The sequence below is a fragment of the Bos indicus x Bos taurus genome, chromosome 14 (assembly GCF_003369695.1).
Source record: "Bos indicus x Bos taurus breed Angus x Brahman F1 hybrid chromosome 14, Bos_hybrid_MaternalHap_v2.0, whole genome shotgun sequence".
Taxonomy (NCBI): domain Eukaryota; kingdom Metazoa; phylum Chordata; class Mammalia; order Artiodactyla; family Bovidae; genus Bos; species Bos indicus x Bos taurus.
The window spans coordinates 16,457,044-16,591,896 of NC_040089.1; the positions used below are offsets into that span (position 1 = coordinate 16,457,044).

General features: G+C 45.2%; 2 protein-coding genes and 1 pseudogene across 3 annotated transcripts; all 3 read left to right on the forward strand.

Moving 5' to 3' along the window:
- The first annotated feature begins 13,126 nt into the window (after positions 1-13,126).
- ANXA13 (annexin A13) lies at positions 13,127-70,392 on the forward strand. Of its 2 annotated transcripts, XM_027560905.1 has the most exons (12): positions 13,131-13,224; positions 14,534-14,656; positions 39,253-39,352; positions 47,499-47,593; positions 51,330-51,500; positions 54,879-54,912; positions 55,014-55,093; positions 56,683-56,751; positions 57,163-57,264; positions 61,800-61,875; positions 66,072-66,184; positions 69,791-70,392. In XM_027560905.1, exons 1-12 carry the CDS (start codon positions 13,210-13,212, stop codon positions 69,908-69,910), a joined length of 1,098 nt encoding a protein of 365 aa, XP_027416706.1. In that variant the 5' UTR covers positions 13,131-13,209; the 3' UTR covers positions 69,911-70,392. The 2 variants fall into 2 exon arrangements, with proteins under 2 accessions (XP_027416707.1, XP_027416706.1); XM_027560906.1 differs by lacking the exon at positions 14,534-14,656 and having other exon boundaries at positions 13,127-13,224.
- Positions 70,393-98,800: 28,408 nt separating this feature from the next.
- Positions 98,801-111,110, forward strand: KLHL38 (kelch like family member 38). Its single transcript, XM_027560907.1, has 4 exons — positions 98,801-99,063; positions 99,531-101,120; positions 108,544-108,649; positions 109,792-111,110. The coding sequence occupies exons 2-4, from the start codon at positions 99,693-99,695 to the stop codon at positions 110,088-110,090; spliced, it is 1,833 nt and encodes a 610-aa protein (XP_027416708.1). The 5' UTR covers positions 98,801-99,063; positions 99,531-99,692; the 3' UTR covers positions 110,091-111,110.
- A 12,324-nt stretch (positions 111,111-123,434) lies between these two features.
- On the forward strand, positions 123,435-124,200 carry LOC113903939 (annotated as a pseudogene).
- The last annotated feature ends 10,653 nt before the right edge of the window (positions 124,201-134,853 follow it).

A 134,853-nucleotide genomic window follows, 5' to 3' on the forward strand; every position in this document is an offset into this window, starting at 1 on the left:
AGATGATGCTGTGAACATGCTGCACTCAATATGCCAGCAAATTTGGAAAACTCAGCAGTGGCCACAGGACTGGAAAACGTCAGTTTTCATTCCAATCTCAAAGAAAGGCAATGCCAAAGAATGCTCAAACTACTGCACAATTTCACTCATCTCACATGCTAGTAAAGTAATGCTCAAAATTCTCCAAGCCAGGCTTCAGCAATATGTGAACCGTGAACTACCTAATGTTCAAGCTGGTTTTAGAAAAGGCAGAGGAACCAGAGATCAAATTGCCAACATGTGCCGGATCATTGAAAAAGCAAGAGAGTTCCAGAAAAGCATCTATTTCTGCTTTATTGACTATGCCAAAGCCTTTGACTGTGTGGATCACAATAAACTGTGGAAAACTCTTCAAGAGATGGGAATACCAGACCACCTGACCTGCCTCTTGAGAAACCTATATGCAGGTCAGGAAGCAACAGTTAGAACTGGACATGGAACAACAGACTGGTTCCAAATAGGAAAAGAAATTCGTCAAGGCTGTATATTGTCACCCTGTTTATTTAACTTATATGCAGAGTATATCATGAGAAATGCTGGACTGGAAGAAACACAAGCTGGAATCAAGAATGCTGGGAAAAATATCAATAACCTCAGATATGCAGATGATACCATCCTTATGGCAGAAAGTGAAGAGGAACTAAAAAGCCTCTTGATGAAAGTGAAAGTGGAGAGTTAAAAAGTCGGCTTAAAGCTCAACATTCAGAAAACGAAGATCATGGCATCCGGTCCCATCACTTTATGGGAAATAGATGGGGAAACAGTGTCAAACTTTATTTTTCTGGGCTCCAAAATCACTACAAATGGTAACTGCAGCCATGAAATTAAAAGACGCTTACTCCTTGGAAGGGAAGTTATGACCAACCTAGATAGCATATTCAAAAGCAGAGACATTACTTTGCCAACAAAGGTCTGTCTAGTCAAGGCTATGGTTTTTCCTGTGGTCATGAATGGATGTGAGAGTTGGACTGTGAAGAAGGCTGAGTGCTGAAGAATTGATGCTTTTGAACTGTGGTGTTGGAGAAGACTCTTGAGAGTCCCTTGGACTGCAAGGAGATCCAACCAGTCCATTCTCAAGGAGATCAGTCCTAGGTGTTCTTTGGAAGGAATGATGCTAAAGCTGAAACTCTAGTACTTTGACCACCTCATGCGAAGAGTTGACTCATTAGAAAAGACTCTGATGCTGGGAGGGACTGGGGGCAGGAGGAGAAGGGGACGACAGAGGATGAGATGGCTGGATGGCATCACTGATTCGATGGACGTGAGTCTGAGTGAACTCCGGGAGTTGGTGATAGACAGGGAGGCCTGGCGTACTGCGATTCACGGGGTCGCAAAGAGTCGGACACGACTGAGCAACTGATCTGATCTGATCTGATCTTCCTTTTTTTAAAATAAATTATTTATTTTAATTGGAGGCTAATTACTTTACAATATTGTAGTGGTTTTTGCCATACATTGACATGAATCAGCCATGGGCGTACATGTGTTCCCCATCCTGAACCCCACTCCCACATCCCTCCCCATCCCATTCCTCAGGGTCATCCCAGTGTGCCGGCCCTGAGCACCCTGTCTCATGCATCGAACCTGGACTGGTGATCTGTTTCACATATGGTAATATACATGCTTCAATGCTATTCTCTCAAATCATCCCACCCTCACCTTCTCCCACAGAGTCCGACTGTAAAGAAAGACTGTTCTTTACATCTGTGTCTCTTTTGCTGTCTCGCATACAGGATTATCGTTACCATCTTTCTAAATTCCATATATATGCATTAATATACTGTATTAGTGTTTTTCTTTCTGGCTTACTTCACTCTGTATAATAGGCTCCAGTTTCATCCACCTCATTAGAACTGATTCAAATGCATTCTTTTTATTGGCTGAGTGATATTCCATTGTGTATATATGTACCTCAGCTTTCTTATCCATTCGTCTGCTGATGGACATCTAGGTTGCTTCCATGTCCTGGCTATTGTAAACAGTGCTGCGATGAACATTGGGGTACATGTGTCTCTTTAAATTCTGGTTTCCTCGGTGTGTATGCCCAGCAGTGGGATTGCTGGGTCGTATGGCAGTTCTAGTTCCAGTTTTTTAAGGAATCTCCACACTGTTTTCCATAGTGGCTGTACTAGTTTGCATTCCCACCAACAGTGTAAGAGGGTTCCCTTTTCTTCACACCCTCTCCAGCATTGCTTGTAGACTTTTGGATCGCAGCCATTCTGACTGGCATGAAATGGTACCTCATTGTGGTTTGATTTGCATTTCTCTGGTAATGAGTGATGCTGAGCATCTTTTCACGTGTTTGTTGGCAATCTGTATGTCTTCTTCGGAGAAATGTCTGTTTAGTTATTTGGCCGATTTTTTGATTGGGTCGTTTTTTTTTCTGCAATTCAGCTGCAGGAGCTGCCTGTATATTTTTGAAATTAATTCTTTATTGGTTGCTTCGTTTGCTATTATTCTCTCCCATTCTGAAGGCTATCTTTTCACCTTGCTTATAGTTTCCTTCATTATGCAAAGCTTTTAAGTTTAATTAGGTCCCATTTGTTTATTTTTGCTTTTATTTCCATTACTCTGGGAGGTGGGTCATAGAGGATCCTGCTGTGATTTATGTCAGAGAGTGTTTTGCCTATGTTTTACTCTAGGAGTTTTTTAGTTTCTGGTCTTACATTTAGATCTTTAATCCATTTTGAGTTTGTTTTTGTGTATGGTGTTAGAAAGTGTTCTAGTTTCATTCTTTTACAAGTGGTTGACCAGTTTTCCCAGCACCACTTGTTGAAGAGATTGTCTTTTCTCCGTTGTATATTCTTGCCTACTTTGTCAAAGATAAGGTGTCCATAGGTATGTGGATTTATCTCTGGGCTTTCCATTTTGTTCCTTCGATCTTTATTTCTGTCTTTGTGCCAGTACCATACTGTCTTGATGACTGTAGCTTTGTAGTATAGTCTGAAGTCAGGCAGGTTGATTCCTCCAGTTCCATTCTTCTTTGTCAAGACTACTTTGGCTATTCGACATTTTTTTTTTTTGTATTTCCATACATATTATGAAATTTTGTGTTCTAGTTCTCTGAAAAATACCATTGGTAGCTTGATAGGGATTGCATTGAATCTATGGATCCCTTTGGGTAGTATACTCAACTATACCAAAGCCTTCCAGCATTAAGGCCTCTTTTGGCCTGAAATCACCTCCCCTCGTCCTCCAAACGCTGTGTCTGTTTTTCAGGGCTCTATTTTTCAGCACCCAGTCCTCTCCTCACACCACCTCTCCCTCCTGCCCCTGACAGGTGGCTTCCCCAACTGCTCGCTTGCATCTGACCCTGTTTCTTCCCCACAGTCTTGCACTTTTCAATCTGTAAATGACACTGTTTGTGTCACTGTCCAGTCTTTATGTTTCCCCAATAGAATGTGAATTCCACCAGGGCCCAGAGTTGGTCTCATCACCACCAACCTCCAGTGTTGAGCAGAACACCAGACACACCATAGATACTCAGTATCCACTGTGTCCCCATCGCATGCGTGCTCAGTCATATTTTATGTCTGGAAGTAAATGTAGAGAGGAAGTGTAACTGTTGCATTTACTTAGTTAAAACCCAAGAAGTGGAGACAGTATTTCTGATAGTTGTATCAGAGACCACCTAAAACTCAGGTCTTTCTTCTCCCAGAGTTATGGGTTTTTTTAAAATATTTATTTTAAATATTTATTCATTTTAAGTATTTATTTTATTTATGGTTTAAGTCTTAGTTCTGGCATGTAGGATCTTTTTGTCTTGGTGTGCAGACTCTGCCTTGTGGCATGAAGGGCAGGCTTTTCTCTAGTTCTGGCTCGAAGGCTCCATAGCACATGGACTCAGTAATTGCCCCACAACATGTGGAATCTTAGTTCCCCGACCAAGGATCGAACTTACATCCTCTGCATTATAAGGTGGATTCTCAACCACTGCACCACTGGGGGATCCCTGTGTTAGAATGTTCTGTTTGTTTTGCCACAAAATGCTACATTAAATCAAGGTGTCTTCTCTCAGGTAGATGTTTTATTTCTTCAACCAGAAGACAAGCATCTGGCAGGGCAGTGTGGGAGCTGTGTGCTAAATTTTTTACATGCCCTGCACCTTAGCATCATGTCTTACATGATGCAAATATGCAATACGTCCTTGTTAACCAATCAGTGAGTTAAGAAGGTAATTTTTTCTGTGAGATTTTTAATTTTATGCTTGAAAGATACTGAAAAAATATTGAAGTATGAAAATACAGTTGTTTTCAGAAACCATAGTCATTTCCTGCAGACTTCAGTCCTTTTGTCTTAATATAGCAATGTTTATGAACATCTATATTTATTATCTAGTTTACAGAAAAAATATAAACAAACATGACAAAATATTAACATTTTTGCTTTTGTTTATGTGGAAGAAGTCATCAGTCCAAAAATCAACTATAGTTTTTGGGTCCTAATGAAATTACACTAAATAAAGAATATACTATTAACTCTCCCTGCAGAAATAGATGTTAGGCAAGTGTTCAACTTGACTATTACATTTAGAAAACTGGCATCTATGTATTTCTCTTATTTTGAATACCATATGGCTACAAAATTATCTGAAATACTTGTGGTCTTATTATCACATGAGCTTTTCCCAAGGTATTTCTAAACGGACGTTTTAGTGAATACAAATTTTCCAGCCAAATGTATTTGCTGTGAGGATTGTAGCAACTGATAAGTTTCTTTTGTTTGTTTTCTGAGATGTTGCATTAATTTCCTGGGGCTGCCAGGACAAAGTACCACAAACTGAGCAGCTTGAAACAACAGAAATATATTCTCCCGGAATTCCAGACTCTAGACGTTGAAAATCAACATGTTGGCAGGGCTGCTCTCCTTTTGAAGTCTGTGGATGGGAATCCCTCCCTGCCTCTTCCTGGTGTCCAGTGGTGGCCACCAGTCCCTCGTGTTCCTTGGCTTGCAGCTCAGTCCCCCCAGTCTCTGTCTGTGTCATTGCAGGGCCCTGTCCTGTGTGACGGAGTCTTCACATGGCATTTCCCTCTTCTTACAAGGACACCATTTACAATGGGTTCCAGACCATCCGAATGACCTCCTCTTAGCTTGGTTACATCTGCAAAGACCCTATTTTCTTTCCTTTTTTAAAAACAGGTGTTTATTTATTATTTATTTATGGTTGCTCTGGGTCTTCTTCAGGGGTGGCGAGGGTGTGGGGTGCTGGGAGTGGGGGCTATTTTGTTGTTGAGGTGTGCAGGCTTCCCAGTGCTGTGGCTCCTCCTGCTGCTGAGCACAGGCTCTAGGGCGTGGGCTTCACTAGTTGGTGGATCATCAGCTCTAGAGCTCGGACTCAGTTGTGGTTCACCGGGCTTAAGAGTCCTGCTGCACGTGGGATCCCGGTCCAGTGATCGAATCTGTGTCCACTACATTAGCAAGCGCAGTCTTTACCACTGAGCCACCAGGGAAGCCTCCTATTTTCAAATAAAGTTACATTCAGAGGTACTGAAGGTTAGGACCTCAGTGTGTCTTTTTTGGTGGGGGAGGGTATACAATTTAACCCATAACATAAGATATATAAGATAAGATATCTTATCCTAAACCCATAAGGTATGTAAGTGTCTTATGATACTTAAGACAAGTATCTTATCTTAAACCCATAAGATACATAAGTAACATTTTTAACAAGTGTTAGAAACTTAACCTTGGTGGGCAGTACAGAAGGAAAGCCTCTGGTAAAGTTCAGTTCAGTTCAGTCGCTCAGTCGTGTCCACCTCTTTTCGACTCCATGAATTGCAGCATGCCAGGCCTCCCTGTCCATCACCAACTCTCGGAGTTCACTCAAACTCATATGCATTGAGTCGGTGATGCCATCCAACTATCTCATCCTCTGTCGTCCCCTTCTCTTCCTACCTTCAATCTTTCCCAGCATCAGGGTCTTTTGAAATGAGTCAGCTCTTCACATCAGGTGGCCAAAGTATTGGAGTTCCAGCTTCAACATCAGTCCTTCCAAAGAACACCCAGGACTGACCTCCTTTAGGGTGGACTGGTTAGATCTCCTTGCAGTTCGAGGGACTCTTAAGAGTCCTCACCAATGCCACAATTCAAAAGCATCAATTCTTCTGCACTCAGCTTTCTTTATAGTCCAACTCTCACATCCATACATGACTACTGGAAAAACCATAGCCTTGACTAGACGGACTTTGTTGGCAAAGTAATGTCTCTGCTTTTTAATATTCTATCTAGGTTGGTCATAACTTTCCTTCCAAGCTGTAAGTGTCTTTTAATTTCATGGCTGCAATCACCATCTGCAGTGATTTTGGAGCCCCAAAAAATAAAGTCTGACACTGTTTCCACTGTTTCCCCATCTATTTGCCATGAAGTGATGGGACCAGATGCCATGATCTTAGTTTTCTGAATGTTGAGCTTTAAGCCAACTTTTTCACTCTCCTCTTTCACTTTCATCAAAAAGCTCTTTAGTTCTTCTTCACTTTCTGCCATAAACGTGGTGTCATCTACATATCTGAGGTTATTGATATTTCTCCTGGCAGTCTTGATTCCAGCTTTTGCCTCCTCCAGCCCAGCATTTCTCATGGTGTACTCTGCATAGAAGTTAAATAAGCAGGGTGACAATATACAGCCTTGACGTACTCCTTGTCCTATTTGGAACCAATCTGTTGTTCCACGTCCAGTTCTAATTGTTGCTTCCTGAACTGCATACAGGTTTCTCAAGAGGCAGGTCAGGTGGTCTGGTATTCCCATCTCTTTCAGAATTTTCCACAGTTTGTTGTGATTCACAGAGTCAAAGGCTTTGGCATAGTCAATAAAGCAGAAATAGATGTTTTTCTGGAACTCTCTTGCTTTTTCGATCATCCAGCGAATGTGGGCAATTTGATCTTTGGTTCCTCTGCCTTTTCTAAAACCAGCTTGAACATCTGGAAGTTCACGGTTCACATATTGCTAAAGCCTGACTTGGAGAATTTTGAGCATTACTTTACTAGCATGTGAGATGAGTGCAATTGTGCGGTAGTTTGAGCATTCTTTGGCATTGCCTTTCTTTGGGATTGGAATGAAAACTGACCTTTTCCAGTCCTGTGGCCACACTTGAGTTTTCCAAATTTGCTGGCATATTGAGTGCAGCACTTTCACAGCATCATCTTTTAGGATTTGAAATAGCTCAACTGGAATTCCATCACCTCCACTAGCTTTGTTCGTAGTGATGCTTCCTAAGGCCCACGTGACTTCACATTCCAGGATGTCTGGCTCTAGGTGAGTGATCACACCATCGTGATTATCTGGGTTGGGAAGATCTTCTTTATACAGTTCTCCTGTGTTATTCTTTCTACCTCTTCTTAATATCTTCTGCTTCTGTTAGGTCCATACCATTTCTGTCCTTTATTGAGCCCATCTTTGCATGAAATATTCCGTTGGTATCTCTAATGTTCTTGAAGAGATCTCTAGCCTTTTCCATTCTATTGTTTTCCTCTATTTCTTTATCTCTCCTTGCTATTCTTTGGAACTCTGCATTCACATGGGTATATCTTTCCTTTTCTCTTTTGCTTTTTGCTTTTCTTTTCACAGCTATTTGTAAGGCCTCCTCAGAGAGCCATTTTGCTTTTTTGAATTTCTGGTAAAGTTAGGAGATTAGAATTTAGGCTGGCATCACCACTTTGAGAACCACCAAATATTTGATGTAAATAAACAGGCCCAGTCTAGCTGAGAAAGATGTAGCACCTGTAATAATTTAGAATCACTAAGTATTTATGATACCCCCCCAAAAAAAATCCCCAATCCTCTCCGATCATGCCACTTGTGCCCTCTTTCCCCCTATCAAGTCTGATCATTCTTCTTTCCCAGGCTGTTCTTTTTCTGCCCTCTGGACTTCCAGCCCTGACATTTTTCCAGAAATGGCCTGGGGTTATAGGAATTCCCTTCCCTTTCCCCCTGCTGCTGCAGCTAAGTCGCTTCAGTTGCCCAACTCTGCAACCTCATAGACAGCAGCCCACCAGGCTCCCCCGTCCCTGGGATTCTCCAGGCAAGAACACTGGAGTGGGTTGCCATTTCCTTCTCCAATGCTTAAAAGTGAAAAGTGGAAGTGAGGTCGCTTAGTCGTGTCTGACTCTTTGCGACCCCACGGACTACAGCCTACCAGACTCCTCCATCCATGGGATTTTCCAGGCAAGAGTACTGGAGTGGGGTGCCATCGCCTTCTCTGGCCCCTGCTGCTATCGCCTGGGATTATCCCAGCCACCTCTCCACATCCTCATCCAGCTGGGGAAGGAGAAAAGGATGAGATGATACTAGAAATAGTTCTGATTCAGCTCAGACCAAACTTGACTGTGGATGCAGTTAAATCATCCAGAGGTGGCTAGAGTGGTGGTGATCTTGAAATATGAGGTGTGTTGGTTTCTTCTTTGGCCTCCAAGCTTACTATCTTTCACCTCCCTGCAGCCATAAACCATATCTCTTCTTGATGAATTTCCTGTGCTCTGTGACTGGGCATCCTTGAACAGAACTTATCTCCACACTGAGCAGTGCATGTCAAACTGCCCTGTTCCTCCTGAACTTTGAGCCTCAACAGCCTGGGGTGGGAGAGGAAGGGAGGGAGGGAGACTGTCATTGATCAAGGGTTCTAGGAGGGGTTAGTGACGCAGAGGTAGATTCCAAAGCCAGCACAGAGGTGGGGCAGGGAAGACTTGGCCCCAAGAAATATGCGGAGGGAAAAGGCCGTAGTGAATGATAGAACACAAATTAGACACTAAAGACAAAATCGTCATGGACAGTCAAAATGTTAGTTGTTCACTTAAGTCTTCTTGCCTTCCGCCCCATTCCACTGTGGTACGCAGAGGGGAATCAGTGTTTGGCTTACCACAGCATCTCCAGCACCCAGCATCCCACCTGACACATGATAGGCTCCAGTCTCCTTGGCCATCTTTCATTTCCTACCATTTGCAAAGCTCTTTCCTGTTTCTTGGAGAAGGAAATGGCAACCCACTCCAGTATTCTTGCCTGGAAAATTCCTTGGATGGAGGAGCCTGGTAGGCTACAGTCCATGGGGTCACAGAGTCAGACACAACTGAAGGACTTCACTTTCCTGTTTCCAGAGCCATCAGTCAGTCAGTCAGTTTAGTTGCTCAGTCGTGTCTGACTCCTTGTGACCCCATGAATTGCAGCACGCCAGGCCTCCCTGTGCATCACCAACTCCCAGAGTTCACTCAAACTCACATCCATCGAGTCAGTGATGCTATCCAGCCATCTCATCCTCTGTCGTCCCCTTCTCCTCCTGCCCCCAATCCCTCCCAGCATCAGAGTCTTTTCCAATGAGTCAACTCTTCGCATGAGGTGGCCAAAGTACTGGAGTTTCAGCTTTAGCATCATTCCTTCCAAAGAACACCCAGGGCTGATCTCCTTCAGAATGGACTGGTTGGATCTTCTTGCAGTCCAAGGGACTCTCAAGAGTCTTCTCCAACACCACAGTTCAAAAGCATCAATTCTTCAGTGCTCAGCTTGCTTCACAGTCCAACTCTCATATACATACATCACTACTGAAAAAACCATAGCCTTGACTAGACGGACCTTTGTTGGCAAAGTAATGTCTCTGCTTTTCAATATACTATCTAGGTTGGTCATAACTTTCCTTCCAAGGAGTAAGTGTCTTTTAATTTCATGGCTGCAATCACCATCTGCAGTGATTTTGGAGCCCCCAAAAATAAAGTCTGACACCGTTTCCACTGTCGTCCCATCTATTTGCCATGAAGTGATGGGACCAGATGCCATGATCTTAGTTTTCTGAATGTTGAGCTTTAAGCCAACTTTTTCACTCTCCTCTTTCACTTTCATCAAGAGGCTTTTTAGTTCCTCTTCACTTTCTGCCATAAGGGTGGTGTCATCTGTATGTCTGAGGTTATTGATATTTCTCCTGGCAATCTTGATTCCAGCTTGTGCCTCCTCCAGCCCAGCATTTCTCATGATGTACTCTGCATATAGGTTAAATAAGCAGGGTGACAATATACAGCCTTGACGAACTCCTTTTCCTATTTGGAACCAGTCTGTTGTTCCATGTCCAGTTCTAACTGTTGCTTCCTGACCTGCATACAGATTTCTCAAGAGGCAGGTCAGGTGGTCTGGTATTCCCATCTCTTGAAGAATTTTCCACAGTTTATTGTGATCCACACAGTCAAAGGCTTTGGCATAGTCAATAAAGCAGAAATAGATGTTTTTCTGGAACTCTCTTGCTTTTTCGATGATCCAGCACATGTTGGCAATTTGATCTCTGGTTCCTCTGCCTTTTCTAAAACCAGCTTGAACATCTGGAAGTTCACGGTTCACGTATTGCTGAAGCCTGGCTTGGAGAATTTTGAGCATTACTTTACTAGCATGTGAGATGAGTGCAATTGTGCGGTAGTTTGAGCATTCTTTGGCATTGCCTGTCTTTTGGATTGGAATGAAAACTGACGTTTTCCAGTCCTGTGGCCACTGCTGAGTTTTCCAAATTTGCTGGCATAGTGAGTGCAGCACTTTCACAGCATCATCTTTCAGGATTTGGAATAGCTAAACTGGAATTCCATCACCTCCACTAGCTTTGTTCGTAGTGATGCTTTCTAAGGCCCACTTGACTTCACATTCCAGGATGTCTGGCTCTAGGTCAGTGATCACATCATTGTGATTATCTGGGTCATGAAGATCTTTTTTGTACAGTTTTTCTGTGTATTCTTGCCACCTCTTCTTAATATCTTCTGCTTCTGTTAGGTCCATACCATTTCTGTCCTTTATCGAGCCCAGATTTTACACACACTTGCACGTATGCATGCATATGTGCGCACACGTGCATTTGCTTCCATCATAGCATTCTGTTTGGTTCCACCACAGTCCATACTATAGTTTGTAATAATTCTTTGCACATTTCCTCAGCTTGGCTGTACATTCCAGAAAGAGAAAATATTCGTATCAGTGATCAGCCCATCCAAGAGACTCAATAAATAAAGGTTAAAGAACAAAAGAATGAGAATATAGGCAGAGGTAATAAACCTATACGAATTTTCATCCTAAGTTACATGGGCAGGTGGCATAAAATAAGGACAACATCTTAGACCAGAGGAGGAAAGATGGATTAATTAATAACCACCTATGATCGATTAAATAACCAAAACTAAAACAGAATCCATTTCTTCTTTATTCTACAACAAAATCAATTCCAAATGAGTCAAAGATATAAACCTTAAAAAAAATGAAGCCTTTAAAAAATAATAAACTTGAAGATGAAGATGTACAAGAAATCTTAATAATCTTAATGCAGAGACTTTTTTTCTAAGCAAGTCAAAGAAGAAAGGATGGATGTACTTAAATATGTAAAAATTAACACTTCCTTCACATGCATATACACGTTCCAAACATAAAGAGAGACAAAAGATACATTGGGGAATTATAATTCTCATACTTGACAAAAGCATGGATTTTATTATATATGTTCTGACAAGTAAATAATAAGAACTCTAATAACTCAAAATAAAAATAAAGGACATAAACAAGGAGAACACTGTAAAACTCATACAAATGGCTTTTAAGGACCAGGATATATTTTTTAAGAATATCAAAGGAAAGGAATGTAAATTAATCATGAGATAGCCATATTTTATCTTTGAAATTGGCAGAAATGAAGAAGTTTGATAATCTTTAGTGCTGGTCAATATGTGGAGAAAGAAGCACTGGCATATAACTGTAGAAGGCTATACACATTGTCCTGAAAGTCAGGTCTTTGAAAGTCATTCAGCATTTTTATTTCTGTGTGTAGGACAATTGGCAGCACCTCTCAGAATTTTAAAGCACGTGGATGTGACAGTTGGACTATATAGAGAGCTGAGCGCCGAAGAATTGATGCTTTTGAACTGTGGTGTTGGAGAAGACTCTTGAGAGTCCCTTGGACTGTGAGGAGATTAAACCAGTCCATCCTAAAGGAAATCAGTCCTGAATATTCACTGGAAGGACTGATGCTGAAGCTGAAGCTCCAATACTTTAGCCACCTGATGTGAAGAACTGACTCATTGGAAAAGACCCTGATGCTAGGAAAGATTGGGGGCAGGAGGAGAAGGGGACAACAGAGGATGAGATGGCTGGATGGTATCACCAACTCAATGGACATGAGTTTGAGCAAGCTCAGGAAGTTGGTGATGGACAGGGAAGCCTAGAGGGCTGCGGTCCATGGGGGCACAAAGAGCTGGACACAACTAAGCAACTGAACTGAACTGAACAGAACTCTAGCCAACAATTGCATTCTAAGATTTTATTCTACAGATAAACATGCACACATATGCAAATATGCATAAATGAAGACAGTCATGCAAAAGACCAAAATAATCTAAACGACCTTGAATAGTGGACTGATTAAATAAGGTTTGGTTCATACCCATAGTAGACTAACATGTGTCCACCAAAAAAGAAATGTGCCAATGTCTTGTATCTATTTACTAAATGAAGCCCACAAGGCATGGAACAAAGGCAAACCCATTTTTTGAGAAAAAGAAGCCAATGATAGACAGATAAACATGGCTGTGTACGCATACCATTTCTGTAAGGACTCAAAGCTCAGAGGGGAGGAGCTGAGTGGTCAGTAGGCTTACTTTTCATGGTGCCTTTTCATATGATTAGGGGGAAAATGTGCCATCTGCACATATTATTTTTAAATTTAGAAGCTAGCTAGATTATAAAAAATGATGGTAGCATTACTCAGTGCAGCCTTCAAAAAGATCCTCTGTAACAATAATGGTGATGTTAGTAAAATAAAAAGATTTTTCAGTCTTGTTTGGTTAATGCTTTTATCACTCCAAGTATAAAGTTTTAAATGAACATCTAAAATAAAAAAAAGAGTAACGCTTTCAATAATTCAAGAGTGAGACAGGATTAGCCCTTTAGTTGTGAATAAGATCAACTTTAAAAGCCTATATTTAATTTATTTAAAAAAATTTTTTTACTTTTAAAAAGATGGCCAACCAAGGCAGCATGGGCAGGTTAATATCAGTTGTTGCTGGAGTCACTCTCTACCCATCCCCAGCAATGTATTCAAATGCAATGCCAATGGTTACTTATTAAACTCAAGAGATATCATGCCCTAGGAAAACCATTATAAACTTGGCCTTTAGAAGAACTGATCTCTTCATGAAATACTGAACAACTGTCTCTGAAGAAACGAAAATGGGCAATCGTCATGTAAGTATTTATTGCTTTCGGGACTCACACCAAGTTCTAATTTTGGTTAACATGGAGAAATTTAAATTATGAAATCATGATTGATACTTTCATACTTTATCATTGTGATCACTCCTAATTGTTGGTTTTCACAGTTTCACAGTTTCAAAGCAAACTATGCTTTGAAAATGCATTTGAAATGTATTTTATTTCCATTAGAAATATTTTCAGAGGGATGAAAGAGAAGTATTTGGAACAAGGTGGAAAACAATGCCTTGCAGAGAGCAAGTGGTTAAAAATTTAAGGAATGTGTGATTAAAGCAGTTAGTTTGTAGCAAAGCTACACAAAGCTTCATAGATGTCACCCTCCTGTTTTGGGACTACAGGTTCATGTTGTAAATATCAGGAGACAAAGCTACTAGGATTTTCACAAGCCTGTATAGCTTGGATTGAAGGGTGAAAATATCCCAGTACCAAACAACCAGGTATTTGTAAATATTCACAAAATAGATTTAATATTTTACTTTTCTTCTGAATGTCTAGGCTCATGTGAATAGCATGTCCGTAAACTATAAATGGCTAAAAATTGATGAAAATATTACCATTTGGAACTAACTAGGCACAAGGGAGTCCGGAGTTAAATCCTGATTTTTTTTTTTTTTTTTTTAAACAGTGAAAAAAGTATACCCAAAGCTATGGCAATAAGAATTTTAATAAGGTTTTGCTGCACCTACTGTAACTTCCCACAGGAAGAAGGATTTATTGTGTGTACGCTAGGAATGAAGAGAATAAAAATCCAGAATTTTCTGTAAAGTACAACTTTATTTATAAGATATTTCTCCTTTGCCCTACATCAGACTTGCACTCAGATGGTTGCAAACCTACAAGCATTGTCTTCAGAGAGGCATTATTTTTGAAGTCATCTGTAAATACCATTATCATAGTGGCCAAGGTTATGAGGCTTCCATTTAGTTGGTCTTTCAGAGAAACTGAAACCTACTTTTAAAATACTCCTGATCCTGGGAACTCTCTGGTGGGCCAGTCATCAGGACTCTAAGCTTCCAATGCAGGTGGCCTGGGTTTGATCCCTGGTCGGGGAACTAAGATCACCATAAAGTGTGTGGTGTGGCCAAAAGCAAATAAAATTTTTTTAATTTTTTTTTTAAATAAATAAGATACTTTTGATCCATGCAGAGGACCTCAGGAAAAATTATTGGCCCCTGCCTTAGCTGCTTCAGAGGATATTTTCACCCCTTGAAAGTCAATCCCAAGGGGCCGTGGCTTGTATGAGTGGTCTAGCATTTTATGTATTTCTTTTTTGAATCCTCAGAGCCAATCTTACTCCCTGCCAGAAGGCAGTCAACACTTGCCCAAAGGGCAGGCCTTACCCTCGGCAGACCTGCAGCCTCTCAGCCACCCATCAGGGAGTGGAGAGCCAGAGTCCCACCAGCCTGTAAGCATTTATTTTCCCTCCAAATCATAAGTATGACCAGGCTTTCTCATGGGCCCCATATTACTCACCAGTGACTTGTCATGCTAAACCCTCCAATCTGAAAAGGTCCCCATGAGGCATTCCTTCCAAGCAGGGACATTTTTCCCTGGAAAATGTTTGTTACCATATTTGCAGCTATGGTGAAAATTTAATCTAGGAACTGAGCTTCCCTTCCCAACAGTGTCCCTTAATGGTGCCCAGGAACAGGGAATGTGATCCTACACTATGCTCCTATGACACCGTAGAAAATATTAGTGGAATTTAACATGCATAAAGAATGATATGTTCTAAGACTGTGTTTCTAGATAAGTAAATGCAAAATCTTTTACAAGGACAAATGACTGCATTAGAAAATGACTTGAATACGTACAAACTTAAAACTCAGATGCTTATAGTTTTAAAGTAGCTATACTTCCTGGTGGTGGCTTAGTGGTAAAGAATCCGCCTTCCAATGCAGGAGACACAAGAGACTCAGGTTCAACCCCTGGGTCAGGAGGATCACCTGGAGAAGAAAGTGGCAACCCACTCCAGTATTTTTACCTGGAAAAATTCACAAACAGGGGAGCCTGGTGGGCTACAGTCCACGGGATTGCAAAGAGTTGACACGACTGAGTGAGCACGCGCGTGCACGCACACACACACACACACACACACACACACTCACTCAACCAAAACACATTTGGAAACTAAATGTTAGCAAAATACAAGTCCATGATGTGCAAAAGTATGTTGTTGATTTAGTGTAATAGATAATGTTCTTGTGCTGAGGTTAAATGCTGGGCTCAATGCAAAAATGGCACGGATAGCTATTATGTGGTTTTTCTGAGTTACAGCATCCCTGAAATATGATGTGGTGTGTGACTTCTTAGTTCTCCCATCACGTTTCTCTATCCTAACTACTGAGAAACCTTTGTTTATAAGACTCCCTGTAAGACAATTGGGCATTCTCTTAGCCAAAATGCAGGCTTTTTACATTAAACCTCCTTCTGTTCTTTGTTCTTTTATCATGAGCTTGTAACAATTAAAGTATGTTATTTGGCGTGCTTTATAAATAGAAACACAAACACAGGCATTGAGATCATGTGCTATCGCCTGCTCAACCTGATGATCCAGCATGCTTCATACTAGTTTTTCAGTGCAGTTCAGCTCAGTTGCTCAGTCATGTCCAACTCTTTGTAACCCATGGACTCCAGCATGCCAGGCTTCCCTGTCTATCACCAACTCCTAGATCCCACTCAAACTCATGTCCATAGTGTTAGTGATGCCATCCAACCATCTCACCCTCTGTCGTCCCCTTCTCCTCCCACCTTCAGTCTTTCCCACCCAGCATCAGGGTCTTTTCCAATGAGTCAGTTCTTTGCTTCAGGTGGCCAAAGTATTGGAGCTTCAGCTTCAACATCAGTCCTTCCATTGAATATTCAGGACTGATTTCCTTTAGGATGAACTGGTTGGATCTCCTTGCAGTCCAAGTGACTCTCAAGAGTCTTCTCCAAAACCACAGTTAAAAAAGCCTACTAGGAAAGCTGAATCTCTCAAAATATGTCCATAAAGCAGAGTCCATAGATAACTGTTTGACAAATATTGGTCTAAAGCCATTTGAAAGTTGGAAATCATATTTTCCAAGGTACTCTGATATGGAATCCTAGTGAATTCCGAAAACTGAAAATTACTTTTTTCCTTTGTGTTTTTCTCCAATGCTTTTGCCATCATCATTGATTTTTCTGAATTCCAGACATAGTGTTTCTACCTAACCTGTTTGGAGCAGTAAGAACTGACACTGGTATATTATTATCATTTGCTGAAACACACAGTGTTCAGAGTCTGCTTAGCCTAGAGACCATGTCTCTGCTCAATGAGCTTTGTGCAGAGACAGAAAAATAGATCTTCATGAAAAAAGCTTAGGTTCAGCCAGATGACTCTTCCTCTGTGTGAGTTATTTTCAAGATACTAACCATTTGGAGGAAAACAGAATATTGTGACAAAGAGTGAGATGACTTAGTCACAAGAGTATGGCTGTAGAGGGCAGAGTCATAGACAGGGAGCAAGATCTAGGGGTGCCATGGATAAATGTGGAAATCATCACAAACTCAAGAGGACTATTGATTTCTGGAAAATGTTTTCGAGACAAATGAACAGGTGCTAAAAAAGTACTACTGAATTTCTACTCATAGCATGGACCCTGGACTAGTAGCAATGTCCACATGGCTGGGGTGCTTTTAGAAATACAGAATCTGGGACTTTCCTGATAGTCCAGTGGTTAAGAATCCAAGTTGTAATGTGGGGGACACGAGCTTTATCCCTGATCGAGGAACTAAGATCTCATATGTCGAGGAACAACTAAGCCCACACACCACAAACAGAGAGCCTGCCTGCAGCAACTACTGAAGCCCTTGCACTCTGGGGCCAAATGCCACAGCTAAGACCTGACACAGACAAAGAAAAAAAAATGCAGAATCTCAGGCCCACCCAGACCTACTTAATCAGAATCTACACTTTAACAAGATCCCCAAGTGTTTCCCATGCATGTTGAAGTTGAGAAGTACCCAACTGGGGAACAAGTTCTTCAACTTGCCTGGATGTTGGAGTTACCTGGGGGTTCTAAAAACCAGCGAGGCCTGAGTCCCACCCCCAGAGAATCTGAATTAATTGGTCTGGTAGTTGGCCTGAGTGTTGGGTTTTCTAAACGCTCCCCAGGCAATGCTGATGAGCAGAGTTTGAGAAATGGTGACCCGCACACCACAATCCTGGCAAGACCAGCTCAGCACACTGCTGATGAACGAAGTGTCATTGTGAGTGCCTGGAAATGAAAACCAACTGATAAATGTCAGAACATCTGCTCAGTGATCCCCAGGGTGTTTGTCAAGATGCCACGTTTATGACTCGCTTGTGCTGATATTTAGCCAATACAAATATTGTCTGAAATGGGACTACGTGGTGGACCGTGAACACCCAAGAGATACATGACAGGTGGGGCCTAGGTCAGGATTCCTGAGAAAAGAGGCGAGGCTCTAAAGACAGCTGAAATGTGATGGGGAATTTAAGACAAAAGTACATATGGCTTTAACCAAGAGTGCTTTACACTGTGATCCCAAAACTCAAAGAATCACAGTGACCCCCAAATAGAAACCAGCCTAGACTATGCAGGAATATCTCTCCTATCAGGAAAACTTTTGTCCTGCAAAGTTAGTCCTTTAGATCATCACCATACGGAAGAGGAAATAAAAATGGCCTCTGCCATCAAAACATGACATGCACTAAAGCAAGCTTTATTTAATGACAACTCGCCCACATGAAGTTTAACTACGTTTTAGGCAAAATTACACAATCTTGGCTTTGGAGGTGTATTTGGCTATAATAGATTAAAAGCAGTCATTTAAAAGAGGTGCGGGATAAAGACTGGCAAGGACAAATACACTGACAGAAGGAAGAACATGTAACTGAAAACTTGACCCAGGACAAACTTGACCCAGGAACTCTGAAGGTGTAGGAGCCTGGGGCACTTTGAGTACAGGATGGATTTGAGCACATCCCAACACAGCCAAACATCTCTACTCTACAGCACAGCAACATGACCCCAACGCCCAGCAATAATGGACATCACTGGAGGTTTAAAAGGGCCTTTTGAAATGATGATGGTAATGACAACAGACATTTTTTAAGTTGTTGTGAGACAGTGAATAGCTTTGAGCACAGTGGCCCACGAAATTTGAGCCCTTTACAAAGCACTCCATATATACAAGTGTCAGTCCTCACAGCAATTCTAATAGTAAGGTGCTATTATTATTAGTCCTCTTTTAAATTGTGGAAAGTGAAGCAAAGAGAAGTTAGGTTATTTGTCTGAGGTTGTATTAATATATCTAATAAGAGGTATTATTAGTATATTAGTATATTAATATATCTAATAAGAGGAATTCTAGTTGAGCTATTTCAAATCCTGAAAGATGATGCTGTGAAAGTGCTGTGGCATATTGAAAGTACTCAATATGCCAGCAAATCTGGAAAACTCAGCAGTGGCTACAGGACTGGAAAAGGTCAGTTTTCATTCCAATCCCAAAGAAAGGCAATGCCAAAGAATGCTCGAACTACTGCACAATTGCACTCATCTCACATGCTAGTAAAGTAATGCTCAAAATTCTCCAAGCCAGGCTTCAGCAATACGTGAACTGTGAACTTCCAGATGTTCAAGCTGGTTTTAGAAAAGGCAGAGGAACCACAGATCAAATTGCCAACATCCGCTGGATCATGGAAAAAGCAAGAGAGTTCCAGAAAAACATCTATTTCTGCTTTATTGACTATGCCAAAGCCTTTGACTCTGTGAATCACAGCAAACTGTGCAAAATTCTAAAAGAGATGGGAATACCAGACCATCTGACCTGCCTCTTGAGAAACCTATATGCAGGTCAGGATGCAACAGTTAGAACTGGACATGGAACAACAGACTGGTTCCAAATAGGAAAAGGAGTACATCAAGGCTGTATCTTGTCACCCTGCTTATTTAACATATATGCAGAGTACATCATGAGAAACGCTGGGCTGGAAGAAGCACAAGCTGGAATCAAGATTGCTGGGAGAAATATCAATAACCTCAGATATGCAGGTGATACCACCCTTATGGCAGAAAGTGAAGAGGAACTCAAAAGCCTCTTGATGAAAGTGAAAGAGGAGAGTGAAAAAGTTGGCTTAAAGCTCAACATTCAGAAAACAAAGATCATGGCATCCGGTCCCATCACTTCATGGCAAATAGATGGGGAAACAGTGTCAGACTTTATTTTTGGGGGCTCCAAAATCACTGCAGATGGTGATTGCAGCCATAAAATTAAAAGACGCTTACTCCTTGGAAAGAAAGTTATGACCAAGCTAGATAGCATATTGAAAAGCAGAGACATTACTTTGCCAACAAAAGTCCGTCTAGTCAAGGCTATGGTTTTTCCTGTGGTCATGTATGGATGTGAGAGTTGGACTGTGAAGAAAGCTGAGCACTGAAGAATTGATGCTTTTGAACTGTGGTGTTGGAGAAGACTCTTGAGAGTCCCTTGGACTGCAAGGAGATCCAACCAGTCCATTCTAAAGGAGATTAGTCCTGGGTGTTCTTTGGAAGGAATGATGCTAAAGCTGAAACTCCAGTACTTTGGCCACCTGATGCTAAGAGTTGACTCACTGGAAAAGACTCTGATGCTGGGAGGGATTGGGGGCAGGAGGAGAAGGGGATGACAGAGGATGAGATGGCTGGATGGCATCACCGACTCAATGGACTTGAGTTTGAGTGAACTCTGGGAGTTGATGATGGACAGGGAGGCCTGGCGTGCTGCAGTTCATGGGGTGGCAAAGAGTCGGACACGACTGTGCCACTGAACTTAACTGAACTGAATAAGAGGTGAACATGAATTAGGGTTTGGGTAGAAACTCTTCACACTATGTCTTGAGCTCCTATTACACTAACTAGAAGCTAATCAACAGGGATGTCTACAACTATGGAACTGGATTATCACTTCATGTGTCTCTACCCCATCTCTGAGCTTTCTCCTTCTATCCTCATCCCCACACTGGAATAGATGCTTTTCTGTAGTGCTTCCATAATATTCCGTGTATAATGCCATCACTTCTCTCCCAGGTGATTCTGGAATTCTTTATACATCACTGGACAGAACTGGACTGACGGCTCCAACTGCCCTGGGGGTTGGACTATGTCTCATTCGTCTTAGCATCCCCAGTACCAACACAATACCTGGCGCACAGCAAATGTGAATGAATTCATCAATTCATTACGATTTCTTATTTTTTCCACTACATTTATTTATTTATGTTTGTGCTGGGTCTTGCTGCTGGGGTTTCCTCTACTTGCAGAGAGTAGGGGCTACTCTCTAGTTGCAGTGCATAGGCTTCTCACTGCAGTGGCTTCTCTAGTGTGGAGCACAGGCTTTAGGGCACAGGCTTCAGGAGCTGTGGCTCCTGGGCTCTGGAGCACAGGCTCAGTAGCTGTGGCTCCTGGGCTCTGGAGCACAGGCTCAGTAGCTGTGGTGACACGTGGGATTTTCCTGGATCAGGGATCAAACGTGAGTCTCCTCTTCTTATGAGGATACCAATCACTGGATTTAGGACCCTCCCTCCATCTGAGCTCATCTAAAACTCCTTAACTAATTATATCTGCAAAGGTTCAATTTCCAAATACGGTCACATTCTGAGGTTCTGACATGAATTCAGGGGCACTGGTCAACCCACTACTCCAAGGAAATTGGGTTTCATTGCCTTAAGCTAGTAGTGGTTTTCAAACTTTGCATAGCAGATTCCTTTGGAAGACTTATTTAAACAGAGAGCTGGGCCCCATCTGCAGAGAGTGTGATTCAGTAGACGCTGTATAGTGGAGCCGGAGAATCTGCATTTCTGACAAGTTCCCTGGTGATGCTGACACTGCTGTCTAGGCACCACACCTGGAGAACTACTCTCTTAGGCAACAGAGAAGCCCCAGTCGATCTCAGACAAGGGGATGACAAGGTGGGCATTTTGGATGGACCATGCTGGAAGCTGGTGGAGAAAGGTGTGGAGAGAAACATGACCAAAGGCAAGTAAAGCCCCTGAAAGACAGTGGCCCTGGAGAAAGATGATGAACCCCTGCCCTGAACTGAAACAGTGACAATGGGATTGGAGAGAAAATGACAGATGGGAGGGTCAAATGGACATAACTTGCTAACTGACAAGATATGGGAGGTGGGGGACAAGAAAGACTCCACGGAGCCTCCCAGCTACCTGGCTGTGAATGCAGAATGATGGTGGCGCACCCTGAGAGTGAGGACAAGTCTGCAAGGTGAAAGGATGAATTTGGTTTGGGGATCTGTTGGGTTTGAAATATCTGGGTATTACACCTAACATAGCTGAATCTGAAACTCAAGAGAGAAGTCTGGGGTTGAGGTGGTTTGTAAGTATAAATTCTGGGGGTTTTTTTGTTTTGTTTTTAAGTGAGTATGTATTTGTTCACAAACTACTGGACTGACAGTGGCTTCAATAACAAAGACCTTAAGTTATTAACTCTGACAGAAAGCCTGAATGCAGGGAACTTCAGGGCTGGTTCAGCAGTTCAGTCCCATCACTACGGACTCAGGGTACCCCTGCCTTTCTGTTCTGCCACCCCCGAGGTACTGGCAACATCTCCACTCATGGATGCAAGAGAATGGCCACGTGCGTGTTCAGGTTTGCAATCTCACAGGATAGAGTCACAGGCAAGAAGGAAAGGGGTAGAGAAAAAGTGGGTTTCTCTTCTGTAAACAGTCCCCTGTCAGTGAGGATAATCTTCTGGGAAACCCCAGGCAGACATCCCTTTGTATCACTTTGGCCAGAATTGGTCAAAAGCCCACTGCAAGACCAATGACTGACAAAGATGAAGAGCACGGTGATGGATCACGATTCATCCCGAACGCTGGGGAATCATCCTGTCAGTAAGTGTTCTTTCCCTCTCCTCTCTCTCTCACACTCTCTCCTTCTTTCTATGTCTTGGCCTCATTCTCTCCTATCGAAAATGAACCTTGCCTTTTGAATACTGGGGAAGGCAAAGGAGTTGATGAGGGGGAGACCTGGCCAGTTCAGGCACCACAGAGAATTCCACAGCCTCACATAGCTCCAGATTAACTACCCTAAGGAAAAGAGTTTTCTCTAAGCAGCCATACATACAGTGCCAAGGACAATTCTGATTGACTTGGGTATGTACCTATTTCCCGGACTATCATGTTAGCCAAGGTTGGCCTTACCTATTCTTAGGGATGGGTGGCATTGCTTTGTCAGTATTACTTTCTTATAACTACTGGCTCTTTGTTTTTAAGTGTAGAGTCATAGTTTTATTATTTTATTTTGTATTGGAGTATACATGCCTTACAACCTTGTGTTGCTTTACAATGTTGTTTCTGCTGCACAACAAAGGGAATCAGCTATCTATATACATATATCCTCTCCCTCTAGAGCCTCCCTCCCACCCCCAACTATAGTTTTTTATTAATATTATTATGACTACAAATATGACTACTATTGAAATAGAAAGAGAATGAAGATTTGAAGATCAGATGGGAAGGCAGTAGAATAAATCACCCTTCTGGGGATGTAGGTTTGGATTATGGTGGGAATGAAAAGGAAGACAAAAATGATTTAAAGAATTTTAGAGAAATAATTAAGAAGTTTAGACCCAATGCATAGTTCAACTCTCTTACCAGGGGAAAGAATAGCATTCGTTGTTTTGATTCCAGAGGAGACAAAAATCCGCTTAAAGCAAATTTCCCTCTTTCACCTTGTTTCCTCTTCAGCAAATCTGAACTTGTTCACAAAATGTTGGTTATGCCCCAATACACAGCACTATTCAATGCTGCAATGGCTCAGCTCAGCCCCTGATATTTTCAATTTTCAATTCCATCTGCCCACTTATCATTGACTGCAGAGGATCCCAGAGTATACTTGCTTCCTTTTTTCCTGCAAGCAATGAATCCCAAGTTTATAATGCTCACTGAATTGGAAGGGGGAAAAAAAGTCTTTGGCAATAGAAAAAAGACATGGACAATTCTTTTCTAATGGGGAAAGTGCTTCATTTTTCATCACTCTTGAAGGCATGTCTCCTTTCATAGTTGAGGAATAGCCATCATCTCCCCATCACCACTTTATCCTCCAAGTGCACTTTTGTTAAGGCAATACAGCAGTCATTGACTATCTGAAGGTTTTAACACTCTTTAGAGGCCTCTAAATCCCCAAACAATCTGTGGACAACCTCAAAGCAGACATTTCCCCCAGGACACAAAATCTGGTTTTGAGGCACTGATCGTGTTCTGCCTCTAGTAGAAATTCGGGGTTGTCCAGCCCAACACAGTACTGAAGGGCCTCCCAAAGGAGCTGCCAACTGGGGCTGTGATTCAGACAAAGAAGCAGGTGGGATAACAAGCTTTTACCTTGGGACCAACTTTAACTTGAACTCTTCCTCCTAGTTACCTTAACCCAGTACTCATCTTTCAGATGTGTCATCTGGGTTCCTTTGAAAGAAAATCAAAGAGAGAAAGACCCCATGGTCCACTTCTAATCCCCTCTTTTAAGTAACCACAGCAATGCCCTCTTTGTGACTGGGGACCTTGTTACCTAGGTGTCATTTACCACCAGAAGCTTGGCCTTCTCAACACCTTCAGGTGACATTTTGATGGAACTGTCACAGCCATGCAATCAGGGCTGTAGACCCTTCACAGATCAGACTTTAGCACTACTGACACTTGGAACCAGGTAATTCTTTGCTGCGGGGGCTTGCTGTGTGCCCTGTAGGATTTTTATTAGAGTCCCTTGGCCTGCGTGACTGGATACCACCAACACTCCCCTATTTGTGACGACCAAAAACTCTCTAGACTTTGCCCAGTGTCCCTAGAGGGGCAAAATCACTCCTTGTCGGCTGAGATCCACTTCACGAGGCACAGACCTTAAATGGGAAAGCAAGGCTACTGGACAGGAGAAGTCCCGATAATGTCCTTATCTGGCTGAGATTCCACCAGCAATCATGCCTTCCTGCCCCTCTGGCCCAGGCTCTCACTCCCACTGATTGCCCCTCTTATCACAGGGCAAAAGCCAACTCATCTTGAACCTTGACCCTTGTCCTCCTGTTGATGACCTCAGCAGTCGAGAGGCAGTGGTCCCCCCTACCCCAAAGGTCCTTAGCTCATTAATTAAGTTCTGATAGCCAGAATGCAAAGAGCTTCCCTGCAGAAATACCCAGGAACAAGACTGCCGAGCTACTGGTTTTCCTCCCTAGATGAACACTGCTCATCTGGAAAGACACTGTCTGAAATAATCAGGAGTCAGTTTGCTCACCTCTCCTCTGGGTGGAGCCCCCTCAAAGACTTGCCCCAATCAATCTCCCCCTGAACGCAGGAATCAGCTTTGCTACTGGTCAGTGTGACCCTGGCCAGTCCTAGTTAAAATGGAGGCATAGCTACATGGTGAAATTACTAAATATTCTTATAAGATGGAAACTGTGCTTAAATATACCCAATGGAGTACATTGCAATGCATTTTTTTCTATTTATTAATAATAGTTTAACTTTTTGCTCTGACAAGCATCAAAGTGGATTTGGATTTAAAACTCCTGAAAAACAAGGCTTTCAAGACCAGAGACAGGGTGTGGTAAGCTTCTCACATTGTTTGTGTTTCTGAGTGTATTGCTAGTACCTTTGAAAACAATGGCACACACCACCTTGATGAGTCTTAAGTTCACATCTCCTTAAGGTCAAGTCTCGGAGAAGGCAATGGCACCCCACTCCAGTACTCTTGCCTGGAAAATCCCATGGACGGTGGAGCCTGGTGGGCTGCAGTCCATGGGGTCGCGAAGAGTCGGGCACGACTGAGGGACTTCCCTTTCACTTTTCACTTTCATGCATTGGAGAAGGAAATGGCAACCCACTCCAGTGTTCTTGCCTGGAGAATCCCAGGGACGGGGGAGCCTGGTGGGCTGCCGTCTATGGGGTCGCACAGAGTCGGACACGACTGAAGTGACTTAGCAGCAGCAGCAGCAAGGTCAAGTCTCAACCTCATAGTCACCTTTGACGGTAAATACCACACTGAGATGTATAACCCAAACAGCATAGCCTAAGAAATTGTGTCTTTCTGGAAAATGACCTAACAATGCCAATCTTCTTTAAATGTTCTTAAAATGCCAATCTATAAAATTTAAATTATAGAAACCCCAAATTTAAGAGAAAGATCACTTTTTAAATCTAAAAAGTTTCACTTACTTTTCAGAACACACAGCCTATGTAAGTATTTAATTTTGAGATCTGATCCAAGGGGATGCTTTTTCTATTTTCAGCCTTATTTGCCCAGTCTTGCAAATATTTGTACTCATTCAGAGTGATGGCTTCCCTAGTGGCTCAGATGGTAAAGATGGTAAAGAATCTGCCTGCAATGCAGGAGACCTGGCTTCAATCCCTGGGTCGGGAATATCCCCCAGAGAAGGGAATGGCTATGCACTCCAGTATTCTTGCCTGGAGAATTCCATGGACAGAGAAGCCTGGTGGGTTACAGTCCATGGTGTCACAAAGAGTCAGACACGACTGAGACTAACACTAACAGAGTGATGGCCAAATCTTTAATAGTCACACCTGTCACTTTAAAAACTCCATCTTTGAAAGGACAAATCAATAGAAACAAAGAGCTCCCTGGTTCTCAGCACCCTTCAAAGGTTTCCTAACGCGCTTTCCTAGCTATCTGGTCTACATCTTTGGCTAATAGACTTCTAAAGCTGATTCAAGTGGAAAGAGGATCTAAGAACAGAGGAATCAGCTTTGCTATTAGTCAATGTGACCATTGTAAGTCCTAATTAAAACAGAGGAATAGTTGCATGGCAAAAATTACCAAATATTCTTGTAAGATTGAAACTGTGCTGAAATATGCCCAACAGAGTACACTATTATATGTGTTTTTTTTTTCTATTTAATAGTTAAACTTTTTGTTCTGACAAGCATTTAAGTGGATTTTGATTTAAAACCAAAAAAAGCAAGACATTTAATCAAACTTATTGTTTCAAGGAAACCATGGCCAAGAAGCAATCGGCTTAATGAAACAATATGCCACTGATCACCCAAGATTCATGTTTAAAGAGGTGAATGACCCCTCTGTTGTGTTTCAAATTGCCTCTCAGTGTCTACTAAATGTATCTGTGGAAACGTCACCAGGACAGTATCTAGCTCTAAATTCATCGACTTTAAATAGTACAATACTTTGCATTCATGCTAACTGGTTTCAAAGTACAAATGAGTGGCCAGTTAGGGGTAAAAGAACATTGTCCTTGGAGATAGGAATCCAGTTTTTTTCTATAATGGAGTAAGTGACTCTGGGCAGATGACTTCACCACCAAGCTTCAGTGTATCTGTAAAATGAGGTGATTGGATACTTTGAACAATGTTTCCCAGACTTCACACTTAAGTGTGATCTTTTGGAATGTTTCCAAATACTTGTGCCACATGTTTTATTAATAGTTCTATTTTCTTTAAATCCACTCATCTTTTTGACACAAATTTATCTTAAAAAGAAACCTTGTATTAATACCGTAAATGGGAAACTAGTATCACTTGACATAAACATAAAAAGGGAGAAGAGTGTATTAAACTCAAACTAAATACTATTGCCAGCCAAAGGCTCAGATTCTGTCATTCGTTTTCTGATAAAAAACAATTGTTTGCATAAAATAGAGAAGGTGTTTGCAAAGTAACTATCTGAGGCTTTCTGGGCCACATAATCTTTGTTGTTGGTAGTGGTTTAGTCGCTAAGTCGTGCCCGGCCCACACCATGGGCTATAGACCACCAGGCTCCTCTGTCCATGGGATTTCCCAGGCAAGAATACTGTTGCTGTTTCCTTCTTCAGGGGATCTTCCCCACCCAGGGATTGAACCTGTGTCTCCTGCATGACAGGCCATTTCTTTACCACTGAACCACCAGGGAAGCCTTACAACCTTTGTTGCAGCTACTCAATTCTGCTATTGTAGTGTGGGAGCAGTCATTGACCAAATGGGTATGAGTGGGTTGGTTATGCCCCATGCTGGTTATGTTAAATAAATAAAAACTTTCTTTACAAAAACAGGTAATGGACTGGATTTGGCCCCCATCTATAGTTTGCCAGCTCCTGGACTGGAAAAGTGTGAAAAACATACTGTTACCAGACAAAGACTGGCTATTCACAAGAATCTAGAGAGAATTTTAAAAGGAACTCCTCTCCCAGTTGGAAATCCAGTGGGTTTTAATATCTTCAGCGTTCCATGTTATCTACTTTGAAAAACCCTTGGTTGAATTTCTACCCTAAGAATCTCTGGTAAAACTCTTCCCTTTATCTTTTACACCCTGGATAAAGTCTAGGATTTCTTTCTTGTACAAACACTCAGTGTATATATTTTTAAAGCTTTCTCATTCATGGAAATATCAGTTGGAAATGTCTTAATTTTTAAGACACCAGTGGTTTTTACCCTTGGTTACACATTAGAATTATCTGGAGAGTTTTTAAAATACCTATACCTTGTATATCTGCATGCATGCTCAGTCACTTAGTCCTGTCTGACTCTGCAACTCCATGGACTGCAACCTGCCAGGCTCATCTGTCCATGGGATTATCTAGGCAACGATACTGGAGTGTATTGCCATTTCTTTCTCTAGGGGCTCTTTCCCAACCCAGAGATAAAACCCACGTTTCCTATGTATTGGCAGGCAGATTCTTTACCACTGAGCCACCTGGGAAGCCCATACCTACTATATACATATATCTTAATGATTCAGATTTAATAGGACTCAGTCATTTGTGTGTGTGCATGCTGGCTATTGCCAACTTGCACAGTCAGTTTCAGCTAGGGTGACCACCTATCCTGGTTCACCTGGACTGTCTCAGTGTTAGCACTGAAAACCCAGGATTTCCCAGGAAACCCTCCATTCTTGGGCAGTCAAACGGTTGTTTGCCTCAGCGCCAGCCCACCACTGGCAGAAAATCCTCATTTCTTTCCAGGAGGGTCAGGACAGTTTCAGAGAGAAGATGAGGCTTCAGTAAATTTCCTTAAGTAGATCCATTCTCCTCCGTTGCCCATAGAACCAACGGTGGGCAACCAGGTATTTAAAAACAAGGGGACACGAGGCTCCATGCTGTCAGTTTCTAAGCTCTGCTGGCCCTCTGCAGACTCAGGCAGGACATGGAGGAATCCATCCATCACAGCATCCGCCCTCTGCTTCCCCTGCCTCACATGGACAGGCCCCTGGCTAGTAAGACAAACCAGCAGTCGTTTTTGCACAGATTCTGTCAGGCAGAGAGAAGTGACCTTTTACCTGTGAGAATGTTTGACAGTTCATCAGGCTGGTAAGCAGTCACCCCAAGGGGGCAAACATCAGAAACTGGTCCTGTGGCTGGCCTCATGCCTTCTCAGTCTTCACAATGCCTCCGCTAAAATTCAGTTCCCTGGCACACTGTGGTCCTCGAACGATGATCCCTATGGCAAGATGTCTTAGTAGCAGGAAAAGGGGTAACTGGAAGACTTGGAATGAGATGGGGAGAGGAGGAAGAGTCCCAAGAGCCTATTGGAGCAGGTCGGAAAAGTCAGTCCCTCCCTGGCCAACTCTGATCACTGTAATGAAAGCGTTCTCCCCAGTCCTCACATGTTCTCTTTTTTCCCCAGTTTTTTTTTTTTTAAACATAATCTTTGCTATTTATTTATTTATGTCTATACCATAGTGGCATGTGGGATGTTAGTTCCCCAATTGGGAACTGAACCTGTGTTCCCTGCAGTGGAAGCACAAGTCTTAATCACGGGACCCCCAGGGAAGTCCCTCCAGCTTTATTGAAATAAACTGATGTATGACATTATGTAAGTTTAAAGTGTACACATGTGTTGACTTGATACACTTACATATTGCAAAATGATTACCAGCATAGCATTAGCTAACACCTGCAGCATGGCATGTAGTTACCATTTCTTTTTTGTGGTGAGGACATTTAAGATACCTTCTTGGCAGCTTTCAAGTATATAATACAGTATTATTTAACTATAACCACTATGCTATACATTAGATCCCCAGAACTTATTCATCTTACAACTGCGAGTTTGTACACTTTAGCTAAACTCATTCCTTTTCCCCTGGTTCCTGGTACCACCATTCCAGTGTTTGTTTCTACCAGCTTTTTTAGATTCCACATATAAGTGATATCATATAGTATTTGTCTTTCTCTGATTTATTTCACTTAGTATAATGCCCTCAAGATCCATCCAAGTTGTTGGAAATAACAGGATTTCCTTCTTTCTCATGGTTGAATAATATTCCATTATATATATATAATATATATATATATATTTGACATAATATCTCAAGTTTTTTTATCTATTTATCTAGCTAGGTAGCTAGCTATCTGCCACATCTTCTTTATCTATTCATCCATTGACAGACACATGAAAAGTGAAAGTGTTAGTTGTTCAGTAATGTCTGACTCTTTGCAGTTCTATGCATTGTAGCATGCCAGGTTCCTCTGTCCATGGAATTCTCCAGGCAAGAATACTGGAGTGGGTTGCCATTTCCTTCTTCATGGGATCTTCCCAACCCAGGGATTGAACTGGGTCTCCTGCACTGCAGGCACATTCTTTACCAGCGGAGCCACCAGGGAAGCCCCATAGGCTGTTTCTAAATCCTGGCTATGGTGAATAATATTCACTTTGTCACTGTGAACACCATTCCTCTTATTTTATCTTCCTGAGATTCTGCTGGGTATGGTAGGTATTGGTCCCATTCTACAGAAAGAAGCTGAAAATACAATTTCATTTGACTCAGAAGGAATATTGGGAGCAGAGTTTGACAATAACGTCTGCCCTGCACGCACACTTTGCCCTGGGAGAGGCTTTCCCTTTTGCCTTGCAAATAGTGATAATTGGCCTTTATTTTTCATTTCATTTCCTATTGACTCATCATCAGGAACATTTACTGACCCCATGGCCATGCACATGGCCCTCAGCGTCCCTGGTCAGCAGACCAGTCACAGGTTTCCACTGATGTTTCTATTTTAAAAACTAGCATTTTAAGAGTTGAAATGAGCTTTTCTACCATTAAATTTTTTTTAAATAAACAATTTTGACAGGGACAAAAAATTGGTTGATGAGAAGTCAACAGTAGAGTTTCTGGATCCAGACTGTGTAGGTTTGAATTCCATCACTTACTAGCTGTGTGACCTCAGGCAATTAATTAACCTCTCTGTGCTCTGGTTTCCTCATCTGCAAAATAGGAGGTAACAATACTTACTTCATAGGGTTATTGTGAAGATTGAGTGAGTATACGTCAATTGTTTGGATCTGTGCTGGGCATGTAGTAAATGTGTTATATTCAGCTGTCATTCTCAATTTGAAGTGTTTCTCCCATAAATTTCTCTTAAACTCTTAACTCCTGTTACTACTTAACTACAAGTACAAAATGGTTTCTGGACAAAATTATGTAATGAGCTATTTTAAAGCTGGCATACAAGGCACCATGTCAGGGGCTTGTTCAACACAGCAGGAATCAGGTCAAGATAGAAGGAAGTGCTAAAAATAACCCTGAGCCCTTACCACATGCCGAGTATCCTGCTGAGCACTTTTGACCCATATCCTTATAACAACCCACAAGAGAGAGATACTATTATTACCATCTTGCAGATGGGAAAACAGAGACTTGAAAGGATAAAGAGAGAACCAGCATCACACCAGGTTCAAAGGCAGATATCCTGAAGCGGGGTGTGGGGTGGGGTGGTTAGCTATGTGATCAGAAAGAAGTTTCTGACCCAAAGTGAACCTCAGTTGCCCCAACTCTATACAAGGCAAGTTTAGCCCAAATGGCCAACATTCACTCAAGGTACCATAAACCAGCATGGCAATGGTCTTGCTATTGCTGAGGAGAGTGCAGGTGTGTCTGAGGGTCTCCCTAGCCCAGGCTTTATTCGCTCCTGTTTAATAAGCCCAGGCCATTGCTTAGCTCTAATCCCGCCCCTAGTCTTCCCCATCCCCTCCTGATTCCACGTCAGCTCACACAGCAGGCCTCTTCAGATCGGTGTACAGTGAGCCCTCTGCCCTCTGCTCCCCAGCTCTGCCTCGGAGACTTCCTGTCTCAGAGTCTGGATACCAAGCAACCACTTTTAAATATTTACCCAGCAGACTGCAGACAGCGAAGGCTTCTGGAGACCAGCGCTGTAAAGAGCAAACAATCCAAATGCCACTCCCATTCCCTTTCGGTAATGTTTCCGAGTTTACAAATGACCCTTACCTCCTTCTGTCACCCAGCATCCCACCTCCTACGTGCCACCGTCCGTGTGCTGATTGTAACCTGGCATGGTGCGACTGCACCCTGAGCACGACCACAGCTAAAGCGCATGCTGCGGCGAGCTGGTGCCGCCCCGCTGTGAAGATGAGACAACAAAGGCTCGGACAGATGGGTCAGCTTGCTTGCAGGCCTACAACCAGCAAGGGGCAAAGAGTAACTGAACACAGTGGGACTGACTCCCAAGTTCACATTTTGTCTTTATGTCACATTCAGATCATGCTTGTTCTGCAGCAGCGCTGTCACAGGTCACAGTAAACTTGCATGCACACACACCCAGGAAGCACCATGCTATAGTTTCTCCCTGGACTGTCCCTTTTTTTCCATTTCCACCCTTCCTCTTCCCCCTTTTTTGCGCTTGCCTAACTCCTATTCAAAACCAGAGACGTTACTTTGCCAATAAAGGTCCATCTAGTCAAGGCTATGGTTTTTCCTGTGGTCATGTATGGATGTGATAGTTGGACTGTGAAGAAAGCTGAGTGCCAAAGAATTGATGCTTTTGAACTGTGGTGTTGGAAAAGACTCTTTAGAGTCTCTTGGACTGCAAGGAGATCCAACCAGTCCATTCTAAAGGAGATCAGTCCTAGGTGTTCTTTGGAAGGAATGATGCTAAAGCTGAAATTCCAGTACTTTGGCCACCTCATGCGAAGAGTTGACTCATTGGAAAAGACCCTGATACTGAGAGGGATTGGGGGCAGGAGGAGAAGGGGATGAGAGAGGATGAGATGGCTGGATGGCATCACCAACTCGATGGACGTGAGTTTGAGTGAACTCTGGGAGTTGGTGATGGACAGGGAGGCCTGGCGTGCTGCAATTCATGGGGTCGCAAAGAGTCTGAGCGACTGAGCGACTGAATTGAATTGGCTGAACTCCTGTTCATCTTTGAAGAGCCAGCACAAATGTCAACTTCTCTATAGAAATTCCTCTTTCTCTTCTCAGCTGTTTGCAGCCAAAGTGCTTACTATATCATAACGCAATGGTCATTGATCTATTTCTGTGTTTATTTCCTTGAGGACAGGGATTACAATTAATAGACCCACTGAGTCCCCCTCACCTGGGGTAGTGCTTGCCATGTAACAGATCTTCAATGCTTGTTTGTTGAAGGAAGAGGAGGGAAGAAAAATAGGAGGAGGAAGGAGAAAGGGGAAGAAGGAAAAGGAAAAACAGAAGGGAGGCAAGAAAGCAGGTGAAAGGGGAGGAACTGCTAGAGGATAGTCTAATTTGCCTGCAGGGCATTGCTTTTCAATGAATTCACTTGTCTCTCACGAGACAGTGTATTATTATTTTCCAGTCTTGATGTTAACCAAATAGAAGATCAGGTCACCTAAGCAGGTTATTCCTACTGATGAGTAGGAGTGTATTTAAATATGAGTGTATTCGGGCTGGGTGACCTATCTGGAAAATCTTAGTTATGATAGAATGCATAGAGCAACGAATTTGCAAACCATATCCTTTGTTTTAACACACTCCATCGCCAGAGTTGCTGGGAGCTGGAGGAAGATTTCGTAAAATATTCCCTCTTGATCATAAGAGTTAAGCTTTGCTTGAACTGCACGGAGTCAGAAGCCTTTGGGTGTCTGTTCCTCCCCTCCATCCTTCTGGCTGGGGGTATCGAAACTCAATAGATATCAAAACTTGATAAAGATGTCAGAACTCAGTAGAGAGCTACCTTTCCTCCTGGGAAATCAATGTGCTAAACCTGAGTCATTTCAGAGTGATGTTTTCAACATTTTTTCTGCCCTGGTGGCACTGCTTCCTAGGCTCCTAGAATCGATTTACTTTCTTTGCATCCTTCCTCCAGAAAAATGGATCCTCGGTGTCCCTGTTTGAGATGCAAGGACATGAAAACACAGAAAGATGATACGTAGACAAGAAAGAAAAAAACAAAAATCTCTCAGAGGAATCATGTACCAGGCAGTGGTCTCTGTAGTGTTAGAAGTATTTGCTTCATTTTGAGCCTGGACTGAGCAGTGTGATGGTTGGCTCTGCACCAGCCTTGTAGCTCAATGGGACCCCCACACCCAGTGGGTGCAAACTGTCATGCTGGCCAGAATATGGTTGTGGTGTCAGCGCAGATCATCTGGACTCCACACAGCCTGAATTTTTAACCACCTTACTGCCCCCAGTGAAGTGCATGCTTAGAACTCTGGAGCCACGCCGCAGGTCATGAGTGAAAAACTGATCTTTAGAGAGCCATTTACAAGGTGAAAACCCCTCAAGCAGGAAAGGCTTAGAATATTCTAGAAAGGTCATGGCTGATCTGCCTTCAACAAATATTTTTTCCATTTATTGAATACATGCCTTCTGCTAGGCTTCCTTTCAGATGCTTTGCATGACTGACTTATTTGAACTCTCACAGGAGACCTACGAGATAGGCGATATTATCTGCATTTTGCCGTGAGGAAGCCACAGCACAGAGTTTCTCAAACTTGCCCAAGGTCGCAGAGGAAATAAGCAGTCCCCATGGGATTCAAATCCAGTCTGACTAGAAAGCTTGACTATTATAGTTGACTATTAAAGTTGACTTTTATATCCCTGTACATGTGTGCTAAGTCATTTCAGTTTTGTCCAACTCTTTGCGACCTCATGGACTGCAGCCCACCAGGCTCCTCTGTCCATGGGGTTCTCCAGGCAAGAATGCTGGAATGGGTTTCATGCCCTCCTCCAGGGGATCTTTCCAACCCAGGGGTCAACTCATGTCTCCTGTATTGCAGGAGGATTTTTTACCACTGAGCAGGGTAAGCCCAGAGAAGGCAATGGCACCCCACTCCAGTACTCTTGCCTGGAAAATCCCATGGACGGAGGAGCCTGGTAGGCTGCAGTCCATGGGGTTGCTAAGAGTCGGACACAACTGAGTGACTTCCCTTTCACTTTTCACTTTCATGCACTGGAGAAGGAAATGGCAACCCACTCCAGTGTTCTTGCCTGGAGAATCCCAGGGACGGGGGAGCCTGGTGGGCTGTCATTTCTGGGGTCACACAGAGTCGGACATGACTGAAGCGACTTAGCAGCAGGGTAAGCCCATTAACATATCCTCAGTGGCTACTTATTATAAACATGATATCTTCTGGGGCATTGCAAGATATATTATAGATGGATGGGTGAATAGATAGCTAGATAATAGATAGATGATAGATGGATGAATAGATAGGTAATAGAATCTCATAATTTCAAGTTTAGAAAATATGTGTATACCTTCCAAATTTGCCAAGTCAAAATACACAGAATTGAAAGCCTAACTATCACTACAAGACAAAAAAAAAAAAAAAAAAGAGTTTGCCCAAAGTAGCAGAGACAGGACTGACATGTCTGTGTCTTGTCTAATTATCAGGCACTGGAAATGTTATTTCAAGGAAGTCTGATCTCGGAAGGCAGACACTGCCCCCATTTTACAGATGAGGAAATAGTGGCTTAGAGTTTAATTGGCTCAAGTTCACAGGACTGCAGAGGGGCAGGGCCACATTCAAACTTGAATCTATGTGGCCTCAAACCCAGACTCTGTAATCATTTTTATTAACATCTAGCATCATGTCTTTTTTATGTGTCTCCTGAGTGTCAGTGCAAATGCTATTTAAAAAAACAAAACAAAAAAGGAATGTTACCCCAGCTCTTTGATGCCTTGTCGTGGAACGCAGGTAGAATAACCATGTGTTTGCCTCAGTCCTCACAAACTCAACCTTTCATCCCCATCCTGGGGTCTCCTGCATTGCCATTTTGTGTCTGGTTCACATTCCTGCAGACCTGCTTTGTATGGAAGTTCTGCTCAGTGGCCTCAGGTTTCAAAATAAAATCTTCTGATGAGCAAATTGGCCCGAGTCCCCAGAGTCAGCTGCCCAGCCCATTAACAATGAACCACGGAGGACGAATGTCTGCTCCGTGTGCATTCCGGAGAGGCTGTTACCCGGCTCATCGGAACAAGCCAAGGACAGCCCTTGCATCAACACTGGCCACGGCTGATGAATGCAGCCATTGTAGACGCAGTCCCAGCCGTGCCAAGGGGAAGATTCCTTCCAAACAGACTGTTTTCTTTTTCTTTTTTTCTTTTTAAAATCACAAAACACAATTCCTTCCCTCTGACATCGAATATCCTGCTGTTAGAATCTGCCTGCCAATGCAGGAGACGTGGGTTCGATCCCTGGGTTGGGAAGATCTCCTGGAGAAGGAAATGGCAACCCACACCAGTATTCTTGCCTGGAGAGGCCTATGGACAGAGGAGCCTGGCGGGCTACAGTTCGACATGACTGAGTGATTAAACAACTAGGAACAAGATGGAATTCTCTACTGATAAGGAAAGATAACCAAGACGGCTAAGACTCATTCCTAGAAGGGGGCAGTTACTTTATCCTGCCCCGCTGAGAGTTGTACATCTGATAGAGACGTACACGCTGCATTAGTTGTAAAGGAAAATATGAAGTCTCAACGTCATCTTTATTCCTGACACGTGGCTCAACCCTCTCCCAATGCACACCCTCCACTAGCATCCTTTCCCCCCACATGGTCCCCCTACCTTGCCAGGACATCAATACTATTTTGGCCTAAAGGACACTTATTTGTACTTTTTTGGTCTTGGATAAACAAACTGCCCCTGTTCAGAGATTCCTTTTCACATCCCTCCCCTCTTACAACTCCATGATTTTTGTATCATGGAACCATCTTACTAAAACAGAGACTGAATGGCATTCCGCAGCTGACTACCAGACAGTCCTGGTTAAAGCCCTGGCTCCAATCCTGCAGTTACCTGGCCCAGGGATCTTGAACAAGTCTCCTCATGGCTTCTGCAAGCCCTGGCAGCATCTTTGTGCCAATGAGGAAAAAAGTCTCCCCCGGGGGGAAAGCAGCCTGCCAGCACAGAGCTGGTCAAGCGTTAAACCCACCTGGACCCCTCCCCACCCTCACCCCTCCTCAGCCAGGACCCTCAGGCATAACCAGAACTATTCACAGAGCCCCCATCTCTGTTTCAACTTGTCAGTTGGGAATGGGATAGATAATAAGAGTTCCACTTAATTCTTTCACGGATGAAGCTAAAGTGATCTACAGAACTGTTTATGAATCAGCCTTTTACTAGGAGATTTCTGCTGCTCTGGTTCAACTCCACCTCGCTTCCTGAGCCACCCATAATACTCCTGATGAAAAACAGGGACACAATTTACTTCTTTGAGATTGCTCCTTCCCACACTCCCACACCCAGAGAACCAGCCCTTTTAGAATGTGATCAAAGAGCAGGGTGAGCTTGGTCAGTGCGCAGCCTGTGCAGCTGCACAGGGTCCCACACTTACAAAGGCCCTGCTCTTGGTTTAAAGCTTTGATGGCACTTGAAATTCTCAATCACTTTTGAACAAAGAGCCCTACGTTTTCATTTTGCACTGAGCTCCACAAATTATATTTCTGGTCCTGCCAACAAGCCTTCCTAAGTCCCAGATAGTTTTCTTACAGCTGACAAAAGATTGGGAAAGGAAAATGGGACACACGATCCCTCCACTGAATGTGAAGGTACCAGTCATAATTAGATGTGAGGCAGGATGGTGCAGGGCTTCCTAGGCGGCTCAGCAGTAAAGAATCTGCCCACGATGCAGAAGACACAGGAGATGCCATGGGTTTGATCCCTGGGTTGGGAAGATCCCCTGGAGGAGGGCATGGCAACCCACGCTGGTATTCTTGCCTGGAAAATTCCATGGAGAGAGGAGACTGAAAGGTCACAGTCTATAGGATTGCATAGAGTTGGATACAACTGAAGTGACTGAGCACGCACACAGAGGATGGTGCAGGAGACGCAAGAGCATGGGCTTTAGGAGACAAATTGAGCTGGTGCACACACGCATCCTGCAAGAACACAGATAGGTGCTCTGACCCGCGTGAACCCAGGCTTCCTCCTCTGTAAATCAGATGACTAATGCCCACTCTTCCCTGTGAAGAAAGGTCTGTCAGTGAAGGAGTCGTCTAGCATGTGGCAGGTGCTCAACAAATATGAGTCCCTCTCCAGCTTGTTTCAGGAATAGAAACTTGAAGATGGGCCAGGTAGGACTTCCCTAAAGGTCCAGGGGTTAAGACATGGTGCTTCTACTGCAGGGAGTGTGGGTTCGATCCCTGGTTGGGGATCGAAGATCCCTCACGTCACATGGGGTCAAAATATGGGGGGGCGGGATGGGCTATACACTACATTCCAAAAGGCAATGGTGGGGGGGGGGGGTCCTGATATCCCTTCGGCTCTAAAATTATACGATTCTCCATTAACCAAAACCTAAAAGTCAGCCCTCCTCCAGTTCCTAGTTATATTCTCTCTCTCTGTCTCCGTATTTCCACTCTGATTGCCTCTGCTTTGCTCCATACTGAACCCACGCTTCCTTCATGGAGTGGACCACATGGCCACCAACACACCCTACACTCACACTCAGTCAGCTTAGCAAACCCGGCAGGGAGAGACATCTCTCTCCCAATATCCATATATCAAAGCAGGGAAAATTCTAACTGATCCTGCTTGGATTACATCCCCACTCTGGAACCAGTCACTACTGCCTGAGTGACAGAGTGCGTGTCCACCCAAGGGCAGGACAACGGAGCTCAAGCCTCATGACTGACAGCCCCAGTGCGACCGCATGGAATAGGGGAGGGGAAGTCCTCAAAGGACAAAGCTGCCAGCAGATGAATGCAACTCCTCCTCTGTGCTTTATGTGGTTTACTGCTCATTCCCAATAGGCGCCCACAGAAACGAAAGGAGGGAGAGGAGAATCAGGGAGTGTAGACAGTAACACTTAAGCCAACTTTCCTGGAAGGATGGCAAATAAGTGATGCTTGTCATTAAAGAAGGTCTCTGAGGAGAGATAAAGAGCTGAGAAAAGCCAGGGGGTGTTCAAAGCTACTCGTTGCATAATTGTGATTAACCTCACATCTTTAAATTTTTAATAGCGGTGCACTGATTTTTTTATGCTTACCTTCTGTTTAAGCAAGCAACACTGGTTTTCCACTTCAGTGCTAACAAAGTTTCTTTCTGGAAACTAACTTTAAGCAAAACAAACTAGGTCACTTGAGAGAAAAATAATAAGCAAATAATAATAATGTAGACCTAGATAGCTGTGGACATTTAGTGGATATACTGTGCCAATGACTAAAATATGGGAAACATTAGATGAGTATACATACAGAGCTTTCTCTTCCCAAGGATCAGTAAAAACCAATACCCCTGTTTTGTTCCATAGGGTTATCTCTGACAAATTAAAGAGTACGTCTCTCATTGTGTGAATGGTAAAGCTTTAGCCCAGCTTACAAAATGGATCTGTAATAAGATCCTAGGATCCTCAGTTTCTGGCAGGCAGCAACTATTCCCTAGACAGGCTGTGTCTCAAGGCAAAGGGGAAAAACCAGCATTCCAAGACACTGGCCCACTGTATTACTCTCTGTTTCAGAGACAGACACACAGAGGAGGAGTCGATGAGAAAATCACTCCTCCCAGAGCTGACCAGGCTGATTGTCCCTGAGAACAAAGGGGCCCATTCTCTGTGGGCATCCGAGTCCAGCTGGCTCCAGGAGGTACCAGCCATCTCTCTGCAGCCAGAGCTTCCCCAGCTGATTTCCACACGTACTCATGTGTACAGCAGCAGCTGTTCCCTCATCTGGGTGTCTGCTTGGTCTTCCTTTTAGCTGCCAGTTTCAGCCAGATATCATTTTTAATGCCCAAAGAGTCAGACACAACTTAATGACTGAATAACAACAACAAATTGTCCACTCACCTTTGCAATTATTTTTCCTTCTAGGCCAAAGGGAAAAGTCATCAGGGCTTGGATGCCCACAGCCATCAGCGTTTTGATGCCGATCGAGATGCCAAAAAGCTGAACAAAGCCTGCAAAGGAATGGGTATGAAAGATATTTTGTTTTCTCATTCACTCCTGAAGCTGATTAAACTTGATCTCACGTCTGACTTTCCCATGGTCTCAGGAAGATGACCTCCCACTTATCTTGTATTAATATTTTCCAAGCTAAGCTGATCGTTTTTAAGTTTCCCTTTATAAAAGCTCTCAAAGTTATCAGATCCTATTACATTTCAGGATTCAACCTAATAGCTAGAGATTGAAAATTATGACATTTAATTTGAACTTGAGCTGGGGGAAACTTCATGAGAAGTGTAGTTTCTACAATCCTAATGTCATCTAAACCCTCTGATGTCTTTCATGGGAGGTGGTGGGGAGTCAGGGCTGATGAGAACTGAATTAGGGACCTGGAGCTTCACCTGGAAGCTGAACAAGTGGAGGCAAAACTGTGGCCAAGGTCAAGAATCAAGGGGCCACACTGGAGCAGCTGTTTACATCCAGGCCTAAGTGCGGCCAAGAATGGGAGACTAAGCGGGAGCTTGGGCTTCCCTGTTGGTCCTGGTAAAGAGTCCGCCTGCCAATGGAGGACACGCAGATTCAATTTCTGGATCAGGAAGATTCCCCTGGAGAAGGGAATGGGAACCCACTCTAGTATTCTTGCCTGGGAAATCCCATGGACAGAGGAGCCTGGCAGGCCACAGTTCATGGGGTGGCTAAAGAGTCGGACATGACTTGGCAGCTAAATAGCAACAACAAGCAAGAGATCAGGAGAAAGGTAAACCCAGGAACAAAGTGGGATGAGGGAAAGAGCACCTAGTGCTGGGCCATACACAGAGGCTCTGGAACCCAAGGAAGTCACTGGGGTTGATCCCGGGTTTGTTGATCAAGGGTTCCAGGAGAACAAGGAAGTAATGGCAATAGCTTGGGAGGAAAAGGAGGGGCGAAGTTGATAAACTTCCTCAATTTTCTTTCTTACACCTATTGGGAAACTTTTAATATTCTAGGCATTGAGCCAAGCACTTTATATATAAGATCTCATGAATTTATTCTCACAAAAGTCCATTTTTCAGATAAGGGGAAAGGCCATGACAAGTTAAATAACATACCCAAAGACACAACACCAGTAAGCAGTGAGCCCTGGGATTGAACGAATTTCCGTCATTGCCTGCAAGTGCCAACAATTTAGAGACATCACAACTAAGCCACCTCAGCCACACAGCGGCCACGCGTGGGGTCAGGCCTGAGAAGACACGGCTGGTAGAAGCCATCTGAATCCAAAAGCTGCTTTATTAAATGTTTCTTTTTCTTATTGTGATATAATTCCTATATCATAAAATCCACCCTTTTGCAGTGTACAATTTAATGGGGTTTCATATATTCACAGGGTTTTGTAATCATCACCTCTAATTTCAGAACATTTTCATCAACCAAAAGAAGCCCCACATGTATTCATAGCCGTTCCCACTCCACCTTCAGGTCCAGGAAATCACTGGTTCACTTTCTCTCTCTATGGATTTACTGATTCTGGACATTTCATGCACCTGGAATTACAGTAAGTCCCCTACATACAAACAAGTCCCATTCCAAGAGTGCATTCATAAGTCCAATTTGTTCCTAAGTCCAACAAAGTAGCCTAGGCGCCAACACAATCAGCTACACGGTACTGTACTATAAGACATTTATGATACTTTTCACACACATAATACATAAAAACAAGCACAAAAAATAAAGAAAAACATTTTAATCTTGCAGTACTTTGAAAAGTACAATAGTACAGTACAGGAGCCGGCACACAGGGACCGGGGCATCGAGTGAATAGGATAGAAGAGATACTGACTGCAGGAGGGAGACAAGGCGGGAGCCTGGAGTGCAGGCTGCAATTTCACTCATACCTGGCGTCGATAGAATGCATGTTCGCATCTTGGAAAGTTCGACACTTGAAGGTTCAATATGTGGCCTTTTATGTCTGGCTTTTTTTCTCTCGGCATAATGTTTTATGAAGACAAGTGCTAGATTTTACTTAGAGGTAAATCAGTGGAGAGTTACTTTCCTAGGAATGGGTATTGTGGTAGAAGATGGCCATTGAAACTTTTTGTGTGACTCCAGGGGAAAGACCTGGGATCCACAGTGGAAGTTCTAGGAAGACATCTTTTGCTTCTGTAGAAGGAACTGTCCAACTGTAGAATAGCCTACCTTGCCCAAGAAACGCTGAAATCCCAAAGGAGCTGGGGTTGGAGACAATGTGGAGGGAAGTAGTAGAAGGGATTTCTACGTAGTAAGTATTGTTGAACAAATCAGAGGTGGGAGGGCTGGAAGTGAAGGATGACAACCAGGTGGTTTGGTTTGGGGGGGGCATCAGAGGCAAGCTCAGGAGAGAGGAGCTGGTCCTTGCTCACATCCTGGCTGGCTGATCTTATATTTGGACAACAGCTGTCAGGAGGCATGCTTGCCAGCGAGTGTCAGGATGTTTATAGTTCTGAGGGTCTTAGCCAGCCTCACCGGTGTTTCCCTGCTGCCTCCTGAGTGAGGGCCTGACATCTGGATGTGGGCTGGAGACAGGGGCTTAAGTGGGTGTGGAATGAGTCAGCTGTGGTTTATGATAAATCCCTGAGTTCTTAGCTACCACACGAATTTAGTTCGCCAAGCACAGATGCAGCACCTACTGAACATCAAAGTCATGCTGTGTTCTCCTTCTGCCTCCACTTGGGTGTGGCCATGAGGTGGAACCACTCTTGTGCTGGTGACTGTTGGCGAGTCCCTTCTACGTGCCAAGTGCTAAACTGGGTACCACATACACACATCTTTTGTAACCTCCCAACAACCCTGTAAGGTTGTTCTGTAATGACTTAACAGATGAGAATGCCAAGGCTCAGAGGTTAAATACTTGTCCAAAGTCAAAAAATTATGAAACGAGGATGGGGTGATTGGACCTAGAGCCATCTTGAAAAGCTATCATTTGGATAAAGGTCTAGAATTCCAACCTCTATTAGTAAGTCCAAGGAAAATTGTATCATTGGCAAAACTCATCTGTAAGACCACGTGCTTATCTTATTGCTATACCAGCCCTGCCAGGGCTGGATTTAAATTTCTAGGGCCATGCTGTCCAATAGCCATCATGGTGAGACATACAGGTCATTTTTAATTTTTGAGAAGCCAAATTTTAAAATCCAGGTGAAATTAATCTTAACAATATATTTTAGTTAACTCAATACTGTATCGCAAATATCATTTCAACTGATAGCCAATTTCAAAGTTATTCATGAGATACCTGACATTCCATTTTTCACGTTAAGTTCGAAGGACTATATATATTTTACACTTACAGAACATTTCAACTTGGACCAGCCACACTTTGCATCCTCAGTAACCACATGCATCCACTATGTAGCATAGAGAGAGGTTAGAGGCCCTTGGCATCAAAAAGGTTATGTGGGCTCCCACTCATTCACCCACCTATGAAAATCAAAATAATAAGAATGCAATATTACTTAACCATAAAAAAAGAATGAAATTGGACCATTTGTAGAGACATGGATTGACTAGAGTGTGTCATACAGAATGAAACAAGCCAGAAAGAGAAAAACAAATATTGTATATTAACACATATATGTGGATTCTAGAAAAACGCTATAGGTGAACTTATTTGCAAAGCAGAAATAGAGATACAGACATAAAGAACAAACATATGGACCCCAAGCAGGGAAGGGGTGGTGGAATGGACTGGGAGATTGGGATTGACATATGTACACTACAATATAAAGCAGAGAGCTAATGAGAACCTACTGCATAGACAGGGAAGTCCACTCAGGACTCTGTGGTGACCTAAATGGGAAGGAAATCCAAGGGAGAGGGGATATGTGTGTAAGTATGGCTGATTCACTTTGATACAGAAAAAGAATCTAATACAAAATTGTAAAACAACTGTGCTGCTGCTGCTGCTAAGTCGCGTCAGTCGTGTCCGACTCTGTGTGACCCCATAGACGGCAGCCCACCAGGCTCCCCCGCCCCTGGGATTCTCCAGGCAAGAACACTGGAGTGGGTTGCCATTTCCTTCTCCAGTGCATGAAAGTGAAAAGTGAAAGGGAAGTCGCTCGTCGTGTCCGACTCTTAGCGACCCCATGGACTGCAGCCCACCGGGCTCCTCTGTCCATGGGATTTTCCAGGCAAGAGTACTGGAGTGGGGTGCCATTGCCTTCTCCAAAAACAACTGTACTCCAATTAAAAAAGAAACAAAAGAATGCTATACCATAAAATAACAACTGATTTTTCCAAATAACGCTAAACTGGCAAGTTTCCTTTTCACTTCTTTGGTGCTTATGCTTCCCTGGCTCCTAAGTACCTTGGACCCTTGGTCTGGGTCTTGGTTAACCTAAAACCCTTGACACTGACCCTCCGTTAGGCCTTCCTCTCAGGGCTCTGTGAACCCCCATCCCAGCAGGGCCCTCCTGTAGATAATGCCTTAATCTGATAGTGCACAGACCCCAGCATTCATTATCCTCTCAGAAATACAAAAGGAGGTTTGCCATTTCTCCTTCCGAAAAATACAGAAACGGGTCTAAGAGAGAGAAGCTGCCACGGAGCTGTTGGAGGGTGGCTCTGGCTGGCTCTGGGGCCTGCTGAGAAGTGGTCGCTCATCAGGGAGGGTAACAGGGAGGTCGCTTCCAACCCAGCAGAGACTCAGCTCCCCACCATCCTGCTGAAACTCAGCTCCATGTCTTCCCAGAAAACTGCTGGAAAAGCCAAAGTCAGGAGGCTCTTGGCCCTCTGAGGCTGACGGTCACTGGGTTCTGACCTCGACTGTGTAATTACTGTGTCCTATGCACAGTCAAGGCTGAGGTTCCTTCTTTCCTCATTAAAAAAAAAAAAAAGTCTTTCCCAGAATCGCTGGGGACTGGCCCTGGTGCCTCAAACCATTGTAAATGTTTACAGGAAATTGTTCCCCTGCACAGACTGCTTATATGACACACATTCTGTGAAATATAAGATGAGGTCACCGTTCAGTAAATTGCTTCTTGGTCCCGTAGTGGAAACAGTTCTCCACATAAACCCGATGCCGGGACTCAAAGAGCTTGAGGGAAATCAAGTCACTTCCAGTTGCTCCCCCGACCTCCAGGCTGCTGCTGGGCCAGCCCCAGACTGCTCTGCTCTCCTTTTAAAAAGTCTTGCAGGAAGGAAAGCCTTAAAAGCCTTACTTTTAAAATTTTAACTCAATTGTCCTGAATTATGCAGATATAGGTTGACTGAAGCATCGGAGCAGAGGATTTCCTGTTGGTCCCTGCTACATACAGGCTTCCCGGGGGGGGTGAGGGGTAAAGAATCTGCCTACCAATGCAGGAGATACAGGAGACTTGGGTTTGATCCCCAGGTCGTAAAGATTCTCTGGAGAAGGAAATGGCAACCCACTCCAGCATTCTTGCCTGGAGAATTCCATGGACAGAGGAGCCTGGCAGGTTACAGTCCATGGGGTCGAAAAGAGTCCAACACAAACACGCACACACATATCACATCACCTCCTGCGTACAGAGCGCCTGAGTAGAGCACACAGCTGTACACCCATGCAGAGACCAGTGCCCTCAAAATGCAGTGCAAATGTCCCCATGCATTTAAACATTCCTTCACTCAGCAAGTCAGGTCTGATGAATACTGAGAGCCTTCTGTGTGGAGACTGCAATGAGCAGTGCCCCCTGCTCCCGTGGAACTTGCAGTAAGGGATGGCAGAGACGGGACAGAGGAGGAGGAAGGGCAATAGGAGGGACCCAGCAAGGAGTGTCCATCTCTTCCCAGGAGAGGCCAGCGAGCTGAGTCCTGAAGGAGGGACGGGAGTGAAGGTGAGGGGCGCGAAGCTAACAGAAGGGCTTGCAGGCAGACAAGAGTCCAGGCTGTTGTTCTGGATCTAAAGGGGCCTAGATGGAATGGTTTGAAGCAGAAGGGTGAGCAGGCTGATCTGCTCAGCAGAAAGGCCACTCGGGACAGCGAATTCTGACCAGAAAAGGTGAGAGTAAGGCAGGATCCCCATGGAGCAGCCCACATGGGAAAAAAAAAAAAGGAAGGGGTTGGATTCAGAGATTCTTTTATGAGAAAAAAAAAAAATCCCTTCTGAGGTGAGATTTCCGGCACTCAGAGGTTAAAAAGACATCATGTCGCAGAGGAAGTAACTGCATACAGATTCCGTAGGCGAGGCTGCAGGAGGAAATGAGGAGGGACAGCAGAAATAGCTTTGGGAGTGAGTCGGAATGAGGCAGGCAGCGAACGCTATTTTTGCAAGTGAGCTCATCCTATAATTTTCTGTTTCTCCAGCTGGAATCAAAGAGCTAGATCTTCCTAGAATTCTAAAGGTGGAACTAGTCCTTGAGACTACACGAACAGTCCACAGACATGGAGCTGTGGCTCTCCTAGGAGCAGCGCACAGCCCTCCAACCCCTGGGTCAGCGCAGTCTTTCTAAGTCCCAGCACTGACTTTCCAAATAAAGCGATGCTGGCTGGAGCCAAACACTTCAAGTCCTTGCCAGCACATACTATTCGCAGGCAGCAGGCATGAGAGGAGGGCTAGGAACAGGCAGGAACGCTCCAGAATCTGATGATTTGTCGTGTGGTTTAAGGGTGGAGCCAGGAACCCAGTCTGAAGAAATTTAATTCAAGGTTTGTTGATCAAGTAGTCTTTTTCATTCCCATACCTGCAACCCCTGGGACATCTTTGCTACTCTGTGCATGCATGCATGCTAAGTCACTTCAGTCATGTCCAACTCTTTGCAATCCTTTGGACTGTAGCCCACCAGACTCCTCTGTCCATGGGATTCTTCAGGCAAGAACACTGGATTGGGTTGCCCTCCACCAGGGGATCTTCCCTACCCAGGGATCGAACCTGCATCTCTTATGTCTCCTGTGTTGGCAGGAGGGTTCTTGACTACTAGTGCCACGTGGGAAGCCCCTTCCCATCCTGTGTCCAGGTTCTAAAAATGATACGCTGCCCTTCTTTCTTAGTCATTATCATTTCAGTATTGATCACAAATCCTCCTGCAATGCGGGAGACCTGGGTTCCGTCCCTGGGTTGGGAAGATCCCCTGGAAAAGGGAAAGGCTACCCTCTCCAGTATTCTGGCCTGGAGAATTCCATGGACTTTATAGTCCATGGGGTGGCAAAGAGTTGGACATAACTGAGCGACTTTCACTTTCGCCTATGATGAACAAGGATTATTTTGAGCATCACGGGAAAAGTGGTTCAAAGGAGTTTAAGGGGTAACTACCCCTCAAGCTCCCGATTAGGACTTTTCTCTGAAATTAACAAGTTTATGAATGGACCTGATATTGTAGCAATTTGGGCCTTTTGTCTTAACTTCTTCCATTCTCTTTTAAGTAATTGGAGGCCAAGGAACATACCATTTTTTTTGTAAACAGCTTTTTTTTTTTTTTTTTGAGGTATAAGACACACCATACAATTCACCCATTTAAAGTGTTCAGTTGTTTTTAATGTATTCAGTTGTTTTTAATGTGGTAATGTATGAAACCATCACCATGGTCAATTTAGAACGTTTTCATCACCTTAAAAAGAAACCTCCTACACTTGAGCTGTCACCTCTCTGCCCACCCCACCTTCAGCCACTGTTCTTCTTTCTGTCTTAATATAGATTTCCCTATGCTGGAGTTCCATATGAGTGGAGTCATAATACGTCATCTTCTGTGATTGGTTTCTTTCACTTACCATGGTGTGTTTAAGGTCCATTCGTATAAAATATATCAGTACTCCATTTCTTTTTCTGGCCAAGTAACATTCCACCAAATGAACATGCCATGGTTCATTTATCCATTAGCCACCGATGGACATTCAAGTGGTTTGCACCTTCTGACCATTATGAATGATGCTGCTGTGAACATTTGAATACAAGCTTTGTGCAGACATAAGTTTTCATTTCTCTTATATTTATGTTGAGGAGTGAAATTAAGGGATACACTGTATTTGTTCCTCTTCCCACTACAATGCCTAGTACTGTGCTTTATGCAATGTGAGACCTCAATGGATACTTGTTAAGTGAATAAAGAGAATACAGTTATCAGCACAAGATATTAAAGTCAAGTGGCCCATCTAGGTTACACCGAAGTCTGTGACCTCTGCCCTGGCTTCTCTAGCTGGACTAAAATAAACTTCCTTCTTGTTTCTCGCTCACTGTGGTTTTGTTTCTTTCTCCTGCACTTTAGGAACTGATGAAGCCGCCATCATCGAAATCTTATCAAGCAGGACATCGCATGAGAGGCAACAAATAAAACGAAAGTACAAGACAACGTACGGCAAGGTGATGCCGAGGGTCTTCAGCCACGCGCACATGGCCTTGGTCTTAACTGTCTCTTCTGCTTCCTTTGTTCCCAAGACAGTGACGGATACCTTTAAAGCTTTATCTAGTTAGCCCAGGAGAAACAAAACAAGACAACTATTTAGAGCTTTAATTGACTTCAGAAAAACTGAAATGGTCTTGTTAACAGCCTGTAAAATCAATATTAACTCATTACTTTTTCAACTGACTTCTTTTTAAATTAATCCCTCAGTCATTTTTTCCCCATTCTTTTGGACTATTTCCACACATTGACTTATAGATAGGCCACTAATTTGAAAATCAGTTTTTGCGGGAGGGTCTTTATATAAGAATTCTTAATTTATTCATGTGTCTTCAATAATGATTTATTCTTTATAAATGACTGTTACAAAAACTGAAAAACCAAAAAGCGAAAACACCCTCTGTTTCATTAAGCATCAATACCTTTTCCTTTCTTTACATTTCTTTTATTCTTATCCTTGATAGTGTTATGTACAGAAATCTTTAAGAATACATTAGCCTTTCTACAGTATTTTCTTCATTAATATATCATGAACACAATTTAACATTTTATTAATGTCATTAGAATGATCAGTTTACAAAATAAATATTAATTATGCTGCATTGTAATTCCAAATTTAGAAAATCTTTACAGTGTCAATAATTCTATGTATAATTAGACAGATAGAAATGGACTTTTACATATTTGTCACTGAGTGGGCAACCGTCTCTCCAGGCTTGGTCTCCTCACAAATACAATGATATATTTGCCTCCCTTCTCAGCTTGCTGGGAGAATCAGGCAGGGGAATGCTGACACCTTCCAGCAAAGGGAAGCCCTAATAAGGGATGGCTGTTTCCATCTTATAGAGAGGAAAGTGGAGCTCATCTATTTAAAAGACTGACGCAAAACCACACACTTAATAAGAAAAAGAACCAGGCCTCGAGTCTAAGTCTTCCATCTCCAGGGCCAGCCATCACTTCTGGAGAACCCATTGCCGTAAGAGGAGGAGCAGTTTATTTCTACATTAAGTGGTCCAGACAGCTGTGCGTTTGTAGTTTTTCCTGCTTCTCTCCTCACAGCGAGGCTTGTCAATGTCATTCATTGATGACACTGGTGAAGATAAGTGAAGCTTCAGTTCAGCTGCTTTAAATTGAATTGAATGACATTGAACTTTCACCCTTGTCAGTGTGCCTGACTGTAGCAGTCCCTCAAGCACTGTGTCTGCTTCTATCCTGCCAATATGGAAAGTCAGATGCAGGCTTCTTAAGCTTTGGTGTAAAATAAGAGTGTGTATGCGCGCTAAGTCGTGTCTGACTCTTTGCAGCCCAACAGACTGTAGCCCATGAGGCTCCTCTGACCATGGGATTTTTCATCAAGAACGTTGGAGTGGGTTGCCATTTCCTTCTCCAGAGGGTCTTCCTGACCCAAGGACGGAACCTGTGTCTATTGTGTCTCCTGCATTGGCAGGAGTATTCTTGATCACTGCACCACTTAGGAAGCAGTAAAATAAAAGTAAACAGGTTCAAAGTCAGAACCTCAGGCTTTGTTAAAGTGGGCACACTATAGCACAAAATCTGCAATACCTACATCTGCCAATCATTTTTTTTTACTTGCCAATTCTCAGCTGTGTATCAGACGGCTGAGACCGCCAAAGAGGTGGTTGAGAATCATATTACAAAGCTAGAAGACATCTCTTGTCATTGTTGTTCAGCTGCTAAGTCATGTCCAACTGTTTTGCAACCCCATGGACTGTAGTCAGCCAGGCTCCTCTGTCCATGCGGTTTCTCCAGGCAAGAATACTGGAGAGGGTTGCCATTTCCTTCTCCAGGGAATCTTCCTGACCCAGAGACTGAACCAGCATCTCCTGCATCAGTAGGCAGATTCTTCACCACTGAGCCACCAGGGAAACCCTGGAAGACATTAGAGACAAACAAATCTAAATCCTCAAGTCAACTGAGCTCCAAAGAGAAAAAGCATCCCAACGTGACACAGCTAGTTAGCAGGAAACCAGGGTTAGAGCCAAGGTATCCTGAGCTGGCTCCTATGTCCAAATAGAATGTAAACACTCGGGGGTTTGTTTTCATGCTTGTGGCTTCTAACAGCAGGCAGCTGGAATCTCTCTTCTCTGCTGTTCTATATAATGCCCATCTGACTTGAAAAAAGATTTCCAGTCTTCGGGTGGATCCACACCAGAGCACTGACCAGAGGCCTGTCTTCACAAGGTCAGGGTTAGATGCTGCAACTGCCACGGAATGAAGCTAGTAACATTAACATCACAACCCACTGTTGAGACAGCAGATCCCAGAGCCTTGGATAAAAATCTTCCGGGTTTTTCTCCCAGATCTGGAACTCAAAGGTTCATTTGAAGAATAGTTGATTTGCCTTCTCTCTGAAAGTTTCATCAACATAGAATAATAATAACAGCAACAATAATATTCACGTACTGAACATCGAAAATGTGCCAGGCACTGTGTTCAGTGTCTGCAAGGACTGTCTCATTTAATTCTCCCAACAACCCTAGGAAGTAAGTCTTACTATTCTCCCCATTCTTCAAAGAAGGAGACCGAGAGATGATGAAATTAAGCGCATTTCCAAGGTCACAGAACTCCGTGACTGTGTTGTTAGCCATCATGCATGGGGCTGAGTAGCCAGACCCACTCTGTGCTGTACCTCGGTCTATTGGCTTCCAGTCTGACCCACACGGAGCAGTCCCTCTGCATGAAAGTCCTGCTTTGAGGTCCTTCATTTCGGTTGGGATGTCGACAGCTCTAGCTGGACTGAACGTTCCTTCTTGACACTTTTCTCATTAAACCATCTAGCCAGAGGGAGGCAGGTGGGAACAGGCAGTCTACTCGCGATTAGAGGGGGCTTGCCATAAACAGGATGCCAGGTAGAATTTCATGAACTTCCCTTCCCCTACTTGAGTTCTTTCTCACATGTGTCCCTTTCAGGATTTAACAAAACACCAAGTGGCTGTCCATGGAGTTTGCCCAGGATGGTCTCACTTTATTCCTGTTGCCCCCCAACAGGAATCAGTAGTGCCCCCTTTCACTCTCAGGGCTTCCCTGGTGGCTCAGCTGGTGAAGAACCCGTCTGTCAATGCAGGAGACACAAGAGAGACAAGTTCCATCCCTGGGTCTGGAAGATTCCCTGGAGAAGGAAATGGCAACCTACTCTAGTATTCTCGCCTGGAAAATTCCACGGATAGAGGGGTGGGCAGAGTCCACCCTGTCACAAAGAGTTGGACACAACTGAGCACGCATGTGTTTCACTCTCAAAAGCACCCCCATCCGGCCAGTGAATGAGCCAGTCTCCTGCAGAGGACAAACCTGTGTTAGTCTTCTCTAGCCAAGTGTTCGTAGATGAGTCCTTTATCTTACTGAGGTTCAGTCCATGGGGATAAAGCAATAAATACCTCTCCTCTTAGGGCTGTCTTGAGGATCAATAAGAAAGCTCTCTGAACCCTAAAGTGTTCTGCAAATGCTTGTTGTCACTGTGACTCATCTTCAGTGTCCCCAGCAGATGGATGGGCAGTCGGGTGACCACTGTCTTCCAGAGAAGGTCACTCAGCCCTGTAGAGCTCCTGTCTAGAGTGTGCCCTGGGCGTCCATGGCAAGTGTCCAGTCTCCCCTGGGGCCGTGCCATACAGAAAGCAGACACCTGTCCCCCTTGCCCTCAGGCCCTTCTCAGTCAGGACTCCCGCCATCTTCCCACAGGACCTGGAGGAGGTGCTCAAGAGTGAGCTGAGTGGAAACTTTGAGAAGACAGCCTTGGCCCTTCTGGATCGCCCCGAGGAGTATGCTGCCCGGCAGCTGCAGAAGGCCATGAAGGGCCTGGGCACGAACGAGGCAGTACTCATCGAGGTCCTGTGCACAAGAACCAATAAGGTGAGTCCCAGCTGAGCCCCTGAGAGAGCATCCACATGCCCGTCAGAGAGGGTTACAGCAGCCAGAAGGGAAAGTCCTCCTAGCCCTCCACCCTTGTGATGATCAAGTGTCTGGGCAAGCAATGTGCCCGCTTGGTTCACATTGGAGAGATGCCTCTTCCAATATTCTGATGGTCGGTTTTGGTGTTACTGCCACTGGCTTGACAGGATAGAGCCTTCCAGAAGAGCTGTGTCAATCCAGCTTTATTTTTCTAAAGAGATGCACAGTTCCATGTGTGGGATACGAATCCTACTTTACCTGCCCAGCCTGACTTTGCAGGTCTCCTAGCACCAATACCCCAATTAGCAATCCAAGTGTGGACGCAGGGAGCAAAGGAATGAGGCAGGGGGGTGGGAATGCCAAGGGAATCCCAGGAAACAGCTGGGGCTGCCACCACCTCCCCAGAGGTTTCCATGTCCTTCTGTTAGCAGTCCTCTCCCCTTGTCCCTTGGGTACATGCCATCATGTCCTGAGATAAAAAGGACATTTGTGAAGGCCCATTCATCTTTGGTTCCAGAACCCATAAGGGCCTTGTGTGTGTGTTAGCTGTTCAGTCATGTCCAACTCTTTGCGACCCCATGGACTGTAGCCTGCCAGGCTCCTCTGTCCATGGAATTCTCCAGGCAAGAATACTGGAGTGGGTTGCCATTCCCTTCTCCGGAGAATCTTCCTGACCCAGGGATCAAACCCAGCTCTCCTGCATTGGAGGCAGATTCTTTCCCATCTGAGCCATCAGGGAAGCCCAGGGACCATGGACTTCATCAAGAGTAAAGAGGGTCCCCAGGTCATTCTTTGGAAATGTCCTCTTCTGCAACATCCATCATGTAGAGTGGGGAGGTCCAGCAAGGAAAGTGCCAAGAAAACCCAACATTTTTGATTCCTCCAGGGAGGAAACAGAAGCAGCACCTGGAGCAGATAGTGAGGAAAACCACCCCAGCACTCTGATGCTGCTGGGCTATTAATACTTATCGATAACCCAGGCTCGCTCCTTCTGCTCAGCCTGTGCTGTCCAGCCCGTTACCCGAGGCACCACCGGGGTCCAGGCTACAGGAGTGAACCCCTTTCCTGAACATCCCTGGACTCCTCTTCTTCCCACAGATAATAAAACCCCTCTATTTTGGGTTAGGATGGTGGTTTAGAGGAGCGTTAGCACAGGAGGATGGCATTGGTTCTGTCCAATAACCACACATCTCTCCTTACTCAGTACCCCCATCCTTTCCAGAAGCACCAAAGTGCCAGTGACCTGGCAGCCAGTATCTGGGCAGCCTCCCTTGGCCAGAAGGTTAATTTGGTCATTCTTTTTCTAATCACATTTATCCGCATGTGGCTCACCCTCAACCTAGTTTCTTTTGGGTCCTGGTCTTGAACAATAAGCAAGACTTTTTTTCCCCAATCAAATAGATCTGACAGTAAAAAGGAGAAAAGCAGGGAGAGAGCAGGCGACAGTTTCAGGCAGATCCTGGTGGTGGGCTGGAAGGAGGAGAAAGGGGAGGGGGCTGCAGAGTCACAGGTGTTCAGCCCCCACCTCCTCCTACCCACTTCCCGCCCACCACAGCAACACGGGCCTGGCTCCTCATCTTCCATCAGCCCCACTCCCTTCTCCCCATCGCTGCCTCACGACTTTCATTTTAAACAGTTTGTGGGAGACACTGTGGGGAGACACTGGCTCTTACATGCTGCTGGTTCAAGTGTAAACTGAGGAAGCTCCCAAGTGGCCCCGTCGGGACGAGCCATTGAAATACACAGCCATACACGGCTTTATGCACTTCACTTTACTGCATTTTTACAAACTGAGTGTGTGCAGCAATGCTTCTTGGAGCAAGTCTATCAGCATAATTTTTCCAACAGCGTTTGCTCACTTGTCTCTATGTCCTATTTTGGCAATTCTCGTAATATTTCAAACCCTCCCCTGGCAGAAAAATGATGACTCGCTGAAGGTTCAGATGATGGCTAGCATTTTTTAGGAATAAAGTATTTTTAAATTAAGGTATGTGCATTGCTTTTTAGACACGATTGCACACTTAATAGAGCACAGTAGAGTGTCAGCATAACTTTTCTCTTTTAATTTTTTAACCTTGTATTGTATATTGGATTATAGCTGATTAACAATGTTGTACTAGTTTCAGGTGGACAGCAAAAGGACTCAACCGTACATAGACATCAATGTCACTTTCCTATGTACCGGGAAACCAAAAGATGCGTGTACTTCACTTTATCAGGACACTCGTTTCATCAGGGGGGCGTGTGCCTGTAAGGCAGTCCTTCCCAGCACACACCCTAGGGAGAGACTTGCACTGCAGCACAAAGCAAATTGTTGACTGAGTGCAGCCTTGTTTGAAGTAGAGAAAACTTGGAAACAGCCTAAATGTCCATCAGTCAGAGGCTGGCTAAATAAACTGGGACTTACTGTAGGATGGAACATTTTGTCTCTATTTAAAAAAAAAAAAAATGCTAGGTGACTAATTGTGCGTAAGCATAGCTGGACGTTAAAGACCTATTACTGAGTGAAAAAAATAAGTTGAACAAACATATACAGTATTCCAGTTTTTAAACACATACACAAAACAATTCTATATATTTTCAGTAGCACAAACATATATGTATAAATGCAAAGGGAAAATATGCACAGAATTTCTAAAACTGGCTCCCTGCGGGGGAGGATGGGGAGTGAGATGGAGCAAGAAGGCAGTGAATGACTGTGTTAGCTTAGGGACTTCCCTGGTGGTTCAGTGGTGACTGCCTTCCAGTGTAGGGTGTGTGGGTTTGATCCCTGGGTGGGGAGCTAAGATCTTCATGGCCAAGAAACCAAAACAGAAAACAGAAAAAGTATTGTAACAAATTCAGTAATGACTTTAAAAATGATCCACATCGAGGAATCTTTAAAAAATAAATCAGCTTAGCTGTAATGCTTTCACTTTTAACTAAGGATGTGTATGTGTGTGTGTGTTAGTCACTCAGTTGTGTCCAACTCTTTGTGACCCCATAGACTGTGACCAACAGCTCCTCTGTCCGTGGGATTTCCCAGGCAAGAATACTGCAGTGGGTAGCCATTCCCTTCTCCAGGGGATCTTCCCGACCCAGAGATGGAACTCTCCCACATTGCAGGCAGATTCTTTGCCCCCTGAAGCACCAGGGAAACCCCTTATCCCCACCAGCCAGGGACTTGCCGACTTGCTCTAGGTTTGGACTTTGATCTGCAGGGACTGCCCCCTTTGGAGGAAGTCCTGAAGGCATCCTGTGTCCAGAAACAATTTCTGCCTCTTACCTTGCCTGGTACCTGCCTATCTTATCAATAAACCCCACCTTGAAGTATTGATTGTTTTTTATTATCTTTCCTAGGAAATTATTGCCATTAAAGAGGCCTACCAAAGGTGTAAGTGACCTTTTGTTCTGACTTTAGATAAAGAATGCCTCTTGCAAACTACCTCTGGGAAACTAAAACTCTGCTTCCTCTCCTTTCTTCTTCCGCTAAAGTGTTTGGCAAGAGCCTTGAATCAGATGTCAAAGGTGATACAAGTGGAAGCCTAAAAACAATTCTGGTCTCCCTGCTACAGGTAAGAGTAAAGAGGTCTCACCTGCTTTATGATCTTGAGAAATAGCCCTTGGCAACGTGCAACCATGATGTAAAAGGCAATGTAGATAATAAACAGTTCCTTCTCTTATTAAATTGCTACTGAGGAACCAGCAACCTGTCTTCTGTCCATCTAGCTCTTCTGAAATTATTCAGTGGAGATTTTCCCCCTTGTAACAGTCTGCCTTGTCATTTGCAGTCTACAATCCCTTTCTGTTAGTGAGTCATCTCATTAAGCATTGCCATCTCACTTTGCCAGTGAGGAACCTCTAGGTGTATACACAGTAAGATACAGGCTCATCTGACCCCCAATAGGGTCCTTTTCATGATACAACTAACTTCCAGGATTCACCCTGAGTCTAGGCCTGTAGGAGCCGCTTGGCCAGGAAAGCAGGGTTTTCAGAACTGGCCCTGAGAGGACGCAGCCCCTGGGCCTCCAGCCAGATGGCATCTGCCCTCTCATTGACACACCCGTCTTTCTGAGCTTTGTGTGTTTCCTCTGATTACTTTCCATGTGGAAAGACTGACAGCAGAGAACACATAGAGTAAGCTTGAGCTATAGCAGGAAGACTATATGAATGTTCTCCTGCTGCATAACAAATTGCTGCAGACTTAGCAACAACACAGATCTATGATCTAGCAGTTTCCATGGACTGGGGCTCCTGTTACAGGTTAGTTGAGTCCTTGGCTCAGGGTCTCTACAGGCTGGAATCGAGGGCTGCCATCTCCTGTGAGGCCTGGGGTCCTCTCCTAAGCTCACTGGCTGTTGGCAGATTTCAGCTCTCTATGGCTGTATGACTGATGTTCCTGTTTTCTTGCTAGCTGTCAACTAAAAAGACCCTCAGTTCCTAGAGGCTACCCACAGTCCCCTGTCATGTGGCCCCAGAGAGAGTTCAGAGCATGGGTGTATGGTTTCTTCCAGACCAGTGTGAGCTCATCTCTCTGACTTCTTCCATCTCTGACCTCTCAGAGCTCACCTGATTGGGTCAGACCTACCCAGGGTAACTGATTAGGGACCTTAATTACATCTGCAAACATCCCTCTTGCCACATAAACATAACACGATCACAGGGCTGATACCTCACCATGTTTACAGGTCTTGCCCACACTCAAAGGGAGGAGATTAGCGTGGGCCATCAGGGTCACCTTAGAATTCCACCTGCCACTAAAGGGCTTAAGTGAGACCTCCAAGGCCTTCCACGACCAACGTCCAGGGTTCTTCAGGACAGGGACCCTGAGAGGTGAGACTCGATATTTTGGAAGGAAGACGGATACCTTCTCAACAGACTCACTCTAGGGCACATTATGAGGTTTCTTAGAGGTCGGAGGGGTTTGTGAGTGACCCTGGTTTCTACAAAAAAAAAAAAAGGAAAAATGTGTTTTCACAGAAGCTACTCTGTTTATCAGTTGTGCCCAAAAGATGGCAGCAAAGAGCAGTGCTGCCACTCTGCCAGGCTGAGTCTAATTTCCAGGCCACCGCTCTGGAGTCACCCCTTTTCGAGGACTTTTCCTTTTTTGTTTTCTTTGGTCAAGCAGGAACTCAAGTTAATAACAACGTGTTGATTTTTCTAGGCTAATCGTGATGAAGGAGATAATGTGGACAAAGATCTAGCTGGGCAGGATGCCAAAGAGCTGTATGATGTAAGTATGCGGGCGTGCCAGTCTCTGCAAATGGTTTTCTTTTATTTAACATGATTTTCAACAATTATGTCTTTCTTTTATGTGAATTGGAATTACTTGGGAAATAAGTATGATCTTGAAAGTATTTTTCATCTATACTGTCTTCGTGAACCTAAAAGAATTGCTTATTCTATTATTTTACTCTGGTGTTAACCACCTCAGATCCATTTTGAAATAAGGGGACATATAAATAACATAAATAGATAGGTGAGGTATACTTGTGGGTTAGAAACTGAAAGTGCTAGGTCAATCAATTTGGCTTCTCTTTGGCTCATGTTTTATTGTTTCCTGTAAGTGAGGCCTGGTCACAGCTGTGTATATTTGGTGTTTTTGCAAAAGTCACTTTCAAAATGTTTGCACTTGGTTCTCTAGGCAGGGGAAGGCCGCTGGGGCACAGACGAGCTTGCCTTCAATGAACTCCTGGCCAAGAGAAGCCACAAGCAGTTACAAGCCACCTTTCAAGCCTACCAAACTGTAAGTGATCCAGCACTAAGGCAAGGAGTTCACACAGGAACAGAGTCTCAAGTTATTTCCAAAAGAAGCTGAGATCTGGGATATGGAACTGAGCGGTGGGAGCAGGGGCGGCGGGTGTCTTTTACAACGGTAGTTCTCAATCACGGATGATCTTGCACACCCTAAGGGATATTTGGGGCTTCCCAGGTGGCGCAGTGGTAAAGAATCCTCCTGCCAATGCAGGAGATGCAAGAGACTTGGGTTTGATCCCTGGGTTGGGAAGATCCCCTGGAGGAGGGCACAGCAACCCACTCCAATATTCTTGTCTGGAGAATCTCATGGACAGAGGAGCCTGGTGGGCTGCAGTCCATAGGGTCACAGAGAGTTGGACATGACTGAGCACACACACACACACGCACACAAGGGATTATGTGATCATGTCTGGAAATAGGTCCCAACCAGATGTGTTGGGGGGAGCAGTGCTCTTGGCATCTAGAGGGTCAAGACCAGGGATGCTGTTAAACATCTCACGATGAACAGGACAGCTCCCCACAACAGGCAACCATTTGGCCCAGTGCAGTGCTGAGGTTCAGAAACCCCACTTTGCCTCAGAGGCTAGGACAGCAGGTCAAGTTTAGGAGCAAAGCCCTAGAGTCAGAGGGCCCAGGTTCAAATCCTGGTTTTACTGTAACAAGTGACCAGACGTCTCCATCCTCCTTTGTAAAAAGAGACCCTGAACATCATCTTCCCAACCTCAAGAGATTATTTTCAGAGTTAAATAAGATGAATATAAAAGGCTCAGGACAGTGTCTGGTTGTAGTAAGCATAAAAATGTTTGCCCTTATTTTTATTCCAATTGACAATTGGCTAAACAGTGCCTGAGACAGATACAATAATACTTCAGAGATACATTCCTGAAAAGATGTGTATAAATTGCTTTTATACAATTATTTTTTAATCTGATGATCATTGTAAGCCAACAAGGTAAGTTAGCTATTTCAAGACACTTACTAGTTAGTCCTTCCCTGAAAATCAGTCTTTAATTTCAGGAAGGCTTTTGTGGAATATCAGATATTCTTTCATCTAGTATTTTTTATTTGTGGAGTGCTTTTGACTATTCAAAGCACATCTGTGCCCGGTGTCTCATTTCAACTTCACGACAATACCGTAACTCGAATGTAGGCTGAACAGCCATTGTTACCCACAACTGCTGGACAAGGGAAGTCTGTTATGAGTAAGGAGCCATCTGTTACTTATCAGGACCACACAGCAAGTCAGTAGCAGAAAGTGGATGAGAGCTCCAAGATTCCCCAGCCTGAGCTCCTACCTCGGCTAAAGCTGGCCACTCCTCACTCAGAATAGCATTTTCCGACGTGTTGCCAGCAGATGAAAAGACAAGAAAGCTTTGGAATTTTATCATTACTGTATATAAGCCTTTAGGGCCCTCTGCTTTCAAATCGTGCCCAGAGTCCTGATCAAAGGCAGCTCACCCTGAACTCCCCTGGCCTTTGGGCCTGGAGCTGAGTAGACTGAGCTGGAAGCCTTCTCCATGACCTAGAGCCTCTTCCCATTAGACAGGGGCCATGGATGGAGTTTCTGGGGTGGTTGTCATTGGGCATCACTATAGAAACACACATACATGGGTGTGTGTGTGTGTGTGTGTGTGTGTGTACACATGAGTTACTGACAACCTAAGGATACTCCCTAAGCCAATTGTTCTTAAAATTAATCCTGAATCAGCAGAATCAGTATCACTTGAGAACATGCTTAAAACAAGAATTCTTAATCCCCACCCTGGATCAACTGAATCAGATTCCCTGAGGTTGGGGTCCTACAATCTGTGTTTTAATAAATCGTCTAGATCCTGATGCATGTTAAAGTTTAAGAAGTCTGCTTTAGGCTGGGCAAATGGCTAAGGGTTCTGTGCCTCACCTGTAAAACAGGGATAATAATGTACCTGCTTCACAGAGTTAGTAAGGATTAAATGAATAACAGATTTAAAGCATTTAGTGCCTGGCATGCAGTGGGTGCTCAGCTAACATTAACAGTTGGTAGGAGTCTCCCTGTGTGAACCAACAGCAACAAAAAACAGCTGAAACTCAAATGGAAAATAAGATAATCTCCTGATCTGAGGATTCTTTACATGAAACCAGCTTTAAAATGCTATTAATACCTATTCATCTATTCCAAAAACCTTCCTGGAACATCATTCATCTTGATCTTTATCACTGATTTTGAGGGTTCACCATGACCATGATCTTGGGAATCTGGCTCCATAAATTTTCTCATGGTCTCTGGCTAAAAGCACGAAGATGCTAGAGTCAGATCATTGATGTCTATTATGTGACATAGGTTGTGCTGGCATAGAGTGGAATTTTAATTTTTGGCACAAAAACTTTGCCCTTGATTTGTCCTCTAAATTTGAATCTTAACTGCTGACACTCAGAAATCCCAGCCCAAACAACAAAGCTTCCCAACTGTGCTGCATCGTGAAAAGTTATTACTCTTCACAAGTCTACCAAACATGAGAGGCTTATAGAGTTCTGACGTTCCCAAACAGGGCTCAGTATAAATTGTAGGTACACATACCCTTAGCCCCAGGTCACTTCCTCCCCACCGCACCCCTCATCACTTCTCCCCTCCTCTTACAAAGCTTTTCTAAGCCCATTCCAGAGCCTTTAGCCCTTTAGCTTTTATAACAAACCAGAGTGCCTATGGTTCTGCTGTGGGCATGTGGCCAATCAGGGGCACTGGTTTTAAAAGAAAGAAATGTCTCCCCTATTCTTCTAATAATCTCTCCACAGACAATGCTACCTGGTAAACTAGAAGCCTTTGAGGCTTGTCTGGAATCCACCCTGGCAGTGAGTTTTTGTACCGAGATCACAAAACCTGGTTGTGTCCAAAGAGCCCCCTAAGAATTAAGTGTTCCAGTGGGAAGCCTGCCATTTGCAAAGGAGAATCCTAGTACCTTGGGCCAGTGGATTGTTTTCCATCTGTGTTCAGTGGAACCTCTGGAGGTGCCTTGGGAGCTAACAGGAGGGGATAGGGTCAAGAGACAGGCAGAGAAGAAAGGACAATGCCATCTCCCTATAGCTCATAAATAGCGCCCCTTGGAGACGGGCAGCGATGAGGCTCTGAGAGGAGGGGAGCCTGGCGTCTAGGGCTGGGGTCAGGAACCCCTCTCCCGCCTCCCTAGAACAGCTCTGCTTTCCTGCTTTTATCTGTCGTGTAGACTGAGATGCTATAGAAAATTTAAAAATACGTTCTAGCCCAGTATTAACAATAAAAACAAAGTGGTTTAGTGTGAGGATTCTTTTTTTTTTAAGTAAACAGAGACCTATGTGAATACAATCTCCTTTTGTAACACAACCTCCATCTACAGAACAAGAACCCTGTTCATGGTTGAAAGGGAGAGCAGTTTCTTCTGAAATACTAGCTCCCACATCCAACCCCTAAACAACTGAAGACAGCTAAGAAAGGGACAGGACTGAAAGCCCCCCAACCCAACTCCCATCTTATCTAGGTCCATTCCACACCGGACCTCTAGACAGGCCAGCTCCGATGAGGAGATCAAGCGACAGGTTTCATTAAATTCAGACCCTCCTCCCCCTGCATCCATCGTGCTCCCACCACAAAGAATATGTTGTTTACCAGGATTTTCAGAATAAACTCCCCTGGTGTGTCCTCAAAGGCCCCAGTTATTTATAGACTCACAGTTGTGTCATAACCTCAAAAGATAATTTCTAAGAAAGAAGTTTCAGTATTTCTTAATGCTTAACTGCATTTCCCAAACCTGAAGTTTCTCCTTTCTCTTTGTGTGCCTGCTCTGAGCTTGGCCCAGGCGGTACTTGTGCTAAGTGTGGTCACAATTTACTCTAAACTTCAGCTTCTATAAATATTTGGAAGGAAACCTAACATGTAATGCTACGCAGAATGATAGGCGAGCTGGGGGTGAATATAAGACCATTCGGAGTCTCCCCAGAGGGAAGGAAATTGGCATTTGACGTGGTCAGGCCCCTACACATCCCCCACCCTGCTCCTAGCCCATGTAACCCCATCGTATCAGAAACGTTAGACCAAGTCCTTGCCGTGAACTTGACGGCCTCTACCTATGTCTCCCAGATGGTAGCCGCCTGAGCTCCCTGTCTCAGTTTACAACGGAGGAGATGATTATAACCACAGCCTCCTGAAAAACTGGAAATGGAAAGAATTTTTATAAACACATAGGAAACTCAAGTACTATAGAAATACAAAGAATGTTGTTTCAGTATTTATTCGTTGTTCTTCCACTCTCTGATTCTTACAGAAGAGGAAACTGAGGCCGAGGGGGTGGTCCTGCCTGGGGTAGTGTCCATTAGGGGTCAAATCTCCCTTGGCCCTGAGAGTCCGCACTCGAATGGGCGGGGTACCACCCCCAGCCCTGCAAAGGATGAGGCCAGGTTTCCTTGGTCCTTGCATGACCAAATCTGGATGAGTCTTTTCGTGGAAGAACAAGCCTCCAGTGCACCACGGCCAAGAGCAAAAGCTGGACTAACAGCTAGACTTTCTCTCTCTAGCTCATCGGCAAAGACATCGAAGAGGCCATCGAGGCAGAAACATCAGGAGACCTGCAGAAGGCCTACTTAACGCTTGGTAAGTAAAGCCAGGAGAGCCCCTGACTTCAGCCAGGCTCCCTGGAACCACACTTGGAGATAGAGGTTTGTGTGAAGGAAGACTTCAGGTAATAGTCTGAGAACCACAACACATCTAAGCAGCCTTGGGAAGGGAGAGAATGGGTGTGATGCAGCTGCAACAGGAGCTTTTCTGGTCCCCAGGAAGCCCTGAAGTCGGGATGTCTGAAGTGTAGGCAAGGGTCCCAGGCCTTCGCACCCCTCATCAAGAAGCTGGCTGGCTGCACCCATGGGGCATGTGCGACCTTGGGGAGGCCAGCTCCCTCCTTTGACTCCTAATGCATATGACCCAGTCACTTCCTCCCTCCTGAAAAGTGACTCAGCTGTGAGCAGCCAGCACATAACACTTTGCCTCAGTGCCACGGTCCTGAAGACAGAAGCTTTGGGACATATCACAGCATCCACGACAGTCCCACTAAGATCGTGGGTCCCCAGCAGCAACCATCACAGCCTGGGACCATTGTCTAGTCTCAGGGCAGCACGGGTTCACATGACACACACCCGAAAGCACTCAGGTTCTGATCCATGAACAAGTTTTCGCAGGTGCCTGATGGCTCGAGGGTGACCTTTTCCATTTGTTTCCCTTCAACATTGGAATGAATGAGATCTGTTTAGAAAGCAAGGGGGAGGAGACCAGATCATGGCCATGCCAAGCAAACGCCAGGCCCTTCTCTCCAGGTGTTGCCCGTAAGGCAGGAAATAGCAGAGAGATGGGTACTGGGCTGTGACTGGCAGGCTCCTTTCTCATCTTTGCAAGTCCTGGAAGGAAGGCATTGTCCATTGTCCACACTCCAGTGGCACGGAGGCCAGGGCAGCATCCCAAATGGCACAAGAAATGGAGAGAATATCCCCAGAAGAAGAGGAAGAACCAAAAAAGCAGCCCCTGGAAGCTAAAAAATGTCCTCTCGCTGCCAAACTCTTTTGTTTTGCCTTTTTTTTTTTTTTGATGGGACTTTAGGGAGCAATGTCAGCAATTGCTTAGTTTTTTAGTCCATCAACATTTTGCATTCAAACTAGCACTCTGCTGTTGTGATCCAATGCAGAGGCCTGAGCATCATTAATGTTGCTCCTGTCCCAAGATGGATACACACAGATGACTGTCCTTAGGGTTTTAGGGATCACTGTCTCAAGTAAACAGAGAGATCTACTCATGGCCCATTTACAAGTCTCCAAATCCTTTCTGTACTTGCAGTTGTAAAGAATTAGGAAAACACCAGAATTCAGTCAGAAGGTTAATATCAATCCTTATTGATATTAAGTATTAATGGTAATAAAACCATTCAAGTCTGTAACATTTACTTAACACCTGCTTGGGTCAGGGGTTGTGCCAGGCATGGGAATCAGTGGGGAACAGGTCCAGTTCCTCTTCTTAAGAAGTGTCAAGGTCAGGACAAACACACAAATCAATGGACTGAGCTATAGTAAAGATAAAACGGGCTTCTCTGATGGCTCAGCAGGTAAAGAATCCACCTGCAAAGCAGGAGACACAGGAGATACGAGTTTGATCCCTGGGTCAGGAAGATTCCCCTGAGAAGGAAATGGCAACCCCTTCCAGTATTCTTGCCTGGAAAATCCCCATGGACAGAGGAGCCTGGCAGACTACAGTCCATGGGGTTGCAAAGAGCCAGACATGACTGAGCACGCACGCGCAAGCACAAATGCACAAAGATAAAAGCAATCAGAGCAAAGCGAGTACAGAGGAAGGAAAGGGCTGGCCCTACGGTGGGGGGAACCATGAAATGCAGGAGTTAGGTGGACTCCCCTCGTAGTAAATTAAAAAGAGATCAGAAAAGACCTTGAAAATGAACCACAAAGAGAGTGGAACATGATTCCATAACTAAATTCTCTAGACACTTCCCCACCCTGCTCCTACCTAACTTGTAAAGATGCCAGCGTGAAGCTAAAATTGAGGAGGAGGTGTTTATGAGACCAAATGGTTCTCACTGCTCATAGTCTCTGGAACAGCAGTTCTCAAAGTGGGGTCTAACAACCCCCTGTATCAGAACCACCTGGGGGAAGGGGATGTGAAAATGCAGTTTCCGAGTCCCAGTCCAGGCCACCCACTTAGAACTTGCAGGAATTCAGCCTAAAGCCACACCTTTACAAGCTCCCCAAGTGGTTGTCTTACTTTCCCTGGAGTTTGAGAATCCCTGCTCTGCATGCCCAGAGGAGTAGGGGACACAGCAGAGCATCTGGCTGCCCTGCACCCACAGCCACAAACAGCTTTATTCCCATATCCTCCTGAGCTGTGTGAGCATCCATGCTAAGTCGCCTCAATCGTGTCTGACTCTGTGTGACCCTATGGACTATAGCCCACCAGGCTCCTCTGTCCATGGGATTCTCCAGGCAAGAATACTGGAGTGGGTTGCCATGTACTCCTCCGGGAAATCTTCCCAATCTAGGGATCGAACCTGCAACTCCTATGACTCCTGTTTTGCAGGTGGGTTCTTTACCACTGAGTCATCTGGGAAATCCTTCCACTTCGGAATCCCATCCAAACTTTTGGAGCCTTCCTGCAACTGTGACCAGCAGAGCTTGTTCATCAGGCATAGCCTGTATACAGCAGCAAAATTGAGAATTTTCTCCCCAAAATATCAGGAAGAAGGAATTCAAGGGAGAAGTCACCCCTAGTGTAGGCTCAGAATACACTGACATCAGGCAGATGATTATTTCAACATCAATTAATACAAATGCATGGCAGAGGGTCCTCAGGGAAATCTTGTGAGGTCACCAGCTCAGAATGCCTGGGAGGGGGGTGCCACAGTGAGTCTCAGATATGCTGCTCCTCAAATTGCCAGGTTCACCCCCAAAACCACCACCAATTCAGCAGCTTGTGGATTCAGACACCTGATCTGGGCTTCTCCACTGACACTCTGGTGACTACCACATAATCTATAAAATAAGGAGACAGACCCCCAAACTAGACTCTGCTTCCCCAGTTCTGTTCCTCCCTCTGGCTTGTAAGCATCAATCCCATTGTCAATTACCTAGAAAATAAGAGCTCTTATTACAGGACATGGTAATGATGTGCATTCCACACTTATGCTGAATTTATTACTTATTACTTATCCCGAACATCAAAAATGTTCATTGTTTTAGGCAAAACATCAACAACATAAACAGAAAAGAGTTAATCCCCCCAAAGTGTTAGACTCCTGTGAACCTGGGAGGAGGGGGGACAAACCAAGATTTATCCCCAGGAGCAGAGGTGCACCCCATCCCCTTATGGGTGGAGAGAGACCATACTTTGTTAATTTGTGGACTAGCTCATACTTCATTCATTTCTGACTGGGGCAGGGCTCAAAATCAGCAGTTAGCAGCATCACAGGAGGATGCTGTGTAGACAAGACCAAACATTTCATCAAGCCCACATCCCAGACCACACACGATGAAGGTTGTGGGGACTTCGGAAAAGATTCAGAGATGAAGCTCACACCTAAAACCCAGTGATGAAAAACGAAGGGAAGGAAGTTTGCTTAGCACGGCAGGCAGGAGGATCACAGTGCAACTGAGCCCGTCTTCAAGATTACCAAGTTTTATTATGGAGACGTTGCCGGCCAGTCTGTGTTCCCCCTCGGGGGCTTCCCTGGTGGCTCAGTCGGTAAAGAATCCACCTGCAATGCAGGAAACCCAAGTTTGATCCCTGGGTCAGGAAGATCCCCTGGAGAAGGGAATGGCAACCCTCTCTGGTATTCTTGCCTGGGAAATTCCATGGACAGAGGAGCCTGGCAGGCTACAGTCCATGGAGTCACAAGAGTCGGACATGACTTAGAGACTAAACCACCACTACGTTTCCCCTCCAGACCTGACTCTGGCATCAGAGATTTCTCTTAAAGATGAGAAGGCATTTCTACTGGTGAGAATCATGAATGTTGCAGGGAGAGCCTGAGGGTGCTCACAACGCTCCTCCTCCTCCTCAGGGTCTTCAGGGAATAGGAGAGGTTCTTATGTGTCTGAAGGGGACTAGTTTGAAGAGTCTGGTGCCCTGACCCCAGGGGAATCTTCCAGACCCTTTATCAACAGTGTGAAGTCTGCTCCTTTCAAAGGTCATGACTCCATCCGCTCCAAGGGCAAGCCAGCTCTGTTCCTCCCCAGCGTCTCTCTGTTACTGAACAAGACGTGACCTCCTCATGCTCTCTTTCCCTTTGTCCTGCCCAGTGAGGAGCGCCCGGGACCTCCAGGGCTACTTTGCTGACCGTCTGTACAAGTCCATGAAGGGGGCGGGCACCGATGAGGAGACCCTCATTGACATCATTGTGACCCGGGCTGAGGTAAGATGCATTTGGCTCCACCTTCTTGTTTTGCCACCACGGATGTCATCAACAGGTCACTTTTATGAAGGGTGTATCTGCAGAGACAGCCCTTGCTGTCCCAGACTTTGTGGAAGGACATTGTGCTGTGCTCCAGTCGGTTTCTTTTTATAAAAATACAATAACGATAGCGGCTTCTATGCCTTTTCTTTTTTCGTCTTTGTTTTCCTGCAGTGTGGGGCATGTGAGATCTAAGTTTCTGGACCAGGAACCAAACCCATGCCCCTTGCAGTGGAAGTGCAGAGTCTTGACCGCTGGACCACCAGGGAAGTCGGCAGCTTCTGTTTCTGCCATCGGTGCCTCCAGAAAGCTCGGGGTGGTGCCTGGAAGGGACTTGGAGGGGCTGGTCTGGGTAGGGCAGCTCCTTTTTAAGGGCTTCCCTGGTGGCTCAGATGGTAAAGAATCTGCCTGCCATGTGGGAGACCCTGGTTCAACCCCTGGGACAGGAAGATCCCCTGGAGAAGGCAATGCCTACCCACTCCAGTATTCTTGCCTGGAGAATTACATGAACAGAGTCTGGTGGGCTACAGTCCATGGGGTTGCAAAGGGCTGGACACGACTGAGCGACTTGGCAACAGGTCACCCAGCAGCAGAGCCTTAGCAAGTCCTTTCCAGACTCCTGAGTTAGGCCTTTATTTCCTTAAACACACCCCCAAAGCACAGTTCTGCACAAAAACCACATCAGGACAAGTTTTCTCAACCTTTTTAAAATTAGCGATCCCCGCATGAGGGAGCCTTTTTGACCTCATTTTTTCCTAATCCTTACTCCCCTCCAAGAAATGTTAACATGGCATACGCTGTATATCTGTTTATGTTCCTTACATATAGATGTAGTTATATTTACATTAAAAGATTTGGATTTTTTTTTTCACCCTCTAAGAACCAATTTTGCCCCTTTTGGGAGCATTATCGCCCCCCTCTGAGAATGCCTGAGCATAACAAAGGCCCAGGGAGAGAAATAGCCAAAAAAGTTTGGAAACAACTGTCAAGACTCAGATTCAGAATACAGGGCCACAGAGAGAAGGAATTACAGAAGAGAGGGGAAGTGGCATTTCATCCACAGCAGAGAGACCTTGGAGGGTGAAGTGGAACTTGAAAACCACTGACATCTTCCCTCAAAAACGTGTTAAATGAGGGGGAAGAGAGATCAACCCAAATTCTGGCCCCCATATTTCTGACAAATAATACTTAACATCTGACACTGTTTTGAAATATAACTTAGCAACACAACCGTTCTTTCGTTTTTATTTCTATTCCTGGAATTTCTCCTCCCTCTCTTTCTCCTCCTCCACGATTGATTCATATTTCCTTTTCTCTCCCAAAGCCGCTGTCCTTTCCTCCTCCTCTCTCCCTCCCCCAGTCTCTCTGCCACCCTCTTCACTTTGTTTTGATTGCTCTGAATCTCTCTCTTTTCTTAATCTCTCCAGGTCTCTGCCTTCTCTGTCTCTCTGTCTCTTAGTATCTCAGGCCCAGGACACTCCGAGGAGCAGGTTGGTGACAAAGGCCAGCAAGGATGCTAAAGACGCCAGGGGTTGGAGCTCTCCGAGTGATCCTCAGGGTGCCATGGTCACCCCAGCATGCATGGACTGTGGATTGTTTATTCCAATACGCTCTGTCCTAGCTTAGTGCTGACCATAGGCCCTGGGTCATCCCCACATGGGGACCATTCCCTCTGAATGCTTCGGGCCCAGACAGTTATATTGGCCAGATCCCCTAGTCCCCCAAAGCTGCCTCAGACTAGAACAGAGCCCGGGAGAGCCCCATCCTGTCCCTGCACTCACCCCCCTCCCCCAGCCAAGCAGCCTACCAGCCAAGGGAGCAGGGGACACACGCCACCTGCCTGATCTCTTGCACAGCATCCACTTCCAACAACCCTCCACTCTTCTACCCTCTCCTGCTCTCAGCATTCTGTCCCCTTTTGGGCCCTCTCACTGGGGTAGGAGAAACTAAGAACCCGAAATCTGAGCAATGGTTTGTGGGTCTCTCTAGAAAGCCCTTCCCAGGTGGCACTCGTGGTAAAGAATCTGCCTGCCAATGAAGGAGATGCAAAAGATGCAGGTTTAATCCCTGGGTCGGGAAAATACCCTGGAGGGGGAAAATGGCAGCCCACTCCAATATTCTTGCCTGCAGAATTCCATGGACGGAGGAGCCTGGCAGGCTACAGTCTATGGGGTCACAAAGAGTCAGACATGACTGAGTGACTGAACAAATACTAGAAAGCAAGATATAGTCTAATTTTAAAACAATAATGATAACAAAAAAATTGCAAACAAAAACCAAAAAAATTGCTGGTTAAAGAGAGCTCTGTGCTTCTTTTATGAGACTCCCTGTGTTCTATCTGGAATTATATCTTCCATGGCACAACTATTATCTCCTTTTCTAGGTTGTAAGAGTCTTTAGAGCAAAACCATCTTTTTATTCGTGTTTCTTAAGTCCTTTCTCCACCTCCAGCACCTAGGTGGTACCTTTTCAAGTTTTTCAATTGATCCTTGAACAACACAGATTCTAACAGTGTGGGTGCTCTCATATGCAGATTTTTCCAATAAATAATAGTACCTGTGTTCTCATTTTACAGATCTTTAAATTAACTAAGTGTGAGGAAGTTTGTGTTTCCTTGTTGTTTAGTCACTAAGTGGTGTCTGACTCTTGCAACCCCATGGCCTGTAGCCCGCCAGGCTCTTCTGTCCATGGGTTTTCCCGGGCAAGAATACTGGAGTAGTTTGCCATTTCCTTCTCCAGGGGGTCTTCCCAACTCAAGGATCAAACCCAGGTCTCCTGCACTGGCAGGCCGATTCTTTACCATTGAGCCACCAGGGAAGCCCTTATGTTCCATTAGAGATCACAATATGTAGTATCGAAAGAACTAAGGTTTGAGGACTGATCCTATTCAAACGGTTTCAGTTTCCTGCCCTTGCATGAGTCATTGATCAGTTCTTTCATTTTTGAGACAGAGATAGCAATACAGATTCTAGACTGCCCGGGAGTCAGTGTTCCTAATTCCTGTATTGTCAAGGGTCAATTGTAGATTCAAAACTAAGTCCTACAAATTGATAATGATTTGAATTTTGTTGTTTGGCACTAATATCCTTGCTGATCAGGGTATAAAAGACAAAAAAAAAAAAAAAGCCTTCATTTCATACTGTGTTGACAATTTTCTTAACTTTATACTAAGAGTCCGCAAAGTGTGGCCTGCAAGTCAAATCAGGCTCACCATTCATTTTTATACAGCCCTATTATCAGAAAGTGATTATTTTAAAGTAACTGTAGAAAAAAAACTCAAAGGAAAAATAATATGTTCGTAACACATAAAGTCATATGAAATTCAAGTTTTAGTGTCCATAAACCAAGTTGTACTGGAACATACACACAGACACCTCTGCCACCTTTGGGGAGCTGAACTCAGCTTTCTTTTTCTCAGCTACAAAATAGGAAGAATAGTAACTCCAACTCCATGGGTTGCTCTGAGGCATAAATGAGCAAGTGAGAATAATGTGCTTATAACAGTGGCTGCCTGTGCTTATGGTGAAAACACTATAAACCTCCCGTTGGCTATCATCTCTCTTACAGGTGGACCTTCAGGGGATAAAAGCCAGATTCCAAGAGAAGTACCAGAAGTCTCTCTCTGACATGGTTCGCTCAGACACCTCTGGGGACTTCCAGAAGCTTCTGGTCGCCCTCTTGCACTGAACCAACCCAGCGTAGCAGGAGCAGAGGAAGGAACCTTTGTTGAAAACCTTTCCCAAACCAGATTTGCAAATACAACTCCGGCATGAAACACCCTCAAGGGTCCTGGTTTATTTCCTTGGCAGCTTGAGCCAAGTGGCCAGGCCAAGCTGCTTAAGTTAAGGGCAGCAACCTCGAGACACTTGCATTGATCACCCTGAAGGCTGGCTTAGTGAGTACCTGGGCAGCCTCATAATTTTCCTTGAGGGTAATAACTGAATGCTTTCTAAGCACAAATAAAGTCTGCAGTTGATGAAAAAACTATGCATTCGTCATAAAACCTTTAGAAGAATATGTCATACAGGGGTGTGGATGTTTTGGGTAAAGAGAGACGAGGTGAAGTACCAGAAAGACAAAATTAAGCAATTCATTCATTTTCCCTCTGTGTACTCAAATCCTCAGTTTCAAATCCTCAATGTTAATTAAAGATGTGGATTATGCCTTCATCAGCTGCTTTTTCAAAGACTGGGTTGATTTCATTTTGGCTTTTGTCCTGGAAATATATGACTTGTGAAATTCAAACATATTTGGAAAATGCAAACAGTTACATTTATGGATAATCACCAAGGACAGACATCAAGTCCAACGGCAAGGAAACAATGGACTTGTCGATACGAAATGTAATGAAGGGTATAATCCACTGATCTGCTACCTGGTTTAAATGGTTTAAACGGTTCTTGCTCCTCTAGACAACTGACCCACTTGAGTCTTCTCTCTGATCTTCAAATACAATTAGGCTGGGCACAGTGCCATTAGGATCAAGGTTAATGGTCTGACTCTTAAATGGATTAATTCTGTACCAATAGCATCTCTGTTCCGAGATGTTGTCTCATAGCCACGTGCGGCTCCACATAAAGGGGTCTGTCATGAGAACATGAGCACTTTGGTCTAATTATTATAGTCATCCTTCATTGGATGGTTATTTGTGCCTGGCACTGCTAAATAGCTTACTTTCATATTTAATCTTCCCAACATCCCTTTAAGGTTAATATTGTTACCCACTTATTAGCTGAAGCAACTGAGACATTCAACAAATCGGGCTAAATTCATTCACAAGTGACAGAACTGAGATTTACATTCAGAGGTGGTTGAGTCCAGAATCCACACTAATAACTGCTTTTCTTGGGAAAATAACACAAAATACATGGAAATGGGTCTATACTCATTTACCTGCTTAAGTTCCTACTGCTTGCCAATCACTGTAGCTGGGTTCTAGGGCTACAAAGATAAAGAGAACGCTAGCCACACCTTGGGCATTTCAGCCCCAGGTCACAGATGCCTCAATATTCACCAGACCCTGTAAGTACATTAACGGTGGCGATGCTTTAGTCACTAAGTTGTGTCTGACTCTGCGACCCCATGGACTATAGCCTGCCAGGCTCCTCTGTCCATGGGATTCCCTAGGCAAGAATATGGAATGAGTTGCCATTTCCTTCTCTAGGGGATCTTCCTAACTCAGGGATCAAACCCACGTCTCCTGCATTGAATATCACTTATGCATATTCCTTATCACTGAGCCACCAGGGAAGCCCTAAGTACATAAATATGTGCATGTAAAGCTCTCCGTCCATGAGTAAGCAGAGGAGAATAAAGAGCTCCGCCTGGGGGAGCTGGGGATGTGCTTCACAGAGATGCAGTCGTGCTGGGGTTTGAATGCATAGAAATTCTCCAGAAAAACAAAGAATGGCGTGTGTAGAGGCTTGGAAACACGATGGTGCATGATGTGTTCAGGAAGCGGTGAATCCCTTCCCCTGGGGCTTCCATGTGGCAAAAGGAGAGGGTTGGGGAGGCAGGCAGTGAAACTGCCGAGGTGTATGTTTGGGCCACATTAGCTGTGGCTTTGCTTCCCAAGTGTAGGCTTGGTCTTCTGGACAACAGTGGTCACTGGGAATGTTTGAGTGACTGAGAACATGATCAGATTTGGGCCTGGGAAATCACTTTGGTGGTGTAATCACCAGAGTATATAGCACAAACATACTGAGCCGTATCCTCCCAGTGGTTGTAAAGGGTGATCAACAAATGAAGACCTTACATTAACATCCCCATCCTCAACATAGCCGTGTATCTACCTACCAGCCACTGCTGTCACTATGCGCTCTAACAGGTAAAATGGTTCGGTGACAAAACATACTCATATTTACTTGTTGTCAAAGCTGGCCTTTGCTTTTTAAAAAGACAGTAACAAAAGCAACCAGTTCTTGGGATCTGAGCTAATAGTAAGGACAGAAAAACCAACAGGCAACAAAGAGATCTATGAAAAACTACTGAAAACAGCCATACTCGGAGAGTGTTGAAGGATGCGATTGACGTGAAGAAGAGAGGAAAGGGGTTTCACAGGGAAGGAAGCAGGCTGAGGAAGATGGAGAAGCAAAGTCATTTGTTCAAAGTCACACATAGCATCTTTCAGGTGTTTATTGGCGATCTGTATGTCTTCTTTGGAGAAATGTCTGTTTAGGTCTTCTGCCCATTTTTTGATTGGGTTGCTTGTTTTCCTAATACTGAGCTGTATGAGCTGCTCATAAAATTAAATATATATACAAATAGAAATATATATCATATAAATATATTACATAAACAAATGTCTATATATAAATTTTATCTATTTATAAAATTTATATAATACACTTACTTATAAATTTATATGTATTTACATTATATAAATTTATATTTATAAATTTATATGTGAATTTATAAATATACATATAATTATATATACTGTATGGCATTAAAAAAAAATAAAAGACATGGCAATAAAGAAAAAGTCACACATAAGAAGAATGAATCAGGGCCAGAATTCAAACTCAAGTCCTTCTGACCCTGATGTCTGAGCTCTTTGCCACACGAGCTCACATCCACAGCGGGTTTCCCCCAAAGCTTGCAGCACAAGGCGCAAGGCACATCCCTGACGCTGCTCAGCGCTCATGCTCACAAGCAGAAGCCAGTTTTTTGTGCCTGACCTGGGGCCTGCTTCAGAGAGAACTCCCATCCAGTCTGTCCCCTGAGTGCCCCACCCTCCAGTCCTCTGGTCAGGAATCCCCTCCTTTTCCCTTGCTACACCCCTGCCTTGTCCAGGCTCCCCCTCTCCGCTCCCCAAGCCCCCACTCTCCAAGGGCGGGGTGGCCAGTGGGGATGGGGAAGAAGGAAAGGACAGAGGTAGAAGGAAAAGGGGGGCAGGCAACCCTGCCTTGTCACCTACCCTGCCCCCACCCCACTCCCTTCCTCCAGGGCCACTCACTGGGGACATCCTAGTTCTTGCCACCCAGGGGGGTTGAGGAGGTGGGGAGTGGGTGCTAATCCCTCCTCTGGGGCTGCAGGAAGAGCAGGCAGGTCCCATGGGTGCATGGGGTAACTCGCCACCCATTTCCCCAGGAAATTCCCTTCCGAGCCCTGACAGGTTCACCCCCAGAGACTCACCTGGCCACGGCTGGTTGGTGATGCGGACTTTGGGACGCTTGCCTGTGGGAAGCTGGGGAGAAGCTGAGGTTCCCCCTGAGGAGCAAAGGGAGTCCCACAACCCACCGCATGTGCTCCAGCCCCCTGGCTGCTCCTCCCAGGGGCTCTAGAGTCCCTCATGCAGGCCCACTCTCAATTTTTGTGGGTCCCAGCCTCCCTTCTCGATTTTCCCTTTCCGTGGGAACAGTGCAGCCCACACACCTAAGTGCTGTCCATGGCCCTGCCGTGAACCTTGGGGAGAGGTTGGTGCCTCCCTAGAAGCCATCTCAGGGCCCCAACAAAGACAAGGTCTAGAGAAAGGGCTTCAAGCTGCAGGTCAGTGTGTCTCCTCAGCCCCATGCACCCCTCACCGAACAGGAGAACTACAGGGAGGGGAGGACAGGGTATCTTCCCTGAGAGAGGGGCCCAGAGGAGGGAGTCCTTTCCATGAACTATTCTGAGAGGCAATGGCCACTTGCCTTCTTACCTTCTTCCGGCCTCCCATCTCTTCTCCTTTCAGGAGACCAGAGCCAGCTCAGGCTGCTGGAACCCTGCATGAGCCTTAATCACAGCAAATGAGCAAACTACCCGCCTCCATCAACACCCACAGACTGCCATCTGCTGCCCTGGCGACTCCAGCTAACCAGACTTCTGGGGTCTGGCTCAGCCTCGAGGCAGACCACCCTTTGTCATTTTTCTCTTCTTTATTTTGGCTCTTCCCTTACCCGGACTCAGAATCATCAAAGGCAAGGCAACTGACTCATTCCTATTCTAATCATGTGACACGAGTAGGAACAGAGAACCTCCCGCTAGCCGGGTGCAGTGTTGGGCAGTGAGGATGCAAAGGTGAGTAAGTCACACCTGGTTCTGCCCTCAGAGAGCTTCCTGTCCAGGGGGAGACACATATTTACCAAGTAAACAAAGTGAAAGTGTTAGTCGCTCAGTCATGACCGACTCTTTGTGACCCCATGGACTGTAACCCGCTAGGCTTCTCTGCCCATGGAATTCTCCAAGCAAGAATACTGGAGTGGGTTGCCATTCCCTTCTGCAGGGGATCTTACTGACCCAGGGATCAAACCCAGGTCTCCCACATTGCAGACAGATTCTTTGCCATCTGAGCCACCAGAGAGCCCAAGTAAACAAACCTAGAGAGAAAATAATCACAGATTATGATACCAACAATTAAAGGAATGAAGTGATGGTTGGGTTTGAGGGACAGAGAAAGGAACCACTTTAAATGTAGCAGCTGGGACCTACTTCTCAGAGGAGAAAGGATTGAACATTAAGACATAAGTAATAACAAAGAATCACCTGTATTGATGTTTTTGATATCATGTGGTATTGGAGAAGACTCTTGAGAGTCCCTTGGACTGCAAGGAGATCAAACCAGTCAATCCTAAAGTAAATCAACCTTGAATATTCATTGGAAGGACTGATGATGACTCTGAAGCTCCAATACTTTGGCCACCTGATGCAAAGAGCCGACTCATTAGAAAAGAAGACCCTGATACTGGGAAAGATTGAGGGCAGGAGGAGAAAGGAGTGACAGAGGATGAGATGGTTGGATGGCATCACTGACTCAACGGACATGAGTTTGAGCAAATTCCTGGAGATAGTGAAGGACAGGGAAGCCTGGTGTGCTGCAGTTCATGGGGTTGTAAAGAGTTGGACATGACTGAGCAACTGAACAACAACAACCCATATCTCAGGTGAAGGAGATTCAGCACCCAGGACAGATGAGGGCAACTTGAGACAACATGGAAAGAGCAGGGGTGACCTGGAAAGCCTTGGCTGGCCAGTATGGTTGATGCTCTGTGAGTGAGGGCAGAGTGAGGGGTGGTCAGCAAGGCAGGAACAGGAACCCATAGGCCATGGTAAGGTGTCTGGGTCTGATTCCAAGTGTCTTTCTTGTGGGAGAGCCCCACATTCAAACTCTGAGGTTCCACCTCTTATCCACACTGGTTAAGAGGTGGAACCATCTGGGTTCCCAATATGACTGGGACCAGGTCAGGTTGGGGGGTGATAGCATCCAAGCACAGTCCCAACAGCCCGCCCTCCCTCTTCTCAGTGTTGAGTTTCTCTTAGAGGATTTGGTGTCCCTTCCCACAAAGTGACTTAGAACGATGTGACAAGTGTATCTATTACACTTGTTATCAACATAATTTTTGTTGTTGCTCAGCCACTAAGTGGTGTCTGACTCTTTGCAAGTCTATAGACTGTAGCCCTGTCAGGCTCCTCTGTCCATGGGATTTCCCAGGCAAGAATCCTGGAGTAGGTTGCCATTTCCTTCTCCAGGAGATCTTCCTGGATCAGGGATTGGACCCATGTCTCCTGCATTGGCAGGCAAATTCTTTACCACTGAGCCACCAGGGAAGCCCCAATTTAACTGTAGATTTACATGATATAATTTTTAACAGTGACTGCGATTAACAACCAGCTCATCAAATTTGTGAAAAATTAACAATTGGCTCCCGTGAACCAATAGGAGCCAACACTAGCACTCCATTTGTTGTGAGTTTCCATTCCATTTCTTCCAGAAGACTCCTGAGACAATTCATACCCTGTCCCCAGGTACCTGCATAAGAAGGGATTATCCTGAACAGTAATTATCCTCTTCCCTCATGGCAATGGGTTGCTGCCTACCATACATTTTAGGGACTCAGTGAATGGTTGTGTATGTTGTCTACTGCACAAGGCTGCCTGACAGAGGGAATGTTTGGGACCTGAAATCCAGCCCTAGGACTGCAGCTGCCTAGAGAGGGCACCTTCCACTAATATTCACCAAGGTGCCATATGGACCGGTCCTGGAACTGTAAGTAATCTATTTTACCTATGAAAGGCCATTTGTTGAGAGGCCTTGATGAGAGGCCATCAAGAGACTCCTCCCTGGACAAAATGCTTCTACCAGCTTCTTATTCTTAAAAAGAAAATTTATGCTCTGCCCCTCTTGGCACACCACATAGTCATATAATCAATTCCTATAAATCTAAGGAAGGTGTTTAAAAGTAAAGATTAAGAAGAAAAAGATGAGAATAATGATCCAGAAGATGAGACAGAGCTTTTATCACATACACGGAGAGAGATGCTAAAGCAGAAAGGGATACCCAGGCTGCCCTCAGGAGGGCATCAGCCCAATCAGGACACTGTGTTCCTGTGTCAGTGGTGCAGAGTCTGGCTCCTTCAGCAGCAAAAGAGCGATGCCCAGGACTCCTCCAGGCAGCGAACTATTTCTCAGATCACACTACAGCCAATAAAAATGCCTCAGATAAGCCCCCAGAAGCTAGATAAGCCAAGAAACGACAGTGCTGGGAAATGGTATTCGCCTCTCCATACCAATGGTAAGAACTGCCTCACTGAGCTCAGACAGAGTCAAGGCTGCCTGTCTGTGTCACTACAATTTCTTACATGACCAGGACTCACGGTGATGACCAGGATGTTTAAAGAGAGAGAGGGTCAAGAGAGAGGAAAGTGGCTGGGGGATAGGAGGGTTTCAGAGCAAACTTTTTCTTTTGTAAGTTTTAGGTTTACAGAAAAGTAAAATTATATTAGTTCCCATATATCATCCTCCCAGTTTTCAAAATATATCATTTATATGGTACATTTGTCACAACTTGTGAACTAAGATGGGCTTCCCTGGTGGCTTGGATGGTAAAGAATTTGCCTGCAGTGTGGGAGACCAGGGTTTGATCCCTGGGTCAGGAAGATGCCCTGGAGAAGAGAATGACAACCCACTCCAGTATTCTTGCCTGGAGAATTCCAGGGACAGAGGAGACTGGTGGGATACAGTCCATGGGGTGGCAGAGTCGGACACAATGTAGTGACTGAACAACAACAACTTTGGGTTATAATTCGAGACTACACTATTCATTTTGTTGCTCAAATTGTTCCAGCTTTGTCTATTGGGAGCTCTTGCAGTTTGCTCCTATGTCCCTTGAACATACCCTCTTGCTTTGCCTCTTGAATATTTCTTTTATCTCTGGCACTATATGATGCCCCATGTTCATTTTGCATATTCCCTTCCCAGCCCTACAACCTGCCATTTCTCCAAGAAATCCTGTTCCTTTTATGGGAGAATGATATTAGAAACCAAAGTCTGGGCACAGGCTGTGCTCATTGCTTCCAGGCCCACTCAGTAGACAGAGTTTGGAAATATAAGTGCATATACTAATCCAGGTATGCACCATATCTCTATATACATACATGTAGATAGATAATATAGCTGCATAGGTATAGATGTAGGTATAGACATAGACGTAAATCCACCTGCAACCGCATTAAGCTAAACATGAGTTCATACCATATCTTCAGCTTTCATTCAGTACCACATTGCTCATGCTAGGAGGACATTTGACATTTTCTAAAAATAATAAACAGTATTGTGTTTTTAACATTTTTGCTTTCCACAAGTATGTTGTTAACATATAGAAATGGCATTGAGTTTTTTTCTTTTTTTGGCCATACCACGCTGCATGCAGAACTTCCCCCACCAGGGGTCAAACCTGTTCCCCCCACAGTGGAACGGCAGAGTCTTAACCACCGGACCACCAGGGACGTCTGATTTTTGACATCTTGAGAACATTGTCAGACAATGACACATAATTAGCATTTTTCCGAATCACTGGTTGCACACCCAGGAAGCCAGCGCTGGACTCACTCTTCTTTTATCAAACTTTCCTTTCTTTGGGAGGGAAGTTCCTAGAAAAAGAAGCCATGGGAAGAAGCAAAGAAAACCACATGGTAGCCTGCGTGTGCCACTGTTTGAGTGGATCTCCATTTTGAATGGCAGACTTTGTGCCCAGATCTCAGGAGAAAGGGTAGGCCATGGCAGAGTGGTCCTTGGACCTCCCCTACCAGGTACCCAAGGAATTGTCCTTAGGTTCTGAAGACAATGCTCCAAGGCTCCTTTGTGACTAAACCAGAAGCACTAAACCAGAGGTCTTCTGTTCCTAAGGTAACCAGCTTTCAATGAGTTCAAACTGTGTTCAGCTGGGACTTCCCCAATGGTCCAGTGGTTAAGACTCCATGCTTCAAATGCAGGGGACCTGGGTTCAATCCCTGGTTGAGGAACTAAGATCCCACAGACCATGTAGTGTAGCCAAAAAAAAAAAAAAAATGTGTTCAGCCAATACTGATACAACTCAAAGGAAAGAGAAACAAAGACCAACTTTAGTGTCGGAATCATAAGACAGTGGGTTTTCATGCCAGTCTCTTCCTGTAAATGACTTTTGTTCCCTGATAAATGTAACTTCAGGATTCCTTAGAACAAGGATGTCTCAGGACAAAAGAGGCCTGAAGCATTTTTAGACTCTGGGCTAGAAGGAAAAAAGCACTGGTTTTGAATCATTCCTCACTGTGAGTAATGTGGACCAAGATAATCTGACTCACAAACCAAAATGGACACACTAATTGGCTGAACTCTGAGCCCAACCCACATATTAATTTTTTTTTAACTGCACTGAAAACAAAATCTAAGTTGTTGTTTTTAAAATCCTACTGAACCAGTTCAAATTAGAACCAGTCTTTGGAAATGGCAGACCCAGAAGAAACAGAAAGCAAAATCATTTCCATACAAGTACTTCATTCACTTCAAGTGTCTGGTGCATACAAATACGCACTGTATATGTATTTCTATCAGTAGGAGATCTTTTAATTGAATCTCACTTAACCAATTTGCCACATTAAGCAACATGCCCCATCCTCTCTATAGAGTCTATTGGTGGAGGTCTTGGATGCTCTGAAGGCTGGTAGGGCACTGGGTAGGAAGCCCTCCTTTCCGGTGGATCATGCCTTTTGCAAGAGTGCTCTGTATTTGCTCCCTAACCTGTCTTTACCTCTTGTACTCCCTACTATAACTACATAATGTAATTCATTATCAAAGAAGTCAATTAACCATAAGTTCAAAAAAATTTTTTCTTGTTTCTGTGAAAGTTAAATCAAATACTTTGGAAAGATCAAGGTGCGTTGCATTTAAAATAAAAAGACTGAGCAGCACTGATGCCCATCAGTGGCTCATCTGTGAAGAAAAAGTTCTCAATAAATCAATGTATATTTGAATGCTTTTTATGAACAATAAAATTATGTATGTTTCATTGTAATGATTCTTTGCTTTCTGCTTAAATAAAAGGGCCTATTCCCCTTATCCCGTGTGTCAGACAAGAGGGTTTCCACACAGTACGTACTTTTTCTTCCTTCTGAAGCACTGATCTGTCCATGATGATCACACAGGCTTTCCTTCTGGTCAGAGACTTCCAAGGCATCAACACTGCCTTCTCTTTCTCTGGATACCTAACCCCGTGTGCAGTGATTAAGAGCAAGGAGGGGCTGAGGAGAGAGAAAGACCATGGAGGCTCCATTCTCAGGCTGTGCTGCTTTGGGAAGCCACTTGCCCTCCTGAGACTCGGTTTCCTCTTCTATGAAATGGGGGTGATGACAGTTCAGAAGCTTCCCTATTTAAGGACCAGAAGTAGAAGAGCCTCCATAGGCGAGAACAATCCACCTCCAGGACAAACAAGGACAAACAAGACATGTCTTCAGAGGTCACTGATTCAGTGTCATTTTGAGTCTACCAAAAACATCAGCAACAAACTCATTCATGCATATGCGGAGGAGCTAAACCTACCCGGTAGGATCTCGGTGAGGGTTAAATGAGATAAAGTATCAGAAAGCCTTAGCAGAGAGATGGACCCATCACACGAGCTCCCTATATGCTTGCTGAGTTTTTGTCTAGCCAAGTCACGCCATCCTCTGCACTAAATGGCCATGATTTCTGAAATGGAATCACAAAGGAGTCTATTGCACGAGGAAATGAACCTAGGTTACTAATACCAGATGGATTCAGGACTCCCACCTTTCCCCACCTGGACTAACAAGACAGACGGCGGTGGTCTCTCCACCTCCAGTCACCTCCCTCTTCCCGGCTGTCTCATCCCACAGCCAGCACTGCAGTGCTCCTGACCACAGCTCTCCCCCACAATGATCCCAGGTTCCCAGAAGGGTCTGCTACTCTTATACCTCAAGCCTTTATGCTTCCTCTCCAGGGGTGGATGTCCAACTAATATCTCATACTAAAGGCATCCAAAGAAAAATCTTGATTTCTCCCACAAAACCAGTTCCCTTCCTGGTCTTTCCTATCTTGGTAACCACGCCCAACTACCCAGTTGTTCAAGCCAATGTCATCTTTGATTCAATCCATCTCTCAGTCCTCAAGGGCCAGGAATCAGAAGTCCTATTGTGATAGTTCTATTACTCAAAATATCGTCGCTTTTCCATGTTTCCCCACCTCCAAAGCTCTCACTCCAGGTCAGGCCTCCACCCTCTCTAATCTGAATCACTACAATGGCTTCATATCTGTGTTTTCTGCTTCCCTTGTTGCTTCATCTCTGACTCCTTATAGAACTGACCCACTCTCCCCTTATTCACCAGGCACCAGTCACATTGGCCTTTTTTCTGTTCCTCAAACTTGCCAGGCTTGCTCCTGCCTCAAGACTTCTGTACTTGTAGTTGCCTCCACCTAGAACTCCCCTTCTCCCAGACCATCCTGTGATCCAATCTCAGCATACGTCTCCTCCTCCAGAGGCCTACACCAGCTACCCTGTCAAGTCTCCTTCCCATCACTGCTCTCCAAACACACCCAAATTCTTCCTTCAACCTTATCGCATTTTGTCTTCATAACAGTTGTCACCATCCAAAGTTATCTTACTTGTTTATATATTCATGCCTACCCTCCCCCATTAGAATATAAGTTCCGGTGGGGGCTGGGACTTTTTCTCTGTTGTTCACCCCTGTGACCCTAGCACCTAGAACAATGCCTGGGACTTCGTTGTTGTTGCTCAGTTGCTAAGTCACGTCCAACTCACAGGCCCATGGACTGCAGCCCATTAGGCTTCTGTGTCCCTCACCATCTCCTGGAGTTTGCTCTAACTATGTCCACTGAGTCAGTAATGCCATCCAACCATCTCATCCTCTGTTGGCCCCTTCTCCTCCTGCCTTCAATCTTTCCCAGCATCAGGGTTTTTTCCAAGGAGTCAGTTCTTCACATCAGGTGGCCACACTATTGGAGTTTCAGCTTTACCATCAGTCCTTCCAATGAATATTCAGGGTTGATTTCCTTTAGGATTGACCAGTTTGATCTCCTCACAGTCCAAGGAACTCTCAAGAGTCTTCTCCAGCACCACAGTTCAAAAGCATCAATTCTTCAGTGCTCAGCCTTCTTTATGGTCCAACTCTCACATCCGTACATGACTACCAGAAAGAAATGAACACCTAGCACAATTTCCTTCTTCCCCTTTTCCAGCCAACTTTATCCTTTGTGTGTATGTGTGTGTTTTAAGAATTTTTTTTATGTGGACCATTTTTTAAGTCTTTATTAAATCTGTTACAATATTGTTTCTGTTGTGTTTTTTTATGTCCTGGTTTTTTGGCTCTGAGGCATGTGGGATCTTCGCTCCCCAACCAGGTACTGAACTTGCATCCCCTGCCTTGGAAGGTTAAATCTTAACCATTGGATCGCCAGGAAAAACCCCCAACTTTATCCTTTGACTTCCACTTTTCCTTTCTGTTGTAGCATCACACTCTTGCCTTGCCTGCCCCACCTTCATGTAGCCAGTTCCCCCCTTCTAAGCTCTCCCTTTTACACAATTCCATCAGAGCCCTTAAAGTATTATTCTTCATCATTCTCTTTGTCCACACCCCCAACTAGACAAGGAGATCCATAAGATGAAGGACCACATCTTCCTCAGCCTTCCAGGCCCAACCCACACAGCAGTTCTCTACATCTCTCACCACCCTGCCAGCCCTGATGACACGGGCTTGCACGCTAAGCCGCTTCAGTCGTGTCTGACTCTTAGCTTACCAGGCTTCTCTGTCCATGGGATTCTTTAGGCAAGAATACTGGAGTGGGTTGCCATGCCCTCCTCCAGGGGATCTTTCCAACTCAGGGATCAAACCCATGTCTCCTGTGGCTCCTGCTCTGCAAGCAAATTCTTTACCACTGAGCCACTTTGGAAGCCCTGATCAGATTATTTCATATCTAGTCATTTCCTCCACCCTCTTCTCTATGCAGTGACACCTCTGTAGAACTTATCATCATCCCAAATCATCTCTAGTTACTCAGTTATTTGTTCTGCTTATCTATTAACATTATGTGCCTCCCACACAGGATCTCTGGTGACTAGAACAGTGACTTACACATCAGTTCAGTTCAGTTCAGTTCAGTCGCTCAGTCGTGTCCGACTCTTTGCGACCCCATGAATCGCAGCACGCCAGGCCTCCCTGTCCATCACCAACTCCCGGAGTTCACTCAGACTCATGTCCATCGAATCAGTGATGCCATCTAGCCATCTCATCCTCTGTCGTCCCCTTCTCCTCTGCCCCCAATCCCTCCCAGCATCAGAGTCTTTTCCAATGAGTTAACTCTTCACATGAGGTGACCAAAGTACTGGAGTCTCAGCTTCAGCATCATTCCTTCCAAAGAAATGCCAGGGCTGATCTCCTTCAGAATGGACTGGTTGGATCTCCTTGCAGTCCAAGGGACTCTCAAGAGTCTTCTCCAACACCACAGTTCAAAAGCATCAATTCTTTGGCGCTCAGCCTTCTTCATAGTCCAACTCTCACATTCATATATGACCACAGGAAAAACCATAGCCTTGACTAGACGAAACTTTGTTGGCAAAGTAATGTCTCTGCTTTTGAATATGCTATCTAGGTTGGTCATAACTTTCCTTCCAAGGAGTAAGCATCTTTTAATTTCATGGCTGCAGTCACCATCTGCAGCGATTTCGGAGCCCCCAAAAATAAAGTCTGCCACTGTTTCCACTGTTTTCCCATCTATTTGCCATGAAGTGATGGGACTGGATGCCATGATCTTCATTTTCTGAATATTGAGCTTTAAGCCAACTTTTTCACTCTCCACTTTCACTTTCATCAAGAGGCTTTTGAGTTCCTCTTCACTTTCTGCCATAAGGGTGGTGTCATCTGCATATCTGAGGTTATTGATATTTCTCCCAGCAATCTTAATTCAGCTTGTGCTTCTTCCAGTCCAGTGTTTCTCATGATGTACTCTGCATAGAAGTTAAATAAGCAGGGTGACAATATACAGCCTTGATGTACTCCTTTTCCTATTTGGAACCAGTCTGTTGTTCCATGTCCAGTTCTAACTGTTACTTCCTGACCTGCGTACAAATTTCTCAAGAGCAGATCAGGTGGTCTGGTATTCCCATCTCTTTCAGAATTTTCCACAGTTTATTGTGATCCACACAGTCAAAGGCTTTAGAATAGTCAATAAAGCAGAAATAGATGTTTTTCTGGAACTCTCTTGCTTTTTCCATGATCCAGGGGTGTTGGCAATTTGATCTCTGGTTCCTCTGCCTTTTCTAAAACCAGCTTGAACATCTGGAAGTTCATGGTTCACATATTGCTGAAGCCTGGCTTGGAGATTTTGAGCATTACTTTACTAGCATGTGGGATGAGTGCAATTGTGTGGTAGTTTGAGCATTCTTTGGCATTGCCTTTCTTGGGATTGGAATGAAAACTGACCTTTTCAAATCCTGAGGCCGCTGCTGAGTTTTCCAAGTTTGCTGGCATATTGAGTGCAGCACTTACACAGCATCGTCTTTCAGGATTTGGAATAGCTAAACTGGAATTCCATCACCTCCACCAGCTTGGTTCGTAGTGATGCTTTCTAAGGCCCACTTGACTTCACATTCCAGGATGTCTGGCTCTAGGTGAGTGATCACACCATCATGATTATCTGGGTCGTGAAGATCTTTTTTGTACAGTTCTTCTGTGTATTCTTGCCATCTCTTCTTAATATCTTCTGCTTCTGTTAGGTCCATACCATTTCTGTCCTTTATTGAGCCCATCTTTGCATGAAATGTTCCCTTGGTATCTCTAATTTTCTTGAAAAGATCTCTAGTCTTTCCCATTCTGTTGTTTTCCTCTATTTCTTTGCATTGATCGCTGAAGAAAGCTTTCTTATCTCTTCTTGCTATTCTTTGGAACTCTGCACTCAGACACTTATATCTTTCCTTTTCTCCTTTGCTTTTTGCTTCTCTTCTTTTCACAGCTATTTGTAAGGCCTCCCCAGACAGCCATTTTGCTTTTTTGCATTTCTTTTCCATGGGGATGGTCTTGATCCCTATCTCCTGTACAATGTCACGAACCTCATTCCATAGTTCATCAGGCACTCTATCAGATCTAGGCCCTTAAATCTATTTCACACTTCCACTGTATAATCATAAGGGATTTGATTTAGGTCATACCTGAATGGTCTAGTGATTTTCCCTACTTTCTTCATTTTCAGTCTTAATTTGGCAATAAGGAGTTCATGATCAGAGCCACAGTCAGCTCCTGGTCTTGTTTTTGCTGACTGTATAGAGCTTCTCCATCTTTGGCTGCAAAGTATATAATCAATCTGATTTCGGTGTTGACCATCTGGTGAGGTCCATGTATAGAGTCTTCTCTTGTGTTGTTGGAGGAGGGTGTTTGTTATGACCAGTGCATTTTCTTGGCAAAACTCTATTAGTCTTTGCCCTGCTTCATTCCATATTCCAAGGCCAAATTTGCCTGTTACTCCAGGTGTTTCTTGACTTCCTACTTTTGCATTCCAGTCCCCTATAATGAAAAGGACATCTTTTTTGGTTGTTAGTTCTAAAAGGTCTTGTAGGTCTTCATGGAACCGTTCAACTTCAGCTTCTTCAGCATTACTGGTTGGGGCATAGACTTGGATTACTGTGATATTGAATGGTTTGCCTTGGAAATGAACAGAGATCATTCTGTCGTTTTTGAGATTGCATCCGAGTACTGCATTTTGGACTCTTTTGTTGACCATGATGGCTACTCCATTTCTTCTGAGGGATTCCTGCCCACAGTAGTAGATATAATGGTCATCTGAGTTAAATTCACCCATTCCAGTCCATTTTAGTTCGCTGATTCCTATAATGTTGACATTCACTCTTGCCATCTCTTGTTTGACCACTTCCAATTTGCCTTGATTCATGGACCTGACATTCCAGATTCTATGCAATATTGCTCTTTACAGCATCGGACCTTGCTTCTATCACCAGTCACATCCACAGCTGGGTATTGTTTTTGCTTTGGCTCCATCCCTTCATTCTTTCTGGAGTTATTTCTCCACTGATCTCCAGTAGCATATTGGGCACCTACTGACCTGGGGAGTTTCTCTTTCATTATCCTATCATTTTGCCTTTTCATACTGTTCGTGGGGTTCTCAAGGCAAGAATACTGAAGTGGTTTGCCATTCCCTTCTCCAGTGGACCACATTCTGTCAGATCTCTCCACCATGACCCACTCATCTTGGGTTGCCCCACGGGCATGGCTTAGTTTCATTGAGTTAGACAAGGCTGTGGTCCTAGTGTGATTAGATTGACTAGTTTTTTGTGAGCATGGTTTCAGTGTGTCTGCCCTGTGATGCCCTCTAACACATAGTAGGTGCTCAATAAAGATCTGTTCACAACGGGCTTATTCAATACATTTGATAAATGAAGGACTGTCCATCAATTAGCCACTGTGGCCACTATATATCTCAGGATACCCAAAGAGCAGGGGCATTTGATGCTATGTTTACAGCAGTCACTGATGGTTTCCAAAACAAGATACAGGGACATGATTCATGAAAATCACATTCTGAAGCACATGTTGGTGCACAGAGGGGGAAGGGGAGGGGAAAAGAGGCAAGTAGATAGTTGTCTATTGAGCAAACTGGGTCTTCAACTGTTCCAGGGCATCCACAGCCTGAAGGACTGACCAGTTGCTTTTTTGTTTGGCACTGAGAGCCCAGAGAGGAACAGCAGGTCTCTCTCCAGCTCTACCAATTCCGTGCCAATTAGTCCAATTAGAAGCAGGTCTGTAGATTAACTGCCCAGATGTTTGATTTCATCAGAGGTCACATGGCCTATGCGGCCCAGGAAGATTAACATAGATCTTGGCACACAGAGGATGGTGGAAGGGATGACAGTCAGCCAAACAGGTCTCAAAGGCCAAGACGGTTTAAAGGCGTTTCAACAGTCCCTTTCCCAGAGGGAGACCTCAGGTCACCTGGCCTTCTCCAGGACCTTCAACCTGGGCCAGCTGGAGAGGGTAGGGACATGAGATTTGCTGCGATGTTGGCTTGGCATCTTCCAAGTGACATGAAATGAATATTAACCCTGTTAAGTCACCCCAGGCCCCCAGCATTGCTGAAGACGTGACAAGGAGAAGTTGGACCATGTGGCCACCACAAGGGCAGAGAAAGCGGAGGCTGGAAATGAGCCAGCCAATGGGGCCAGCAGAACAGAAGCCAGGTCAGGGGTTGCCAGCCACCAGTCCCCAAAATAATGTTTCATCGGAGGACATATGAGTCCTGGCTAGGACTGGCCTGCCCCAGCGGACGGAAATGTATGGCTAATTCCAAACAGGTTATCAAATACACAAATGTACCCAAGAAGCTAGCTGGCCGCACTTCACCTCTGGGCACGGTGTCTGTAAGGAAGATCAAAAGAAGAGTTATGGTTTCTACTTGACATCTTAATATGAGTAAGACAGGCTAGTTGATCCTGCCTGAGTTTGTAAGTGACGTGAGTGGGATCTACAGTGTTTTCCACCTTTGGCTGCACAGTGCAATTGCCAGGGAAGCTCATAGAATGCAGAGCCTGGGCTCCACTCCGAGAGATCTGGATTTTAGGGGTGCAGCCTGGGAACTGGGAATTTTTTAATTTCCCCAGGGCTTTAATGGGAAACTCGAGGGAGAACCACTGCCCTAACACAGCTGCAGATTGATGGCTCCACAATTCACCCTGTGTTCACCCATGAACACTCCCAGAAACTCACATCATTCTCCAGACTCATTTTAAGCAAAGAGGAAAGGGAAGGACTACTCACTGATTCCTGTTACAAAAGGGCCTTCTGGGGACATAGAATATACCTCAATACAGGCTTTATTTGAAGTCCTCATAACTTCCTATAAAATCCCAATTCCTTAAGCTAGAATTCTGAGCCATCTTTCTACCTGCTTATACATTCGTCCAACAAATATTCATTGAGCATCACTACGGGTTCTATATTCTTACTCTCATGAGGCTTTCATGCTGCTAGGGGAGGCAGAAAAAACAATCAAATGTAATAAATAGAATAATTCCATAAAACATAAAGTATGACAAAAAATGAAACAGGGTGATATGACATCAACAGGTGAGGGACTGCAAGCCACTTCAGGTGGCCAGGGAAGATACATGTGATGGGATAATATGAGCCAAGCCCTGAACACTGAGAAGCCAGCCGTGTGACTCCCTGAGGGTGATGTACATGCCAGGGCCCAGCCTCAGTCTCCTGTAGGTCCACTTCAACGCCTCTGCTGTCCACTGGGGGCCACCAGCTTCCCCACCTTCACATTTTGGATTCGTCCTATCAGAAATGCCATCTTCCGATCCAAATCTATGACTACTGAAAGAACTGCCTCCTCTAAGTAGCTTCCCAGGGCCAGACCCTCCCCATTCTGACCGCCCGTTACTTCGCCCGATATGTCTATAAATGGCCTGGGTGAACTGCAATGAGGGTAGAAGCATAAGACACGATTATCACTACTCACACCTCCTGAGCCTTCTGCCTGAATTTGCATTGAATCATCACACCCTTGATTTTGTTGTCTTGTTTCACCTAGGTACAACTGGTCTCCTCTCATGGGATTGTTGGTATCTCCGGGCGTAAACCAGGTTTTCTGTTCCCCTGTATCCCTAGTCATTCCTCGCACAGAGCTAAGCATTCATTCATACCCTGTGACCAATGCTCTTAATGGAGGATTGGATTAGTTTGTTAGCAATTCAGTGCTTGTTCGAATGCAAGAGTTCACTAGTAAACCTTGTCTCCAGACCTCACAGTCTTCAGTCTATTTTGCACTCCGTTATCTCCAGTTTACAGGTGAGAAAGCCAAGGCACAGAGAGATTTAGTAACTTGCCCCAGGTCACACAGCTGGTAAGTGGCAGGGCTGAGATTTGAACCCAGGTCCTTCCAGTACCAGCTGCTGAATTACACTGCATCACCGGGTCCTGCGAAGAATGCAAGTCAATAGTCCCATTCTCAACTTTTCAACAAAGAAAACAAAACTCATGAAAGAATTAACAGAGGTAGCCTGGTTCATAGATTCAGTAGGTGCCAAAGGGCAATTATTCACGGCTGTGGATGCCAAGGTCTCTGGGCTTCTGCTTTGCCACGTCCCTTTCAGAAAGGTCAAAACTCCGGTTCGGGATTCAGCCAAAGTATCAGATCATCACTGCGCCCTCCAGTGAGTTTCCATGCTGCTGGGTTGCTGTTGATAATAGATGAAAATGTTTCATGAAATGGTCCATGGGCAAAGGGCTGGAGAATATTCATTCATTTTGCATAACATTTCTTTTCTTTTTTTCTCTCTTTGGACTGCTCGAATAGTGGAGATGGGGAAGAACAGGAGTAAGAAGCTAACATGATCAAGCACCCGAGCAAGTCACATTACCTGCTCTGCAGTTTGGACTTAATGAACTGTTGCCAGAGTTAGCAAATGAAAAGACAGGACGCGCACTTAAATTTAAATACTTTAAATTTAAAGTATTTTAGCATAAGTATGTCTTGTGCAATATTTGGGACATACTTATGCTGAAAACCCTAGCTTAAGAAGACCTGCCTGCCAGGTTTATCACAAGAAGTAAAGGACACACAGGGTGTAAAGTTCTCAAAGATACCTGACTCTGTTCGAAGACTGCCTTTTGTCCTTTATATAACAGAGTTGGCAGACAAACTCTGCCCTGGACCCTCATGCAAAACAGAAAAATGGCCACCATGGATTACTGACTCACAGTTTAATAAGCAAATTCACCAGGAGAAAACACTGCTCCTTTCGGTAGGTGAGGTTCTCTTGCTCTCTCTTTGCCCCCACGGAAAGCAGGGGCAAAGGGTAGAATCCAGTGGCCAAACCAGTCAACTCCAGAAAAGTGCCTCATGAGAAATGATAATAGAAGAGATAACAGGAGAGAAGTCTTGCAGATAGAAATAACTTGGCTGAGCAAGAGGAGAAAATGAGATGGGGAGATAGTGAAGAGTAGGGGGAAAGGAGAGAAACAGGACCTGGGAAGACCCATGAAGAAAACGGATGGGAAAATGTCAATGGGGAAGGCCCATTGTGCCTAAATCAGAACATCTGGGCACCTTGCATGAAGCCCAGGGAATGATTCTCAAAGATTCACAGACAACCTCAGGCACAGCTGGGAAGAACAAATCTGTCTTCACCACTCTTTCCTCTGCCTTTTCAGCAGTAATGCCAAGTCTGGCCACCCCTCTACCCAGCAATCCCCTAGTAGTTCTAAGAAAAGCACCCCTTCACCCCCAACCCCTCCTCCCTGGTTTGGCATTGCTCTGTTTACTTGTCCAAAGGGCTCCTTCTCAGACCCTCAATCCTATGTGACAAACTAGCCATGGGGCTGGGACATACTTTCTAGGGATCATTCACACAAACTAGTCAGTCCTAAAGGAAATCAACCCTGAAGATTCACTGAAAGGACTGATGCTGAAGCTGAAGCTCCAATACTTTGACCAACTTATGTGATGAGCCGGATCATTGGAAAAGACCCTGATGTTGGGAAAGATTGAGGGCAGGAGGAGAAGGAGGTGGCAGAGGATGAGATGGTTGGATGGCATCACCAACTTAATGTAGACATGAGTTTGAGCAAACTCCAGGAGATAGTGAAGGACAAAGGAGCCTGGTGGGCTGCAGTCCATAGGGTCACAAAGAGTCAGAGGCAACTAAACAACAGCAACAAACATCTTCTGGAACAATCTTTTCCCCTTCTCCCCTGCACTGTTCTCCCCATTGTTGTCTAATTCATGACCTGCTCTAACTGGGGTAAGTAATGCTTTTCAGGGAGAAGATTGGGTTACCGTGCGGCCTGGTGAAAATGAGATCTTCACGTGTCTTCAGTGAAGACAGTAGCTGTGCAGTAGGCGTTCCGTCATTTTGTGTTGGGACGATTTAATCAGCTAGCGTGCCCTGGTGTGTCTCCTAATTTCAGAAGAGATCCCCTCATTACTGTTCTTACACAATCTTTTCTGGAGGAACACCCACTAACAACTGGGAATCTTGGTCATGTCATTGGTTGCCCACCTCCACCCCCACATCCACTGTCTAATGTTCTTCTCCAGGAGCCACTGAGAAAGTATTCTTTCGGGTACTTGTGCTGAAGAAAATTCTGGAGATGACAAGAGGAAAATGCACATGTCTCCCAGGCAGAATGGCAGGTTTCTGACTGCTATGATTACTACCAATATTGTGTAATGCCTTTGGGAAACCGACAACACACCAAATGTTATGAAAAGTTTAAATAGCAGACTCCCTGACCTCTAGCTCATGTCTGAAACTCCACAGCCTGTACTGGCCTGCCCATGGGAATGGAAAACACAAGAAGATACTTCCTTCTTCCTTACCCAAAGCCCTGGAAACTTGGACAAGCATTCCTAGCAATCCTGTGTAACCCTGTGCTCAGTCGCTCGGTCGTGTCTGACACCGTGTGACCCTACGGACTGTAGCCCGCCAGGTTCCTCTGTCCATGGGACTCTCCAGGCAAGAATTCTGGAGCACATAGCCATTCCCTTCTCCAGGGGATCTTCCTGATCCAGGGATTGAACCCGGGTCTCCTGTGCTGCAGGTGGATGCTTTACTGTATGAGCCACCAAATCAACTGCAGCTGTCTTTGCTCACTTTCCCACCCCCCCCCCCCAACCTTCTGATTATTCACGTGTAGGATAAAGTAAAGAGCTGACAAGGAAAGACTTTACCCAGAGGGCTCCTGAATGCCTCATAGGTTCTGAGAACTGAATCTCAAAAACATTGTGTAAAGCTAATATACAAGTGTCCCTCTGGTAGGATCTATTTCCCACCAAAAATTATTTACAAGGAATGGGGAACACCCACCACAACCTCAGAAAGGTGGGACTGATTACAACCCAATATCAGAATCAACTCAATATCAGAAGCAGATACGGTTGACTTGTGAGAAAGAGTGAGTGACCTATTTATGCTTTTCCTCATGAAAGAGAGGAGATTCAATTCTTTGAAAGTCAATAAAGAGAGAGTTCATTTCTGGGACACTCCTGCTCCTTGACTCAGAGACCCAGAGACTAGACTTATCTTAAAACTGACCACTAGGGACTTCCCTAGCGGTCCAGTGGTGAAGAATCCACTGCCAGTGCAGGTGACACAGGTTCAAACCCTGGTCTGGGAGGATTCCACGGGCAGTGGGGCCACTAAGCCGCGACTACTGAGTCCTAGCGCCCTAGAGCCCTTGCTCCTCAATAAGAGAAACGGCAGCAATGCGAAGCCCATGCACCGCAGCTAGAGAAAGCCCACATGCAGCAACAAGGACTCCATGTGGCCAAAAATAAAATGAATAAATAAATAAATAAAACTGACCAGTTATCCACTATTACACAAGTGGTATCTTTTGAGGCAGCCAGACTTCAATTTTATTCACAACACACGCATCCCACAAAAGCTTTCCTTATCCTTTTACAGACTGCACTCTCGAGCAACCAATAGGACAGGATGTGGAAGGTGGAGGGGAAAGTCCCTGCCAGGGACCCTTTGTATCCCAAAAGTGGAGTGCAGTTGGCATAAAGTTTTAAAGACATGGAGGGAGACCAGAAAAGTCTGTTGGAGGCATTTGTCAGAGAGTTGGGGTTATAGACTCACAAATACATTGCAGATAAAAGAAAATCACTCCTCAGCCCAGCAGGGCCAAACTTCATGGATGTCACTACACTCTGGGAATGGAGCTAGGAAGTGGGAAGAATAATCAGCCATCCTTCCAACTGTGGAAGTAAGAAGGATATTCGAGTAGCACCCAAGGGGATAGTTAACATTTCCAAAGGCAAGCTATGTAGTCTGTTAGTTGCCCCATCACTGGGTCTGGATAAATCTTCTCATTCAAAGACAAATACATAAAGAAAAGAGACAGACTGAAAATATACTGCAGGACAAGAAAAGAGAACACCACTCTGAAGACTCAAGAGTATGTCCAGAAGAAACCTTTTCAAAACCTTCAGCATCAATAGAAAGAAAAATGCCTTTCCTTCTGTAAAATAGGCAGAAGTCCACAATGATCAGATTGAGACAGAAGGAGAGTTAGAAGAGCTATGGGATTATTTTTGGAGGAATAAAAATGCAGGAACATATTTCAGTTCTGCACTAGAAGCATCAAACAGGAAAACTAATCATATGGAATAATATACCAATGGTATAAAAGGTAAATTCGGGTTGGTATTCTAGAATGCAAGGACAAGCAAGTAAATATTTTACAAGAGATAACAATGTAAATGAGGAGGCCAAGTTAAAAAAATATATCAATGTTGTTCATGAAGAAACAAGACTTCAGTAGAAGCAGTAGTCAAACATAGAATCAAAAGGAACTTCCCTGGTGGTCCAGGGATGAATGGAGGACGGATGAATGGATGGATGATAGGATAGACAGCTGGATGGACCCTTAGTTAATTAGACCCTTTGCTGTTGTTCAGTCACTCAGTCTTGTCCGACTCTTTGCAACCCCATGGGCTGCAGCACACCAGGCTTCCCTGTCCTTCACCATCTTCTGGAACTTGCTCACACTCACGTCCATTGAGTCAGTGATGCCCTCCAAGCACCTTGTCCTCTGTTGTCGCCTTCTCCTACTTTGTTCAATTCACATTTCCCCTGGGCATTCTAATTACTCCTACATTTTAAAGGATTAAAATTTACCCTCCCAACAGACCTTCCTCTGTAGGTCATCCACCTTCTGTACCACAGCTGCAAATTGCCAAACTTTAGGAGTCTTGGATTCCAATCCAGCCTCTGTGTTTTAGAACAGTCACCTAACTTCTCTGTGCTTTGTCACTTGGCCAAGAAGGTTTGGGTGGGCAAACTAAGCCTCAGTGGCCTAGAGAGAGTGATGCTCCTGCCTAAATTCCTATTTCCCGATCAGGGAGCACCCGCCCTAGAAAACAGAAACACCAAGGCAGTGTATTATTTTTTGTGACTCACAGTGCTAAAATGGGAGAGTAAGAATGTATCCTTGATCATACTGTTTCTTTATTCCTGATTTGATTTAGAGCCCAGAAAGCTGACCCGTGGCATAAATGATATATGAGGTCAGACTTGAGTTTGTGGGGAGAAGTGGGACCAGACAGCCGGGTTATATACCAACAATCCCCTAGCAGTCTTGACGTCATCTCTGTTGGCCCTTTCTCCCCCTTGCCCTCCCCAGGGGAAAGAAAGTATAAAATATTTCCTGGCAGTGGGACAGGATGGAGGAAGAGTTGGGAATGCAGTCATTTGCACTACTGGCCTAGTAAAAGTAGCTGGGCTTGTAGCTCTCAGAGGATGGTTGTCATGGCAACTGCAGAATCAAGAAGCAGGGTGCCTTTTGGCCACTGTCTGCAGCACAAAGTCCTGGTTCAGCTTTCCACAAGCTGGTCAAAAAAACATACCCAGTCAGATAGGTACAGAGGCTGACAGCCAGGCACTCACAGACACAGAGAAGTTTAAAAACCACATCACAAGAGGCAAGTTCCTTCTTACAGTTTTGGATGATCCAGATCACTGAAACCTCATTTGTCTGTTCCTCACTTTTCTCCAGCACCTGCAGAGTGAGGAAGCTGGAGATACTCTGATGTCAACAGGGAACAGTCTTCCAAGTATCAAGGAGCTGTCCCTAGGCCTTCAAGTGTACATATGTCCCTTCTTGAAACACAGGTCCTGGAAACTGCCCCAGCCACGGTTCCCTGGTTAGTGTCAGGGTAACACCTTCCTTGTCTCGAAGGGTGTTAGGAGGACTGGCCACGTGTGGCAGAGAATATTTTGTGACTTCCTTGCCTGTAGTTGTCAGACCTGAGCCAGCAGCACTGACCTTCCATGAGAATCCAGGCCCAGCTCTGGACAGGAAACAAACAGAGACCTCCTGAGTCCAAGTGATAGCGATGCAAAACTCCATGGGGAAGCTGAAAGCTTTCTGAACTTACTTCAACGGGCAAAATAATAGAGAGTACCAGCTGGCAGCTTGATCAGTGTGGAGGCCAGAGCCTCGGCTTCAGGCCAGAGATGTGCAGAAGCTCTGACAAGCCCCCTTTGCTGAGGCTCAGGTCCTGGCAGTCCCTTCACTGGTCTTTTCAGGGCACAAACCACAGGGTGAGCTGAGAGAGGCAGGATTCCAAAGTTACCCACCCATACCTTCTTGGTCAAGAGACAAAGCCAAAGAGGCTACGTGACTGGTCTAAAAACATACAGTCTGATCCTGGCAGAGCCTGGATCGGAATCCAGGACTCCTGAAAGCTGACTAGATAATAGGGAACGTGGCACTTGCTCAGGGCAAAGGAAACAGCCACAATGAGCAGGAGACTAAATTAGATGCTGAAAACTGAGTACAGGAAATATTGGGATCTCATGAGATTATTTTCAAAGTAATAGAATAATACTAACCACAACTTCCTGTGAACCCACACTGTGTCAGGCACTTTACTAGATGCTTCCTGTACATTATTTCTCTGTGATCAAGTTATCCCCATTTAATAGATGGAGAAATTGAGGCTGGAAGTGCAGTTACCAAAGAAGAAGGGGAGGGGCAAATTAGTAGTATGGGATAAAGAGATCCAAACTGCTCTGTATCAGATAGGTGAGCAACAAGGACATACTGTACCGCACACAGAATTATAGCAATCATCTTATAGTAACTTTAAATGGAGCACAATCTGTAAAAATACTGAACCACTATGCAGTAAATTAATATGATATCATAAACTAATTATACTTCAGTTAAGAATAAGCTACCTGCCCAAGACCACATAGATGCCGAGAGGAGATGTGAAGATTCTCCTGAGTCTTCATGCCTTTGAAGCCTGACTCTTGACTCCTTATGACACCGATTTTCATCACAAGGAGAGGCAAAGAGCTGAATGTGCTCATTTATCTTAAGTTCCCATATGTTCAGACCCTAAACTAAGACATCTCCCAGAAAAGGTCAGGAAATAAAGTTAAGACAAAGAGCATAAGACTATTGGACACAAATAGATTTGTGAATTGAAATTAGCCACTTGGGGTTACATGGGGGTGAGGGTAGTGGATACACATTTGGGGTTGGGTTTAGTGTTATATGCGTGTGCCTGTTAGGAGGTAAACACCAAGACTGTGTCTTTTCCGAATGTTTAATGTAGAATTCTCCTAGTAGGCTTCCCCAGCGGCTCAGCAGTAAAAGAATCCACCTCCAATGCAGGAAACGTGGGTTTGATACCTGGGTGGGGAAGGTCCCCTGGAGGAGGGCATGGCAACCTACTCCAGTATTCTTGCCTAGAGAATTCCATGGCCAGAGGAGCCTGGTGGGCTATACATTCCAATGGGTCCCAAAGAGTTGGACATAACTAAAGTGACTAAGCAAAAACAATTTTCCTCATAGGCAGGCCAACAGAAGGGGTCTTGTTTTTTCTAAAACTTTAGAATCCAAAAGATTTATTGAAGTTGGTCAGACATTGGCGCTGCACACCAGGGCTTGTCTGAACGTGTGACAGGGCTGGATCCCAGAAGGTCTAATTAGTTAGAGAACGTAGGGGACACTCCAGGATTCCTACCAATGGGTGGCGCCATGTTAGTTCACGCCCAGAAATCCCTACCTATTGCCCTCACACCAAATCTTAGCTTGCCCACTGTCTGGAAGAGAAATAATACAGGAACCTCAGAGCAATAAGGAGATTATTGTTCTCCTTGTGCTGACTGCAAGGCCAACGAAGAAAGTACTAGGTTTGGAGTTGGGAAGACTTGACAGTTCAGGTCCCAAACTTGAACTTAACTCTTGCTCTGCAGTATAAAGCATTCATTTTCCTTTTCACTTCACCATGTTATTGGATTTGATTAAGACGAAGGACATCCAGGACTGCTCCAGAGCATGGTTTACACTGTGTTCTAATGGAAATGTACCAAGCTGTGCATGCATGTGTTCAGTTGCTCAGTCGATTCTGAGACCCTTTGGACTAAAGCCCACCAGGCTCCTCAGTCCATGGGATTTTTCAGGCAAGAATACTAGAGTGAGTTGCCATTTCCTCTTCCAGGGGCTCTTCCCAACCCAGGGATTGAACTTGCATCTCCTGTGTCTCCTGCATTGCAGGCGGATTCTTTACTCATTGAGCCATCAGGAAAGCCTTGAACACGGCAGCCGGGCTAAACCTATATGGCAAACAGGGGGCATGAAGGACACCCAGCAGAACTTGCTCCATCTCCCCAGTCTCCCCTTTATTATGCTCAATTCAGGAACTATATATAATTCAGCCACAGTGTGCCAGGCACTGTGCTAGACACTGTAGATAGACAATTAAGATAAGGTTCTTGCTGTCCAGACACTTCCATTCTAACAAAAGGGACACAGACAGGCCAACTTAATTGCAATGAGGGTGTGAGGCATGTACTGTTGGAAGTGTGTGAAGGGCATGGAAACAGCACAGAGGAGAACTGAGTACTCAGAGGGTCAAGGAAGACTTTCAGAGATGCTGATGTACAAACAAGGTTTTGAAGGATGAATAGGAGTTCAGAAGTGAAAATGGAAAGGAGGGCAAAGGGAAGAGCATGTGCAAAGGCCCAGAAGCACAAATAGAAGGACCTCAGGCCCTTGAAGGAGTTTGGTTACTCGTTCATATAACCCCAGCGTAGCTCAGAAGTGCAAGTGTGCTCAGTCACTCAGTTGTGTTCGACTCTTTGCAACCCCATGGACTGTAGGCTCCTTTTGCCTGAATTTTTCAGGCAAGAGTACTAGAACTAGTTGCCATTTCCTCTTCCAGGGGATCTTACTGACCCAGGGATCGAACCCGTGTCTGTTGCATCTCCTGCATTGGCAAGCAGTTTCTTCATTGGCAGAAGTGCAAAACAGCCACCAGCTCTAACAGCTGCTCTCTCCAGCCCCCTGCTTCTACCTCCCAGGGTCTCTGACCACCCTTGGCTCAGATCTTCTGCTCCAAATTCCGACCTCTAAGCACCTGGCCCCAGTGACCTGTGATGGATATGCTTTCCTGATCTTGATTTTCTAGACTCTTCTGGGCATTCTCTACTCTGTGATGTGCAGCTATGTGAGACAACCCCCCGCCACCATGCTCTGTATTGCCCTTGAAGGCAGCCCAGCCCAGCTTCCCCAACAGGGACCAGACACCTACAAGGATCTGCAAGTTGTCTGAGGGAACCAGAGTGGAAAACTTAAGTGGGACAGGAAAGTGGCAGGAGATGGTCCTGGAGGAGGGCAGGAGGCCAATCTGATTCCTTCTAAAGAGTCTGGACTTCATCCTGCAGACGGGGCGGTGGGGGCCATTGAAGGGCATGATGCTGAGGGACGGGCAGATTCTGATTTGGCTTCTTGGGGGTGACTGTGGTGGTGACAGGGTGGATGTACTGGAGGGAGAGACAAGGAGCGAGGGTTGGGAGCGACTGTTGCAATAATCCTGGCAAGACTTGAGAAGGAGAGAAAGCCAGGCTTCCCTGCCATCATTCAGTGCTGGTACCCTCAATCAGGACCTCCCTGGACGCAGAGGCAAGACAGATTCAGGGTCCCTTTAACTCACCCTGGCAGCTCTACAGCCCTCCAGCATGGCTCTAATTCTTATATTTGGAGATTGCATCCTACTCCATCACCATCAGCATTCTCCTTCTCTTCTTCCTCCCCCTCCTCTTTCTTCTCCCTCCTTTTGTCCTCTCTCTCTCTCTCCTGCCCACACTCTGCTCCTGGAGCAACACAGTTTGCCTATTTCCTCTAGCTCAAGCCTCTCTGATGGGAAAAATTGGAAAAAATAAAACAGAAAAGCAAGCCTAAACTATTAAAAAAAAAATAATGAACTGAAGAACAGTCATCAGGGCTCTGGTGAGAAGCAGGTGTGACCCACAAGAGTACTGCCCTGGCCACTTTAAAACAGAAGCCCCTGCGATAAGGAGGATCCATGATGCTTTGGTCTTCCCCAAGTCTGGAAACCCTGGGGGTGCTCCACAAATATCTAAAGCAATTTTCATCACAGAGACCATAACCCTGGAGCCTGGAGGAGGAACTCACAGCCCTCCTCCAGCAATCCTGCCCGCAGATGGAGGAAAGAGAGACCAACTGAGCAATGCCCTTGGGCCCCCATGTTCTGGCTTCCCTGTGACCATCTGCCACCTTAAACTCACCCAGAACTATCTTCAGTGACTTTTCCCAGGTCACAGCAACCTGTTTACAGACATCTAGAATTCCCAGGCACTTTTAGGACAAGGGACTCGGGATGTGTCCAAGTGGGCAGCAAAGTCTTGTCTAAGAGAAGCTGTTCCTCCAAATCTATTTCTGCCCATGTAAACATTTGCCAAGGAAACAAGGCATGTGGGCATGCGCCGGCCCCACAGGCCCTCGGGTTGCTGCAAAAGGCAAATGGAAAGTCACATGTCATAACAGTGGAAAGTACATACGCAACTATTCTTAGCCCTGGAATGTATACACGGTCTCTCTGCCCAGCAGTTCTTTCACAAAGCTCTAGAAAACTGTGAAAGTGCCTTCAGCATAAACAAATCCAGAATTCTCCCAGGACAAATTATTTGCCAGCTTAAGGAAAGGCCTGGGTTTATGGTTTCACTTGGAGCCAGAGGTGGAAAGTCTCCGGAGGGACCAGCTGCGGCAGGTATCGGTGGTTATCACTGCAGGAAAACGAGGTAAATAGCTCTAATGTTTAATTCTTCTGCAGGTGGACGGGTGGCCAGATGTCATCCAATAAACCCTGCCCAGGGTATCGTCTGGTCTCTGCTTTCTATTTATCTCATTTTAAAAACAAAACCCACAACGCTCTGTGAGGTCATGTTTAAAAATAAGAACAAAACATTGCAAAGATCCATTTCCATCCCTCATTTCTGTCTTGATACCAGAGGCCACGCCCCCAGCATGACATCCGTGGCTAATGACTAACACCCAGAAAGATGTTTGGATGAGTTTACTAAGTAAGAGATATGCTAAGAATCTGGAGAAAGGTCCACAAACTTCTGCTTCAAATGCACAGACTGTCATCTTGCTTTAAGCTAACGTTTCAGCCCCTGTGACCACTTGCCACCTTCAACTCTCCCAACTTACCCAACCATCTTCTCTCTCTTTTTTAAATTGTTTTTCTTTTCTTTTCTTTTTTCAGATTGTCTGCAGATGCTATTTCTCTGTTACCTTTGAGAATAATCATAACCGAATACAGAGATTTTCACTGTGAGGCCCATACATTAGGTGATCCCATTTTCCAGTCTTCACTAAGCAGTATTCTTGGCAGTACCCACAAACAACTTAGTGAATGGACAAATAGATGTGCTCTAAATCTCGGAGCTGCCACAGCTTAACCCTCCAGGACGACCTCCCTCTTGGGACTTCTCCCCGTCTTTGCAGGATGGACACGGAGTCATCAGAGGGGCTCCTCTTCAAAGACCATGACTTTTCCTCTGACCTGCTGAGGCAGCTCAATGACTTGAGGCAAAATCGGATCCTGACTGATGTGAGCATCTGCGCCGGGTCCTGGGAGGTCCCCTGCCACCGCAACGTGCTGGCCTCCAGCAGTCCCTACTTCAGGGCCATGTTCTGCAGCAACTTCCGGGAGAGCCGAGAGGCCAAGGTCCAGCTGAAAGGCGTCGATGCCTCGACTCTGGAGCGAATCGTCCTGTATGTGTACACGGGCGAGGTGCACATCACTGTGGAAAGTGTCCTGCCCCTGATGGAGGCCGCGTCCATGCTGCAGTACCCCAAGCTGCTCGAGGCCTGCTCCTCCTTCCTCCAGAGCCAGCTGACCCCCAGCAACTGCCTGGGCATGACCAGACTCTCCGAAATCTTTAGCTGTGAGACCCTCCGGAAGAAAGCCAGGGAGGTGGCCCTGACATATTTTCCAGAGGTGGCCGCGTCGGCTGACCTGAAGGAGCTCTGTGCCCTGGAACTGAGAGACTACCTGGGGGACGATGGGCTGTGTGGGGAGGAGGAGAAGGTGTTCGAGGCCCTCATGGTTTGGATCAAGCATGACCTCCAGACCCGGAAGCGATACATGCAGGACCTGTTCAAGCAGGTCAGGCTGCAGTACGTCCACCCGGCCTTCTTCCACCACTTCATCGCCAACGACGCCCTCCTCCAATCCTCGCCCCCCTGCCAGACCATCCTGGAGACCGCCAAGAGGCAGGTGTTTTCTCTGTACAGCACCGCTAGTTCCGCAGGCCTCCAACCTCTGTGGCATGTCCCACCAAGAAACTCTTACCAAGACTTCCTCATCCTCTTGGGTGGAAGGAAAGACAACCAGCAGACCACCAGGGATGTCCTGCTGTACGACGGACAGACCGGCCGGTGGCAGAGCCTTGCCAAACTCCCAGCCCGCCTGTACAAGGCCTCAGCCGTCTCCTTGCACCGCAGCATCTACATGCTTGGGGGCATGGCTGTGGGAAAGAGTGTGCCCAGTGCCAAGGTCTATGTCTTCTCCCTGAAACTCAATCAGTGGAGGCCAGGGCAGCCCATGCTGGCGGCCCGCTACTCCCACAGAAGCGCTGCCCACAAGAACTTCATCTTCTCCATCGGGGGGATTGGCGAGGGGCATGAGGTCATGGGCTCCGTGGAGAGATATGACAGCGTCGGCAACGTCTGGGAGAGGATGGCCAGCATGCCAGTGGGGGTCCTCCACCCTGCGGTCGCTGTGAAAGACCAGAGACTCTACCTTTTCGGAGGAGAAGACATCATGCAGAACCCTGTGCGCCTTATCCAGGTAAACAGTACTTGCTACCATACATGTGCACACACACACACACACACACACATGTATGCATACATGTATCCAGGTAAATGGTCCTTCCCACCATGCCTGCACACACCTACACACACACACACACGTATACATGTACGCATGTATGTATCCAGGTAAATGGTCCTTCCCACCATACCTGGACGCATGCGCACACACACACACACACGTATACATGTATGTATGCATGCATGTATCCAGGTAAATGGTTCTTCCCACTATGTCTACACACAAGCACATGCACACACACACACACACACATGTACAAATGCATACATGACACATATACTCATACACACGTGTGTGCACTGCATGCACACACATGTATACATATCAGATCAGATCAGTCGCTCAGTCTGTCCGACTCTTTGCGACCCCATGAATCGCAGCACGCCAGGCCTCCCTGTCCATCAGCAACTCCTGGAGTTCACTGAGACTCACGTCCATCGAGTCAGTGATGCCATCCAGCCATCTCATCCTCTGTCGTCCCCTTCTCCTCCTGTCCCCAATCCCTCCCAGCATATGGATGTGTGCAAACACATGTATACATACACAAATACATGGATACACATATAAACACATACATATGCACATACATACATATAATACATGCTTGTTAGTTTCAGGGGAAGGAAAAAGGAGGAAGAGAGGGAGGAAGGAATGAAGAAAGTTTAATTTAAGCAAGATTTTATCCATTTATGAATTCTTTTGTGTAAGGTTAATACATACAAAGGTACATCAGATACATCTAAAGAATCTAGCCAGACTACATCAAATGTCAGATAGTGAAGTTCTACAGGTCTTCCCAGGTGGCTTAGTGATAAAGAATCTGCCTGCCAAGAAGGAGACACGAGTTCAATCCCTGGGTCAGAAAGATCCCCTGGAGTAGGAAATGGCAACCCACTCCAGTATTTTTGCCCGGAGAATTCCATGGACTGAGAAGCCTGGTGGGCTACCGTCCATGGGGTCAAAGAGTTGAACACGACTGAGCGACCGAACAACAGAATAGAAATATTGCAGATGCTCCTAACCCAAATCAGTAAGGCCTTAAAAGAAGATTCCCGAGCCCTGGTCCATAGTCTGTTACCAAAAGCCCAGGAGCCAGACCTCAGATATGCTGAATCAAAATCTGAATCTCCATGTGTGGGATCCTGACATTGACTGTTATTAAAGTTTACAGGAGATTCTAAGGCACAGCCAGGTTGTGGAACCCCTGCCTTAAATGATAGGCAGATGCTCATTTCACTTACAGGTTCCCTGAGAAGTGTGATTAATAAAGATCAAAATGTCATAATATTGGGTGTTTTCCAACTTTATGCACATTCTAATCTCTGTAATTCACCTTTAATAAAAAGCCTCTCTTTATTTTATTTTTTTTACTTTTTGGTCACGCATGTGGCATGTGGGACCTTGGTTCCCCAACTGGGAATTGAATCCAAGCCCCCTGCATTGGAAGCACAGAGTCCCAACCACTGGACCACCAGGGAAGTCCCTCTCCTAAAGATGATCAAGAAGGCCCCTGAGATCTGCTCTGTTCATTTAGAGGAGTTACACTGGGTGCCCTGGGGACACGGACAGGAGCTGTAAATCCCACTTACTCTCCAGGAGCTTAGGAGAGAACTGAGATTCAGATGCTGAATAGAGGGGTGCTCTAAGATCAGATCAGATCACATCAGTCGCTCAGTCGTGTCCGACTCTTTGCGACCCCATGAATCGCAGCACACCAGGCCTCCCTGTCCATCACCAACTCCCGGAGTTCACTCAGACTCACGTCCATCGAATCAGTGATGCCATCCAGCCATCTCATCCTCTGTCGTCCCCTTCTCCTCCTGCCCCCAATCCCTCCCAGCATCAGAGTCTTTTCCAATGAGTCAACTCTTCGCATGAGGTGGCCAAAGTACCGGAGTTTCAGCTTTAGCATCACTCTTTCCAAAGAAATCCCAGGGCTGATCTCCTTTAGAATGGACTGGTTGGATCTCCTTGCAGTCCAAGGGACTCTCAAGAGTCTTCTCCAACACCACAGTTCAAAAGCATCAATTCTTCGGCACTCAGCCTTCTTCACAGTCCAACCCTCACATCCATACATGACCACAGGAAAAACCATAGCCTTGACTAGACAAACCTTTGTTGGCAAAGTAATGTCTCTGCTTTTGAATATGCTATCTAGGTTGGTCATAACTATCCTTCCAAGGAGTAAGCGTCTTTTAATTTCATGGCTGCAGTCACCATCTGCAGTGATTTTGGAGCCCAGAAAAATAAAGTCTGACACTGTTCCCACTGTTTCCCCATCTATATCCCATGAAGTGGTGGGACCAGATGCCATGATCTTCATTTTCTGAATGTTGAGCTTTAAGCCAACTTTTTCACTCTCCACTTTCACTTTCATCAAGAGGCTTTTGAGGGGTCCCCTAAACCAGTCTGGAGGGAATCTAGGAGGGTGTGAGGATGCAGAGGCCTTTGGCAAGAACTCTGTGAGGTTGGTGTAAGTGGACTTTAGCAGAGAGGCAAAAGAAGAGAGAAGGAGGTGAGGATGGAGGGTAAAAGAGGAAGAGGACACATGGTGGACACAGGACTCTGACATGGACCGAGATGGGCAGGCAGCTTCTCTGAGCAGATAAGTGCCATCAGGAGGAGGAGTCAGACTCTTCTACTGAGGAGGGGTGGTGTTCCTGGGTAAGGGGATAGCTGGCAGAAGACCCTAAGCAGAAAGGGGATGAAGCCCATCCCAAGAGGAACCAAAAGCTTGACAAGATGGTTGTAACACAGAGGAAGGGGCAGAAAGGTTGTGCACCAAGGTGGAGCTGGGGGTGGTCAGTCCCCCTGTAATCTCCATCAGCCCCCTTCCCAGGTCATACTGAGCAACTCCCTCTACCCAGATTGCTGCCCCTGAGCCCTTTCTACAGAAATTCTAGAACATTCTTAGGGGATGAGTATTTGTGTTGATGAGGCTGGTCTGGCTTTTCAGGCCTTGTCAAGGAATTGGTGTTCAATCCTGAGAGTAGCAGGGTAGGTGAAGTAGTCGAATTCACATTTTTAGAACTTCCTTTGGACGCTTCATGGGCTTCCCTGGTGCCTCACCTGGTAAAGAATCTACCCGCAATGTGGGAGATCTGGGTTTGATCCCTGGGTTGGGAAGATCCCCTAGAGAAGGGAAAGGCTACCAACTCCAGTATTCTGGCCTGGAGAATTCCATGGACTGTATAGTCCATGGGGTTGCAAAGAGTTGGGCATGACTGAGAGACTTTCACTTCACTTGGATGCTTCATGGAGAAGGAACTGGAGGAGGCCTGAGAAGACAAAGGAAGGAGAACTGGCAGATCTTTCTAGAGGTCCAGGCAAGGTCCAGGATGATGGCAGCTTGGACTAAGTTGGTGCCAGAGATGACACAGAAAAGTAATCATTTCTATTCAATCCTTTCCTTGTTTTTCTCTTCCCATCACTTCTCCAGCCCATATTTCCCACTCCTCCCTGACCATCTAGGCAGACTCTAAGCCTGTTCCAGATTTCACTCGTGTACTTGAGCCAAGAGAGACACATTCTGTACCCCTCCAAACTCTGGCCACACCACTCAGATTTATAATAAAGTGCTTCTATGAAAAGCTAGAGACCCTCCTGTTTAAAAAAAAAACAAAGCTGTTTTTCAAAATTAAGTCAACAAATACGTTGATGATGTTCACATTACAAAATTGTTATGAATTATTAAGAATAAATGCAAAGCTCAAAAGAGTTTATAAGCTACTTCATTCAGAAATGCACAAGACAATCAAACAAGAATCTTAAAAAACTGAAAACCAAAACCCAAAACACTAACATGTGAGTGATCCTTTCACCCTGCAGTCCGGAGAAGGGGAAAATGGGAAAAGTATCAGTTTGGAAGCTCCTCTTATCTGCTTAGCATTTAGCTTTGTCATGGAAGTTGTACTCATTCAGATACATAGTTCGGGATGAATGCTTGGGTTACTTGAAGGGGAAGGTTGGGTTTTCAGATATAGGGACAAAGATTTCTTCATCCGATGGTTTACCTGCACGCAAGCATTCTTTTAAAGGACTAAACTGCTGTGGAGGGGCCGGGGCGGGGGGTTGGAGGGGGAATGGGGGGGTTACTGTGCAAATTGTGTATGTAGATGTACCTTTCTACCTGGCCTTCTTTCCGCTTCTATGGCTGGAGGGCATTAGTCAAACCCTCTACTGTAACAAAGTATCACTTCCTCCAGGGTGACAAACCATCCTTTGTTGTCCTTGCCTCAGCCTCTCTGAGGGTATCATGAGAATTATGAGCAAATGTTTAATCTATTTTTGAAACCATCCTCAAAACTGCTAAAGAAGAGCGAGCCAGGAGGCAGTTACTCAAGTAAAATGCAATCAGTGTTTGCTTTCCTCCAAGGATCCATTTTTCAGAGTGTCACCTGCATATCTGCAGGTGGTTTAAAACACAAAGCTTGCCAGCCATTGTAGTTGAACCTCTCTAGCTGTGGCCTCTTCTATGCTTCACCAACTTTGAGAACTGACAGAGACTTCAAGAGAGCTTCAGTCTCAAAAGCCTCCATCAAGAAGAGCCACACAGGAGAAAAAGGAACCCTCCTGCACTGTTGGAACGGTATGGCGGTGGTGGCGGCGGGAGTTTCGTTGCCAAGTCAAGTCCGACTCTTGTGACCCCGTGGACTGTAGCCTGCCAGGCTTTTCTGTCCTTCAGGTTTCTTAGGCAAGAATGGGTTGCCATTTCCTTCTCCATGGGATTTTTCTGACCCAGAGATCAAACGCATATCTCCTGCACTGCAGGCAGATTCTTTACCGATGCGCCACCAAGGATACCCATGGAGAACAGTATGGAAGTTCCTTAAAAAACAGAAATAGTGTTATCATACGATCCTGCAATCCCACTTGTGGATGTATATCTGGAGAAAACCATAATTCAGAAAGATACATGACTCCAATATTCATTGCAGCAGTATTTGCAACAGTTAAGACATGGAAGCAACCTAAATGTTCATCAACAAATGAATAAACATGGGGTACATATATACAATGGAATATTACTCAGCCATAAAAAAGAATGAAATAATGCCATTTGTGCAACATGGATGGACCTAGAAGTTATCATATTAAGTGAAGTAAGTCAGACAGAGAAAGACAATCATATAATATCACTTACATGGGGAATCTTTAAAAAAAAAAAGAGAGAGAGAGATACAAATGAACATATTTACAATACAAAAACATAGAAAACAAACTTACAGTTACCAAAGGAGAAAGCTGGGGTGGCAGGCAAATAAATTAGGAAATTGGGATTAACATATATACACTACTATATATAAAATAGATAACCAACAATACCTGAAACCAACACAATATTGTAAATCAACTATACTTCGATTTTTAAAAACCTACAAAAAGGACTTCTCTGGTGGTCCAGTGACTCTGAGCTTCCATTGCAGGGGGCATGGGTTCAAGCCATGGTTGAGGAACTAAGATCCAGTATGCTTTGCATGGTGTGGCCAAAAATACAAACAGTTACCAAATATCTTTAAACACTACGGATTCTTTACCAGCTGAGCTACCAGGGAAGCTCGACTAAGCACCAGATATCTTTAAACACTACTAATACTGTAATAAATGCAAATTAGAGTAGTACATAATTTTTTAAAATCTTTTAAAAAGAAAAGAAAAGCCATACCTCCATGGCCCCAAGCAGAGCCATGAGTGTGGTAAACAAAAGCATGGACTCTGGGCTCTTCCACTCAGTCTAGCTGTGTGACCCTGGGCATGTTACTTAACCTCTCTCAGCCTCAATGGTCTAATCTGAAAAATGGAGGGAAGTAGTGGTATCCACGTCATAGGATGGTTGTGAAGATCAAATTTGATAAAATTAGAAAATATAAGGCCTTTAATATTAAAAAGCAGAGACATTACTTTGCCAACAAAGGTCCATCTAGTCAAGGCTATGGTTTTTCCAGTAGTCATATGGATGTGAGAGTTGGACCATAAAGAAAGTTGAGCACTGAAGAATTGATGCTTTTGAACTGTGGTGTTGGAGAAGACTCTTGAGAGTCCCTTGGACTGCAAGGAGATCCAACCAGTCCATTCTAAAGGAAACCAGTCATGAATATTCATTGGAAGGACTAATGTTGAAGCTGAAGCTCCAATATTTTGGCCACCTGATGCCAAGAACAGACTCATGTGAACAGACCCTGATGCTGGAAAACATTGAAGGTGGGAGGAGAAGGGGACAACAGAAGATGAGATGGTTGGATGGCATCACTGACTCGACGGATATGAGTTTGAGTAAACTCCAGGTGTAGGTGATGGACAGGGAGGCCTGGCATGCTGCAGTCCAGGGGATCGCTAAGAGTCGGATAAGACTGAGCAACTGAACTGAACTGAATATGGCAGCAATTATAATTCAAACAAAGAATTTTCCATGAAGAATATTGGAAAGTTTTTGTTCCTGCTTTTCTTATGTGAAGTCCATCCCACATCTCTCATGAACTAACTTACATTTGATATTTAAACTTTAAACTGAGGGATTTAATAGGAGCACATGTCTGGGAAGGCTTCCCCAGTGGCTCAGCAGCAAAGAGTCCACCTGTGATGCAAAAGACCGAGGAGATGCGGGCTTGATCCCTGGGTCAGGAAGATCCCCTGGAGGAGGAAATGGCAACCCGTTCCAGTATTCTTGCCTAGATAATCCCACGGACAGAGGAGCCTGGCGAGCTACAGTCCACCGGGTCGCAAAGAATTGGACACGACTGAAGTGACTGAGCATGCACACACACGTCTGAGAATCATGATTTGCTGCTCTATTTCAGACCAAGGCCAAGAAATCCTGCCCCCATCTGTTTACTCTTTCTTCCTTTTCTCATGCTTCCTTTTTTTTTTTTTTCTCTTTCTATAATTCTAATGACTTTCAGGCATGACCTGTTCAAAAGCCTTCCTCGTTTAGACCCAAATTTATTCTTGGCCCTAAGACCCTCTCAGATAGACTGGAACATGTTGAAATCTAAACATGAGCCAGAAATAAAAATGATTCAAAGATCATTGGTTTTATGCAAGTCCAAGTTGCTCCATTTCTCATTGAAAATAAAGAAATGTTCCAAGCAAGGTAAGCAAACACATACTATCAACTCAAATGCATAACTCTCAGTCCTTTCCACAGAAGCACAGGCACTGATCTCATGGGCCACATAAAGACCAATTTCTGATAACAGTTTCTTCATTCTGTTATATAATTATATTTTGTTTATTGATGGTAAGATACCTGTATTTTCAGAACCAGAGAAAAAATGCAAAGAAAGAGAAATCACTGCTCTTCTACGCTCTTAACTACTTCTACTTCTTAAAAACATATATCACTTTAAAATGCAGTGCCGTGATTTTATTTCTCCCTCAGGTTTATCACATTTCCAGAAACACATGGTTCAAAATGGAGACGAGAATGATCAAGAATGTGTGTGCCCCTGCCGTGGTGCTTGGGGAGAGGATTGTCATCGTGGGAGGTAAGTTTGAATGGAGGATCATGAGGCCAGACATGAACCTGGCATCTTTCCTGGGTAAAAGGGTAACTGATAGACAGGTATTGTCCTATAAGACAGCCTTTTTAAAAGCACATAACTGAACCACTTTGCTGTATACCTGGAAGTAACACAACATTGTAAGTCAACTCTACCCCCGAATATAAAATAAAAATTAGATTAAAAAAATAAGGAAATAAAATAAAAGCAGATCCATCCAGCTAGGGGAGTGTGGATGACTTGACAAAGCTATTTTCTCATCCAGAAGTCTCTCCATCTTTATCTGTAAAAAAGGAATGAAATCATGTAATATCTATTTCACAGAATTGTGATCATAAAATGTGCTCACCTATCTAAACCACTTAGCACTATCCCAGACCCAGGGCAAAAACCAAAAAAAAAAAAATGCTATTGTAAATAAGACTAGCTGCTAAGGGATAATTTCTCTGCAATTGCAGGATGTTACAGTTAAGAGGGCTGGTTGGGGTGGGGTGGGGGGCAGATAGACCTGGGTTCAAACCCTGACTCTGCCTGTCACTAATGGTCTGTATGCTCTTAGGCACATTTTTAATCTCTTTGTGCTTGTGTCTGCTGATCTGTAAAATGGGGGTCCTAAAAGTACCCACTAGATAAGGCTGTTGTGGGGACCCATTTCTGAGTTCCCAAAGCTCCTTCTTGGAATTGTTAAGGCTCTTGAATGAGCATATGTAAAAGATGAAAAGCTAATGAAGCTGAGAGGCCCCTGGAATCTCTGTTCTCAATTTAAGGATGACATGTGCACTGCCTTCACTTTGAGTTAAGATGCAGAGACTTGGGACTCTCCTGGCATCCAGTGGTTAAGACCCCACACTTCTACTGCAGAGGGCACAAGCTCAATCCCTGGTTGGGGAACTAAGATCTCACATACCACGCAGCATGACTAAAAACAAAATTAAAAAAAAAAGATGCAGAGACTCAAGTCAGATAGATCCAGGTCCAGACCCCAGCTTAATGAAACATTCCATGCTTTAGTTCAAAGTATAGCCTCAGGGTTAGGCGATGGCAGAGATCAGACAGGTCCCCGGACCACCCGCCTCCAGTCCCAACTAAGCATCGCTGACCTTCTCGATATGCCATTTGGTTTTCAGGTTACACGAGGAGGATCCTTGCTTATGACCCTCAATCCAACAAATTTGTCAAATGCGCGGACATGAAAGACCGGAGGATGCATCACGGAGCCACGGTGATGGGAAACAAGCTCTACGTGACGGGCGGGCGGCGGCTGACCACGGACTGTAGCATCGAGGACTCGGCCTCCTTCGACTGCTACGACCCCGAGACGGACACCTGGACGTCCCAGGGGCAGCTGCCCCACAAGCTCTTTGACCACGCCTGCCTCACCCTCCAGTGCATCCCCCACCACTCCACCGTCCCCTGGGTTCCATGAGAAACTGAGAAGTCATCTGTCCTAGTCAAGATGCTCTGGTTGCAAGAGACAGAGCCCAGCTCCAAAAAGCTTAACCCTAGAGGGGTGCAGGGGGAGCTAACAGGAGGGAAAGTTGCAGCGCCTGGAGACCTGGGACCACGCACACTGCTGACAGAACTCTGTCTCTCGCTCGATCTCTGTCTCTCTGTGTCTTTTCTCGCTCTCTCTCTCTCTGCCTCCCTCCTTACCTACCTCATCTGTAGGCTTCTTTATCCACACAGTGTGGGAACAATGGCGACTGATAAATCCTGACCCACACTCTCTAGCTTCAGAAGAGAACTTTACCACTATCCATATAATAACTGCTCCCCCAGAACGATGGTGATTGGCCCTTTTTGAATTCCAAGCCTCCCTCTTGAGGAAATCACCATTTCCAGTGACTGTGTTACTCTAGTTGGCTTGTCCTGGATTGTGTCTCTACAGGCCAAGGTGGGGTTAACAGTTGCTGCTGACAACCTATCTAAACTACACATAATGGATAGAAGTAGTTTCCAAGTGCAAGAAAGAAATGCTGAGCCCACAAAACCACATCTTTCCAGAACATCCTGGAAATTCAGAATGAGAGGGCAAAGACACCCAGCAGGGCCCCTGGAAGTCCTTCTTCCGGGGGCATCAGGAACAACAGGCCCTGACTGTTTCTCTGTGGGCTTCCCAGGTGGTTCAAAGGTAGAGCATCCACCTGCCAATGCCGGACACATGGGTTCGATCCCTGGGCGGTGGGGGGGAAGATCCCCTGGAGGAGAAAATGGCAACCCACTCCAGTATTCTTGCCTGGAGAATCCCATGGACAGTGGAGCCTGGTGGGCTACAGTCCACGGGGTCGCAAAGAGTCAGACACAACTGAAGTGACTAAGCACATCCACACACTATTTCTCTGCATTCTAGGATGTAGTGCATTGGAATGCCAGAAACTGGTATCTAGTATTTGCTAAGTTATCTGCACCACCACACAAAAAAAATAAAGTGTGTTTCTGCTGCCAAGTGATGTTTTTCTCCAGCCTCTGGGGAGCTATAAACCTGCAGAATTTATCAAGATTTTCATTTTGATAAATGTTATAAGAATTGCTGTCCTAAGGAAAGCCAACAAATTCCTTCAGAGTTTACCGCAGTCATGGCCCTTCCAATGCCAGGGCTGGCCATTTCTGTATGGCCCTCTTTATCTCAAAGTGTCTCCACGCTGGCTCAGTCCCACACATGGGAATTAGCTGAAGCTGCTGGCACATTACAATCACCTGGGAAGAAGTCTGAAAATGGGGCCGAGCCTTACTGAGGATGCACAGATGGGGATTCTCAGAGGCAGGGTCAGAGCTTGGGGTTTTTTTTTTTTTTTTTTTTGGTTGTTGTTTTCTTTGGCCACACTATGTGGCTTGCAGGATCTTAGTTCCCCAACTAAGGGGAACTTGCCCACTTGGGGCAACTTGCTTCACTTGCCCACCTTGGCAGTGAAAGTGTGGAGTCCTAACCACTAGACCACCAGGGAAGTCCCCAGAACTCTGTACTTTTGAAAAGCGTCCCGGATGACCGTAACGTACGTGCACTGAGGTCCAGAACCACCACCCTGCTCAGTTGTGGGCGCTGAAGACCTTCATGTGCTGGTCCCAGTCCCATCCTGTCCTGCCAGCCCCGCCCCAGCCCAGTGGCAGAGGCCAAGTCCTCTCTCCACCAAGGGAAGTGTCCAGAATGGGTCTTGATGCCCTGAGCCTGCATCCTGGTGCCCCCAAGCTGAAGCCTTCCTCCCCACCCAGCTCTCCAGGTCCATGGTCCAGACTTTTCTTTTCCTCCCAGTTTGTAGTTTTTGCACTCCTTCTCCTGCTCTGCCCTGCTCCCCAGACCACTTTGCTGTTGTCCAGACACCCTCCCCAGATGGTCAGCACCTGAGCTGTTGGCTGGCCCTACTCCAGCTTTTTCTCTTTGACCCTCTCTGAGTAGGCTCTCAGTCTCACCTCTCCTCTGACCCTGTACTCATGAAGGTGACCAATGACTCCATAAGCCCACACAGGGAGCCCACTGTCCCTTCATGCCTGACTTGACTGGTCAGCAGCATATGACACAGCGGACCCTCCCTCCATCTCGAAATACCTTCCTCGCTCGGCCTCTGGAACAACCATTCTCTTCCTTCTCCCTGCAGTTCATCCTTGTCTCCTTGTTTTCCTGGAGACTATGTGGTGCTTTACTAACCTCAGTGCTTAGCCCTGAGAACTTTTTCAGATCTACTCTCACTCCCTGGATAAAGAGCCTACCTGCCAATGCAGGAGATATAAGAGATGTGGGCTTGATTCCTGGGTCGGGAAGATCCCCTGGAGGAGGAAATGGCAACTCACTCCAGTATTCTTGCCTGGAGAATCCCATGGACAGAGGAGCCTGGCGGGCTACAGTCCATGGGATTACAAAGAGTCAGACACGACTGAAGCAACTTAGCACATCACTCCCTGGGTGCAAAGCTCACCCAGGGCCTGGCCATCCACACTGCCCCACTACTGCTGACTGGCAGCTTTCTCTGTCTCTAGACAGAAGGGAAAGTGGGTTCCACTGCCTACCCTGCATCTCCACACTGATGTTAAGGAGACAGTTCAAACTGAACATGTTCAAGATCAATCTTTTCTCTCCAAGATGACCCCTCCATGGGCTTCTCCATTCTGGGAGAGAACAATACCCTCTCCCAGTTTCTCGGGCCCAAAGCCTCAGACACTCGTCTTGGCTCTTTCTCTCACACCTCCTTCTGTCTGTTCCAAGACTATCCAGAGCCACACGGCGCCTCACCCCCACAGCTCTGCCTCTGGTCCTGGCCGTCACCTTGATTCCAGCTAAACCATCACCATCATTTCCTCACCGGCCTCTCTGCTTCCACTTTGCCCCTGAACCTCTTCTCCACACAGCAGCCTGAGCGCCCTTCAGTTCAGTTCAGCCGCTCAGTTGTGTCTGACTCTTTGCGGCCTCATGGACTGCAACACACCAGGCTTCCCTCTCCGTCGCCAACTCCTGGAGTTTACTCAAACTCATGTCCATTGAGTCGGTGATGCCATCAACCCATCTCATCCTCTGTTGTCCCCTTCTCCTGCCTGCCATGTACCTGGAGTGACCTTCGTTACACACAAAAGTGAGACAGAATCGATCATTCCCCTGTTCCCTCCAGAGCCTTCCCAGCTGTCTCAGGCCACCTGCAGGGATCCGCAAGCTTGCTTCTCCACCAGCTCCGGCCACCTCTCTGCTCTCATCTCCTGATCTCGCCTCCCAATACATCCTCCATTTCTTGTTCGGCCTCAGCCTCCAGCTCACACATTTCCAGCAATTCTCCACTTTCTGTTTCCAAGCTTGCTGTGCCCTCCTCCAGAAAATGCTTGCCCAATTCATAACCATGTGGTTTGCTCCCTGGAGTCTCTGCTGATGCCTCCATCTGATCCATCCACATCTGGTCCTGTCACCAGATGACAACCCTGAAATAGACCCCCAATACCTCCAGCCCCTCTGTCTCCATCACTCCTTCTCTGAGTGCAGCCATCCCCCGCCTCCTACCAGTCTCCTAATAGACTCACTGCTTCCATTCCTGTCCCTCTGATCGTTCCTCAAATAACAGGCAGAGTATTCTTTTAAAAATTCAGTTCTGATTGTTAGGTAGGAGTCCAAAATGGTGGTGGCTAAAAGACAAGGAAGGGAAAAGCCTGCGAAAATAGAACAAAAGAAGGTCTGAGGACCGGAGTGAGGACCTCAGGTAAAACAAACAACACTCCTGGCTAGCCCAATTTACACAGGACAGGCCCAGGGAGAGAGAAACATAAATAGAGGAGCCAAAGCTAGCTCGCTCGCTCTCTCTCTCCCGCGTGCTGGGTCGCTCTTCTCCTCGTGTCTTTGGATTGATGTGCCCTCACGCCTCGAAGATGGATTTTCCTGCTATCTTCTAAATAAAATAGAGCTGTAACACTGAGCTGTAACACTGATTTGTCTAAGAGCTATAACATGGTCCATTCAAGACCTGAGAGCTATAACACGGTCTATCCAAGACCTGAGAGCTGTGACATGCCGAGGGGGCTTTAATGTCCTTCACTCCAAATCTTTGTTGTGACGAGACAAAGAACCAAGGAACATACACTCGCGTGACATGATCATGTTACTTTCCTGTTCAAAATGATGTTAAGTCTTCCAGAGACCTTTGCAAGAATCTAGCCTTTATCTACCCTCCAGGGCTTCTCTGACCCAGCCCCTGCCTTTCTCTCTGACTTTCTCTGACCCAGCCCCTGCCTTTCTCTCTGACTTTCTCTGACCCAGCCCCTGCCTTTCTCTCTGACTTCATCTTTTGCTTCCCCTGCTCCCTACAGTCATCTCTGCTTAGCCATCCTTTCTTAGTCCCCCTCCTCTCTCTTGCCACAGGGCCTTTACACTTATTCTTGGCCTTGCTTAATACACACCACCTCCCTCACCTCTTCACCTAATGTAATTTCAATTTATACTTGACACTCCAGATTTAAAAGTCATTGCATCGAGGAAGTCTTCCATGCCCCCCACCACCCCAGCCTGGGTCAACTCTCCTATTAAATGACCCCCTTGTCTCTGATATGACCCCTTTGAAGCCCTCACCCCATCTGTGATAATTTGATTATCATCTTCCCTTCTATAGTCTTACACTTGTTCCATTTTCCTCTGCATTCCCAGAGCCAGGGCTGGCTGGGCTCAGCGTCAGCCACAGGGATTGCAGATCCTCGATAAACATGTGATGAGTGGATGAAAGAATTGGTAAGTGGACACAGAGGCTGAATCAACACCACCTCGGGGATCTCCATCTCAAACTCAGAGCTAAGTATGCATAGGCACTACTTTAAGCTCTCCCAGGCCCTCTGCTAAGGGAACACTCTGTCCTTCCCACTTTCCCTCTCCTTTCCCCTCCTAAATCAAGTTTGGTGACTCTGGGTGGCACAGCCTACCTCAGTCAAGCCTGCAGGCTTTGTCCAGAGGGCCCTATTTGCCTGGAATTAGAAGGAGGCGTCTTGCCATCTATAACTCCTTTTGCGGCCTCCAACAATCCTTCTGTCAGAGACTTGCTAATGCTTTGACTTTCTTTTCCCTTCGTCTCCATCCAATATTTAATAAGCTGCCAGAGTCTGTGGCTACTCAGAGCTCGTCTAAGTCTCCCTGGGGCACAAAACTATGTAAATTGCCTGCTGGGATTTATAAAGAAAGATGTCCCAGAGCCAAACCCATTAGGGCGCACATCACAGGCCAGCTCCGTGGGTCAGATCAGATGCCTCTGTGACAGGTGCATGCCACACACCTGGGCCTCCCGAGGTCAAGCCCCACATCTGAACTGGGCTGCAAAATGACCCTCCACATCCAAGGAATCCTTTCCAATCTGCTGACCATAAACTCAGACCAACACGAAAGAGAGAGAAGGTTTTGGCACAAAGTGTCCTCAGTCTTGCTGCTTGAGGAGAGAGTCACGGTCCAGAGCTGAGGTCAAAATATATTTAGCCAGGAGCAGTGAAACATTTTAAGTGGAAAAATGTCAACTAGGCTGACTAATCATCTCAACAGGCAACAAGGGAAGAGGGGGAAATGAAGCAGAGTGAGGGCTAAGCAAGAAAACATCCACAAAAACATCAAACACCCTGTCCCAACACACCAGGGAGCAGGAGGGGGACTAGCAGAGAAAACGGCATGGGAGGAAAGAAACTGCAGCAGGGGAGCGGTAAGTGGGGTGCAGGAGGGGCTGCCAGCTTCCGCACTGAGACACGCCCCCTGCAGCCCTGACTCCCAGCAGGCATCTTGTAAGAAGGTCTGCTGTGCTGAGACCACCATCAGGCCCCACGCTGACCAGGAAATGACCAGCAGATACTACAGCAGCGGTCCCCTGGCAGAGCTACATGGCCCCAGTGAGAGACAGTTGCTGGCATCCTGGCCCCACCCCATGCAGACCCTTCCTGACTCTCGTCCCCATGAGCAGTGGTGACTCAGAAGGTGAACCCCCTCCTGGAGGGTCCAGTCTCCCCTCCAGATGGTCTCCCCCTTATAATCCTGCTTCATCCTCTTTTATATCCTGTCTGATGAGGGTTTCCCAGATGGCTCAGTAGTAAAGAATCTGCTCGCCTGTGCAGGAGACGCAAGAGATGTGGGTTTGATCCCTGGGTGAGGGGGATCCTTGGAGGAGGAAATGGTAATCCACCCCAGTATTCTTGTCTGGAAAATTCCATGGACAGAGGAGCCTGGTGGGCTACAGTCCACGGGCTCACAAAGAGTCAGACACGACTGTGTGACTGAGCATGAGCACATGCTCTGTCTGATGAACAAGAACAAGCCCCAGATATCCACGTTTTAAAAACCAAGTACCCCTGCCGCCTATAATAAAACTCTGTAACACCCTGACAAGGACAATAACTGGCTTTACTCAAACGTGTTCTCGGTACGTCTGACACCACCCTCTCCACACAGCTCCAACACACCCCCATGCCTTTCCACAGGCTACTTTTGCTCCAGTGCCTCCCCCAGCCCTACCTACTGAACCCTTACTTGGCCTTCACCTCCTCCATGGAACTCTTTCCAACTTTTCTACCTACCTTCCCCTCTCCCTCCCTCCCTTTATTCCCGCTCTTTTCATATTATAGCACCATAGAGACCTGGAATGAAACCAGAAGGGGTGCTCTTCGTGGAGGCGAAGACAGAGTCTCAGTGCCCCATAAACCCCTGGGCCAAGTTCAATCACTGCTTGGCACTCAGACGACGCTGAAGTGCTTGTGGAATGAACGGGTGCCTGCACAAACGAACAGACCCTAAACACCACCAGGGTGTTCATGCTGCTGTGGGTGAGAACTTATGCACTGGTGCTTTTAAGTCAGGAGTGAACCCCGATGGTGCTTAATTTTTAAAAATTATTATTGCAGACCGACCTGACAACAATGAAAAACACAGACTAGAGCAGTATGAAATATGATGGGGAAGAAAATGACATTGATTTTTAACCCTGGGAATGCTATTCAAAATGGCACAGCTGATGGCCATCAGGCCATCCAGGTCCCCAGAACTCCACATGCCCACCTGGATCATTTTTCAGAGAATCTTCCCCTTCCCCTCACCTAATCCAGTCATCTGGACTTGGATGGCATTGAGTCCTTCCCCAGCCTCAGGGACCCCAACGACCTTCTCTTGCCAACAAGTGTTTGAGGAAGCAGGCACAGAAATGTGGGAGCAGGAGAGACCTGGGCCGGGATTCAGGGTCTGTCACTCCCTGGCAGTGCAACGTCTAAAAAGTTACTTCACTTCTCTGAGCCTCAGTTTCCACATCTGGAAAATGGGTGGACTTTTACCTACCTGAGGGATTGTTTGGAGAATGACAAGACAGATGATGGTCATTAACAGACACAGTACAGTGTCTGACATTGAGTGGACAATGGACACAGTCAATTTCCCTTCTCTTCCTCTGTATTAGGTATTTCTCTCTGTCTTCTTCACTGGCCAGTCTGCACGTCCCCCATGAAAAACTTCACTCAGTACCCACTTGGACCAAGGAGAAGCAGTTGACACAGATAACCCTTGGCAGCCCCTCCCTTCTGGCTGCCACAGTTTCTCACACCTGAGAACCCATTTCCTGCCTCTGCTCACTGATCCTCCTTTGAGAGCACTGCTTTCTTCTTCCTTCATTCACTTATAAGCTATTATGCATTCAACAAGTACTGAGCAGAAACCCCTACATGCAGGCACAGTGGTAAGGAGGTGAATAAACTCCTGCTGTCACTGACCAATGGAGTTTCCCCAACTGCATGTGCTCCAACCTGGGAAAAGAGTGTGGGAATGAGGGCAAGGCTCTGATACCTCCTTTAGGACTCAGCTCAGACACTGTGTTGGCTCCCAGGGGTTCCCAAGGCTGCCATAACAAACTCTACCAACTCAGCAGGTTCTAACAACAGAAATTTGTTCTCCCGCGTTCTGGAGGCTAGAAATCCAAAATCAAGGTATCGGCAGGGCTGGGCTCCCTCTGAAGGCTCTAAGAAGAATCTTGCCTCATCTCTTCCAGCTTCTAGGGGCTCCTGGAAAACACTGCCATTCCTTGGCCGGTAGCTGAATTGCTCCAATCTCTGCCTCCATCATCACACAACATTCTCTGCATGTCCTCCTCTGTCTCTTATTGGACTTGGGGCTTACCCTAACTCGTATGATCGCATCTTGATCCTTACCTTATTACGTCTGCAAAGACCCTACTTCAACCAAGGTCACATTCTGAGGTTCTGAGTTGTCATGAATTTGGGGAGGAGGCATTATCTATCCCATGTAGACAACATCTCTCCCCAGAAGGCATCTTGCTGACCTGCACCATCCTTGGTCCCAGGCTGGGCCACCACGACAGACACCTCCTCATCTTCCCTTTTCATCCGGGGCATCTCATGGGTGGGGACCATGTCTGAGAAGGTACTCAGTAAATGTGTATTGAACTGAACTAAACCATTTCACTGGAGAAGGAAATGGCAACACACTCCAGTATTCTTGCCTGGAGAATCCCATGGACAGAGGAGCCTGGTGGACCGCAGTCCATGGGGTCAAAGAGTTGGACACGACTGAGCGACTAAACCACCACCAAACCACTTCATAGGGACTGCTGCTGCTAAGTCACTTCAGTTGTGTGCGACTCTTTTCGACCCCATAGACAGCAGCCCACCAGGCTCCCCTGTCCCTGGGATTCTCCAGGCAAGAACATTGGAGTGGGTTGCCATCATAGGGACTAGCAACTCTTTAATGAACTCCACGGTCAATGTATACAAGATATAGCTTTCGAGCAGCTTCCCAAAATCCCAAGGTGAGCAACGTTTGCCAAATGCCTATCAAGGAGGAGTTAGAGTCCGTGAAGAGAAGCCCAGAATCAGGCACGAGAAATGATCTAAGAGAACTCATCTGTTAGCACAATGTCACCACCATGTCCTTTTCTCCATCTAGCCAACATAAGCCTTTGGGATGACGTCTTGAGAGGCTGCACGTTAACACAGAAGCCAATGCCGAGGGGGCTGGAGGGAGGGGTCTGGTTTCTGAAATGTCAGCTCTCATGCAATCTTATAGGAATTCTAGTCTTCCATTCAAACACCATATCATTCTTTTCTTGCAGGGAGTTTGGGTTTTGTTTTCCCTAAAGATACCCATGAGTCTCTTTTGTTCTTCATTTTACTTATTTGATTTAATTAGGATTCCAGGGCCTGTGGTCCAGAAATCCCCAGTGATGCTCCCAGAACAAGTTGATGGTCCAGAAAATGGTGATTTGAGGACAGAGATTCAAGAATCCCAAGTGTTTGTAAGTTAGGAGGATGCAAGCACAAGAGCCTAGTCCTATTCAAAATTGGAGGCTGTTTCTGCATTTCCCCCCAAAAACCCTCTGGCTCTCCTTACGTTCAGAGACCAGAGGCCACCCCAGGGCAACTGCAAAATCAAAACCCTTGGAGACAGCCTGGAAGTGAGGCAATGTGGAGACATCTATTCTCAAGATAAGACTGAGGAGAAAATAGTAGAATTCACTAGCAGAGCCTCTGAGACACTTATCTTTGGTGAAGTGTTGGAGAAGAAAACAGAATTAATCCCCACTTTGGCTATAGATGTGTTTGACTTAACTTATCTGCAGGGCAAAACTAAGAATGCTCGTGGTTGAGAGGGCCCAGATAATTCTCCACTTGAGACTGAGACCACCAGGGTCTGTGCACACAGGTGTAACAATTGCTTTTTACTTGATAAGCTGTATCCAACTCTTTTGAGATCCCACAACTGTAGCCTGCCAGGCTCCTCTATCCATGGGATTATCCAGGGAAGAATACTGGAGTGGGTTACCATTTCCTTCTCCAGGGTATCTTCCCAGACCAGGGATCGAACCAACATCTCCTCCATTAGCAGGCAGATTCTTTACCTGTTGAGCCATCAGGGAAGCCGGTATAACAATTAGCCTTCAGAAAATGTTTGCTGACTGAAGTAATCCACGAATGACAATGACTAACATTTCCTGCCCCCTTACTAAGCACTGTACCCACATTACCTGGCTCAGGTATCACAAGACTCTTCCAGATTCTCCTCAGCACCTTCCTGAAACCCTTTATCAAATACCTTCTGGAATTTCCCTGGCAGTCCAGTGGTTAAGACTCTGTACTTCCAATGCAGGGGATAAGGGTTCGATCCCTGGGCAGGGAACTAAGATCTTGCATGCTGCAAAGCCAAAAAAAGAAAAAAAATCAACTGTCTAAAATAAAATACAGCCTCCACCCCACCCACTGCATTATTCTTTCTCACCCCTTTTGTCTTTATTTCATACCTTTAATCATAACTATTTATTGTTTAATTTGTTTTTGTGACTTTATTTAGCTGATGCCCTCACCCAAATGGAAGTCCCATGAGGACGGAGAACAGGGTTGCCTTGGCCACATCTGTCTCCTTGGTTCCTGACACAGAGAAGGTAACCAACACAGGTTTGCTCAACAAATGAATACTCAACCCCTCCAGAGGAGGGCTGCAGGAAGACTACTCTGCGGGCAGCCAGGGGAAGGATGGAGGAATCCAGAGAGTTTAGATGCGCTGCTATTCCCATCCCACGATGAGCTACAGCTGTTAATAGAACAGCAAGGACTTAGGAAACAAGGAAACAGAATCCACAGGGAGCTGGACACTAACTGATGCACAAAGGGGAGGAGGTGGGGAGCAAAGAAGAGAGAGAGCACGCAGTTGCTAGCTTGACTGACTCTCAGGATGACTGTGCCATCAGCAGAGAAGTGCAGGACAAAGGCAAAGGGAGGTTCGCCTTGGGGCTGCTAGCCAGGAGGTGAGAACCCAGAGACAGGAACTGAGGTCTCCCATGTCCAGAGCAGTGTCCCCTGCACCCCGGAGTTGGCACAGCCCTGTGGATCTGTAATCTTGCCTACAGTCTGTCTGGGGCTTCCCAGGTGGTGCAGTAGTGAAGAATCTGCCTGCCAATACAGGAGATGAAAGAGAGGCAGGCTCGGTCCCAGGTTGTGAAGATCCCCTGTAGAAGGAATTGGCAACCCACTCCAGTATTCTTGCCTGGAGAATCCCATGGACAGAGGAGCCTGGTGGGTTACTGTCCAAGGGGAATTACAAAAAGTTGGACACTATTGAAGTGACTGAGCACATAGCCTATCTCCCCCACTAGGTCTTAGGGACCCATCTCAGAACCCCCTTTTGAGACTTTCCAGTCCCCACTCCAGTACTCTTGCCTGGAAAATCCCATGGATGGAGGAGCCTGGTAGGCTGCAGCCCACGGGGTCACTAGAGTCGGACACGACTGAGTGGCTTCACTTTCATGCATTGGAGAAGGAAATGGCAACCCACTCCAGTGTTCTTGCCTGGAGAATCCCAGGGACGGGAAGCCTTGTTGGCTGCCATCTATGGGGTCGTACAGAGTCGGACACGACTAAAGTGACGCAGCAGCAGCAGTCGCCACTGAAAACACCTCTAACAGTGGTTTGCGTGGTGACCTTTCGAGTCTGCAGAGGAGGCTATATGGCAGTTTCTGAATGGACAACAGCACAGAGGGAGCCAAAGTGCCTGGCTGTGTGACCCCGAGAAAATTAACCAACCTCTCTGTTTCTCAGTTTCCTCCTCTCTAAATTAGGGATTATGATAACACGTGCCTCCTCATAGAGTTTTTGCGAGGATTAACTGAATTAATATACATAACTGCTATCTGTGGGTTGGCCGTTAATACCATTTCTGCTATTAAACATAATGCATTACAAAGAGCCATCTGTAGCTATATGGCCTTGGGGACATCTCTTAACCTCTCTGAGCATCAGGATCCCCTGTGGTAAAGTGGAGATGAGGATGCTATCTCACTGTAGTGGTTTGAATCATGGCCCCAAAACATAAAACCTTATTTGGAAAAAAAAGAGATCTTTGCAAATGCGGTTATATAAAGGATCTCAGGATGAGATAATCCCGGATTAACTAGGCAGATCATAAATCAAATGGCAAGTGTCCTTTAAGAGAAAGGGTGAGGGAGATTTGAGGCACAGAGGCAAAGATGAAGGCAGAGACTGGAGTTACGCAGCCCACAAGCCATGAAACGCCTGAAGCCATCAGAAACCCGAAGAGGCAAGGAAGAGTCCTTCCTCATCTAAAGCCTCTAGGAGGGGAGCAACCCTGCCAATACCTTGATTTGGGGCTTCTGGACTCCAGAACTTGAGATAATGCATTTCTATTGTTTCAGACCATGGGATTGTTATAGCACCCACAGAAAAGCAGTAACTCCTTCATAGGATTCCTGCAAGAATTAGAAGAGATAACATCCATAAGGGCTGCCCTGGTGGTGCTAGGGGTAAAGAATCTGCCTGCCAATGCAGGAAATGGGTAAGGAAGATCCCCTGGAGAAGGAAATGGTAACCCATTGCAGTATTCTTGCCTGGAGAATCAGACAGAGGAGCCCGGCGGGCTACAGTCCATGGGGTTGCAAAAGAGTCGAACAGGACTTAGCGACTAAACAGCAACAACATTGTTATAATTTACCTCCCTTCCCTGGACCTTTGTCTCCCCACCTGTAAAATCAGAATTTACATGCAATAAAGGTGTCCAAGTTTTTGCTACCTTCTGCCAGCTCCTTCACCCTTCAGCTCCCTCACATGGCAAGTTGGGACCATGTTATAATAATTCCTTTTCTCTCTCTTTCTACCTCTGTCCATCATCTCCAAGATCCGTGATGGACAATGTCCCCAGTGAACAGTCTTCATATCTCTATATCCATCACGGAGGATGGTGAGCACTTGCCTTTATCCCCATCTTCAAACTGGAGGTGATGATGAGGTCACAGAATCCTGAGCAGTCACCCTCCAGATCTTCCAGTCTGAAAGAAGACCCCGGGCAAGCTACTCAACCCCACTAGGACATGACTGCCCAAATTATATTTTCGGAATGATAATATCCTCCTCCTTCTCAGGGCTTGATGAGGAGGAAGCACTTAAGGTGACCATATAAATGTCGAAGGCAAAAATAATATGGTGGAGGTAATAACACATAGAGAAGTAAAAATGTGCAGTGACATTAAGAATGTCAATGCCATTTGAAATATAAATATACAGTGACTCTGTAAATGACGATGATAGCAGAAAGGACGAGAAGAAGGAGATGGTGATGCTTCATGGGTGTACTGGATGGGAATCTGTCGCCAGACTATGCAAAGGGGCTCCCCCTAACGACTCTCCCTGGCTCCATTCTCTCCTCTCGTCACTCTTGCCCTGCCACCAGGAGTCAGGATTGGAACGACACTCCTAGCAGAAGTGGGGAAACAATGGATTCATTTATTTTTCAAAAAATAAAGCTGGCCTGCGAGCTACGGAGTCGCGACGGACCATGGAGAACAGCGACAAGGAAGGCATCGCCAAGCGCTGCGTCCACCTGCGCCCTGATGCCCTGGCCGACCCCGCCCTCGTCTCGCTGCACCTTCTGCCCTGCGGGGTCTGGGTTACCACCCCACCCCCACCCCCCACCCCCGCTCCGTGGGGCGCTTCTTCAGCCCAGCCATCCATCCGCCAGGGTCTTGATGCACTGGAAGTGTCGTTTCGGGGCCGTAGTCTACGTGCCGAGGAGGTGGTGGTGCTGCCCGGCTTCGTGGGATATGCGATGACAGAAGAGAAGGCAGAGGTGTTGGGGAGGCAGGATGACCACAGCGAGAGGAGCAGGAACTGGTGGAAACCCCGGAGGCACTGGAGCGGGACTTTGATGGCTTGATTGGGACCTCGACCGCTTGCTTGGAGCCACAGCCAGTTTCAGCAGCTTCACCCTGTGGGGCCTGGAATCTCTCCCTGGTCCGGAAGCCAAAGTGCGTGGGCGCCTAACCTGGTGCACCCTAGCTGCAGCGATTCATGTACAGGTACCCGAAGACTGAGAACCAGAGCTTGAAATTGAAAGCCACCGATCCCTTCACCCCAATAAACCCCTTCTTCAGTGTGGAGCCAGAGTCCCTCAGGCAATAAAGGAGCTCTTCACAGAAAAATCAATCAATCAATCTGACCTGATCACTCCCTTTCTTAAATCTCTTGCATGGTTAGGAAGAAAGTCAAACTCCACTTCCATACCCAGACTCTGATGCTGGGAGGGATTGGGGGCAGGAGGAGAAGGGAACGACAGAGGATGAGATGGCTGGATGGCATCACTGACTCGATGGACGTGAGTTTGAGTGAACTCTGGGAGTTGGTGATGGACAGGGAGGCCTGGCATGCTGCAATTCATGGGGCCGCAAAGAGTCGGACACGACTGAGTGACTGAACTGAACTGAACTGAACTGAAAGGTCCTTTGTATGTGGAAGAATAAACAGCCTCTACTTGTTTAGGTAACAAATAACATGATAGCAGAGGGCCCACCCAAGAGGCACTCAGCCAATACTAATTTCCTTGATGCCCCCACACTTCCTATTCTCTTCAACAGGGCAGAAAGAGAACTCTCTTATTTGCCTATTAACAAACAGTGTTTAGCTATTAGCTGCAGTTGACTAAATCTCAGATTGTTGGACACTGGTTCCCCATCCTATGGCCTGTGGGGACACAGTGACCTGCTTTTTCACTCTAAGGCCTCAGTCCCAGCGAATGTGGTCAAAGTCTTAGATTCTCAAGAAATTTTTAAGGAAATATTTTTACCCTCAAAATTGCTTCCATCTTTTCACCTAGAATGTTGATTTATTTTATTATTCACTGACTGAAAATTCATGAAATTTTGTGGTTAGAGTAAAAATGTCACACACAGTTCCATATGTCCATGCAGTGGGGCTGAGAAAATCTGACAATGAAAAAAACCACCATTTCTTCCTCTAGAGTTTAAGGGCCTCCAGTCTCTCTCTTTCTTTTTTTTTTTTTTGCTTATAATATTTATTGCCTTAATCAGCAACATTGCTTTAAAAACTATAAATAGATACAAGACTCTATAAATAAGGATAATGGTCAAAGCACTGTATTTTCTTAAATTAGTTTCAAAATTCAAATTCTCAAATGCAAATGTAATATTTTGGAGTCATGGAGCTAAAAGGGGGCCTGAGAAACCAATTGTTCCAAATCAGACAGGCAACATGGAGAAATGGAAACAATGCTGGGTTCCATGAGGCACAGGACTTTGGGCAGATCACTTAACAACAAAGTCCTGGCCTGTAAAATGGGTGAATCTCATCTGCTCAACACTCCTGAGAAAACTGTGATAGTAAGTAGAAAAGTTGACCATGCTCTAGTGGCCAGGGATAAATACTCTCCACCTTCTTCATCTCTCTGGGCTCAAGGCCCATTTGGCTTGGGGAAGCAAGAGTAAAGAGATAATTAGAGAAAGTCATTGAACACATGTATGTAAGCAGTATTCAGATTTAGAAACAGGATACGATAGTACCCCAGAAGGCCCCTACATACCTCTTTCCAGGCATTAGACTCTCTGGGGGCAGCCACTATCTTCATTTCCAACACCTCATTTTATTTGGACCTGTTTATGATGTTCGTGTACATGGAACTAGACAGTTGAACCTTTGGTATGGCTTCTGCTCAACACTGTTTGTGAAATTCATTCTCATTGTTATGTGTTGTTATAATTTGCTTACACTTGTTCCCTGTAGTTCAATTACATAACAATATCACATTCATGTATCTGTTTTACTCTTGATGAGCATTTGGGGCTATTATGGACATTCGTGTGCGTATCCTTTGGCAAATATATGTGTGCCTATCTGTTGAGTGTATATCTAGGAATGAAATCACTGGGTCATGGGGTATATATATAAGTTCAGCTTTAGAGATACAGCCAATTAGTTTCCCAATTATTGTATTCATACCAATCTCTCCCCCCATAACCAGTGTGTGAGAGTTCCAGTTGCTCCATATCTCAACAGTTGATATTGTCTGTCTTTTTAATTTTAGCCATTTTGGTGGGTTGGAAGTGGCATCATATTGCAGAATGATATTTTTAAGGTGTAAACTGGGTTATGTTACTCCACCAATAGTTTCGCTTTGCATGCAGAATAAAACCTAACTCTTCAGCTTGACCTATAAGGCCTTGGTTACCTCTGACTTTCTCATTGACCTCTCCCTCTACTCACTATTCCTCCACTCCACCAGGTTCTTTCTAGTCTTTGGATATGCCATGGTCATTCCCAGCTCAGGTCCTTCATATATTCTGTTTCTTCTGTCTAGAATGTTTTCTTTCAAATCAAACCATGAATGACTCTGCCTGGCTCATTCATACATTCAACAAATATTATGGAGTGATTATCAGATTTCTTATCAAATGTCACCTCCCTCCAAATATCCTTCCCTGATCACCATCAAGTGAGTCAAGATTACTCCACACCACAACCACCACGCCACGTTCACTCTCTAGACCCTTATAGCTAAGTCACTTCAGTCGTGTCCGACTCTTTGTGACCCTATAGACCATAGCCTTCCAGGCTCCTCTGTCCATGCGATTTTCCAGGTGAGAATAATGGTATGGGTTGCCATGCCCTCCTTCAGGGTATCTTCCCTACCCAGGGATTGAACCTGCGATTCTTATGTCTCCTGCATTGGGAGGCAAGTTCTTTACTACTAGCGCCACCTGGACCTTATCTTGCTTCATTTTCCTCGCAGCACTTATCACTACCTCCCATTTCCTCTTTTAAGATTTTGGCCTTATCACACAAGAATATAAACTAAGGGCAGATACAATCAGTGTATCTTCAACTAGAACAATGTACACAGTAGGTATACAATAAATAGTTATTGGATGAATAGAGAATAAAAGGGAAGGAATTCAGATAGCCTTCTCAAGGATAACAGAATACTAAAGCTAATGGAGTCTCTCCTATGTTTTTCTGTCTTGCCTCACACCATCATCCCACTTGACTGACAAAAATGAAGCTCAGAAAGATAAAGTGAATTGGCCAAATCAGCAGCAAAAATGGGGTTTGAATCCAAACTCATGATTTCAAGTTCTAGTACACTATTCTGCCTATAAAAACAGGGGACAAAATCTGATCGCATTTGAATGAGTCTCTAATTATTGAATGCTGGACATGAGGAACTGCTTCAACCTGGAGAAGTCCTCTCTCGTACCATAAAGGTTGACAACACATCAAGAGACTATGACACAGGAATCACCTCTGGTTTTTCCCCAGATCATCTCTGTCCTTGGTGCAGAGGAAGAGGATAATATTGGGAGGATAAATATAGATGAGGGTAGCTCTGAGTCTCCCATTCTCTCAAGAAAGGTACATAAACCATCTTGGCAGGAGCAATTTTACTGGGCTCCAAGGGCCTGAGATCTACCAGGAGATCATGCCCTACCGGGTGAGGGCCCTGTCTCATATGCTTAGTTTGGGTGAGAATCAGTGTGTACCACAATGTGATCCTCCGTGGCCAGTTGCATAATTGGATATGTAATCAGTACCTTCAAGAACTTAAGCCAAAAACACTCCTGACACCACTTCGATCTTGCTGAATCACCTCCAAACCCCATGACTGGGTGATTCATTGGTCTCCTCTGGGATCATGACTATCAGGTGCTGACCCAGAAATGAGAACTAAAGTCATAAGGAGAAAGATCCACTAGCTGGAACTCTGGTTTTTCCAGTGCTTCAACCTACTACTCCCTGAATCTCCAAGCAGTGATGAAGACCATGTTGGTCCATCCTTATAATCTAAATAAATAGAAAAAGATAACCAGAGACCAAGTAGATAGGATAGGGAGCTAACAATTGAGGAAAAGTCAACTTGGGATGACAAAAAACATACAAATCAACAACCTTCTATCACAATTCCAAAATCCAAAAATCTCTGAAAACCTAAACTGTTTTGTTTTGTTGCTTCTTTGTTTTGTACATTTGCAGCAAATTCATTTGGCAGCAAATCATGACAACAAAAACTGACATGAGACTATTTTTAGGGGCTGAATCTATACTGTGTTCCAATGCCTGTGTTCATGATTAATTGATCCAGGGGTTGACAACTGACCCAAGTGGAGTACAGCAGAAAGTCTTCAAAGATGGCCACCATCTATTCCTTTCCTCCTCCTGTGAATTTGCTACTCCTTACATCCAGATAAGTCTATTTTCACCTATGCTTGAATCTGGGTTAATCTTAGTGAATTTTTCAACCAAAGATTATGGCAGAAGTGATGCTATCTGACATCAAAGTCTAGGTCAGAAGAAGCTTTGCAGCTTCAATCTTAGTCCTTTGGAACATTTGCTCTTGGAACTCCACTGCTACACTGTAGGGATATCAAGCAGCCCCCATAAAGAGGCTCACATGGGGAGAAAGTGAGGTCTCCCCATTGATGGGCTGACTGAGCTCCCAGCTGACAACCAGGAACCACCTGCCAGCCATGTGAATGCACCATGTTGGGAGTAGATCTTTCAGCAGCACCAGCTGTTGCTGCATGAGCTACACATCTGAGCCCTGCCCAAATTCCTGACCTGTAAATCATGAGATGAAACAAAATTATTGTCTGAAGTCACTACGTTTTGGGATAATTTGTTGTTCAGCAACAGATCACTCAAACGTGAAGCTAACCATAGTCTCTCTCTCTCTCTCCCAGGAATTTGAAATTTCAATTGGGGTTAAACAGATATTGGAAGTTTTAGGAGCTGAGTCTCATTAAAAGCAACCCTTGGTGTGCATTAGAATCACATGGAAAAGCTGTGTGACATGTATAAAGTTCTAGGCTACCACCCTTCTCCCAAATTTCTAACCTAGTCAGATTGGGTAGAACTTAGGAATATTTTCAGCAAACATTTTAAGCAAGCATCCCAGCTGATTCTGACATCATGGATTAAGAGTATGATTTGGATAAACAACTTAGAGAACCAGCACACACACATTCCCACTTAGACTTTCCCTCCCCCTGGGTCCCCAGATTAGCCTCGACTCAAGCCCCTGACAATCAGTGCTAGTTATTTGTGGCCTAAAAACAGGTTGGATCTCAAGGTCATGTGTATTGACAAAAGCCTATGTCAATTAAAAAAAAAAAAAACTCAGTAGAGGAGATGGTGGTGCTTGAATGCTCATTAACCCACAGTTCCCTCTAAATTGAATTTGAAGACTTAATCATCTTCCTAATTTTAGAATCCTAAAATATCTAGGATTGTGAGATTAAAGGCCTCTTTAAACTGCAATGTGAAATGCTATATATATTTTTTTTCTCCAAAAGGCAGAGCTCAGCAGCCACCTTGGGGATTCTTCTGGGTTATATCACAGACAACAGGATCCTCTCAGTAAGACAGGCCGGCTGTGACAGCCATTATCTGCAGACAGAATTTTCAAAGGGCTGGTCAGTGTGCGTGAACTCTGGCTGAGGCAATTGCTTTGGGGAAAGATTTTCTTTGAGGAGTTCAGATAGGAGAGATGATTTACAGGCACTGGACTCCCACAGCCCTGCTCTAGTCAGACATGAATCGGGTCAAGGGCTGTGCGTTCTTTCCTATTTGAAGGTTTATTTGAGAACAAGAAAAAGAGGGAAAAAAAATCTCTGCAAGTTAAATTCGTGGACTATTCTTTTCCCACAGCCAGTCCAAAGAGGCAAATACTGTGTAAATGGACATTCGATAAGTCTCAAAGTGACAAGCCTGGAGTTTTCAAATATGGGGTCAATGTTAGCAAACTTGGCAAGCAGGTGACATTTACTTCAGCAACCTTCTCCCAACTCTGTGTTTGGTATTACCTCTCCTTGCTTTATCCTCTGTCTTCAAATTGCCCTTCTGTTCCTCCACTGTTCCCCACACTTAGTTTCCCCACCTAGAGGTGACTTCTTTAGGAAATAACTGAAGCTCCAGCAGTGTCTTCCTCTCCCTTCTTCCATCAGCCCACCTCCTCCATCAAAACAACTTTCTCATATCCATACCCTCTGGACCCTCCCCATGCCTCACCAATCTGATGATTCATCCTTTTGGCAGCTCTAATAGAAGAGAATTTTTATTACTATCCTTCACATTTTGGTTTTGCAATTTATAGGGACCTCACAGAAGCAATCCCTTGGGAGTAAACTAGTAGTTAAAGCTTCAGGCTCACTGCAGTGAGGTGATAGGGAGACACTGTACACTGTTGATTCTATACATAAAACAGATAACTAATGAGAACCTACTATATAGCAGAGGGAACTCCACTCAATGCTCTGTGGTGACCTAAATGGGAAGTAAATCCAAAAAAAAGAGGGAATGTATGTAAACATATAGCTGATTCACTTTGCTGTCAGCAGAAACCAGCACAACATTGTAAAGCAACCATACTCCAATAAAAACTAATCAAAAAGAAGATATGGTGCAATATAGAAGATATAAAGAAAATATATACACACACACAGTGGAATACCACTCAGCAGTTAAAAAGGACGGAATTTTGCCATGTGCAGCGCCATGGATGGACTTGGAGGGTATTATGCTGAGTGAAATAAGTCAGACAGAGAAGGACAAATACTTCTCTTTGTATGACATCACTTATCTGTGAAATCTAGGAAATACAACTAACTAGTGAATCTAACAAAAAAGAAGCAGACTCACAGATACAGAGAACAAAGTAGTGGTTACCAGTAGGGAGAGGGAGGGAGAAGGGGAAAGATAGGAGTAGGGGAATAAGAGCTACAAATTATTAGGTATCAAATAAGCTACAAGGGTACATTGTATAACACGGGGACTATAGCCAGTATTTTATAATAACTATGAATGGAGTATAACCTTTAAAATTTTGAATTATATTATATGCCTATAACATATAATATTTACAACAACTATATATGTGTCAATTAAAAAAAAAAAAAGACTTTGAAGGGAAAAAAGGGCAATGTATGATTCCTTCTCTGTACTAAGCCAGCTCAGAGGCTCAGGGAGTTGCAGGGTCCTGGGTACTGAAGAAAGGAGAGTTCATTCTTAATGAGGGTATAATTGAGTATGTCCAGACTTTTGGAGTAAAAATGACCTTTCCTGTAACTTAGAATCTATTTATTCTTCCCTATGCAAATTTAAAAAACTTCTTTTTTAAATCTGGAAAATAAAACCCACTCAAAAAATTAAATTTCAAGAAATGGAAACCTGAGACTCACCCTCCCAAGGTTCTACTGGCTGATTCCATGGCATGTTTTTGTGCGTGGTTTACACTCAAGGCACATCACCACCCTCAGCCCTGCATGGAAGAAAGGGGACACTGATCAGTTCCTCTGACCAAAGCTAATTTTCTAACTTGTCTACCTTAGACCCCAAGACTTCCTCCATGACACTCTTTTCACATAAAAAAAAAAAAAATCCAGACAAGAAATCAGAGCTGACTTCTAACCCAGGTTCTGCTGCTCACTATGGGGTTTTGAACTTAACAGAAAAATGAAGACTCCAAAACTTGGAAATTCTCTTCACCTTAAAATATCTAGGATTCCAAGATTGAAGGTCTCTGTTTAAAATATGAATTAATTCTCTGAAAAGACAGACACATTCATTGTGTATCGCCTACTCCCCCTTACAGATTTCCCTGGTGGCTCAGACGGTAAAGAATCCACCCACAGTGCAGGAGACCCAGTTCAATCCCTGGGTCAGGAAGATCCCTTGAAGAAGGGATTAGCTACCCACTCCAGTATTCTGGCTTGGAGAATTCCACAGGCAGAGGAGCCTATAGAACAGCTAATATTTGCCCGTTTCACTGCTGTGGAACCCAAGGTTAAGTAATGTGCCCAAGGACATATGGTTAGATAGCAAAGATTGAAGCCAGACAATCAGACACCAAAGACCAAGATCTTAACCAGTGTACAAAGCAAACTTATCTTAGTCCAGTCTCCCATAAATAAAAGTGTGTTACTGCTCAGTGTATTAAGATGGATAAAGCTAAAGGGGATTTGAGCTATGATCCAGGCTGTTGACAGATCCTGAGATCATTCTGACAGCAGCTCGGAGTGACAGAGGGGTGAATGTTTTTGGAGTGACAGTCCTGTCCCCAGAGCTTTTCAGGCCCCCAAAGAAAACCTTCTCTGTGTCCCTGATGTTCTTAAAAAGCACAGCAGACCAATTTCAACCATCCTGGACAAATGGTGGCCACCATCCCCCAGCCTGTGGAACGGCACCCTGACCCTCCCCTGGAAAATGCTTCTGGCCCTTTTCTGAGATGGGAAACTGGAATGAAAAGGAGGCAGGGAGGAGAGGTGAGGAGTGGAAAAAAACAAACAAAAACTAGTGTCCACATCTGTAAAACGCAGAGAGAAGCTGGACGAATGAGAGAACGTATTTCCACAAATGGAACCCAAACACGTTTCACACACTCTCTCGGCCTGACAAAGGATTAGCTGCTAAAGGCCACAACTGCGGGTACCACACTCTGTTTACAAAGCTCCTCCGCCCTGCATGGAGACGTGACTTTCCGTGTCCTCACTGAAGGGCTGGTTGTCTGGTTACCTGAGCTGCCTCAACCCAAACAATTCTCAGAGTCTCTAGGACAGGAGTCAAGGAACAAGGCCTGGAGCCAGGTTGTCCACACAGGTTCACCGTCAGCTGAGCTACGTGTGTCTTCAAGAGTTTTCCGTATGCTTCAGAAAAGTCAGTGTCATGAAAGGTGAAAAAAGGTTGAGGAACTGCTCTTGATTAGAGGAGATAAAAGAAGCATGACGACTATGATCCTCCATTGCATTTTGGACCAGAGCAGGGGGAGGGATGGATATTACCATAAAGGATAAAATTGGACCAACTGACAATATTTGAATATGAAGTGTGTGTTAGCTAACAGTGTTTTACCCTAAAGCTAAATCTGATTAGGCCAGATACTGTTAAAAAAATTTTTTTTGACCCACAACTTGTAGCCACTTGCCCAGGAAACCAACCTTTTATCTACAATAAACAGCCCAGGTAGCAGCCTGTTATAAGTCAGACTTGTAGAAAGCCAGATTGCTCTCTCTAGTAACAATGCAGGATGCCAAACAATAATTCAGTAACAATTGGTCCCAAATGGCCAGGACTTGATTAATAAGGGACACCTTCCTAATGCTTGTTCCTGCTCCCAACTTAGGATCAACTAGAGAAATTCAATCATGCACCCCTAACCAATCATGTGGATCCCCCACTTCTAGTTAGCCCACCTCCAGCATCCCCTTGTCAACAGCCTCCAATCAGGGTATACTTGAAGCCTTCCTTTTTCCCCACTATAAAGCTTTCCCATTCCTCTGCTTGCCTTTGCACCTCTGCCAAAATTCAAGTGATGTTAACCAACTCTCTTGCTATAGTAAGCTCAGCATAAATAGCCTTTGATATTTTTCATTTGGTGGGTCTTGGTTTATTTCCACAGTTCTGCAATTACATGAGAGAATGTCCTTACTCATGGGAAATATCAATGAAGAGTTTAGGAGTAAAAGGTTTTCTGAATGATTCAGAAAAATTCATATACATATATATATAGAGAGAGTGATAAAGCAAATGTGGTTGCAAATTAACAATTAGTAAATCTGGATGAATGGCAAGAAACTTCTTTGTAATCTCCTTGCAACTCTTTTCTAAGTTTGTAATTATCTCCAAATAAAAGAATTTTTTTTGAAGTGTCCCCAGCTAATTGCTTATACTGAGCAGACAGACCACACCTGTTCAATAGATGATGGACTTATGTCTTGTCTGTGGTTCTCCCCTTACACAACCACAAAGGCAGAAGCCAGAGGCTCTCTCGAACCCACCCCTGAAGAGCAATCCCATCGTCCCCACACCCACACTTTCCTAACCCTCTCTGGCATTTATCTGTTTGGATCACTGGCTGCATGGAGAACCAGAGTGATCTTGGAGTCCCTTCTTCCCTGGGCCATGGGGCACAGAAGCAGCAAGATACTCTTCTCATTGTCAGCCCTCACAGACCCTGGGGCTCGTGATGCAAATGGCTCGTGAACTAAGGATTGCAAGGATGTTTGGAGATTGGCCATCAATTTCTTAAACTGAGTTCTTGGAACTGGCTGAACTTAACTATTATCTTCCAAAGCTGCTGTAGATGACTGTTTCCTCATCTTACCTTCTTCTTCTTCTCTCATGCAACATATTGTGGCCCCCTCTTCTTTATTAGGGTTTCCCTGGTAGCTCAGATGGTAAAAAGGATCTGCCTGCAATGCAGGAGACCTGGGTTCCATCCCTGGATCCGGAAGATCCCCTGTAGGAGGGCATGGCAACCCACTCCAGTATTCTTGCCTAGAGAATCCCATGGACAGGGGAGCCTGGTGGGCTACAGTCCAGAGGGCCGCACTCTTATCCCTTCACCCACTGGTTCCTAAACTTTGCTACCAGTGGAATCATCTGAGGAGCTTTAAAACATACTGATGCGGGATACTGTGTCCCAGAAATTCTTATTCAATTGTTCCAAGATGAGGTCTGAGGTTTAGGGCTTTTGTTGTGTTTCTTTTGATTTTTTAAGTTCCCTAGAAGATTCTAAGGTCTCAGCCAAGATTGAGAACCACTACCTTAATGCACTGTCAAAGCTCTTCTCTCCCAGACTTCCCACCCTTCTGATTACTCTGGGGTGATTTCTGATCATTTCCTCAGGCCTCACTGAAGCTCCCACATAGGGGGAACTTCCCTGAAGTGGTTAGAATTCACTTGGCCTTTCTTTGAAAATCTTTCCACAACAATGAATTAAAGAAAGATGAGACACATGAAAACCTGCTCTGGTCAATAACAATCAAAAGGAACCATCATCATTTCCTATAAATAAACTCACCCCAGCATATATTTACAGGACAAAACCCCCAGCGGTGGAACAGCACACAGCACACGTCCCCTTGTGACTGCACAAACTGCCACAAGGCAGAAAACAACAGACAGTCCGTCCAGAT

Bases quoted from the DNA above. Each gene is read 5' to 3' on its own strand.
- ANXA13 (XM_027560905.1), top strand. The intron at 54,913-55,013 runs GTAAGTGACCTT...CTTCCGCTAAAG, and splicing joins TAAAGAGGCCTACCAAAGGT to TGTTTGGCAAGAGCCTTGAA. The intron at 56,752-57,162 runs GTAAGTATGCGG...TTGGTTCTCTAG, and splicing joins ATGCCAAAGAGCTGTATGAT to GCAGGGGAAGGCCGCTGGGG.
- KLHL38 (XM_027560907.1), top strand. From the start codon at position 99,693: ATGTGCTCTAAATCTCGGAGCTGCCACAGCTTAACCCTCCAGGACGAC. The intron at 101,121-108,543 runs GTAAACAGTACT...TTTCTCCCTCAG, and splicing joins ACCCTGTGCGCCTTATCCAG to GTTTATCACATTTCCAGAAA. The intron at 108,650-109,791 runs GTAAGTTTGAAT...TTTGGTTTTCAG, and splicing joins GAGGATTGTCATCGTGGGAG to GTTACACGAGGAGGATCCTT.